Source organism: Boleophthalmus pectinirostris, unplaced genomic scaffold (genome assembly GCF_026225935.1).
Source record: "Boleophthalmus pectinirostris isolate CB_2022bp ecotype Guang Dong unplaced genomic scaffold, ASM2622593v1 HiC_scaffold_13, whole genome shotgun sequence".
Classification (NCBI taxonomy): Eukaryota; Metazoa; Chordata; class Actinopteri; order Gobiiformes; family Gobiidae; genus Boleophthalmus; species Boleophthalmus pectinirostris.
Genome location: NW_026571036.1, coordinates 25055577 through 25199755, shown reverse-complemented (window position 1 = coordinate 25199755; position 144179 = coordinate 25055577). Strand labels below are relative to the sequence as shown.

At 41.7% G+C, this 144179-nt stretch overlaps 4 protein-coding genes and 1 long non-coding RNA gene across 5 annotated transcripts in view; 2 read left to right on the top strand and 3 right to left on the bottom strand.

The window, feature by feature from the left end:
* Nucleotides 1-27683: 27683 nt before the first annotated feature.
* LOC129407686 (uncharacterized) lies at nt 27684-28434 on the bottom strand. Its single transcript, XR_008631669.1, has 2 exons — nt 27936-28434; nt 27684-27854 (listed from the first exon to the last, which is right to left on the bottom strand). It is a non-coding gene; the product is annotated as an uncharacterized LOC129407686 (long non-coding RNA).
* A 43390-nt stretch (nt 28435-71824) lies between these two features.
* On the top strand, nt 71825-90564 carry rhag (Rh associated glycoprotein). The gene is made up of 10 exons (XM_020939906.2): nt 71825-72049; nt 82046-82229; nt 82594-82744; nt 83149-83296; nt 86873-87039; nt 87423-87560; nt 87947-88068; nt 88171-88244; nt 88325-88398; nt 88539-90564. Exons 1-10 carry the CDS (start codon nt 71866-71868, stop codon nt 88602-88604), a joined length of 1308 nt encoding a protein of 435 aa, XP_020795565.1. The 5' UTR covers nt 71825-71865; the 3' UTR covers nt 88605-90564.
* A 1199-nt stretch (nt 90565-91763) lies between these two features.
* On the top strand, nt 91764-102138 carry si:ch211-22i13.2 (uncharacterized protein LOC553945 homolog). The gene is made up of 7 exons (XM_020939963.2): nt 91764-91945; nt 93154-93220; nt 97036-97182; nt 98712-98776; nt 98842-98925; nt 99255-99347; nt 101475-102138. Exons 1-7 carry the CDS (start codon nt 91943-91945, stop codon nt 101523-101525), a joined length of 510 nt encoding a protein of 169 aa, XP_020795622.2. The 5' UTR covers nt 91764-91942; the 3' UTR covers nt 101526-102138.
* A 1574-nt stretch (nt 102139-103712) lies between these two features.
* rd3 (retinal degeneration 3, GUCY2D regulator) lies at nt 103713-123078 on the bottom strand. Its single transcript, XM_055149284.1, has 3 exons — nt 122988-123078; nt 106194-106488; nt 103713-104586 (listed from the first exon to the last, which is right to left on the bottom strand). The coding sequence occupies exons 1-3, from the start codon at nt 123076-123078 to the stop codon at nt 104208-104210; spliced, it is 765 nt and encodes a 254-aa protein (XP_055005259.1). The 3' UTR covers nt 103713-104207.
* A 6777-nt stretch (nt 123079-129855) lies between these two features.
* slc30a1a (solute carrier family 30 member 1a) overlaps nt 129856-144179 on the bottom strand; it is a 16027-nt gene continuing 1703 nt past the window's right edge. The window contains exon 2 of the mRNA XM_020939923.2: nt 129856-136223. Within this exon, the coding sequence (XP_020795582.1) occupies nt 135316-136223 (908 nt within the window). The 3' untranslated portion in view covers nt 129856-135315. The remainder of the gene's footprint in view (nt 136224-144179) is intronic.

Here is a 144179-nt window from a genome sequence, read left to right as displayed (position 1 = left end):
TGGCTACAGATAGAATATAGAGACATTATTTATTTAAAATTTAGTTATTATTTTATACTATGCTTGTTCTGGATTCAATGTTTGAGCAAAACTATTATTAAATATTTATTTTAATAAGAAAAGATTTAACATTACATATAAAATATGCAGATATTGTTGAAATTTTTCAATAAATATTTAGTTTGGCCCATGACTTAGTCCCAGCTTTTTCTGTTAATTTGAGTTTGTCACCTCTGTCCTAAAGTGTGTTTTCTTGGTCTGTCTGTGTCCTAACGCTGCGATGTCGATTTCCTCATATTTTCACGGCCGGATTCTGTGTGTGTGTTCACTGACAGCCCGGGGCTGTGACAGTGGAGCAGACGCACGTATCATATCTGTGTGCAAAGCGGTAACATCAGAAACATTTATATGACAATAAACGTATTCCATAATCTGCAAGACAACATCCCATCAGAAATTATTTTCCAAAGACAATTTTGAGAGAAGCTGATACATTTTTCTGGTTATAAAAAGAGATTGAGTCTATTGGGAGATTGGTGTCCTTTTCTAGGCGTCCATGACTTCTAGTCTGAACATTAGCTATTGTCATATTGTTAGATAACAACCAACCCAATGGAGCTACTGGTGAGAGAAGAGGTGGGAGAGAAATTATGGTGTGTGTGTGTGTGTGTGTGTGTGCGTGTGCGTGTGCGTGTGTGCGTGTGTGTGCATCCACATGTCTGTATGTAATATCATCAGTAAGATCATCAGTTAAGACGCCTCCACCTCTGCCATCTCCTGCAAAACTGCAGCCTGCATGGTTACAAGAGGACAGTAAATGAAAGGTTCATACTTTGTCTTCGAAGGCTGATTCACTGAGTGCATTTTCTGCTATCCATGATATGAGAAAGAAACTTTACACACACACACACACACACATTTGATTGTGCTGGAAAGCAAGATGTTGTTGAATCAATTCCTGATGAACTGTGTTTGGATTGTGACTACCATAAAAGCTGCCAACACATGTTTTTCCAAAATGCTAAATGTGCTTTAAGCAAGTGGTTGGTTCAGTTCTTGGCCCCCTCCTCTTCATACTTTACATAAGGGGTCTCCAACCTGCAGCTCAGGAGCTACCAGTAGCTCTCCACCCCATTTCAAGTAGCTCACTAAGGTATTTCTGAATTATACATATTGTTCTGAATAAGTAAAATTTGATTAGTTACCACTGTAAATCTACCATATTAATGCCCAGTTGTGCACTAATAAATTAATAATGGTTTATATTTTATCTATTTAGCTGTCCCTAATCTAAAGCTGTGGCTCTTATATTTACTACATTGCTTGCAACTGTTATAATAAGTAGCTCTTTGGCATTTTTGTTTTGTAAAAGTAGCTCACCAGAGGAAAAAGGTTGGAGACCCTTGCTTTTCATCCTCCCCCTCAGTCATATAAACCGTCACCACGGCCTCCAGTTCCATTGCTTTGCAGATGACATGGACTCTACATGTCCAGCAAATCCATAACCCCGGCCACACACTCCACCCAAACTGCAGCTCCAAAATAAAGTCCTGGCTACAGTCAAACTTCCTCCAACTCAAGTGCGACAAAACAGAAATAATCATTGGTCCCAAAACACTCACCCACACCCACAATAACTTCACCCTCTCCATCGACGGCTCCTCAGTCTCCTCCTCCTCACACCTCTGTAACCTTGGTATCTTTGACCAGACCCCATCTTTAGAACACCACATCAAACACATCACCAAAACTGAACTGCCTTCTGTCACCTCCAGGACACTGCTCGCCTCCGCCCATCCCTTTCCATTTAAGTCTGCTGAAACATTCATCCATGCCTTTGTCACCTCTCACCTCAACTACTGCAATAGCTGCTCTACGATTCACCCTCCAAACTTCTCTACAGACTCCAGTAAATCCAGAACTCTGCTGCCTCCCTGCCTCCTCACCCGCACCTCCTCCCATGAACACATCACCCCTGTCCTCAGAGATCTCCACTGGCTCCCCATCCCTCCCTCATCCCTCACCACTGTGTACAAGTCCCTCCATAACCTGGCCCCCACCTGCCTCTCTGAGCTCCTCCACCACCACATCCCCACTCCTGCCCTCTGATCAGCTGACGCCAACCTCCTGTCTCCCTCCACCAGGACTAAGCATAAGACCTGGGGGGACAGGGCCTTCTCTGCCCTTGTGATAGAAATTTAGATTGTGGAAAGATTTCTTGCAATCTGTCTTTGTGTAAATGAATGTGATTTCTACCTGAAACCCAGACCAGTCATTAACATGTGTAAAGGCTCAGCAGACACAACTGTCTCCTCCTTCAGGAAGCCCTTTGTTGTCTTACCTGTCCTGAACTGTATGTTCATTTAGCACCAGCCACTGAAACCAAAGTCACAATGCTTTGATATATATGTAATTTGTATTTCTGTATAAATAGTCAGAGCTCAAATGCTCTGGGGCAAGATGTGGTAGGGACATACTGCTGGTGGGGAGAGGCTGTTGGGCTTTGGCCAGGGCAGGCCTAGGCCCTGTTCATATTTGCTATAACAAGAATAAACCTTGGTCTATATTCCAAAAACTCATTGGATTCATGATTTATCTTCAAGCGATATATTTTTTTTTTCCACAACAGCCCTCCCCCTCTGGAACTCCCTCCCCAAACACAGTAGAGACTCATCCACACTCCCTCTGTAAAAAAGCCCTGAAAACCATATCTTTAAAACCACCTTTCATTAACTGTCTTATTTCTGTCTTACTTGTTTGCTTTTGTTTGTCTCTTCATGTAAAGCATCTTTGAGTATCTTAAAAAGCGCTATAAAATTATTATTATTATTTATTATTTATTTATTATTTATTTATTATATATATATATATATATATATATATATATATATATATATATATATATATAATATATATATATATATATATATATATATATACACATTTTTTTTTTTTTTTTTGGTCAAGCAGAGAATGTCTCCATGAGGCAGAAAAGTGAGTCTGACACTTCAACTGCAGCGTCTGAAATAGCTACAAAGAAGGCTGTGATCAGTAAAGCTTTTACTGGCTGCATGACCATATAGAAACTGAAGTTATCGAAAAGGGTCAGGTTGTTAAACTTGCTCATCTCATATAATATATATCGTATAATGAAACCTTAACAGAATTCAGAGAAGCAGCTGTTGCTGAGATCACTAGCCATAACCTGAGACAAAAAATTGTCAGAATGGGGTGCTTGCTTGCATGTACTGTTTGTGACAGCATTCATGAAACTTGCCTCCTTGGCAAAAAGATCAAATCCTATGATTTCACACAGCAGGTCTTCATCACTGAGTTCCAGAGCTTTTCTATATATATTTTTGTTTGCACTTGATTGGAAGCTGTATCTCTTGCCGGGCACTTGCTTAACTGTGCTACTACTGCAGAATATGCAATAACTCCTAAACCAAACTAAAGAAACCACATGCTCACATTTCTGTCTCATGGAGACATTTTCTTGACACTTGCTTAACGCATGTTTACCATTTTGGAAAAACATGTGTTGGCAGCTTTTATGGTAACCACAATCCAAAGACAATTCATCAGGAACTGATTCAACAACATCTTGCTTTCCAGCACAATCAAATGTTTGTGTGTGAAGTTTCTTTTTCATATCATGGATAGCAGAAAATGCACTCAGTGGATCAGCCTTAGAAGACAAAGTATGAACTTATCATTTACTGTCCCCTTGTAACCATGCAGGCTGCAGTTTTGCAGAGATGGCTGAGGTGGAGGTTTCTGCTTTGAAGAACTTTGACCAGCTGTCCAGTTCATCATTTTGTCATTTCTCTGCATGTTGTCTGCTTTCAGTAGTATATCATGGCTTTACAGCCATCTGAAAATCATTGTCTTCATTACAACAATGAAATAATGTGCAGTGTGTAAATATACATGAACTGAGACCCAATGTTTTCAATTTCATTGAAGTTTAGTCTCAAACAGAGACTGATGATATTACTAATGATATTACGCACAGACATGTGCATGCACACACGCACAAGCGCCCACACACATGCAAACACACACACGCACACACACACACCATCCATCCATTTTCTTCCGCTTATCTGGGGCCAGGTCGCGGGGGCAGCAGTCTAAGCGAGGACTCCCAGACTTCCTTCACCCCAGACATGTCCTCTAGCTCCTCCGGAGGGACCCCGACGCATTCCCAGGCCAGCCCAGAGACATAGTCCCTCCATCATGTCCTGGGTCTTCCCCGGGGTCTCTTCCCGGTGGGACATGCCCGGAACACCTCTCCAGGGAGGCGTCCAGGAGGCGTCCGGAACAGATGCCCGAGCCACCTCAACTGGCTCCTCTCAACGTGGAGGAGCAGCAAATCTACTCCGAGCTCCTCCCGTGTGACTGAGCTCCTCACCCTATCTCTGAGGGGGCGCCCAGCCACACTGCGAAGGAAACTCATTTTGAGCGCTTGTATCCCCAGTCTCGTCCTTTTGGTCATTACCCAGAGCTCATGACCATAGGTGAGAGTAGGAACAAAGACTGACCACCCCAGTGCACATTGCAGGCCCTGGTTCGATGGAGCCAACAAGACAACATCGTCTGCAAACAGCAGAGATGAGATCTTGTGGTCCCCAAACCGGACCCCCTCCGGCCCCTGACTGCGCTGAGAAATTCTGTCCATAAATACAATGAACAGAACCGGTGACAAAGGGCAGCCCTGGCGGAGTCCAACATGCACCGGGAACAGGTCTGACTTACTGCCGGCAATGCGAACACAGCTTCTGCTCCAGTCATACAGGGACCAGATAGCCCTTAGCAAAGGGCCCGAGACCCCATACTCCCAGAGCACCCCCCACAGGACACCACGAGGGACACGGTCGAATGCCTTCTCCAGATCCACAAAGCACATGTGGACTGGTTGGGCAAACTCCCATGAACCCTCGAGCACCTGATGGAGAGTGAAGAGCTGGTGTTTCACGGCCAGGACAAAAACTATACTGCTCCTCCTGGATCTGAGGTTCGACTATCGGCTGGATTCTCCTCTCCAGTACCCTGGCATAGACCTTACCAGGAAGGCTGAGAAGTGTGATTCCCCTGTAGCTGGAACACACCCTCCGGTGCCCCTTCTTAAAGGTTGTATAGAGGATTTTCCAAGGAACGAGAAATCCAGCGACTGTTTGTCCTTTTTCAAATGTTGTGCATGCGTGAAACCACCCCCCCTCCCCTACAGCTCCCTACGTAGAAACGCCTCCTCCGGCCTCCTTACGCCAGAAACAGGTTTGTTTACAGCCGGTGCGCTGCACATGACTTGTAAACAACTAACTACAGTGTTGGTTAGGCAAGACGGAGAAGTGAGGAGCGGGGGAGGGGGTGCGCGGACATTTCATGCGCGGACGAGAAGTGAGGAGCAGGGAGAAGAGCGGAGCAGGGAGCAGGGAGAGGAGAGAAGAGAGGGGAGGGGTGCGCGGAGATTCCGTGCCCGAAGAAGTGAGGAGCAGGGGGAAGAGCGGATCGGGCAGCGGGGAGAGGAGCAGGAAAGGGGTGCAGAGAAGGTTGCGCGGAGATTCAGTGCGAATGAACTAGCTACAACACGCAGCAGCAAGCGGACTCTTTCTTTGCCTTGAAAATTACGTTTTCAGACATAGGACATCGTTTTCGTGTCCTGAAAAACATTTGACTAGCTCTTGGAAATAAAGTACGTTTTCATAATAAGCAGAAGTTTCCTGTCCAGGAGTAATTTTGGCGACCAGTGCATCAGTCTTTAGACCCTGCGTCTGCTTCAGTTGCGCCATCCCTGGAATGAATCTTCAAGAATCACCTTAGTTTGGCTTCGCTGCTTTTCCCCTTGTCTTCTTCTTTCAGCGACCTCAAAAACTGACTTTCTTTTGCGGCTAACTGCTCCTGGATTCTTCTCGCCATTGCAACAAACTTTGTGCTAACTGCGAGGAAGATATAGGTCAAAAAAAGCCGCTAAGAACTGTTGCGTTGGTGGAGTAAACAGCGTCTGTGCAGCTTGCGTCTGTGCAGCTTGCGTCTGTGGACTGCGTGACAGGCGTACGTAAACCACGTACCGGCGGCGCGCAGGCAAGTCAGTTACGCTAGAAACGTAGGGAGATTGATTGACAGCCTGTCAGCTAACAGATAACGAGGCAGTGTCGTTATCTATTGGCAAATGTTTAGCTGGCCCCACCACGTCCAGAGTTGATGAATTTTTTATTCTCTTTTTTTTTGGTCATCATAATTACAAGGCTACTGCATCTCTATAATGCTATCATTGACAATTTTAAACAAAAAAAAAAAATCCTCCATACAACCTTTAAACAGAGGGACCACCACCCTGGTTTGCCAGTCAAGAGGCACTGTCCCCGACCGCCACGTGATGTCGAAGAAGCGTGTCAGCCAAGACAGCCCCACAACATCCAGAGACTTAAAGATACTCAGGACGGATCTCATCCACCCCCAGAGCCTTTCCACCAAGGAGCTCGCCAACCACCTCAGTAACTTCAGCCAGGGTGATGGACGAGTCCGCCTCAGAGTCCCAAGTCTTGGCTTCCTCCTTGGAAGACATGATGGTGGGATTGAGGAGATCCTCAAAGTATTCCTTCCACTGCCGGACAACGTCCTCAGTCGAGATCAACAGCTCTCCTCCCGCACTGTAAACAGTGTTGGTGAAGGACTGCTTCCCCCTCCTGAGGCGCCGGACGGTTTGCCAGAATCTCTTTGAGGCCATTCGATAGTCCTTCTCCATGGCCTCTCCGAACTCATCCCAGCTCTCTCCGAACTCATCCCAGCTCTGTGTTTTTGCCTCCACAACCGCACGGGCTGCAGCACGCTTGGCCTACCAGTACCCATCAGCTGCCTCAGGAGTCCCATGAGCCAACAAGGCCTGATAGGACTCCTTCTTCAGCCTGACGGCAACCCTTACTTCTGGTGTCCACCACCGGGTTCGGGGATTCCTGCTGCGACAGGCACGGCCACAGCTACGAGCGGCCGCATCGACAACAGAGGCCGAGAACGAAGCACACTCGGACTCCATGTCCCCAGCCTCCCCCGGAATCTGTGAGAAGCTCTCCTGGAGGTGCGAGTAGAAAATCCCTCTGACAGAGGGCTCTGCCAGACGTTCCCAACAGACCCTCACTACACTCTTGGGCCTGCCAGGTCTTTCCGGCTTCCTCCTCCACCAGCGAACTGAACTCACAACCAGGTGATAATCAGTTAACAGCTCAGCCCCTCTCTTCACCCGAGTGTCCAAGACACGCGGCTGGAGGTCAGATGACGCGACTACAAAGTCGATCATCGACATCCGGCCTAGGGCATCCTGGTGCCATGTGCACTTATGGACACCCTTGTGCTCGAATATGGTGATCGTTATGGACAAACTGTGACTAGCACAGAAGTCCAATAACAGAACACCGCTCGGGTTCAGATCAGGGCGACCGTTCCTCCCAATCACCCCTCTCCAAGTGTCACTGTCGTTGCTCACGTGGTCGTTGAAGTCCCCCACTAGAACAACAGAGTCCCCGGTCGGCGCACTGTCTAGTACCCCTCCCGGGGACTCCAAGAAGGCTGGGTACTCTACACTGCTGTTCGCCTTGTAGGCCGACACCACAGTGAGACCTGTCCCTGACCCAAAGGTGCAGGGAAGTGACCCTCTTGTTCACCGAGGTGAACTCCAACACACGGCAGCTGAGCTGTGGGGCAATGAGCAGGCCCACACCAGCCCGCCGCCGCTCCCCGCGGCCAACGCCAGAGAAATAGAGAGTCCAGCCCCTCTCAAGGAGTTGGGTACCAGAGCCCAAACTGTGCGTGGAGGTAAGCCCGACTATATCTACTCGGTAGATATAGTATATCTATATCTAACCTCCCGCACAAGCTCAGGCTCCTTCCCCCCCAGCGAGGTGACATTCCATGTCCCCAGAACCAGTCTCCATGTCCGGAGATCTGGTCGTCGAGGCCCCCGCCTTCATCTGCTGCCCAGATCTCTCCGCACCGGCCCCATATGGTTCCTTCCGCAGGTGGCGGGCCCACGGAAGGGCACCCCAGATCTGGCTCCAGGGTGGGGCCCTGGTAACGCCATTCTGGGCGACGTAACTGGCCTTCGTATGTGACTCATCATAAAGGGCTTCTGACACATACACACCATAATTTCTCTCCCACCCGTACTCTCACCAGTAGCTCCATTGGGTTAATTCTGTTATCTAACAATCTGGCAATAGCTAATGTTCAATCTAGAAGTCATGGACGCCTAGAAAAGGACACCAATCTCCCAATAGACTCAATCTCTTTTTTATAACCAGAAAAATGTATCAACTTCTCTCAAAATTGTCTTTGGAAAATAACTTCTGAGGGGATGTTGCATGAAGGGTTAGGATGTTAGTTGTGTGTGTTTTTGTGTGTAACCTGATCACCATAGTTTTCTCTGACCCTGACCTCTGTTCACCTGGAGTTTTAATATTATTCACTTTTAATGTAATTCACTTCATATAGTACCAGCAGTACATGAGACAACTGTTTTCAAATATTGTTTCTATGAAAATAATCCTGCTTAATCACATATGTAATGGTAATGCCTGAAAGTTCTGCGTTCTGCTGATTTGAGGTACAAAGAAGAACTTTGGTCATAGCAGCTGTTTCCCTCTAGATACAAAGGTCATCTTGGGCTTAAATTGAAGCTTATAAACTTGGAAAGTTTTTCATGTCATTTGAGGCAGTGATATATGCAATAAAATGCTTGAAAATGATCACTTTTGATGACTATTTGTCAGGCAGATTTGTCTTTTGGGGTATGTTGAGGGTGATATTTGACAGTAGAAAGGCAGCAAGCCCCAGAATATTTTTCTGCTAGTTTCCCCCATGTGTCAGGATACACCATGCAAAATTTTAGGGTTATTTGACCATGTATGCAGTTACAGTACCTTAATATTTACAGTTACATCATTTCGCAAATAGATTTTCTTAAAAAGGATGTTTTTTCGGCCCTGAGACCAAATGGGCCGAGTTGGGGTTGGTCCCTATCAACGTGTGATGGCCCAAGATATAATATAACAGGAAATAATAGTGAAAAAAGGTAGCAAAAAACATCTTGAGGGGGGAACCTGGCTCCCGGCCTATTTGAAAGTTTTCTCCCCGACAAAAACCACAATGTTGGCGAAACGTTCTGCACCAACAAAGGCTCCTGCGGTCGCACAAAAAAAAAAGGAAGAGGAAGATAACCATAGCACAAAAAGTTGGAGTTCTGGACATGCTAAAGGAACAAAGAAGTTACGCGTCTGTATGTGGTATTGTAGCATTAAAAGTAAAATAAACAGGCATGAGACGTGTATCAGCTTCAGGTCTCTCTTTACTTCACTCTTATTCAGTGCACAGCATCTTTCAAAAAATGGCATTCACAATGCAGTGTATTAGAGCTCCCTCTGTTGGTTACTCCAACTCATAGCACAATACAACACCACAGCAGAGTCCTGCACCGGGTCGGGTGCCCACAAATAGTTGCTGAAACCAGGACTTGAGAGAACCGCACGCCCTCGTGTAAAGTGCGATAGGAGAACGAGCGCATTTACCTCCGTGAGGTGCGGAGCTGAGCCGTTCCTTTCTCCTGCGGTCACCTTCGAGCCCGTTTCGACAATGAGTTCTGTTGTCAGTTCTGGGGCCTCATTTGTAAAGCTTGCTTACGCACAAATCCTTGCGTACACGCTCTCTACGCCAACCGCGGGATTTATGAAACCATTGTTAAGTGTGGTGCTTTGCGTAACTCTACGCCAACTCGGGACTTCCTGTAAGCTCTACGCAAAGTCTGGAGACATGGGGAAAAAGCGACACTCGTGAAGAGGAGCAGAAGTGAACAGAGTTTGAGGAAGAGTTTGATCAGAAAATCCTCATATATAAAAGAATTACTTTCAGATTTGTGCATTTAAGTGTTTGGTTAGAAAAAACAGGGAGAAGGGCTGTTTATTCCACTCATTATTCTCCACAATATTATACATTTGAAACTCCAGGCACGGCCATGTTCCCGGAGCAGCACAAGGTCTCCCACAGTCCACACCGCGACCACAGACTCCTATAGAACACAGACTGTGACCAACACAGAGGACGAAATAATGACCCGACCTGAGAGAAAATACTCTTCTCTTCGACACAGTAGAAGCCAGGCTTTTGATTTAGTCTTTACGCACCGAGCGTCAGAGTGGCCCGAGTCTGCGCACGGCACGATGCCTACTGCCCGAACATAAATATTCCCTACATTTTTGTGTAGTAGGGAGCTCTGGCAAATGAGAGCCGCTGTCTGACAGTATAAAGAACAGAATAATGCCCGTGCCCGTCCCGACCCAAGCCCACGCACTCACAGGTTCAGCAGTTTGGATGTTTCGCGTGGACTTAATTGTCAGAATAACACCTGTATCTGATGTGTTACATGCTAAATCTGTGTCCTCATATCCTTATATCCCTCCCTTGCTCCTTTAGCTCTCCAGGGGAGGGCATCTGAATCTCTTGCATACGCTCACCATTCATAAACGCGTGCTACATATCTATGTATATGTTTATATATAGAGGGCCAGTCCACACACACATCATAGGCAGACTTAAAAATATAACGCTAAAACTCTTGAAACAGCAAGAAAACACATGGGCTTTACTGCAAAGATGTGCTGCCTAAATATTATGAAATATTGTTAAATGAACAGATGAGTCATTGTTGTCATTTTTAGTTTTGTATTTATATATTAAACCTTGTTTAAGTGGTTGATGTGAGCGCGTGGTGCTGTGTGGAGCGTCCCCCTCCCTCTGTCCCACTGATTATCCGCTCATGTTTAGGGAAATCTCATTCATGGGTCACTTTGCATTCTCCTTTTATGGTGAGGTGGAGGTGTGGAGAGGGCGTGATGTGACGTGGGTTTGCATGCGCAATTTCTAGTTGCACGTGGGATCTACACCTGCAACTAGCAAAAATTGCTTGGCTCAGTGCGTGCGGTGAGTTTTCTAAATATGGAGTTCGTGTGGCGCACGCCTCTTGTAGCTACACTGCGTACGCACTAGCACACGACAACTCCTGCGCAGTTTTTTATTAATTAGGCCCCTGGTTTAGTAAAGGTTTAGTCTTGATTTACTGTTTTAGTCCTGGTTTAGTCCTAGTTTCGTCCTGGGGACGTCAGTGTTTTTGTGTACATTCAAAAGGATAAGCAATGTCAGAACACTATGTGTTTATATATGGATTTTATTCCGAAAATGTTGGACTGATAAAACACCGAAACAAGACTTTTTATTAATCATGTCACTAACATGGTAGAATTTGATTTCTGGTAGAAATCACATTCATTTAGATATACAGATTGAAAGAAATTTTTCCACAATCAAAATTTCTATCACACACACTTCACAAACTTTGCACCAAAAGAGCCCAAACTTCTCCATAGAGGCTCGATGCTGCTGGTGCTTGGTTGCCACAACAACGGAATTACACTTTGTCACGTCTTTACCACAGTTTCATTTATGTTTTTTACTTTTTATTTCTAGAAAAAAACAATAGCTGGAGAACAGTGTTATTTGTATTTGTTTTCAATCACAATCGCTTCAAGGCACAAATGAAAAACAGAGCAGTTTACAGACATGAGCGTTCACACAGGACTAGATTTACCTGAGGAGCTCTGAGTTTGAGTAGATTCACCTGACCATGGAAGCAGTCAGAGCAGCAGTGGCACTTCTTCTGGTGCAAACACTTTTCATATGTTTGCATTTGCAGATACAACTGATGTATCATATCCATGACCAGACATGAATGAGAGCTTGGAGGGCAGCAAGTTTGCAACTTCTTTAACATATTTGTGGAGAGGTGAGGCTCAGTAATACACATTTTTCAAGGTATTTTTGAGTAATACTTACAACTGTAAATGAAATAAATGCTATAGGTTTATATCTAATCCAGGTGCCACCCGGAGGTTTTGGCGTAGGTATGATTTATGTGGGTTGATTATGTGAAAAACTTTTTTGAAAACAATGCTGTGTACAGAGTTATTTTAGAAAATGGAGGGAAGGAAATTTTTACGCATGTGCAATTCGCACATGACTAAAAACACAGATGACTTTGTAATTATTACAGTTTACCAGAGGGTAAACCTAATCCTGTGTGAATAGGGTTTAACAATGTAAAAGAAGTAAAAGTACATATACAGTATTTGAGACTTGTGTGTATGCGTTGTCAGGGAGAATAGAGATCCGGCAATGCCCTATACCTCTGGCAAAGCCTGTGCAGCCTGCCCCAGAGCCTGTGACAATGGCCTCTGCAGTGAGTCAGACCAGAGCCACAAATATTAGGCCTTCTCCAAAACCTACTCATTGTACAGAGATTACATAAACCTTTACTGTGAATCATATTAATGTGTTAATTGTATAGCCCTTTTTATTCTGAGAGTGAACCTTTCATTTCACTGACCATTCACAGTAGTGGCACATGTGGCTGCCAGTCTACATCTATAATCCCTTGAAAAGCACCAGTCTTACTCACACACACTCCTCACACTCAGCTGTGGCCACACCTCCTCATCAGTGCCTGAATTGGTATTAGGTATTTAACAGTAACAGTAGTGAGCTACTCTGCCACTGTAGCTCCATCTGAGACTTTTAAGGGCATAAAAGAAGACAATAACAAACCATCCTCCTATGTACACACAAGTACTTCCAGAGGGGGTGATTACATCATTTCTGATTTCTGCATAATTGTTTTAATGTACACATCACATATTTAAATCACCATGTTTCCTTTTGTTGTTTTGAAAAATTCTATATTCACTCAAAACAATGTATTAAAATGAATTGACTGAACAAGATTAGGCTCCTCTCCCTCTGCGCTCCATGCTAAGTCTCTCCCCCTTCAGAGCACCATCAAAACACAATTAACGTGCATTTTGCTAATGACACTGATAGAAATTTAGATTGTGGAATGATTTCTCTCAAACTGTCTTGTGTAAATTAATGTGATTTCTACCTGAAACCCAGACCAGTCATTAACATGTGTAAAGGTTCATCAGGCACAACTGTCTCCACCTTCAGGAAGCCCTTTGTTATCATCAACTGTATGTTAATTTAGTACCAGCCTCTGAAACCAAAGTCACTCTGCATTGATATGTATGTAACTTGTATTTCTGTATAAATACTGAGAGCTCAAATGCTCTGGAGGGGACATGGGAGAGACTGTTGGGCTTTGGCCAGGGCAGGCCTAGGCCCGGTCCATATCTGCTGTAACAAGAATAAACCTTGGTCTATATTCCAAAAACTCATCGGGCTTCGCAAATGGATTCATTATTTATCTTCAAGAGATATACATTTTTTCCACAACAACACCACTGTACATTGCATCAGATTTGCAAGTTGAATCCATTGAAATAAAAGTAAATGCTCTTAATTTAAGTCATTTTAAAAGGGCCTGTATCGTACTATTTTCTGACATTTCATCACAAACATCCCTGGAATGTTTTGTTTCATTCACACACGGGGGCGTAGCATTTGCTGGTGCAACACACTGGGGCCCACAGCACTTTGGGGGCTCGATTGTGGCCCACTTTTTTTGGTCCTCACTGAAAACACTTAGTTCCATCTTGTGTCATGTGGCAATACAGGAAGTGTGATGTGAGCAGACTAATAAACCAAATGTGTGAATGAAACAAAACAACAGGTATGTTTTTGAGGAGGTAGCAGCATTCTAACATGGTTTAAAAGGTTATTAGAGTCATGGACCTTTAACTTAACCTAAATATGCCTTTTTGCAGAGTAAGGAGGGTTTGTACATGAGGCAGCTCTCATCTTCCTATCCTCCTGACTGTAACTCTCCTCTGTGTGTGTTTGCAGACAACCTCTGTCTATATTCTGACCGGTTCAGCAACTGCCCTGACCTGAAGGAGGCGTATGGCTGCACTGACCCGCTTGTGGCAACAGTGTGCCTTGCCACCTGCAAATGCACCATCCAGATCACCATCTGAGCACAGACTGGCTCATGTATCAGTCCCATCAGACTCATCATTAAAGCAAAAATGTGCATCGCAAGCTCTGTTTCCGTGGCTTTCTTGGCTAGAATCATTTGGATAATTTCAACCCTAGAAATTCCAATCTCTATCCAAGGTTTCTCTAAATGAAAAGGTAGCTTTTAACTTCATGACATCACAAGGTGGATCAGAGCATTTGGAGCATTAGAGATGTAACTTATAATCAAAGGTTACTTAAATATACTGTATGTGAACGAAATAAAACAACTCCAGGTATGTTTTTGAGGAGGTGTTATGGCATTATACAATGCTTTAAAAGCTCACAAGTCAGTTTTGGGTAATACAGGAACTTTTAAAACAGTATTGGGCACTCTCCTTCATTTATCCAAGAGTAGAGTGTAGAAAAAGGTTTCAGAATAGTTATTTGGGTTTGGTTTGAAAGAGAGGTGAAGAAAGTTACTTTTGTCAAGAAAGACAATCCTTCCCGGAACAGAAATGGTGGGTTAATATTTCATTTTGATTTAACTTCAAATTATAAATCAAATGTTACGTTTCGACAGTTACTCTTGAAGTTACTCTCACTTGAGTAGTAGTTTTCCAAATACATTTTACTTGTACTCGAGTCATTTGTTCAGTGTTGGTCACGTTACTAGTAATTAGTTTTTCAAAGTAACTGCATAATTAACTAAGTAATTACTAAAAGTAATTACTAGTTACTTCTCCCAAAAAGTAACCGAGTTAGTAACTGAGTTACTCCACTATAAAAGTAACTATTGCTTTACTTTTTTCATAGAGTGCTAGGGTTACTCACACTAGGACTTTAGAACCGTGCTGTGCATGATTGTGTAGGTTCTTTGGATCGCACTCACACCTGCACAACCTTTTACTTAATATTATTTTGGCGTGACTTCACTCCTAGTTGAGTCAAATGTTTGGGCTGCTCTACTCATCTGACTGTTCTTCAAATGTAATGACCATAGAGCATTTGCTGTATCTGCAGATCCTGTGTGAAAGGGTCACTTAGCACTCCAGGCTTGGATTATTGTAGAACATTGTTACAGAAATCACTGGTCAGACCCAAATATGCAGAAACCAAAAGTATTTATTAACAAAAATAGTCTCAGAAAGGGGATAGGTTCCAGGGGAGGCAGGACGGGTCCAGGTTGGCTGTAAGTGCGAGGTATGTGGGGATGAGCCTGACCAGGGGCTTGTGGAACAGGTGACAATGGGATGAGGCTGGCTCCAAAAGGAAGAACTGAGGAACGGACAAAAGAAACAGGTAAGAATAAAAATCTTCAGAATGCTCAAAAACACACAAAAAGCCTGAGTAGTTCACCACTGGGTTGACGGAACGATCTGGCACTGGAGAGCAGGTCAGCTGGTTTCTTATTGCAGGAGATGATTACTTGATGGGAACCAGGAGTGGAGCTCAGCAGGTGAGAAGAATTGGGGACCCGCCCAGGAAATTCCAAATAAGGTGAGAGAAGGGAAAGAGGAGCAGGGAAAGGAGGGGTAGGAGGGGCAGAAAGAACCCTTCACAAACATTTCTTCTGAGCACCTGACTATAAATATCCAAAAACACCAGTACGAAAATCACCAACATCAAATAACATCTCAAGTATTAGAAGCACAGGTCCCACCGCTCCACAAGCTGTTATCAAGACTGCTCCGTCCTCTTTGAAGTAAAACTCCTGCGTCTGGACAATGCTCTTCCTGAGGGCATCTCCACGGGGGATGAGGGTTAGCACAGGGCTGAGGTGGATCTACAGGAGCTGTAGATGGTCCCTGTTTAAACTGCACTAAAGCCTCCTCCAGGTGGAATAACATAAGGAGGTCGCAGAACAGGACCCTGTCTCTAAAGATCAGGCAAAGTATTTCAGCTTAAAGCAGGACACTGCAGCTGAGTGGGAGAACACTTGACCAGATTTACTTTGTTGGCATTTTAGAAACAAACCTTTTTTACTGAGGGAGTTGGTATAAGGGCCCCGCTTCCCCTGCTCTCTCCTTATCTGTTCACTCTATTGTAAGAGTAGCTTTACTTCAAATTAATGTTAATAAGTAGAAGTAGAAATTATTGGTCCAAGAAATGACTAGAGTAAAAGTTCAAAATATAAATAAATACTACTCAAATAAGAGTAACTTAAGGACTTCAGGAAAGTGAATGTAACTTGAACACATTAAATAAAACACAAAAATGAAACTATATGAAGGAACTCTACAAGAAACAAATGTTGAAATAATTTCATATTGACAATATAAAGCATTTGTCACTTTAGACTTACTCACAGTGGATAGAGGAAGCACAACTTTGCCAGCATGTATGAATAAACTAGATTTTGCATAAAATGTAAAAACAAAAATTAAAAATATAAAATAAATGTATTAAATAAAAAATCTATGAAAATACTGTTTACGATGTTAAAGGTGTTGTACCTGTTTTTTTGTTGTTTTGTTGTTGTTGTTGTTTTTTTTTTCTCTACTTCTTAAGATCAGTTGGAACAGTTGACAATGGTCCAAAGTTTTCCCTCACTTACCTTAGAATTCTAATTATTCATTGTGAGGGGTTTATGAGTTTCAAATAAAACATATATATATATATAGAGAGAGAGAGAGAGAGAGAGAGAGAGAGAGAGAGAGAGAGAGATACACCACCAGTTCGCCGCAAAAGAAAGTCCGTTTTTGAGGTCGCTGAAAGAAGAAGAGATGGGGAAAAGCAGCAAAGCCAAACTGAGGTGATTCTTGGAGATTCCTTCCAGCGATGGCGCAACTGAAGCAGACGAAGGGTCTGAAACCTGACGCGTTTGTCGCAAAAATATTTCTAGACAGGTCACTTCAACAATAATTCTGAACGCGCACAGCTGTAAACAAGTGTGCTTTCTAGAGTAAGGAGGTGGGAGGAGGTGTTTCTACTGAGGGAGCTGTGGAGGAGGAAGGTGGTGTCACACATGCACAACATTTGACAAAGGACTGTCGCTGTATTTCACTTCCCTTAAAAAATCCTCCTATACAACCTTTAAAGAATGGTGATTAGGCCTGCAATTTATTTATTTAATTTATCCACATGTGTTGCTTTTAATTGAAAAATTGTTAAGAAAAAAGACAGGGAGGCAAGGAGATACAATCCTAAACATAAACGCTCCCCTCGTCTACAGCAACGCATCGCTGAAGATCGTGGATTTGGTGGTGCTCCTCAATCCATGCAGCGATGTCCTAAACTCCTCATTGTAGGAACCTCAATGATGCGGCATGTATGGCTGCGTAACAGCTGCTCCTTCTGTTTCCCGGGAGCGCGTGTAAATGACATAAACGTCAAAGCGACGGAGCTCATTAAATCAAACAGCGCTGTGTCGACAGTTGTCATTGATGCTGGTATTAATGACTTAGCTCAAGAACAATCTGAAATCCTCAAACTGGACTTTGAGAGATTAATTGACAACATATCTAACAGTGACAAGCACTGCGTAATCTCGGGCCCTTTACCCCCACCCAGTTTTTTTTTAAAGTTTAGCCGTCTCTGGCAACTGCACACCTGGTTAAAGGGATTTTGTAGAGACAGGTGTATACCTTTTGTGGACAACTTCACTACATTTTGGCACCGTCCAAAATTATTCAGAGCTGATGGTCTACACCCAAATAGAGTGGGATCACGTATCCTATCTANGAGCTGGTGTTTCACGGCCAGGAAAAACTATACTGCTCCTCCTGGATCTGAGGTTCGACTATCGGCTGGATTCTCCTCTCCAGTACCCTGGCATAGACCTTACCAGGAAGGCTGAGAAGTGTGATTCCCCTGTAGCTGGAACACACCTCCGGTGCCCCTTCTTAAAGGTTGTATAGAGGATTTTCCAAGGAACGAGAAATCCAGCGACTGTTTGTCCTTTTTCAAATGTTGTGCATGCGTGAAACCACCCCCCCTCCCCTACAGCTCCCTACGTAGAAACGCCTCCTCCGGCCTCCTTACGCCAGAAACAGGTTTGTTTACAGCCGGTGCGCTGCACATGACTTGTAAACAACTAACTACAGTGTTGGTTAGGCAAGACGGAGAAGTGAGGAGCGGGGGGAGGGGGTGCGCGGACATTTCATGCGCGGACGACAAGTGAGGAGCAGGGAGAAGAGCGGAGCAGGGAGCAGGGAGAGGAGAGAAGAGAGGGGAGGGGTGCGCGGAGATTCCGTGCCCGAAGAAGTGAGGAGCAGGGGGAAGAGCGGATCGGGCAGCGGGAGAGGAGCAGGAAAGGGGTGCAGAGAAGGTTGCGCGGAGATTCAGTGCGAATGAACTAGCTACAACACGCAGCAGCAAGCGGACTCTTTCTTTGCCTTGAAAATTACGTTTTCAGACATAGGACATCGTTTTCGTGTCCTGAAAAACATTTGACTAGCTCTTGGAAATAAAGTACGTTTTCATAATAAGCAGAAGTTTCCTGTCCAGGAGTAATTTGTGGACCAGTCCATCAGTCTTTAGACCCTGCGTCTGCTTCAGTTGCGCCATCCCTGGAATGAATCTTCAAGAATCACCTTAGTTTGGCTTCGCTGCTTTTCCCCTTGTCTTCTTTCAGCGACCTCAAAAACTGACTTTCTTTTGCGGCTAACTGCTCCTGGATTCTTCTCGCCATTGCAACAAACTTTGTGCTAACTGCGAGGAAGATATAGGTAAAAAAAAGCCGCTAAGAACTGTTGCGTTGGTGGAGTAAACAGCGTCTGTGCGGCTTGCGTCTGTGGACTGCGTGACAGGCGTACGTAAACCACGTACCGGCGGCGCGCAGGCAAGTCAGTTACGCTAGAAACGTAGGGAGATTGATTGACAGCCTGTCAGCTAACAGATAACGAGGCAGTGTCGTTATCTATTGGCAAATGTTTAGCTGGCCCCACCATGTCCAGAGTTGATGAATTTTTATTCTCTTTTTTTTGGTCATCATAATTACAAGGCTACTGCATCTCTATAATGCTATCATTGACAATTTTAAACAAAAAAAAAAATCCTCCATACAACCTTTAAACAGAGGGACCACCACCCTGGTTTGCCAGTCAAGAGGCACTGTCCCCGACCGCCACGTGATGTCGAAGAAGCGTGTCAGCCAAGACAGCCCCACAACATCCAGAGACTTAAAGATACTCAGGACGGATCTCATCCACCCCCAGAGCCTTTCCACCAAGGAGCTCGCCAACCACCTCAGTAACTTCAGCCAGGGTGATGGACGAGTCCGCCTCAGAGTCCCAAGTCTTGGCTTCCTCCTTGGAAGACATGATGGTGGGATTGAGGAGATCCTCAAAGTATTCCTTCCACTGCCGGACAACGTCCTCAGTCGAGATCAACAGCTCTCCTCCCGCACTGTAAACAGTGTTGGTGAAGGACTGCTTCCCCCTCCTGAGGCGCCGGACGGTTTGCCAGAATCTCTTTGAGGCCATTCGATAGTCCTTCTCCATGGCCTCTCCGAACTCATCCCAGCTCTCTCCGAACTCATCCCAGCTGTGTTTTTGCCTCCACAACCGCACGGGCTGCAGCACGCTTGGCCTACCAGTACCCATCAGCTGCCTCAGGAGTCCCATGAGCCAACAAGGCCTGATAGGACTCCTTCTTCAGCCTGACGGCAACCCTTACTTCTGGTGTCCACCACCGGGTTCGGGGATTCCTGCTGCGACAGGCACGGCCACAGCTACGAGCGGCCGCATCGACAACAGAGGCCGAGAACGAAGCACACTCGGACTCCATGTCCCCAGCCTCCCCCAGAATCTGTGAGAAGCTCTCCTGGAGGTGCGAGTAGAAAATCCCTCTGACAGAGGGCTCTGCCAGACGTTCCCAACAGACCCTCACTACACTCTTGGGCCTGCCAGGTCTTTCCGGCTTCCTCCTCCACCAGCGAACTGAACTCACAACCAGGTGATAATCAGTTAACAGCTCAGCCCCTCTCTTCACCCGAGTGTCCAAGACACGCGGCTGGAGGTCAGATGACGCGACTACAAAGTCGATCATCGACATCCGGCCTAGGGCATCCTGGTGCCATGTGCACTTATGGACACCCTTGTGCTCGAATATGGTGATCGTTATGGACAAACTGTGACTAGCACAGAAGTCCAATAACAGAACACCGCTCGGGGTTCAGATCAGGGCGACCGTTCCTCCCAATCACCCCTCTCCAAGTGTCACTGTCATTGCTCACGTGGTCGTTGAAGTCCCCCACTAGAACAACAGAGTCCCCGGTCGGCGCACTGTCTAGTACCCCTCCCGGGGACTCCAAGAAGGCTGGGTACTCTACACTGCTGTTCGCCTTGTAGGCCGACACCACAGTGAGACCTGTCCCTGACCCAAAGGTGCAGGGAAGTGACCCTCTTGTTCACCGAGGTGAACTCCAACACACGGCAGCTGAGCTGTGGGGCAATGAGCAGGCCCACACCAGCCCGCCGCCGCTCCCCGCGGCCAACGCCAGAGAAATAGAGAGTCCAGCCCCTCTCAAGGAGTTGGGTACCAGAGCCCAAACTGTGCGTGGAGGTAAGCCCGACTATATCTACTCGGTAGATATAGTATATCTATATCTAACCTCCCGCACAAGCTCAGGCTCCTTCCCCCCCAGCGAGGTGACATTCCATGTCCCCAGAACCAGTCTCCATGTCCGGAGATCTGGTCGTCGAGGCCCCCGCCTTCATCTGCTGCCCAGATCTCTCGCACCGGCCCCATATGGTTCCTTCCGCAGGTGGCGGGCCCACGGAAGGGCACCCCAGATCTGGCTCCAGGGTGGGGCCCTGGTAACGCCATTCTGGGCGACGTAACTGGCCTTCGTATGTGACTCATCATAAAGGGCTTCTGACACATACACACCATAATTTCTCTCCCACCCGTACTCTCACCAGTAGCTCCATTGGGTTAATTCTGTTATCTAACAATCTGGCAATAGCTAATGTTCAATCTAGAAGTCATGGACGCCTAGAAAAGGACACCAATCTCCCAATAGACTCAATCTCTTTTTTATAACCAGAAAAATGTATCAACTTCTCTCAAAATTGTCTTTGGAAAATAACTTCTGAGGGGATGTTGCATGAAGGGTTAGGATGTTAGTTGTGTGTGTTTTTGTGTGTAACCTGATCACCATAGTTTTCTCTGACCCTGACCTCTGTTCACCTGGAGTTTTAATATTATTCACTTTTAATGTAATTCACTTCATATAGTACCAGCAGTACATGAGACAACTGTTTTCAAATATTGTTTCTATGAAAATAATCCTGCTTAATCACATATGTAATGGTAATGCCTGAAAGTTCTGCGTTCTGCTGATTTGAGGTACAAAGAAGAACTTTGGTCATAGCAGCTGTTTCCCTCTAGATACAAAGGTCATCTTGGGCTTAAATTGAAGCTTATAAACTTGGAAAGTTTTTCATGTCATTTGAGGCAGTGATATATGCAATAAAATGCTTGAAAATGATCACTTTTGATGACTATTTGTCAGGCAGATTTGTCTTTTGGGGTATGTGTTGAGGGTGATATTTGACAGTAGAAAGGCAGCAAGCCCCAGAATATTTTTCTGCTAGTTTCCCCCATGTGTCAGGATACACCATGCAAAATTTTAGGGTTATTTGACCATGTATGCAGTTACAGTACCTTAATATTATACAGTTACATCATTTCGCAAATAGATTTTCTTAAAAAGGATGTTTTTTTCGGCCCTGAGACCAAATGGGCCGAGTTGGGGTTGGTCCCTATCAACGTGTGATGGCCCAAGATATAATATAACAGGAAATAATAGTGAAAAAAGGTAGCAAAAAACATCTTGAGGGGGGAACCTGGCTCCCGGCCTATTTGAAAGTTTTCTCCCCGACAAAAACCACAATGTTGGCGAAACGTTCTGCACCAACAAAGGCTCCTGCGGTCGCACAAAAAAAAGGAAGAGGAAGATAACCATAGCACAAAAAGTTGGAGTTCTGGACATGCTAAAGGAACAAAGAAGTTACGCGTCTGTATGTGGTATTGTAGCATTAAAAGTTTAATAAACAGGCATGAGACGTGTATCAGCTTCAGGTCTCTCTTTACTTCACTCTTATTCAGTGCACAGCATCTTTCAAAAAATGGCATTCACAATGCAGTGTATTAGAGCTCCCTCTGTTGGTTACTCCAACTCATAGCACAATACAACACCACAGCAGAGTCCTGCACCGGGTCGGGTGCCCACAAATAGTTGCTGAAACCAGGACTTGAGAGAACCGCACGCCCTCGTGTAAAGTGCGATAGGAGAACGAGCGCATTTACCTCCGTGAGGTGCGGAGCTGAGCCGTTCCTTTCTCCTGCGGTCACCTTCGAGCCCGTTTCGACAATGAGTTCTGTGTCAGTTCTGGGGCCTCATTTGTAAAGCTTGCTTACGCACAAATCCTTGCGTACACGCTCTCTACGCCAACCGCGGGATTTATGAAACCATTGTTAAGTGTGGTGCTTTGCGTAACTCTACGCCAACTCGGGACTTCCTGTAAGCTCTACGCAAAGTCTGGAGACATGGGGAAAAAGCGACACTCGTGAAGAGGAGCAGAAGTGAACAGAGTTTGAGGAAGAGTTTGATCAGAAAATCCTCATATATAAAAGAATTACTTTCAGATTTGTGCATTTAAGTGTTTGGTTAGAAAAAACAGGGAGAAGGGCTGTTTATTCCACTCATTATTCTCCACAATATTATACATTTGAAACTCCAGGCACGGCCATGTTCCCGGAGCAGCACAAGGTCTCCCACAGTCCACACCGCGACCATAGACTCCTATAGAACACAGACTGTGACCAACACAGAGGACGAAATAATGACCCGACCTGAGAGAAAAATACTCTTCTCTTCGACACAGTAGAAGCCAGGCTTTTTGATTTAGTCTTTACGCACCGAGCGTCAGAGTGGCCCGAGTCTGCGCACGGCACGATGCCTACTGCCCGAACATAAATATTCCCTACATTTTTGTGTAGTAGGGAGCTCTGGCAAATGAGAGCCGCTGTCTGACAGTATAAAGAACAGAATAATGCCCGTGCCCGTCCCGACCCAAGCCCACGCACTCACAGGTTAGCAGTTTGGATGTTTCGCGTGGACTTTAATTGTCAGAATAACACCTGTATCTGATGTGTTACATGCTAAATCTGTGTCCTCATATCCTTATATCCCTCCAGGGGAGGGCATCTGAATCTCTTGCATACGCTCACCATTCATAAACGCGTGCTACATATCTATGTATATGTTTATATATAGAGGGCCAGTCCACACACACATCATAGGCAGACTTAAAAATATAACGCTAAAACTCTTGAAACAGCAAGAAAACACATGGGCTTTACTGCAAAGATGTGCTGCCTAAATATTATGAAATATTGTTAAATGAACAGATGAGTCATTGTTGTCATTTTTAGTTTTGTATTTATATATTAAACCTTGTTTAAGTGGTTGATGTGAGCGCGTGGTGCTGTGTGGAGCGTCCCCCTCCCTCTGTCCCACTGATTATCCGCTCATGTTTAGGGAAATCTCATTCATGGGTCACTTTGCATTCTCCTTTTATGGTGAGGTGGAGGTGTGGAGAGGGCGTGATGTGACGTGGGTTTGCATGCGCAATTTCTAGTTGCACGTGGGATCTACACCTGCAACTAGCAAAAATTGCTTGGCTCAGTGCGTGCGGTGAGTTTTCTAAATATGGAGTTCGTGTGGCGCACGCCTCTTGTAGCTACACTGCGTACGCACTAGCACACGACAACTCCTGCGCAGTTTTTTATTAATTAGGCCCCTGGTTTAGTAAAGGTTTAGTCTTGATTTACTGTTTTAGTCCTGGTTTAGTCCTAGTTTCGTCCTGGGGACGTCAGTGTTTTTGTGTACATTCAAAAGGATAAGCAATGTCAGAACACTATGTGTTTATATATGGATTTTATTCCGAAAATGTTGGACTGATAAAACACCGAAACAAGACTTTTTATTAATCATGTCACTAACATGGTAGAATTTGATTTCTGGTAGAAATCACATTCATTTAGATATACAGATTGAAAGAAATTTTTCCACAATCAAAATTTCTATCACACACACACTTCACAAACTTTGCACCAAAAGAGCCCAAACTTCTCCATAGAGGCTCGATGCTGCTGGTGCTTGGTTGCCACAACAACGGAATTACACTTTGTCACGTCTTTACCACAGTTTCATTTATGTTTTTTACTTTTTATTTCTAGAAAAAAACAATAGCTGGAGAACAGTGTTATTTGTATTTGTTTTCAATCACAATCGCTTCAAGGCACAAATGAAAAACAGAGCAGTTTACAGACATGAGCGTTCACACAGGACTAGATTTACCTGAGGAGCTCTGAGTTTGAGTAGATTCACCTGACCATGGAAGCAGTCAGAGCAGCAGTGGCACTTCTTCTGGTGCAAACACTTTTCATATGTTTGCATTTGCAGATACAACTGATGTATCATATCCATGACCAGACATGAATGAGAGCTTGGAGGGCAGCAAGTTTGCAACTTCTTTAACATATTTGTGGAGAGGTGAGGCTCAGTAATACACATTTTTCAAGGTATTTTTGAGTAATACTTACAACTGTAAATGAAATAAATGCTATAGGTTTATATCTAATCCAGGTGCCACCCGGAGGTTTTGGCGTAGGTATGATTTATGTGGGTTGATTATGTGAAAAACTTTTTTGAAAACAATGCTGTGTACAGAGTTATTTTAGAAAATGGTGGGAAGGAAATTTTTACGCATGTGCAATTCGCACATGACTAAAAACACAGATGACTTTGTAATTATTACAGTTTACCAGAGGGTAAACCTAATCCTGTGTGAATAGGGTTTAACAATGTAAAAGAAGTAAAAGTACATATACAGTATTTGAGACTTGTGTGTATGCGTTGTCAGGGAGAATAGAGATCCGGCAATGCCCTATACCTCTGGCAAAGCCTGTGCAGCCTGCCCCAGAGCCTGTGACAATGGCCTCTGCAGTGAGTCAGACCAGAGCCACAAATATTAGGCCTTCTCCAAAACCTACTCATTGTACAGAGATTACATAAACCTTTACTGTGAATCATATTAATGTGTTAATTGTTTTTTATTCTGAGAGTGAACCTTTCATTTCACTGACCATTCACAGTAGTGGCACATGTGGCTGCCAGTCTACATCTATAATCCCTTGAAAAGCACCAGTCTTACTCACACACACTCCTCACACTCAGCTGTGGCCACACCTCCTCATCAGTGCCTGAATTGGTATTAGGTATTTAACAGTAACAGTAGTGAGCTACTCTGCCACTGTAGCTCCATCTGAGACTTTTAAGGGCATAAAAGAAGACAATAACAAACCATCCTCCTATGTACACAAGTACTTCCAGAGGGGGTGATTACATCATTTCTGATTTCTGCATAATTGTTTTAATGTACACATCACATATTTAAATCACCATGTTTCCTTTGTTGTTTTTAAAAATTCTATATTCACTCAAAACAATGTATTAAAATTGAATTGACTGAACAAGATTAGGCTCCTCTCCCTCTGCGCTCCATGCTAAGTCTCTCCCCCTTCAGAGCACCATCAAAACACAATTAACGTGCATTTTGCTAATGACACTGATAGAAATTTAGATTGTGGAATGATTTCTCTCAAACTGTCTTGTGTAAATTAATGTGATTTCTACCTGAAACCCAGACCAGTCATTAACATGTGTAAAGGTTCATCAGGCACAACTGTCTCCACCTTCAGGAAGCCCTTTGTTATCATCAACTGTATGTTAATTTAGTACCAGCCTCTGAAACCAAAGTCACTCTGCATTGATATGTATGTAACTTGTATTTCTGTATAAATACTGAGAGCTCAAATGCTCTGGAGGGGACATGGGAGAGGCTGTTGGGCTTTGGCCAGGGCAGGCCTAGGCCCGGTCCATATCTGCTGTAACAAGAATAAACCTTGGTCTATATTCCAAAAACTCATCGGGCTTCGCAAATGGATTCATTATTTATCTTCAAGAGATATACATTTTTTTTCCACAACAACACCACTGTACATTGCATCAGATTTGCAAGTTGAATCCATTGAAATAAAAGTAAATGCTCTTAATTTAAGTCATTTTAAAAGGGCCTGTATCGTACTATTTTCTGACATTTCATCACAAACATCCCTGGAATGTTTTGTTTCATTCACACACGGGGGCGTAGCATTTGCTGGTGCAACACACTGGGGCCCACAGCACTTTGGGGGCTCGATTGTGGCCCACTTTTTTTGGTCCTCACTGAAAACACTTAGTTCCATCTTGTGTCATGTGGCAATACAGGAAGTGTGATGTGAGCAGACTAATAAACCAAATGTGTGAATGAAACAAAACAACAGGTATGTTTTTGAGGAGGTAGCAGCATTCTAACATGGTTTAAAAGGTTATTAGAGTCATGGACCTTTAACTTAACCTAAATATGCCTTTTTGCAGAGTAAGGAGGGTTTGTACATGAGGCAGCTCTCATCTTCCTATCCTCCTGACTGTAACTCTCCTCTGTGTGTTTGCAGACAACCTCTGTCTATATTCTGACCGGTTCAGCAACTGCCCTGACCTGAAGGAGGCGTATGGCTGCACTGACCCGCTTGTGGCAACAGTGTGCCTTGCCACCTGCAAATGCACCATCCAGATCACCATCTGAGCACAGACTGGCTCATGTATCAGTCCCATCAGACTCATCATTAAAGCAAAAATGTGCATCGCAAGCTCTGTTTCCGTGGCTTTCTTGGCTAGAATCATTTGGATAATTTCAACCCTAGAAATTCCAATCTCTATCCAAGGTTTCTCTAAATGAAAAGGTAGCTTTTTAACTTCATGACATCACAAGGTGGATCAGAGCATTTGGAGCATTAGAGAGATGTAACTTATAATCAAAGGTTACTTAAATATACTGTATGTGAACGAAATAAAACAACTCCAGGTATGTTTTTGAGGAGGTGTTATGGCATTATAAAATGCTTTAAAAGCTCACAAGTCAGTTTTGGGTAATACAGGAACTTTTAAAACAGTATTGGGCACTCTCCTTCATTTATCCAAGAGTAGAGTGTAGAAAAAGGTTTCAGAATAGTTATTTGGGTTTGGTTTGAAAGAGAGGTGAAGAAAGTTACTTTTGTCAAGAAAGACAATCCTTCCCGGAACAGAAATGGTGGGTTAATATTTCGTTTTGATTTAACTTCAAATTATAAATCAAATGTTACGTTTCGACAGTTACTCTTGAAGTTACTCTCACTTGAGTAGTAGTTTTCCAAATACATTTTACTTGTACTCGAGTCATTTGTTCAGTGTTGGTCACGTTACTAGTAATTAGTTTTTCAAAGTAACTGCATAATTAACTAAGTAATTACTAAAAGTAATTACTAGTTACTTCTCCCAAAAGTAAGTAACCGAGTTAGTAACTGAGTTACTCCACTATAAAAGTAACTATTGCTTTACTTTTTTCATAGAGTGCTAGGGTTACTCACACTAGGACTTTAGAACCGTGCTGTGCATGATTGTGTAGGTTCTTTGGATCGCACTCACACCTGCACAACCTTTTACTTAATATTATTTTGGCGTGACTTCACTCCTAGTTGAGTCAAATGTTTGGCTGCTCTACTCATCTGACTGTTCTTCAAATGTAATGACCATAGAGCATTTGCTGTATCTGCAGATCCTGTGTGAAAGGGTCACTTAGCACTCCAGGCTTGGATTATTGTAGAACATTGTTACAGAAATCACTGGTCAGACCCAAATATGCAGAAACCAAAAGTATTTATTAACAAAAATAGTCTCAGAAAGGGGATAGGTTCCAGGGGAGGCAGGACGGGTCCAGGTTGGCTGTAAGTGCGAGGTATGTGGGGATGAGGCTGACCAGGGGCTTGTGGAACAGGTGGCAATGGGATGAGGCTGGCTCCAAAAGGAAGAACTGAGGAACGGACAAAAGAAACAGGTAAGAATAAAAATCTTCAGAATGCTCAAAAACACACAAAAAGCCTGAGTAGTTCACCACTGGGTTGACGGAACGATCTGGCACTGGAGAGCAGGTCAGCTGGTTTCTTATTGCAGGAGATGATTACTTGATGGGAACCAGGAGTGGAGCTCAGCAGGTGAGAAGAATTGGGGACCCGCCCAGGAAATTCCAAATAAGGTGAGAGAAGGGAAGAGGGAGCAGGGAAAGGAGGGGTAGGAGGGGCAGAAAGAACCCTTCACAAACATTTCTTCTGAGCACCTGACTATAAATATCCAAAACACCAGTACGAAAATCACCAACATCAAATAACATCTCAAGTATTAGAAGCACAGGTCCCACCGCTCCACAAGCTGTTATCAAGACTGCTCCGTCCTCTTTGAAGTAAAACTCCTGCGTCTGGACAATGCTCTTCCTGAGGGCATCTCCACGGGGGATGAGGGTTAGCACAGGGCTGAGGTGGATCTACAGGAGCTGTAGATGGTCCCTGTTTAAACTGCACTAAAGCCTCCTCCAGGTGGAATAACATAAGGAGGTCGCAGAACAGGACCCTGTCTCTAAAGATCAGGCAAAGTATTTCAGCTTAAAGCAGGACACTGCAGCTGAGTGGGAGAACACTTGACCAGATTTACTTTGTTGGCATTTTAGAAACAAACCTTTTTTACTGAGGGAGTTGGTATAAGGGCCCGCTTCCCCTGCTCTCTCCTTATCTGTTCACTCTATTGTAAGAGTAGCTTTACTTCAAATTAATGTTAATAAGTAGAAGTAGAAATTATTGGTCCAAGAAATGACTAGAGTAAAAGTTCAAAATATAAATAAATACTACTCAAATAAGAGTAACTTAAGGACTTCAGGAAAGTGAATGTAACTTGAACACATTAAATAAAACACAAAAATGAAACTATATGAAGGAACTCTACAAGAAACAAATGTTGAAATAATTTCATATTGACAATATAAAGCATTTGTCACTTTAGACTTACTCACAGTGGATAGAGGAAGCACAACTTTGCCAGCATGTATGAATAAACTAGATTTTGCATAAAATGTAAGAACAAAAATAAAAAATATAAAATAAATGTATTAAATAAAAAATCTATGAAAATACTGTTTACGATGTTAAAGGTGTTGTACCTGTTTTTTTTTCTCTACTTCTTAAGATCAGTTGGAACAGTTGACAATGGTCCAAAGTTTTCCCTCACTTACCTTAGAATTCTAATTATTCATTGTGAGGGGTTTATGAGTTTCAAATAAAACATATATATATATATAGAGAGAGAGAGAGAGAGAGAGAGAGATACACCACCAGTTCGCCGCAAAAGAAAGTCCGTTTTTGAGGTCGCTGAAAGAAGAAGAGATGGGGAAAAGCAGCAAAGCCAAACTGAGGTGATTCTTGGAGATTCCTTCCAGCGATGGCGAACTGAAGCAGACGAAGGGTCTGAAACCTGACGCGTTTGTCGCAAAAATATTTCTAGACAGGTCACTTCAACAATAATTCTGAACGCGCACAGCTGTAAACAAGTGTGCTTTCTAGAGTAAGGAGGTGGGAGGAGGTGTTTCTACTGAGGGAGCTGTGGAGGAGGAAGGTGGTGTCACACATGCACAACATTTGACAAAGGACTGTCGCTGTATTTCACTTCCCTTAAAAAATCCTCTATACAACCTTTAAAGAATGGTGATTAGGCCTGCAATTTATTTATTTAATTTATCCACATGTGTTGCTTTTAATTGAAAAATTGTTAAGAAAAAAGACAGGGAGGCAAGGAGATACAATCCTAAACATAAACGCTCCCCTCGTCTACAGCAACGCATCGCTGAAGATCGTGGATTTGGTGGTGCTCCTCAATCCATGCAGCGATGTCCTAAACTCCTCATTGTAGGAACCTCAATGATGCGGCATGTATGGCTGCGTAACAGCTGCTCCTTCTGTTTCCCGGGAGCGCGTGTAAATGACATAAACGTCAAAGCGACGGAGCTCATTAAATCAAACAGCGCTGTGTCGACAGTTGTCATTGATGCTGGTATTAATGACTTAGCTCAAGAACAATCTGAAATCCTCAAACTGGACTTTGAGAGATTAATTGACAACATATCTAACAGTGACAAGCACTGCGTAATCTCGGGCCCTTTACCCCCACCCAGTTTTTTTTTTTTAAGTTTAGCCGTCTCTGGCAACTGCACACCTGGTTAAAGGGATTTTGTAGAGACAGGTGTATACCTTTTGTGGACAACTTCACTACATTTTGGCACCGTCCAAAATTATTCAGAGCTGATGGTCTACACCCAGATAGAGTGGGATCACGTATCCTATCTACAAACATCAGCTTAACTCTACAGTCACTCAATAGTACTGCGGCATGACGTCATAAACACCCAAATAGTCTCAGGGCTCCTAGCTCTATAAATGATTTTTCTGCTGCTCCTCTTTGTATAAAGCTCAATGAACATCCCTGTCCACCAAAAATCACAACAATAGAGAAGAGTTCTCTCAATAGAGCCATAATGAAACAAAAAGAACATAATCTCTTTCAAACAGTAAATCATGCAAGAGTTATTTGGAACCCAACTACCAAACCCAAAGGGATAATGGGAGGTCACATTAATATTAGAAGTTTAATGCCAAAAATGTATCAGATTAGGTCCCTTCTCATGGACTCAAATTTAGATTAACCAGCTTTCAGAAATGCATAGGTAAACGAAAATTTACCCACCAATTTAATCAACATACCAGGATTCACATGCTATAGAAAAGACAGAACTATAGGCCGAGGGGGTGGGGTACGAATTTACATACGAGAGAGCACTACACATGCTCTAAACTTGATTTGAATGTGGACCTGGAATGCCTTGGACTCACTGTTACCCTCTCACCCAATATGAAATTCAACATAATTGTACTCTACAATCCCCCATCACATGATGCCAATTTTTATTATGAACTGAAGAGCCTTTTGTCTGTTGTTGATCAGTATAATGAATGTATAATATATGGTGATTTTAATATTAATTGGATGAGCAATGGTGCAAAATCAAAGTTAAAAATAATTATGACAAAATATCAATACAAGCAACTTATACAAATGCCCACTTGAACTACTAGAAATAGTAAAACAGTCACTGATCTTATATTTACAAACAGACCTGAAAGGATAATAAAAACATACAATTTAATCTCTGGCCTTTCTGATCACAATTTGATCTTGGCAGTTAGGAAACTGTCCAAAAAACGCTTTATCCACCATTACAATGCGGGCCAACCAAAAATAACCAAAGCAATTCCAAAATCAAAACTGGATCATTTTGAATTAGAACTTAAAAATTTCAAATGGGGTGTGGTTACTAAAGAATCTGACTTAGACCTATGTGTAAACTCTTTCACATCAACCCTAGGTGAATTGATCAATTACCATACCAGGACTTGGAAACCTAGACCCAGAAAATGTGGTCTTCCTTGGATCAACACCAATGTCCTCCAAATGATGAAAAAGCGAGACCTAACATTGAAACGCTCACTGCTCACCAAAACCAATACTGATCATCAACTGTACATCAGCCTCAGGAACAAAGTAGTACATGAAATACGAAAAGCAAGAAGTGATCATTTTACTGGGAAAATAATAGATGCTAAAGGGAACAGTTTTAAACTATGGCAGCAATTACATACACTAACTAATCCCTGCAAAACTAAAGATACCAAAATAAAATGTCTGAAAGATGGGGATAACATAATCTACAGTGATGAGCAGATTGCAAATTCACTGAATAATTATTTTATTGAATCTGTGGAAGCTTTAGATGAGAACTTTGATCAAATACACTTAGTTGATGACCACACTGTACCCCACACAAATGACATGTTCAAAATTCAACAAGTATCTCAACACAAAGTAAGTGAAATACTCACCAATATGAAAAGCACTTCTTCCAAAGACATTCTCAACTTAAATAATACATTGTATTAAAAAAATATCATAATTAAATAAAATTAATTAATAAAACTGCAGTTATTGTTCCTGTTTTTAAAAGTGGTGACAAGGATGAGGCTTGTAACTACAGACCAATAGCTATCCTCCCTGTGCTTTCCAAAATTATAGAAAAATGTTGTTGCTGATCAACTAATTGTGCACCTTGAAAGTAAATTACTTCTGTACTCAAAACTATTTGGTTTTAGGCCTAAATACTCAATTTGCAAACTGTCATCTAATAGATAACATTAAAAAGTCTTTGGACCAAGGTAATGTAGTTGGGGCAGTGTTTCTTGACCTAAAAAAGGCCTTTGAAACGGTCAATCATAGTATTTTACTGGGTAAGTTACATCAGTTCAATTTTGCAAAGGAAACTGTTAAATGGTTCTCATCATATATTAAAGGGAGAACCCAGTGTGTTCGGGTAAATGAAGTCACTTCTCAACAACGAGCCAATCCCTTTGGGATTGGGTGCCACAGGGGTCTGTACTTGGCCCCTTGCTTTTTTCCATATATATTAATGACCTCCCTCAATGCTGTCCTACTGTTAATGTTCAAATATATGCTGATGACACTGTATTGTATGTATCTTCAAAAACACCAGCTCAGGCTGGTGCACACCTGAGTCATGCCTTACAACTTGTCTCAAAATGGCTTAGTGTGTCACACCTGACTTTGAATGTGATAAAAACTGTTTCCATTTGTTTTTCAGTGTGTACACAAACAAAAAACTGTGACTTTGAAGTGACTATGCACAATGAGAAAATTCAAGCAGTCAGTGAAGTTAAATACCTTGGCCTCATTCTAGATGAAAATTTAAAATTTACCGGTCACACAAAATACTTGAAGAAGATTAAGACTAGTCTCAGTTGCTTTCGTTTCATACGATCTATCGCTCCACACTTCTAAACTATTCATGAACGCAATGATCTTCTCTCATCTATCTTATTGTATCACCTCATGGTCCCAGGCCTCCTCAACCACATTGAAACCGCTTTGTTCATTATACAAACTGACCCTTAAGATCCTTGACAAAAAGCCCCAAAACTGGCACCACTGTGAAATTACAAAGAAACATCAACTCTTTAACTTTGAAAATTTTATCAATTTTAATCATCTTAAATTATTTTTTGAAGTGTCTTAACCGCAATACACCATTACACTCAGAATTTGCCAGGACCATAAAATGTTCACACAGAGCGAACACAAGAGGCGCTACTAGTGGTAATTGTGTTGTTCCTAGGTACAGGACGGCTCTTGGTCAGTCCTCGTTCTCTTTTAAAGGGGCTAGTCTGTGGAACGGTTTAACAGCTCATTTAAAATTGGAAACCAACTACAACAAATTTAAAAGGAAATTTAAATTATTGTATGTTTCCAATCAAAACTGCATCCACTGAAAATGTACTGTATATATTTTATCTGTATGTAATTTATGTGTCTTGTATTCTCTGTTTTTATGCATGTAGTTTATATTTTCATATGGACAGGTGTTGAAAACTAGCACTTGTGCTAAAACACTTAAAGCAATGCATCTGGCTTGTCTAATGCGATTGTGATGTCCTTAATAAACATAAATAAAAAAAATTAAAAAATGAAAATGAAAATGAGGGCAATAACCTTTGACTACTAAGCCATTGTTTATTTAAGTATCATTTGACCGTCCAGGAGGATTTTAAGGAACAGTTCATGCCTTGTAGTGTTTTTAGACTCAGTCCTTCATTTTCTTGTCTTTTAATTTTATCTGGTTTATTATTCCATTTAAATTTGAAAAATGTTTGTTCAAAAGCTTTAAAAAAGTAAGTACTGGGGAGGGGAGAATCATTAATAAATATACAAACTGGGGAATAACCTAAGCATTAACCAATGTAACCCTACCTTTTATTGTTAGAGAATTCCCTCTCCAGGGCTATAAAATCCTGTCCATTTTTTCTATCTTTCTATTATAAATATATTCAACAGTTTCTTTAACGTTTTCTGGAAGATGAATCTCTAGTATATCTACTGAGCCACTGGTCCCATCAGTTGGAGCTGGGCTGTTTAAAGTGAAGTGCAGGTGAAGGGAACTTTTAGGCTGCGTTCAGACTGCAGCCTGAAGTGACCCAAATCTGTTTTTTTTTTTTTGGCTTCTATGTGACCTGTATCTGTTCTTTTAATGACAGTCTGAACGACACAGATCAGATTTTTTCAAATGCGACCCAGGCCACTTGGATATTTAGTCCTGAAACCGATACATATCTGATCTTTTGACATGTGACTTCAGTCTGAACGGCCAAAGCGCATTCATCCACCTACATGTTATCAACAAGCCACAAACGTCACTATTCTGCGCTGAAGTAGGCGAAAATTGTTAATGAACTCCGTGTCACTGAAGTGAAGGACATCACCACTCATCACTATTGGCTTCGTCTCCACATCCACATGTTCCTTTCAACGGACGTCGCTGCCGCTGTCCCACAAAACACCACGGCCAAAACCCTTGTCCTTCTCCTTCTCAATCTCCTCCTTAAAACAAGTAAGTTGTTCATGTTCTGGCTCCGGTACGAGAGGAACTTTAAAATCTCCAGGTGCTCAATGCTCGCGTCCATGTTTGGGCAACTTCCGTAAACACAGAGCACGCTCGCTGCAGTTGACATCGTCGTGTCTCCAGTGCACATGCGGGACACTTTCGGGCCGTTTAACGTTCACACTGGAGGTCACATACAAGTCACATTTAACCCTCTCCAGGCAGGCGTTGCAGATTTGCAACAGCTAAATTCCAAGTACCTACTTACTCCACATCCATATTTTATGAGCTTTTTTTACTCAGGAGCTTTTTCTCCCATCCATGCTGATAAACGTGGGCGATGCAGACTGTGCAAGAATGGCTACACACAAACGGAATGCCAGAAGTGCAAAATACTTTTTTTGTTTACAAAGGATAAAAAAGTCAGAATTGTATATTACTACCCCATATTATAATTTTCCCAAAATATCAGATTTTTCCTGATACTAAAAATAAATTTGAGCCTGAGAGGGTTAATTGGAAATGTGAACGACCTCGCAAAAACATTGGATTTCACAAAAAAATCGGAATTGAGCATTAAGCCCTGCAGTCTGAACGTAGCATTAGAGATCTAGTTCTCAAAATACTGCACTTCTCAAAATTGGGTCTTAGTTCTGATATATTTGAAAATCAACTTAAATCAATAATTAATGCATCCAGAGCTGATTGTTACAGTTCTATAAAAATGTTGCATCATCCGTGTACATTACCTTGGTTTGTGACTGTATGATAACAAACTCTTTTTGAGGTGCATGATGGGAAAAGAGTGAACACATAAAACTTTTCACTTTCAGAGACCAGAGCAGGGTAAAGTTAGCATGCTAACTCACACTTCCTGATTAGCAGGTAATAAAATGATTTATAACTAGATGCGGACACCATGCAGCGGACTTATTCAAGACCTGCATATACGAGAAAATGCTGCATGACGGGTAAAATGTTTGGAACAGCAGTTTGGAACAGGAAGTCTCTGAACACATTCCCATTTTTCATTTTAGATCAATAATGCATTTTACAATTAATACAAAGTAAAATTATGACCAACATAAAACAGAGCACAAATTATAGATAAAATTCTGTCTCCTTGAACCTCAGCCATAGTCACCTCTCCTCATTCACAGCACAAAGGGGTCGGGGGGTCGGGTCCATGGCTTCTCGGGGCCCTCCCTCCTCTGCTGTTTTGGTTTGGAGTAATAAATTATTCAGGTCTGGTTTCCTATTGCTGAGATTGAGAGACAGGCCTATTGTGTGGTACTTGGCTCCAGTCAGTATGATAATAGAAACACTACATTTCAAATAAACAGAGTGGAAAGTGTGGAAACCTCACTTTGTCCTGTGCCAAAACACACTGGCAAATACTGCACAGCGGAAAACAGTGGCTCTAATACTGCATTGGATGTTTGAGAACCAAATTCTTCATATTTTGTTGACAGAAACTCAAACTGATAAAAATATTCTAGCTAAAACTAAATATGCTTATTATGAGTCACGGTAAAGCTAAAACCTCACATGTTGCTGCGGATTTCCTGATTCTCAGAAGATAGTGCTTCCAAATTAGATACATGAGGGTAGTTCAGTCGGTAGAGTGTCCTCACCTCTTGTGTCCTCACCTCAAGGTTGGTGGTTCAAAACCCGCTCTCAACTTAAATCATTGGTAGAACAGTCAGATCTACTGACCCACAGGTTGGCAGTGCAATTCCTCCTCCCACAGATGAATGCTGCCACTTGCCTTGGGTAAGACACTCAACCCCCCTCACCCAGGTTTGATCCCTGGATCACTTGGGCCTTCTGTTTGCCGTTTGCATGTTCTCCCTGTGTGTTCCCCTATCAAGCCAAAACATTATCTCAATGAAACTTTGCAGTTCACTTGTTTGCCACTAGAGGTCACCATAACAGCTCTGTGAGGCCCACACTGCTTCTCAGCCCATCTCAGAGTGTGCACATGGAGACAGAGTCACCTGGTTTAACCCTGAGGGACCAGGTCAGTGTCACGCTCCTGTGACTGGAGCCCCATGAGCGGGTTTCTGTGAGCAGGGTCCCTGTGAATGGGGGCCCTCAGTAAGGGCAGCAGCCCGCAGTTTGCAAAGTTCTGATAACCCACCACCTCATCCCACGGCTCTTATCAGCTCCACACACACACTCACAGTTAGAGCGGCCACACTGCTTCTGTCTCTGTGAAATAATCCATTCTACATGCTTCTTTCTAATGTCATGTCCTCAGGTTCATACCAGCTTTACCTGTGGTCCTGCATGTGGTCCAGGAGCTGTACAGGGAGCACAACTAACAGAGGATTGAGGCTCTGTAATGGGTGTAAAGGCACCAGTCTTGGACAAGAGAGCAGCTTCTGTCCTGCTCTGTGGACTAGTGCAAAAGGTGCAACTGTTCACTTTGAAAATCTGTTCTATGTTTCTGCTGCAGAACTATGAATGTTCTCTCTATCTGTTGTGGCAGCTCTTGACGCTCTCATGACGTAGACACTGTTATGCAAATATGTGCAGTAGTCCACACACACGCACACACACACACACACGCACGCACACACACACACACACCCCAACACATACACACGCACACACGCACACACACACACACACACACACGTGTGAACATTCCACACAATGGCATTAAAGTTGTCTCTCTTTAATTCTTTAAATAAATATGCTTTGTTACTGTGAGAATGGCATGTTCACACATCAGGACTCATTTGTGTGTACAAACATTTTACATGTGACTTTCCCATTTTAAATTTGTGATTTACAAAAAGACAAAGACATGTTGGTGTGGAAAATATTCCAGTTCAAAAATGTTAACTGCACGTACACGTTTAGTCAGAATTACACCTAATGTTTTATAAATGTGCTCTCTGACATTTTCAACATTAGATGAGTGCCTTATTGTGGAACATTTCAGATAAAGCAATGATATCTCCATGGAGACAAGCAGATGGTAGAATCACCATCAAAAGATGCCAGTTTTGATATGTACATCAAAATGAGACTGACTTTGTGCTTGTGCATAACTATTGCACTATTATATATTATGTGAAGATGTTTATATACTCAGTTCCAAAAAATGCTCAATACATACACTTTAGCTGATAGTAAGGCTTGAATGCTCCAGTTTGAATACAGGGACATGGTTTTAATGACACACACAAGTGGATTTATTTGAGCCGTTTGATTGGTTGTGACTCAAAGGTAGCAGCTGGTGATTGGCTGACAGTGACAGGCAGGGAGGGACAGAGACAGGGACTGGGGAGGGACGAGGAGGACATGCCTACTCCAGCCTGGTGCAAACCCATAATGTCCAGTGGAGTCAGAGCTTCTCCTTCCTGTGGTTGTGGTGGATGTGATGGGGAGATAAGACCTGCTCACTGTCTGCAAACAACTGTAATCATGGAGGCTCTTCCTGTGGACCAGGGGCCTTCCTCTGGCTCCGGGGCCCGCTTCCCCTGCTCTCTCCTTCTCTGTTCACTCTATTGTCTGACATAAACCTGTCAGTATATATATGTCACTATATCATTTTCTATAGAGACATACTACTAGAATGAAGTATTTCACTCTACTAGACCTGCTTGTCTCCATGGAGATGTAATTGCACTGACTGATTTGCCCAGCCTGAATAAAACATGGTGTAAAAACTTTGGATTATTGTAATCAAACCCCTAATACAACACACACACAGCAACTGTCCACTAAAACAACATGTCCGCCTCACGCGTCTCTGCTGCACTGAGTCTGTGTCAGACCAGACTCCAGATTCTCCAGAGTCTCCAGACTCCAGAGGCTCCAGAGCCACCAGATTCCAGAGGCTCCAGAAGCTCCACAGCCACCAAGCTCCAGATTCTTCAGAGCCACTAGGCTCCAGAGGCTCCAGAGGCTCCAGAGGCTCCAGAGGCTCCAGAGGCTCCAGAGGCTCCAGAGGCTCCAGAGGCTCCAGAGGCTCCAGAGGCTCCAGAGGCTCCAGAGCCTAACTCGTACAGTTCCTTCCTTTTACATGTGAGGCTCTGACACAACAAAGTGGAACAACAAACATAGAGTGCTAACAGCTTTTCACTGTTCAGCTGTCAACGGCCCCTCAGCCCCCATGGCCTGTCAGAGCAGAACCTGCACCTGCCTCTGCCTCTGGTGTGGTGAAGCTAATGGCTCACAGGTGGAGCTGCTGTACAAACTTCCCCATATTGTACATTAAGTACTGTACATACAGAGGGCTTATTATAGAGCTGTGTGCCACTGTGGGAATACAACTACCAGCTCATTTGAGTAGACTTATGTCTTGTCTTACAAGTGTGTAGCTCTGTGTGCTGTTGTGAATTCTTACATTTGCAATGTTTTGGTATAAAATAGCAAGTTTGCTGTTATTGTGAAAAAGTATCACTGCTGTGCTCGGTCTGTGTCTCACTGTAAAACATTGTGTTGATCCTGTAAGAGGCTGTGCACACTTTATAATAGCTGTCATTCTTTAAACCATGTGAATGCACTATTTATTCATGCTTTCGAAAACTATTCAAAGTGTGTCTGTGGTTTGGTGATGCACCTTGTTTCAAGTCTCTGGCTGAAAAAGCTGTTCTTAAAGGCCTATACATACTTCATAAGAACATAAGAGCTTTCTTCTTGCACCTAGGACTGGTCGAACTAAACAAAACAAAATCATTTTGTTCTTCCAGCTCCTGTTGGGCAGTTCTTGTGGCTTGTTCTCGACACCTCAGCTGAAAAGAACTTTGTCCGGCAGTGACTATAAAGATGTCAAATGGCAAGAAATTAATGGAGGGAGATTATGGACATTTTAGACTCAGACAAACATCAGTGTAAAAGAGTTTGGAGTGACACTCCGTGACAAGTTTGTGAAAGCCAAAATGCGGGTCACCAAAAGGCTGGAGGACGAAAAGAAATACCCTCTCTATATACCTCCATGCATTGGCTGGACTCTTCATCAAACACAGAGAAACGTCACCAATTCGACTCCTATTCCAAGTCAAACAAAGTTCTTATGTTCTTATGACGTATGGATAGGCCTTAAGATGTAAATGTGCACCTGTAACTTCCTGTACGTGAATATATGCCCCTGTTTGGGGAACAAGGTGGAGACTACCTACTTTAAAAACCAGGTCCAGTTGGAAATTGTGTCTCTGTAGCTGAGTGGCCACTGACCGGGTCCTGGCTTAGATTTCTGAGCCCCAGGCAGAAACCTCCACCAGGTCAACCTGAATAAAACTGGGCCATTGCTGTGGTGAGGAGGAGAGAGGAGGAGGTGAAGAGGAGAGAGGCGGAGGTGAGCTGGGGCAATAAAGCGCCTCTGACACATATTCTAATGAAATCACCCCCACACGTGTCAAATACATAGAACATTTCCCTACAAAGAAACTCACTGAGAGTGAGATTAAACACCTACTGGAAACTACAGAGACCACTGAAGGCAGCTTCCACGTAGTTTTAGGTGTTTTGACCAAAAAACTGCAAATGTACCTGAATTCTACTTGATTGTATTCATTTTCCAGCCCTCACATTTGTAGAATCTGTGGCTAGTTCCATGTTCCATGCCTGGTCCTTCAGTCTTCAGTAGTTTTTGTGCTGTCTTGGAGTTCACCCATTGGTCAGAATCTTACATGTGGAGTGTAGTGTGCCAGTGCAGTCCTGCTTTACATCAGAAACATGCACATTCTCCAAACAGTCAGAGGAAGCTACTAATGCTGTGGGTGCGCCGCAACTACAATCTATGGAATCAACACAAACCCAAACAGGAGCCGAGTGAGAGGAGCTGTCAGCGAGAGGCGCAGTAGCACACACACACACACACAAAGCACGCACACACATGCACACACACACACGCATGCACACACATGCAGACACACACACACACACACACACGCACACACATGCACACACATGCACACACACACACACACATGCACACACACACATGCACACACACTCAACAGAGCTGGAACTGATTTTCAAAGCCCCTGAAATGTACATAAACACACTGGACCAAATTGGATTTGAAAACACACATTAATCACTGAGTGAAATAGTAAATAGAACAGATGACACTGTGATAAAGATACATGTTTAGAATGACCTCTAACACAGGGACCATGTAATGAGCCAATGGAGAACAAGGCTCAGACTCACACTGTGTAACCACGATGCACACACAGTAAGTCACATGTTCTGTTTGCATTTTAATATAAGAGCTTTTCAGTGATCTGTGGCTGGGACTCTTAGTGTGCAATCACACAAAAACCATCTGAAGTGGGTCTAAACCAGGACTAAATTTGGAGCTAAACTTGTACTAGACCTGAACTAAACCTGGACTGAACCAAAACTAATGCAGAGATATATAATTATTTCTTTGGAGTTTCTGATTTGTGACATGGCCTCCTGCAGACACTAAGCCAAGTTTCTGTGTAAACATAACACTAAAAGGCCAAGTATATTTTTGGATAATGGAACATTATAACATGATTAAATGTGGACAAAGTCAGTTTAGCAAAAGCTACCACCTTGTCAGTGTCCAAACTTCTTTGACCTCAGAGGCTAAGCAGAGTTAGGCCTGGTTAGTACATGTGTGGGAGACCATGGGAATACCAGGTGTCGTAGTTAACACAGTGGTTGTGTTTTTGTAGTGGCAGATTCATGGCTGCCCTGGGGCAGACTGATGGAAGAGTGGCAACCAATCTGTGCCACCAGGCACACACCACTTTCATACTAAATAAGGTGGGTGTGTCTTGCCTAAGGACACAATTACAGAACTTGCTCTGTAATTGACCTTCAGGGTTTAACCACTAAGTTAGAGTCACCTCTTCCTCTGGTTCCTCTCCAGGTTTCTCTTCTTTCCATGTGTTGGTTGCAGAGATGGAGGATCAGGACAGGGGGCGCTCTGGAACAGTTCTCCACTAGTTTATTATTGACCAGCGTCTGCTTCCCAATTTGATTTTCTCACATTCTGTTGGTTACAGTTGCAGTTACAGCTGCTGTAGTGATTTGGTGTTGTTTTCATTTGGGGCTATATAAAATACATAGAATTGAATGAATAATGCAGTGTAAAGCTCTATGCTTGTCTTGAAAGGAGCTATATAAATCCCATTATGAATAAACTACAGTCACTGCTCGCTGCTCATAGGAGCTGTAGTTTCTGGGACCACATACCAAGTTAATATCAAAACCTTCTTTCACGTAAAGCATGTTAATGCAGTTCTAAACAGTGTGTTTTTCATAATAAAAAAGTATGCAGGCTGGGTGTTCCTAACCTCTCCATCCAAAGACAGTCATTAACATTTCTCACAGAGCCAGAGCACATTGTGGAGATGCAGGCGCATAAATTGCCAGTGTTTACGACTCTGTTTGTGGGAGTAGATCTTATGAAATGTGAACATTGTAAATCCTCTCTGAGTCTTCTAGAAAAGGCAGTCCAGAGCTGAGCACATGTCACTCATGTGGTTTCTCATACAAACTTTGAGATTTCAACATGGAAATATGAAATATGACATGATAACTATGCTCTAACAATGCAGAGAGTGGAGGCTCTATCTGCGGTCAGGCCTATCTTTGTCATCTTTTGTGTTATGTAAGAATCAAACTCCTAACAATGCTATGCACTACTCACAGTTCAAAGGTGCTACTGTGAAGATTTAGTTTGTATTATTATTATTACACTGACTCATGTTGCATATTAAAGGAGATAAAATCCACTTTTCAGAGCTTTTAACCGTGCTATAAATGTTCCCCTTCTCACAGACCCTCGAAAGTTCTATTTAGAGTGATTTGTGCATGTTTGAGTCATTGCAGGATCCAGTAATGTCACATAGTCATTTTGGTACAAATGAAAAAAACAAAAAGTCTGCTACTTCTTAGGTTTAGGGAAAATAAGTGTCCTAGAGTTGAACAGAGAGGCAGAGACTCTGGAGTCTGAGATGAGAAGGTTCTTTATATCAGTCTGCAACCCAGTGATCATGAATACTCAACACTGCTTATTAGTATTGGCTATTCAAGCCTGACTATGCTTCCACACAAGGAGGTTTAAACAGGAGCTCTGAAGGACAGGACAGCATGGAGACAGAACTCTGTTTAAACAGAAGAAGAAGTGCCATCATTATGCACTGCGTCCTGTACATTTTAGAATTGATTTTAGGATTTTATTGTTAATAGATCTCAGAATATCTCCAAATGTATACCCCAATCACTCACATGTACACACACACACCTACTCACCCCCACACACGTACATACACACACACACATATACATATACACACACATACATATACACACACATATAGTTTTTACATTGACTTGAATGGCAGTGCGCAGCTTCCATCTCTCTCTATCTGTGCACATATTTGTGTGTGTTTTTGTGTGTGTTTTCACATCTTGTATGTCAAATGGACTTTGATATTCATTACAACCCTCTGGACTTACTGGACATTGATTTCCAACAGAAGATGACCATCTGAAGAGACTTTCACCACCTTCACAACATTCTGGAAGAGATAGTGAGACCAGCGGGGTCTTCGTGGATTATTATTGGGTCTCACAAGTGACGTAGAGAGCGATGCAAGAGGAAGCAAAATGGGGATGTAGCGTTGGCTTGTTGTCTAAGCTAAGGAAACAACCCCTAAAACCTCTGCTGCCAAGCCTCTACCTCTCAAACACCAGATCCATGAAAATGGATGATTTGGAGTTACAGCTGGCTGGTAACCTCTACGTTCGAGAATTCTGCACGCTTATTATTACAGAAACAGGGTTAAACACACAAATCCCTGACGCTTCGGTGCAGCTAGCAGGATGCACCCTACACAGATGGGACAGAAACAGAGACTCCAGGAAAAACAGAGGAGGAGGGCTCTGCATCTACGTGCATGAAGGTTGGTGTAACAACAGCACTGTACTGGACAGACACTGTTCTCCTGATCTAGAGTTCATGTTGGTGAGATGCAGACACTTGTTTCTGCTTAAAGACCTAGTTGCTGTTGTTATTACTGCAGTCTACATACCACCAGAAGGTTATGTTAAAACAGCTCTCTCTGTTCTACTGAATACCATTAACAATCATCAGTGTGCCTATCCAAACAAGATGAGATTTGCCTTATTATGGTCATGAGCTCTGAGTAATGACCAAAAGGACAAGATCACGGATACAAGGGGCCAAAACGAGTTTCCTCCGCAGGGTGGCTAGGCGCTTGCTTAGAGACAGGGTGAGAAAAGATAGTAGAGCTGCTCCTCCACATCGAGAGGAGCCAGTTGAGGTGGCTCGGGCGTCTGTTCTGGATGCCTCCTGAGCGCCTTCCTCGGGAGGTGTTCCAGGAATGTCTCACCAGAAGGAGACCCAGGGAAGACCCATGACACACTGGAGGGACTATGTCTCTCGGATGGCCTGGGAACGACTCGGGGTCCTCCCGGAGGAGCTGGAGGACATGTCTGGGGTGAAGGAAGTCTGGGAGTCCATGCTGAGACTTCTGCTCCCACGACCCGACCCCAGATAAGCAGAAGAAAATGGATGGATGGAAATCTCAAAACTGTTTTGCCAAAATTCCACCAACGTGTGAAATGCCCAACAAGAGGGGAGAACATCCTGGACCATGTATATTCTAACATCAAGCGTGCATACAGAGCCATACCCCTCCCTCACATGGACGAGTCAGACCATCTCTCCCTGTTTCTCACCCCTGCATACACCCCCCTCAGTCGACAAAAAAAAGCCAGAAAGACTGTCTGTTACCACCTGGCCAGACGACGCCCTGTCCCGACTGCAGGTCTGCTTTGAACAAACACAGTGGGAAGTCTTCCATCATGAAGATCTGGCTACATTCACAGATACAGTGCTGTCTTACATCAAGTAGCTGCATTAGTAGGGTCACTGCGGTAAAGAGCATCCGAGTGTTCCCAAACCAAAAACCATGGATGACTAGCCAGGATCGCATGCTTCTCCGGGCCTTCAGATTGGGTGACAAAGAATTATACAGCACCGCTCGTGCCAACCTGAGGAGAGGCATCAAAGCTGCTAAAGCAGACCAAAAGAGGAAGGTAGAGGAGCAACTCAACAACCTCAAAGGTGTGGTAGAGCATACAGTCCATCACTAACTACAGAGGCTGTGCAGTGACATCAGGGGACTCAGATGTGGCACTGGCAGAGGAACTAAACAGCTTCTTTGCCCGCTTTGAATCCCAGACACAGCACTCAGTCACACCACTCCAACCCACACTACAATGAATTACCAACATCCCCCCCACTCACCGTTGAGGTGGAGGATGTGAGGCGGATGCCCCTACTGTTAACCTCAGGAAGGCTACAGGCCCAGACAGAGTACCAGGGAAAATGCTGAAGGCATCTTCACTGACATTTTTATCCTGACACTGAAACAAACAGTCATTCCAGCATGCTTAAAATCTGCTATTATCATCCCAGTCCCAGAAAAGGCATCCACAACCAACCTCAATGAATTCCGCCCCATAGCACTTACCCCAGTCATCACCAAGTGCTTCAAGAAACAGGTTCTGAGGCACATCAAAGCCTGCCCGCCCTCTACTCTGCACTGAACCACTTCGAGAAACAGGAGAGCTATGTCAGGATGCTCTTCATTGACTACAGCTCAACTTTCAACACAATTATACCAGACATCCTGATCCCCATGTTAGCCAACCTGGGGCTCCCACCATCCACCTGCTCCTGGATTAAGGACTTTCTGGTCAGTCATCCCCAGAAGGTGAAACTGGGTCCCCACCTATCCACCTGCACTCTCAGCACCGGCCTCCCCCAGGGCTGTGTGCTGAGCCCACTCCTCTACTCGCTCTACACTCACGACTGCGTCCCACCCACAGAACATCATTGTCAAATTCGCTGATGACACGACATTGGTGGGGCTGATAACAGAGGGAAAGTCAGTCAACATCTCAGCATGGGTCAAAAAGGCCCAGCAGCAGCTACACTTGTGCCGATGGCGCAGATTGACAGCCTTGCTTCCGTCAGTCTGTCCCAGGGCAGCTGTGGCTACAGAAGTAGCTTATCACCGCCGGGTCTGCAGTGAATGAATGATGCTCTGTAAAGTGTTTTTGAGTGTCTAAAAAAGCGCTATATAAAACTGATGCATCATTATTATTATTACACTTCCTCATGAAGGAGCAACTAAACACAAGCTGCTGGTGACCTTCTATCATTCCAGCATTCGTCACCTGCTGACCTCTGCTGTGACAGTGTGGCACTCTAGCTGCACAGAGGCTGACATGAAGCATCTGCACGGGGTGACCAACACTGCACAGGAAATTACTAGTTACCCTCTGCCTTCCATGTCCATCATCTACAACTTCTGCTGACTCAGCAGGGTTAGGAACATCATAAAGGACAATACACACACCGGCTTCCCCCTCTTCAACCTGTTGCCTTCTGGTGCTTCATGTCCATATCGACCAGAACAAAGACTTAGGGACAACTTCTTTCCCAAAGCTGTCACTATACTAAACTCAAGTTTGCACTGTTGAACTGTTAAATTGTGTGCACTTTGAAGGAACATCTCATTAAACTGTGTATAATGACAATAAAGGCTTTCTATTCTATTCTATACACACACACACACACACACACGTGCCAACAGCTCCCACAGTGGAATGTTTTTTTGTTTTGTTTTGTTTTTTATGTTAAGACCCACTTTTACTCTCTGGCTTTTAACAATGTGGGAATTGTGTGTTCCTCTTTGTCTTTTATTAATTTGACTTGATTTATTGTTTTGATGTATTTGATGATTTTTGTACATTTTTTGTTTAATGATCATATTATTATTTTGAAGAGAATTATTTAATATAGAATGTGAATGTATTAATCATGAGTATTTGTTGAACACAGATGTTGCATGTTTCCCATCTCACAGTTACATAACTCCCAGACACAGAGCAGCCCTCTCCTCTGGCGTGATGCTGCCCAGGAATGGCTCTGGTCTGTGGGGTAAGGAACCCCTGCCTCCCCCTGCCTCCCCCTGCCCCTCCCCTGACCTCTGGATCATTCCTGAGTGAAGTGTATGGATGTGGCCCTTACATGTGGCTGACAGCGGCTAATGGCTAACACATTGGAGCACATGGGAAAAGCAGGCCCCTCCTCTGCCCCCGGTGGACAGGCTCTGGGGCCCATTATGAGACTGGAGCTCTCGGGGTATGGATTATGATTACCCTTTAACACACACGCTAGAATATGATGCCCTATACCCGGGGTGTCCAAACTTTTTTCATCAAGGGCCACATATTTAAACACAGACAAAGCAGAAGGATGATCGAGGGCCGTAGACTGGTGCTCAGTACAGTGAATAATTGAAATATGTGCATATTTATCACATTAGAATGAGCCATCAGTCTTTATTCACACTAAGATCCTTAAAACCACACATTAAATATTAAATATTAGCTTTATCAAGGTAGATGTTCAAAAAACTTGCAGTAAAAAGTTAATTTTTAATTGATGCAAGGTCATTTGGGCCAATTCACCTGGAAGCCTGAGGGCCAAGCAAAATTTGTTTTAGGGCCACATTTGGCCCATGGGCCATAGTTTGGACATGCCTGCCCTATACATATTCATACTACACATAGTTTTTAGCATAGAAGTTGAGAAAAAGATTTGATAAAAACTATCATTTTGATTGATTTTGGTTATTTCCAGGTACCTAACCTGGCAAATCTAGAATGATAACTGTGTTCTTTTGATACAGAGGAATATCAATCTGGTCCCCAATCCCTTCATCACACCTTGAGTCAGGATCCAACATTGTGGTATAATCTCACTTTAAAGGTTGAAAAGCTGTTTTGAAGACAACTTAAAGGTGCACTGCCAAACTTTTCAGGTGGAGGGTCCGCCGCCTACACTCATCTCTATGGAGATGTTATTGCTTTGCTAGAACCTTTAACAGTACGGCAATGAACGTCTATCTGCATGGAGACAAGCAGATAACACCACTAGACCATGTTATAGATCAGATCTGTGGAGAGGCAACCCCACACACAGATTTTCAAGGTATTTTTAGCAATATAATTCCGTGTATTTGAATAAATACTAGAAAGATGTAATGACACTGTGAAATACTATCTCAGTGAAGACTTCTCATGGGCCAGACCACCAGAAAGTTACACAGTGCATCTTTAAAGATTTTTAAATGAGAAAAAAAAAAAAAAAAAAAACAGATAAAAATTGTTAAATTGTTTTGATACAGACGTATCATGTGTGTCCCTAATTGGCTAACCCCCCTGTCAATCACACCCATCTGAACTCACCAGAGATTCACCAGTGTTTTCATTTTTCATATTTTCAAACTAGTGCATGAACTGATAATTTATGAACAAAAATGTCTGAATGTTGAAATGCAGCAGGTCTGAGATTCCTGGTTGAGTGAGTTACTGTCAGATAAAAGGATCTGGATCTCTTCTGTCTCTCCTCTGTATTGAGTCATACACTGTAAGCTACAAGCCCAATAAATCAGACAATCACAATTTCAAAACATAAACTCCCATCTGTGTAATTGAGTTTGCATGTTCTCCCTTTGACTGGGTGGGTCTCCTTTGGGTGCTCCTTCAGCGAGGTGCTCTTGTCCTGAGCCCAGAGCTGCACTCTGCTCCCACATGCTTAACCCAGAGGTGCTGGCACAACCGTGGTTCACCTCCAGACTTTAAAAGGGCCCTATTTAGGCTATTTATAATGTAGTTTCATCATCCTAACAGACCTGGAGTTGTGTTTTGTTTCATTCACACATGTTAAACACACAAACCCTGCAGATTTAGGCTGAGTTCTTCTCTCAAACATAAAACACTTGTCAACCTTGTGATGTCATGTGATAATACAGGAAGCACTGTATACACCTTCACTGGAATCATTTGGATATTCATCCCCCAAACTTGGCAATCTCTATTGAACTAAAGGTAAAAGAACAGAGCATTTTGAGCTTTGGAGATGATGTAGAGATGTAAAAACTTTCTAACATGGTTTAAAGCTCAAAAGAGTGAGTTTTGTGTAATATAAGACCTTCAATGTGATTACAATAGATTGCAATCTATTTTCAGGATTATTTCTATATAATTATAGATTCTCTGTGAAAGCAACAAATGAACTGTAGTAAACCAAGTCATGTGAAATAATACAAACCATGTTTTATATTTTAGATTCTTCCAAATAGCCTTCACCCTTTACTTTGATCACTGCTTTGTTCTTTTGGTGTTCAACAAATGAACCCTGATGCAGCACAGCTGTGAAGTGAAAACCATTTCAGGAGACTTTATCATCTTCATGCATAGAGCACTCACCCCCCAATCCAAAAAAACAGACAATTGATTCTTGCTCTCGCTTCTGTTGTTGTGTCATTGAGCAAGACACTTCACTCACCTTGTCTAGTATGGGCAGAGCAGCTGTGGCTATTGAAGTAACTTACCCCCTCTAAGTACACACACACGCACTCACACACACGCGCATGCACACACGCATACACATACACACGCACACAAACACACACGCGCACACACACACACACACACACAAACACACACAGACACACAAACACACACACGCACAAACACACACACGCACACACACACAAACACACAGACACACACACACAAACACACACACACACACACAACACACACACAGACACACAAACACACACACACGCACACACACATACACGCACACACACACACATACACATACACACACACCAACACACACATTATTATTACTTCTGATTATTATGTTATTATGTGGACAGATCTGTGTAGATTCATATAAAGGAATCATGTTGTCAGGCTGTCAGGGGCCCCTCATGTTCCCAGGCTGTGTGTAAAGAGTCTGCAGTGACTGTGCCCTGAAGTTCAAAGCTGTGATGGCTAACAGCTAAGAGCTAACTGTTCCAGTATGTTGTTATGTGAAGCCCATGTAAGGCGCTTCTCCAGAGCCTGTCAGGCTCAGGCTTCATGGTCCAGACCTGCACACTACAGCACAGTGAGAGAGCATGCACAAACACCGGAGCAACGCTTTGGCAATTAGCATGTCTAATCACTAACATGTGAGGATGTTATCACAGCTGGACGATGACCGTGAGAAGTGCTCTGGCCAAAACTGTGTCTGCGTGAGAATGGATTGAGACATTTGATTTCTCCCACTTTGCATTTTCATTAATAATAATAGTAATAATAATAATAATAATAATAATCAAAGTCTTTTTAGAATTTCATCCAAGGTGTGTCCAGTGCAGCTGGAGGTAAAGGGTAGACTGGCCCCTTCTGACCACTGATCAATACAATATGGACTTTGACTCTTACCCTTCATATTGTTAGTGTTGATTTAGTGCTGCTTTTCTTCTGATTTCACATTTAAAAAGTGGGTATTATACTACTTGCTTTATGCTTTTTGGAGCTTTCTACCATGTTATAACAGTGTTCTCTAATCAGAAACATGCCTGAAGAGGCATCCATGCATGCCTCTGGACCCTCCTTACAGTTAGCTGTAAGATTCTGAGCAATACTCACAAGCCTTCTTCTTGATGTTCTAAATGTTTTATGTGTTAACAGTTGCTCTGTGTCATGGATCAGTATGCTTTACGTAGTCTGAGTTTAGCCCAACCTTCTTGGAACAGAGTACTCAACAACAGCAGCAGCACATTCAAAATTGTGGGCGGGTCTTGCACTCTGAAGACAGTTTGGTCACTCAGAGATAAATCTTGGTGTTGTTTTGTAGTTTCCTCAGTTCCAAATTTATCAGCCGGGCCTAGTCCCACAGGCTCTCACGTTAGCTGGTTGGACTAGACAGCAGTAGGGGGTCTTTCTTTGTGGAGTTTACATGTTCTCCCTGTGTCTGACTGAGTTTCTTTTGGACACTCTGATTTCCCCCATCAATCCAAAACATGCACAACAGGTCAAATCCTCCAGCTAAGTAGTCCTGACCAAGACTAGCTCAAGATCTGGAGATGGGTCCCCTGACACTGCATTACATTCTCCAGTTGCTCCTGACAGATTGCCCCAGCAGTATTGAAGGATGGGTCAAATGCATTCCCCATGAAGATATTTACTGTAGGTGTATGTGCATACACAATTTAACACATCATTTTATTAATGTTCCTAAAAATCCCAGGGACAGGTTAAGTCAAATACTTTAAGACCAGAATGAGAAGCCCCCAGTAGGAGTCACAGTTACAAGAGTTTTCAACAGAGGTCAACTGGAACAAGGCTTCGCAGACTAGCAACCTAAGTCCATTTATGTATACAGTCTATGTTAGGGTGACCATATTTCCATTTGTGAAAACCCGGGCACCTTACAGGAGGTGGGAGGTAGGGGCTCGACATTGAGCTACACTCGTCACCTTTCGCGGATTTTCTTTTTCTTTTTCTGTTTTTTTTTTATGTTGTTGTTTGTTTTTTTTTACACACGGGTGGGTCAGGACTAACCCAGGTCTAAACCAGGACTAATCTTGAACTTAAGAGAGAGAACGCCGAGCAGTTTGTCCGCAAAGCGCGATCGGGCAATTGCCGCGTTTACCTCCGTGAGGTGCGGAGCTCTCCATCGTCCTTTCTCCTGCGGTCACCTCCGGGCCTGTCCCCACACTGAGTCCTGTTTCAGTTTTGGTTTAGTCCTAGTTCAGTCCTGGAATCAGTCTTAGGTTAGTCCTGGGTTAGTCCCAGTTTAGTCTTGGTTCAGTCCATGGCGTAGGCAGCGCAAAAGTTTGATATAATCTCTGGTTAACGGACGGGTGCGGTATTATACTGCGCGGGTGCGGTGTTGTACCGCGAGGGTGCGGTGTTGTACTGTGGGTCTCCAAAAATGGACCCGTGCAGGACTCTGCACTGTGGACTCCATTACAGAATAAAAGAATCTTTGGTTTGTTACATAAAGGAGGAAAATAACATGACGACAGCAACAATAAGTTTTAAGAAGGATGTAAAAAGGGTTGCACCTGTCCCGTCTGAAAAAAGTGTGTAAAGTGTGTGCTGAGGGGTTTTACAGCCTTAAAACAGGTAATAATAATTGTAAAATATAAAGTTGACTACTTCGCTGATTTCACCTATCGCGGGTTATTTTTAGAACATAACTCCCGCGATAAATGAGGGACCACTGTACTCTCACCTTGCAACCTGTGCACATGGACTCACACTTGTCCCGACTGGGCCAGAAAACTGAGAATTTCTTGTCCAAGTCATTGTTAAATACGCATTTGCTTTTCGGCATGTTGCAGACTGACCGACTGTTTGTGACTGCTCGCTCCTTCTGAGTCACAGACGCTACGAGAGACACTCAGTTTAATGCCCCCAATGAACGGTACTGAAAACCCGAACATTTCCATCACTTAAAAAAAAAAAAACGGACGCCCCAGACAGGACGCAAAATACGGACATGTCTGGGGAAAAACAGACATTTGGTCACCCTAGTGTATGTTCCAAACACATGTTCCTGGCTGTTTCTTACCTCTTGTAGCTGAATGCCCCTCCTAGTCTGTCTAATCACACTGTGCTGTTACATGGAACAGGTATTAGAATATGAACTGACTTCTCCACATGTGTTACTGGAATCCTAAAGATTCAACTCACGGCACATCAATCATAGTTCTTAGGTTTACATGCACTTGAGAAATCTGTTTACATTGCTAAAGGTCAGTTATCAGGTTTTCCTGGCTTGAATGTGATGTAAAAGTTCTGCTCAAACTTCAGTGCTTCAGACAGTTTTATACTTTGCAGTTTCCCACAACAACAACAACTGTATCATTTGTTAATTCTCTTGCTCTGGTCTGGGTCCCCTCATTATAAGTCTGAGCCGCACCTTTTCCTCCAATGCTAATCATCCTAACATGCAATCTACACATCTGCCACTGGAGAGGAGGAGGGGTTCAAACAGGAAGTAAAAAATAATCAACTTCCTGTCTCCAAAGAGTATAGAGACAATTTTACTCCTCATGCTCTCTGCTTTTCTGCACTGGCAAATCTTCACCAATCACATTGCTCCCTCGCCCAAGTATGAGCAGCCAATAGATTCAACTACCAACCTGTGGGCTGGGCCTGCGCCATATGTCCACTAATTATTATCACAACTTCCCAGAGTCTAGATCACTTCATTTACACAGAACACGCTTGTCTTTAGGGGGTAACTACAACAGTAATCTGCATCTGTGGAGAGTTCACACTTCACTGTGACTGGATAACTCCACCTGTCACTCACTCAGAGCATGAAACAGTCTGACCAATAAGAGGAACGAGAGGGGAATAGTGTCCTCTCTCCTCTTCTCTCCTCCACTTTTTCTCTCCTCTTCTCTCCTCCACTTTTCTCTCTTCTTCTCTCCTCCACTTTTCTCTCTTCTTCTTTCCTCCACTTTTCTCATACTCTTCTCTCCTCCACTCCTCTCTCCTCTTCTCTCCTCCTTCTTTTCTCCTCTTTCCTCCACCCCTTGTCTCTCCCCGTCCTCTCTCTTCTCCTCTTTCCTCTTCCTTTCTCTCCCCTGTCCCCTTTCTTCTCTCTTCTCCTCTTTCCTCTTCCTGTCCCTGTCTCCTCTCCTCTTTCCTCCTCTCGTCTCTCCTCTGTCCCCCTCTCCTCCCCTTCAGTGGACATGGTGTTTTGAGGTGCTGTGTGTCTCTTGTGTTACTGTGCACATGGAGCATACACACACTTATACACACTAACACACACTTACACACACTCACTGTTTAGAGTTTCACTGATGCAAGTGTGCGTTAGTGTGTGTAAGTGTGTGTTAGTGTGTGTTAGAGTGTGTTAGTGTGTGTTAGTGTGTATAAGTGTGTGTAAATGTGTATTAGTGTGTGTTAGTTAGTGTGTGTTAGTGTGTGTAAGTGTGTGTGTTTGTGTGTGTTAGTGTGTGTTAGTGTGTGTTTGTGTGTGTTAGTGTGTGTTAGTGTGTGTAAGTGTGTGTTAATGTGTGTAAGTGTGTGTTAGTGTGTGTTAGTGTGTATATGTGTGTAAGTGTGTGTAAGTGTGTGTTAGTGTGTATTAGTGTGTGTTAGTGTGTGTTAGTGTGTATAAGTGTGTGTAAGTGTGTGTAAGTGTGTGTTAGTGTGTGTAACTGTGTATTAGTGTGTGTTAGTGTAAGTGTGTGTTTGTGTGTTAGTGTGTGTGAGTGTGTTTGTGTGTGTAAGTGTGTTAGTGTGTGTGAATGTGTGTAAGTGTGTTAGTGTGTGTGAGTGTGTGTTAGTGTGTGTTAGTGTGTGTTTGTGTGTTAGTGTGTGTTAGTGTGCAGCGTGCAGGGAGGGAGGAGTGCACACACATGTTTGTGTGTGCACTCCTCCCTTATTGATCCACAAGGGAAATGATTTGGGCTGCAGACTTCTACAGATACACACACTACATGGGGACTCGGGTCTGTACACACACTCACTTTATGGGGTCCTTTTGCTTTGTGGGGATCTACAGTCTGATCTTCATGAATATTAGATCAACGTTACAGTTTCTAGTTGAGATATGGGCTGGTTTTGGACCAAGGTTTAGGTTGGGCAAGTAGCAACAAAGTAGTAGTGGCAGTAGTCAACACTGACACTGATTTAAGGCAGGTTTAGTGTCAGTATAAATAAACAAAAGTTAAAATACCTTTTTCATAACCTCTTCAGAAAGTGAGTGTTTCAGTTGAAAGGACTTTAAGCCATAAAATTTATATGACCAATTTGTGAAGCTAATAATGGGAAGGTTCAAATTTTTTTATATAGGCCCCTCTTCAAGGTGGCTGTGCACTAATCAAGTTTGTAGTAAAGCATGGTTTTAGATGAGTTTGCAGAGACTTTGGGGAAAATAATCAAAACAGAGCTTATTGGCCATTGGTGGTTCATGAGCAAAGATAAAGGGTTAAACTCATAATTTCATAAAAGATCTTCAAACACACTTTGAAGATGTTGGTCTGAACAAATGGCTTAGTTTTAGATCACCCTTAGGACCCTTTGCTCTGCACCTGCTAAACACAGGCCCTGTCTCCAGCCTAAGCTCAGAGCTCCAGAGGAGACTTCTCCGAGAGCACACAAACAGAAATGAGAGCCTGATGGGCCCTGATTAGACCTTCAAACAGCCCTGATTACTGCGCCGGGGTTTCCTCTTCCTTGCAGTTATCAGGGAGGACAGGGCTCCTACAGTCCCATAGGAAAGGGGAGGGCTGCTGGGTACTCCACTCTCATCCACCTGAAATATCCTCACAGGAGCCCCAGGGAGGGGCTGGAGCTGTCCCTCACACCCCGATGAAGAGCACCAGGGAGGGGCTGGAGCTGTCCCTCACACCCCGATGAAGAGCACCAGGGAGGGGCTGGAGCAGACACAGAGCTGGGAGGTGTCTGGGAGCTGGAATGCTGTGGTTGGAGCTTGGACTTGGTTTAGACTTGGTCACATGATGGAGTTGTAACAATGTTTTAGAGAATGTTGTTTTTCTCACTGATGAAGCACCTACATAAGGCCTCAATAATTCCAAATATTTGGAACTTATAAATGTAAACATGGATAGAATAAATTTTGACTTTTTGCATCATTTTGTAATACTGGTGAACTGTTCACTCCATTGATAGTTTTTTAGGTATGTCCTTATTCAGCTTCTCACACAACAGTGGTTGTCATGGTAATTCATGTTGTATTTCATCAGAAACACAAAGATGAGAAACGCCCTGTGAGTCTGGTTCTAATGGACATGTATAAGGAGTAAACAGGTCCAAGAATGTGTTCAAGGAATGAACTCGAGTAGCAGATGGGAAGGTTTGATCCACAGTCAAATGAAGATCCTCTTTTCCGCTGACACACTCCTCTGCTTTACTTCTGGGTCCGGTCAAGTGGTAACGGAGGGAAACAGGGGCAGATTTTTTACATTCAAATAGCTCTTATTCAGAAACTAGAGGGACTATTGAAATAAGTAAAGGTATCAGAATGTAGGAAAGAGTTAACACTCCAACAGGGTAAAGTTAAACCTGTGATATTCAAGTTGTTGACAAAAAATTTAAAAACTCATGTCGGTAAAGGAGGGAATGAAATATGCAGCACTTTTTGGGCAATAAATACAAACAGTGATAACTAGCGGTTATCCTTAACAAACTGGTTTGAATATTTGCTTCATATAGTTTTCTATCATATGGTACAAGATTAGGTTGAAAAACCTCTTACTTTTTGAGTAAAGGTCATGGTAACGGAGGGAAAAGTAACGGAGGGAAAATTGTGCAAGCAAGTAGAAGGTGCATGATTTTACATAATTTGTCAGCTTTTTTCTTCTGAATACTTCAATATTACTTCAAAATGAAAGGAAACTATTTCTATAAAATATGTCAGTCCTTCCAAGCAAATTTTTATCATTTTAAATACTTTTTTTTTTTTTTTTAAATCATGTACCTTCATCAACAGTTCAGAGATGGAATAACACAAGATATGACGAAATACATCCATTTATTTACATGATTTGCAGGTCTTTGAAATTTGGGAAATAATTTTTGTTCCATGTTGCATACATGGTCTGTTTAAAACGTATGGAACTTTAGAACCAAAAATGGTACAGAAAAAAGGTCAACAGTTTCATAAACTAGAGTACATATGTATCTGTTGAATACATTTTTATATCAGATGCATTAACTTGAATTTTTGGCCTTGCTGTTTACTTCTGCTTGACCCTTCTATGACCCTCTCACCTTCTCCTCTGCTCCTTTGACCTTCTGCTCCTTTGACCTGTCACACTCTTCTCCACTAACCCTCTCCTCTGCTCTTCTCTTCTGCTCCTCTGTTCTTCTCTGTCTTCTGACCTGGCATGTAGTCATTCATCAGGGGGATAGTGTTCTCCTCTACCAGTTGTTCCTGAGGTGTTATAAATCAGGGAGAGGAAAAGTTTGATCCCGGATCTGTCTGTGTCTGTGGCTCTCCACAGCTGCTGCAGGACTCAAGAGATGTGAGCATGAACCATACATCTCTATAATCCAGTTTAGCCAGAGGAACCAGCCAGTCCCCTGTGCTCTCGTTCACACAGCCACAGTGGCAGGACATTTCTGTGTAACTGACATTAACATGAGCATCTGCATAGTGTGGAACAGTTCAATATTTAAAGCTACTGTATGTAACTTTTAAGTGGGGCTGGAAAAATATTAGATAAATTGATAGGAGCTTAGTATGGATTAGGGTTGTTAAAGGTATTGAAAATCAGATACTAATCAATACTAAAACTTGTATCAAAACTAGATACTCATTTGAGCAGGTATAGAGACTAAAAAAGTCCCATTCACAGGACAGAAATGAACCTTTCCTGAATGTCTTTCGAATGATGTTGAGTTGTATCAGAACAGTGTCAGAGCACATAGACTCGTACACACACATGAACCAACATGAACCTACTGCACCACTGACCATTACACATGCCACATAGGAATATAAAAGAAAGTACCATGATTTAATGTAGAAAATCCTATTCTATTGTCTAAATAAAGAGGGTTTTTTTTTGTCGTTTTGTCATAATCTCTATTAAGTATCGAGTCTATTTTTTTGTATCAAAAGAGTTTGAAATCTTAGTCTGGTGACACTGGTCTGGAGTGAATGGATGACGACAGTGTAGCGCTTTGAGAGGCTTTGATCAGCCTGCAAAGCACATTATAAGTGCAAACCATTATTGTTATTATTATATACAACAAATAGAAAGTTAAAAAAATCTGCTCATTTACTTTAAGCCTGGTTCTCATGGCATAGTATCCTCCAGTACTCCTGCTGTCAGGGGCTCTCCTCTGCTCCTTTACTCCAGCAGAGCTCACATTTCCTGGGTTGCGTGTGATGTCGGCAATGCCTCTGCTCGGCCTGCTCAGGGTTTATGGCTGTGATGGATGAGGAGAGGGGGCTGGCTTGTGTCTGTCCCCCTGCTCCCCCTCTTTGGCTGGGCTGGAATGTGGCGTGAGAGCCATGGAGCTCCACACATGCTCTGGAGATAAAACTCACGGTTGTGAATGTGAACTTGGGGTTAACTGCACAATTCAGGGCTATCTCTGAGGCAGAGGTTGGAGAAACGTAGCTCCTGGCACGAGATAAAAGTGTCAAAATAGCTAATAAAACTGCTGAATTAAAATTATACTGAGGCTGATATAGTACTATGATTATTTACTGCTTACTTTTGAGTAAAAGCTTTCCTAGAAGTAGCAGCTCACATTAGTTAACCTCTTTACTGACAGGAGGAGACAGGATAACCACTCTGCCACACTAATATAGGAGGGCATGGACTCCAGTCAGAGATATCAAGAGTCTCCTCTGACAGGGGCCAGCAAGTCCTGCCCTCTGACAGGTAAACACCAGCCCTGTACTCTGACAGGGGCAAAAAAGCCCTGCCCTCTGACAGGTGCAAACCACAGTCAAACTGAGGAGCGTGCAAACAGGCTGTGGCGATGCGCTGAAGTGGGCTAGAGTTGCAGGATCAGAAGGTCATAAATCGCGGGTGTTGAGTCGTGTGGCCCGGGTCTGACCTGCTCATGAGGGGATGGGTCTGACCTGCACATTCAAATCCAAATCCAGTTTATTTCTATTGGACATTTTACAAACAAAGTCGTTTCCAAAGGGCTGCACAGAGATCATAAAACAAAGACAAAACAAAAAAGTAACAAAAAACAAAAAGGTAAATGAAAACAAAACAAAACAAAACTGTCAAATCTAAATAAAAGCAAAAACCATACAAATTATAAAATAGCAGTAAATATGTCAAATAAATAAATAGATCAAATAAATAAAATAAATAAAAAACACAGAGGACCACACAACTCACTTTAAGACAAGACTAAAAACACTGTGGGGCTGTTGGGACGTGGGGGCAGAGTGTTCCAGAGCTTGGGGCCAACCATACAGAAGGTCCTGTCCTCCCTGGTTTTAAGTTTCTTTTTAGGCACCAGGAGCTGGAGTTGGCCCTCAGACCTCAACGTGCACAGGGGTGTAAATTTGGAGATGTACTGTGGGGCCGGTCCATTCAGAGCTTTAAAAACAAACAGTAAAATCTTAAAATCAACTCTAAAATGAGCTGGAAGCCAATGCAAGAACACTAAAATTCGGGGGTAATGTGCTCACGTTTTTTGGTTCCAGTTAAAAGGCACGCAGCAGAGTTTTGGACTAACTGTAAATGAGAAAATGCATGTGGCTGATACCGGAAAAAAGTGCATTACAGTCATCTAAACAACAGGCGATAAAAGTGTGACCTGTTCAGATGATTTAAAAGATAAAAAGGTTTAATTTTAGATATAAGCCGCAAATGATAAAAGCCAGATTTTACAATTGCATTTACTTGTTTGTCAAATTTAAAATCACTGTCCAGAGTGTATGGATCAGGACAGGGGGATGTGAGAGCTCTGATCTTGTGCAGTGACATAGACAGCCCTGGACAGATGGCTCTGCTCTCACTGTGCTGAAGGATCACAAACATGACTAACTGTGTCCAATATAGTGATGTGCTTCAGGTCAAATGTGCACAAAGACACGGCAGTCACATCTCAATTAGCCCACTCACCAGCATCAGAGCCTCAGAGACAGTCCAGGTGTTCACAGTGTTAAATTGGGCTGCTGGTCTTGGGGTTAAGGTGAATCTTGAGTAACACTGTGTTATGTGTTTACATTAGGGTGACCAAATGTCCGCGATAGGTGAAATCTGCGAAGTAGTCAGCTTTATATTTTACAGTTATTATATCTGTTTTAAGTCTGTAAAACCCCTCAGCACACACTTTATACACTTTTCTCAGACAGAACAGTTTCAAACCTTTTTACATCCTTCTTAAAACTTATTGCTGCTGTCGTCCTTTTGTTATTTTCCTCCATCTTTATGTAACGAACCAAAGATTAATTTATTCCGTAATGGAGCCTACAGCGCAGAGTCCTGCACGGCTCCATTTTTGGAGACCCACAGTACAACACCGCACTCACCCGTTAACCCGTGATTATATCAAACTTTTGCACTGCACACGCCACGGACTGAACTAAGACTAAACCAGGACTGAAACAGGACTCACTGTCGGGACGGGCTCGGGGGTGACCACAGGAGAAAGGACGATGGAGAGCTCTGCACCTCACAGAGGTAAATGCGGCAATTGCCTGATCACGCTTTGTGGACAAACTGCTCGGTGTTCTCTCTCTTAAGTCCAAGATTAATCCTGGTTTAGACCTGGTTTAGTCCTGACCCACCCGTGATAAAAAAAAAAAAAAAAGAAAAAAAAGAAACATGCAAAATTGACACACAAAAAAAGAAATAAAAAAAAGAAATTTAAAAAAATTATAATTTTTTAAAAATCTGCGAAACGGCGAGACCGCAAAAGGTGAACCACGATGACGACTGTAGCTCAATGAGGCTCCACCTCCCACCTCCTGTAAGGTGTCCGGGTTTTCACAAATGGAAATATGGTCACCTTAGTTTACATGGTATGTTATGTGTTTACAGTCGGGTAACTCAGTGAGTGTAATTTTATTTTTCCTTGTTGGGAAATGCCCCTGCCCAGCACGAGCCCGACTAGACTAGCCTAGAAGTCGCTGTTGCGTTGTTCTGGTTTAAAACAAGTGCCATGCTCATAAATTTGAAGATATTGAAATTGAGATTTATTGACAAACTAAACTTAACAAATACCATTCAAAAACCTAAACTATGACAAATAATAACACATATATGAAGCCTAACAAATGGAATTATCTATCTCTCATTGTACTGCTTTGGTGCTTTGGTTAATGTTTCAATACTCGATAGAAATTTCCCTCTTGGTAACACAAGGAGGTGATGCCACAAGGCCAATAACAGGTCAGATCTGTGTAAAGGTGACTCTACTCACACTGAGTAGAGTCACATTCACACTGGTGCTGACTTGGACCTAGTTCGAATAATGCACATTTCTTTTGGTTCCTTCGTAGTTCTGGTTTAGTCCTGGTTTAGTTCTGGTTTAGTCCTGCTTTAGTCCTTCTTTAGCACAGCTTTAGTCCTAATTTAGTCCTGCTGATCTGCACCAATGGCCCCTCACACTCCATCACACACCACATTCATAGGGGTGAATTAGACCATATCTGGCTCAAATATTGAACCACAGACCTTCGAGTTGTTGGGCTCAGACCTCTCTTCCTCACTGAAGAATATTTGCCATTTTACCAGCATAGAGGACACACTGGGTTCTTACTAGAGCTCTACTGTAGGCCTCCCAATGTCTCCCACTCCATACTCCCACTCCAGCCTCACTGTCCTGAGCTGAGGGGGAGAGTAATACGGTCTCACTCTGTCCTGGACTAAGGGGGAGAGTGATACAGTCTCACTCTATACTGGACTGAGGGGGAAAGTGATACAGCTTCACTCTGTCCTGAGCTGAGGGGGAGAGTGATACGGCCTCACTCTGTCCTGGACTGAGGAGGAGAGTGATACGGTCTCACTCTATCCTGGATTGAGGAGGAGAGTGATACGGCCTCACTCTATCCTGAGCTGAGGGGGAGAGTGATACGGCCTCACTCTATCCTGAGTTGAGGGGGAGAGTGATACGGCCTCACTCTATCCTGAGTTGAGGGGGAGAGTGATACGGCCTCACTCTGTCCTGGACTGAGGAGGAGAGTGATACGGTCTCACTCTATCCTGGATTGAGGAGGAGAGTGATACGGCCTCACTCTATCCTGAGCTGAGGGGGAGAGTGATACGGCCTCACTCTATCCTGAGTTGAGGGGGAGAGTGATACGGCCTCACTCTATCCTGAGTTGAGGGGGAGAGTGATACGGCCTCACTCTATCCTGAGTTGAGGGGGAGAGTGATACGGCCTCACTCTATCCTGAGTTGAGGGGGAGAGTGATACGGCCTCACTCTGTCCTGGATGGAGGGGGAGAGTGGCCAGTGGGAGTGAGACGGCGAGCAGAAAAACACACTAAAGTCTTATCACGGCATCACTCTAATCATTCAGCTACACATTCCAGGAAAAGCATTAGGCGTTATCTTTGTTCCTCACAGGCCACCGTACAGCCAGACTTCACCCATAAACAAGTCATCAGCCTCTTATGTAACACGCTATAGGGCGAGGGATGAACGAGTGGAGCTTAACAGTTTACAAATCTTAGTTTGTTAAAGAGAAAGTATCCCGCAAAATCATTTTTTGGAGCTTTCATCAAAAACATGCCTGAAGAGGTTTTGGATGTCATCCAAGCATGTTTGCATAATCTAGTCATTTCTCCTGGGCCCATTTCAAACCCTCTTTACGGATAACAGTGTAATCTCACAAGCCTATGTCAGCAATGCTCCAACATGATCATTTTTCATAAATATACAAAAACATGATACAAAACTGTACACAGCAACCTGACAAATCTGATGTGATCTGCAGTAGTTTCATTAGTGGGATACATGCTGGAGTAACTTAGCACTGGGAGCAAAGGGAGACGAGAGCGTAAAAAAATGAAGATGATCTCGTCTGATCTCAGAAACTAAGGGCTGGGTCTGAACTCCTGACAGACCCACACAGAGGAGGTGTGGAGAGACTGAGACAGGCCTGAGATCAGCTCTGAGGGACAGATTCAAACTGAGCAGATTCTACACAAACATGCTAACATCATGTACAGTCCATGTTAACATATACCAAAACACACATCATGTACAAAAATATTATTCTTCATCTAAAAAAAGCGAAAAAACATGCTAACAAAAAATGTAGTGCTGGATGATAGTGGACAGGATCATGTTCTGAGGGACTGCAGACGAGTCTTTGAATGACATGCAGTATTTACAGACACTGCTCGTGAGAATATTAGCATTACACACACTTCACTTATTAAGACACTTAACTATTTAGACTTATTATTAGTATTATTATTATTATTATTTTTTTTTATGGCTCAAGAGCAAGAGGAGCCTCAAATGGACCCAATACCAGGAGAGAAGGAGAACATAGGGCAAATCTTCTGGAAAGAGCTGGAGACTCAATGAGGAAGTGTGGAGCAGCAGAAACATGCAGTCTGTCAACAACCTGTCATAGTTTTCATCCAGAGAGTGGAGCAGTGGACCTTCAAGACCACAAGACCAGCAGGTGGACACAACAGTAGGGTCTATTAGGCTAATGCTCCTGTAAGCTCCTTCTCATGGACCATCAGTAGGAATCCAGGACAAAGACCTCTGAGTGGGTTTGTGAGGACAGAAGAGACGTCAGAAGACTTCAGAAGAATCTTTTAAAGGTGCACAATTTTCTGACACAGTATGGGATTCAGCTTAGCTATCTATGTACTCCATTACAGGTTTTATCACAAAAAAAAATATATATATATATTTTGGCCTGGTGCTGCCAGTCATCACGCAATGCATACTGGGAAGAATTTTTCGAAAAAGTGAGCATCAAACCACCATGTTTGTTTTCCCAGTGGCATGCGTCTGTTGACAAAGTCGATATTGTCATATTTTAATTATGGGATTCTGACATGGTAATTGTGTGGTTGTTGGATCCTAACAGTGGAAAACAGGCTTCAGAAATTTACTCCATAACTGGAGTAACTCCATAACTGCAAAAGGGAATCAGATGTGTGTGACTGCAAACCTGTGTTTCCTTTCCCAGTGAAATAAAAAAAAAAATGTGAAAGGTGAAGGAGATGGGCAGTATTGATCCTCAGGAAGAACCAAAAAGGAAACCTTTGGCTGCCTGAGAAATCATCCTGAGTTTGCAGAGAACATTTTGTATGTGGAGCTCCATCAAAGCAGGATCCTGTTTGTTCAGCGAGAGGTGCAGAAGACAAACTGCACTTTCTTGTTCTTGTGTTCATCACGTCTTGGTCTCTTTGCAGTGGAAGGTGTTTCTTGGCGAACAGCTGGTGCCTTTCGTTTGGCGTTGACTTTTTAAATTTGTAATCAAGATTGAATGAGGGTTCGGGATTTTGCTTTGATGACGCTCCACATACAAAATGTTCATACAAATGTGTGGGATGATTTCTTAAGCAGCCAAAGGTTTTCTTTTTATTCCTTCCTGTGTAGCAATACTGCCCATCGCCTTCGCCTTTCTTTTTTTTTTTTCAATTTCGTTTCTCGAGCCATTTTTTGTTGTTAGGATCCAACAACCTACACAACTACGATGTCTGAATCCCATAACGAAAATATGACAATATCAGAACCAGAAACAAAAGTGATTCAAAAGACTTGAAGATTTGAAAATCTTCCCACTGGGAAAGCAAACATGGCGGTTTGATGCTCACGTTTTCGGAGCATCCTTCTCAGTATACATTGCACGATGACCGGAAGTCCAAAATTCTTAATGCATGTGTACCAATACAACACTTTATAATTAGAAGCAGACAACACACAGCAGACTTATTTTGACTTCAAGGTTGCTTATACAATATACCAGTGTCTATACTGGGGCAAGACACATTTTGCTCAAATACATGGGAAAAAGGTAGTTCAGTTCAGTTAGACCACAGAAGTCATCTGTGTATTCATGGGAGATAGTGTACCTGCCACACACACAATCACACAGAGAGACTGGAAGAGAGGGAAGAGAGAGAATTTGAAGTTTTAAAGTCCTTTGTTATGCAAATAGACTCTCGTGAGCTTTAAGCCATTTTAGAATGTTGTTCCCTCCTCAAAAATATACCTGTAGTTGTTTTTTATTTAATTATTATTATTATTATTAGTCTGTCTACATCAACAAAGCTCAAAATACTATAAAATACTGTTTCACCTTGTGATGTCATGAAGTGACATCACAAGTGGGGGGCGGCAGTAGCTCAGTTGGTAGAGCATTCGCCCACTGATCTGAAGGTTGGCGGTTCGAATCCAGCTCTCAACATAAACATCACAGGTTGAGCGGTCAGATCCACTGACCCACAGGTTGGCTGGTGTGATTCTAGCTCCCACAGATGAATGCTGCCGTTGTGTCCTTGGGCAAGACACTTAACCCACCTTGCCCACAGTGTCTGCGTACACTGGTGTATGAATGTGTGTGTGTGAATGGGTGAGTGGTTCCTTGTTGTAAAGCGCTTTGAGTGCCTTGAAGGTGGAAAAGCGCTATAGAAAAATGTGACCATTTACCATTTACCATAGTGATAGTTAACAGCTTCTTTTACCTTTAGTTCAGTAGATTGATTCCAGGGCTGAAATCCAAATAAATTGAGTGAAGATGTATAGAGTTTTAAAATACAGTGGAGCACTTTGCAGTGCACAAGGAGTGTTTTCTGTTTGAAAAAAGTCAAGAACTCAGCCTAAATATTCAGGATTTCTGTGTTAAATGTGTGAATGAAACAAAACACAAGTCCAGGAATGTTTGTGCAAGTGGTTTCCCGTTGGTTTCAAGGATGGTTTTCCACAACCGCATTGAGTTTGTAATGAAGGCCCTTAGAGTCCTGTTGATATTGTACAGCTCCAAGCACTCAGTGTGTGGCACTGAGTCGTAGGCTTTTGTAATCAGTCTAATGGAGCTGTTAAGGACTAATAAAGTACCCAATTGTTCACTTTTATTGTCCAACCATGTAACTTTGCCAGATTATTAACATCCCTAGGACCAACATTTGTGGAAATAGAACCAAGCCTGAGTCGAACCCGTTGCTGAGTACTGCGCATGTCACAAAATGTCTGACATGGACATGATGCTGGAGCTAAATTGCTGCTTAAACTGGCTTTTTTTTTTTTGGGCCAATTTTTCCCCATATATTTAGATATAGTGTATAAGCAGCTCTTGAGGTCAAAATAAGTCTGTCTACTATCTGCATCTAATGCAATTTCTGCAATTGTATGATAATCAGGAAGTGCATTGTTAGCCTGCTAGCTGTTGTTAGCAATACTGTGATTGCAAAACTCTGCTCTGGCCTCTGAATGTTGTGAAAAGTCCTTATAAACTCATTGTATGGTGAATAGATAGGATGCTCTGAATGCATAAGGTGAGTGAAGAATAATTTTGGACAAGAGCAAACTGTTTCAAATGAACTAGTTCTGTTATACACAATTTTACAGTACTCAAAACAGTTCAAATCAGGTGCCGCTCCTTTAAACTACATTTTCTAAATGCAAGTAAACCCAGGAATGTCAAACATTCCACTAACACATCTGGAGAAGCCTGTCACAGTGCAGTCTGATCTGCATTAGGATCACAGGGTAAGAAACAGCCAGCTAAATAGTACACATGTGTATAGATGTGTACTCGTTTGTTTCTACTGTTACCTATAACATGCTCTTTGTGGACAGAGGTCAGAAGGTCAAAAGTATAGTGGCCTTTTAAAGCAGCGTGTGCTCATTTAAACAGATGGCTGCAGTGGACTGAGTGGGATGGACATTCAGGAGGCGCTGTGAGGAGCCTGTGATCAGCCACAGAAGAAGCAACACTGTCTCAATCTATACACTCTGACTGAATCTATACACTCTGACTGAATCTATACACTCTGAGTGAATCTATACACTTTGAGTGAATCTATACAGTCTGACTGAATCTATACACTCTGACTGAATCTATACACTCTGAGTGAATCTATACAGTCTGACTGAATCTATACACTCTGACTGAATCTATACACTCTGACTGAATCTATACACTCTGAGTGAATCTATACAGTCTGACTGAATCTATACACTCTGACTGAATCTATACAGTCTGACTGAATCTATACACTCTGAGTGAATCTATACAGTCTGACTGAATCTATACACTGTGAGTGAATCTATATAGTCTGACTGAATCTATACAGTCTGAGTGAATCTATACAGTCTGACTGAATCTATACACTGTGAGTGAATCTATATAGTCTGACTGAATCTATACAGTCTGAGTGAGTCCTATAATCTGACTGACATTGCCACACAAACATCTGCATTACAATAAGTATAAATCAAGGCTTTATTAATGGTGTTTCCTAAAGGGGCACCATGACACCTGCAACCAGTGATGTCCATGTATAAACAACCCATACCCAAGCGACGTTTTCAACTAAAACACTCGCAACTCCAAGCGCAAAAAAATATATATTTGAAAATAATGAACCCGACCTGTTGACTGACCCACATTTTAAAAAGTGGTCCATGCTCTGAATTAACATCACCTAAATAAAGTGACCAACATAAAGTGAGTGAAATGAGTGTGACATAAAGAGCTGCACTAAACCTGCACACGTACGATCTGGACTCATATGACCTGCACATGTCTGATTTCTGAAAACATGAACCATATACACACAGAACAGACTCACCTTCAGCAGCTCACCCCTCTCACACAGAAAGAACACCTATATTCCACTGAATCGTGTCCTTTAGTCTGACAGAAGCTGAACCACATCAGCACACAAGGACAATTTATACAAATGAGCCATGTGATTTTAAGTTTCGTTTCTGTAAAACATAAACAAATGTGGCAAAGCTGCAATAAACACATTATAATGTCAAAGGGGCTGATGTGACTCTGTAATGGTTATGGTTTATATGTTGTAAAATTTAGTTTTTATTTATGCAGATTAGTAATAGTAATAATGCATTCCAGCTCATCCCAGTATTAAGGTAAATATGGTTTCAATTGAAAATGTCTTGGCTGTGTTTCTTTTTTGTGGGATGTCCCGTTTATGTGTAGAAATGCACATTTGCAAAGGTGACTTGGTATGTTGGTGTATGTTGGGTATAAATGGCTCTTCTCTTGATTTTGCTCTTCTTATGTGGCTCTTGTGAAAAAATGAGTGAGTATCACTTGTCTGAGTGAATCTACACAGTCTGAGTGAATCATTGAGCATCTAGAGCTGTTCAAACTGCAGCCTTATGGAGCAGCAGCAGGACTGCTGTTCAGGTTAGTCACTAAAAGCAATGAGCACTATTTTTATTTATTTATTTATGTATTATATAAAATGTACAATATAGTACAAACATGTGTAGACCTAAATGGACCAAACACAAATGCATTAACTAGGGCTATTTAAAGTGTTTCCCAATCTTTCTCTACCAGTGACCCCTGGGCCCGGTCAAGCAGAAGTAAACAGCAAGGCCAAAAATTCAAGTTAATGCATCTGATATAAAAATGTATTCAACAGATAGCATATGTACTCTAGTTTATGAAACTTTCTGTACCATTTTTGGTTCTAAAGTTACATGTTTTAAACAGACCATGTCACATGTGCCATTTTTAGGCCTTGAACAAAAATTATTTCCCAAATTTCAAAGACCTGCAAATCCTCTTCAGGTTAACTTTCAAGCTTCATCTTTGACTAATCTACATCTCTAGGTAGTTACTTATGAAAATTAAAACTATTAGGTAAACCTGTGTTTTACAAGTTTAAAAAAAATCTTAATTTTCCCTCTGTTACAGAAAAATTATGTTTTTTTTAAGTTTTACATGTGTTAAACTTTATATTTCATGAAACTTTCTAAAAGCAATGATATTGATACTACTAAGCATTTCCTGCAGCAATCTAATGAATTCTGTTTCTATTTTTTTTTTTATTAATTATCCTATTTTTTCCCTCCGTTATTGGCAAAGGTAATGGAGGGAAAACAGCTCATATAGTAAACACTTTCTACTGCATTCTCCCTGAATTATTCCAGACATAGTGTATTGTTTTCATAATTATGGTTTTGTATTATGTTAAGGTGGTCTCTTTTTTAGCAATATCTGTAAAAATATACAATATTTTGAGAATAAACTCAGATATTAAAAAACATATGAGTGAAGTCTTTGAAATGAATGGTGAGTATAGTTTAATATCAGGAATAACTTTATGTTTCAAGTTTGCAGTTTGTTGTTTTGATTCATTATATTACCTTGACAGTGTTTGAATGGACATGATGAGCATTGGGAATTTCCTAGTCTCTATCTCGTAGTCATGTTAACCATGTGCAGGTGTGAGGTGTTGAAGCCTCTACGTCTCCCTCTTTCCTTCTTGTGGCATCTGAGACAGGGGTGACTTCTCTGTCATCTTTGCCAAGCTCTATATAGACTTGTGATATTCTGGGAGTGTCATTTAGCATTCTGTGGTGGTGCGGTTAGCCACATTTTGTTGAGAAATTTCATTTTTTAGTATTGATCATGGCCCTTACTCCTGCTGAGAAGCAGTTCATATATATAAATACTGGTTCTTAAGGAAAAGTTAATCATATAAATAAATGGATGTATTTCATCATATCTTGTGTTATTCGATCTTTGAACTGTTGATGAAGGTACATGATTTTTTTTTTTTTATTATTTAAAATGATAAAAAATTTGCTTGGAAGGACTGACATATTTTATAGAAATAGTTTCCTTTTATTTTGAAGTAATATTAAAGTATTCAGAAGAAAAAAGCTGACAAATTATGTAAAATCATGCACCTTCTACTTGCTTGCACAATTTTCCCTCTGTTACTTTTCCCTCCGTTACCATGACCTTTCTTAATAAAAAATCACATTACTCAAAAAGTAAGAGGTTTTTCAACCTAATCTTGTACCATATGGTAGAAAACTATATGAAGCAAATATTCAAACCAGTTTGTTAAGGATATGTAAGTGAGAACTGCTAGTTATCACTGTTTGGATTTATTGCCCAAAAAGTGCTGCATATTTCATTCCCTCCGTTACCGACATGAGTTTTTTAATTTTTTGTCAACAACTTGAAAGAATATCACAGGTTTAACTTTACCCTGTTGGAGTGTTAACTCTTTCCTACATTCTGATACCTTACTTATTTCAATAGTCCCTCTAGTTTCTGAATAAGAGCTATTTGAATGTAAAAAATCTGCCCGTTTCCCTCCGTGACCGCTTGACCGGACCCTACTGTTTTATCCATGGACACACCCTCCTCTTACCTGAGAAGATTGACAGGTCTGATAAGGAAAACTATTTGTTTTCTGTCTAATAAAGATGTTACAGAAGAGTAATGGTTATATAATATCTTATAGAAGCAATGAACATGACACACAGTCTAGTTTAGTGTCTCTTTTCTAAGAACCTGCAGATCCCCTGAGAATTTATTGGAGGGTTTGATTTTTAATAAAAAGGTGAGAATGACTGAAAAGCTGTTGGTTAATGCTAACAAGGGCTTAAGACTGTAATTTTATGTGTTAGAGACTTGTCTGACAAAGTCTAACAAAGCCTCAGATTAATAAAGTCTAACAATATCCCAGACATCTTAATGCCCTCAGTTAGCATCACACCCCAGAGAACGCTAATAATCTCTGCTGTATCAACGCTGTGTCGAACAATCCAGGCACAGTAATAACATCTCCATGGGTACAAGCGAGTGGCACACAGTCCACTACAAATGTTACACAGTGCATCTTTCAAGTGCACATATCAGACTTTTTTGGATTTTTTAATTTTGTTTTAATTTGGTGGGATTATAATTACCATAAATATGAATTATACTTTTACACAAATCAAGAAAAGATGAAAGTAGTTGAAGTAGAGTTCAAACATACTGATGACGCTTGGAAGAAGTCTGTCCACAAGTTCAGCACATTTTACATACAAGAAAAATTTAAAAAATTAAAACACGAGTTTTTCCTGTAAGTGTTCTTATATGTGTGTACATTAGAGGAGTTTTGCCAGGTAACACTTATAGAATTCCCTGGAGTGAGGCCACAATTTCCAACAAGGAAGTATAATTTTAAACCTAAAAAAGTGTGAATGTTTTTGCAGTAGTAGTGGTAGTTTATTTTCTTCGGTCAATTAACATAATCATGCATCGTATAACAATGATTTAACAAAAAACAAATGATGCAGTTAATGCAGATCAGTAAGGTTATTCTCTAGACCGAAGGGGTTTAGGCTGAAGTTTAACACTTGTTTTGCCAAACCCTATTAACATATAGAACAGGACACAAGATGACAGAACTATTTACAGAAAACAACAGCAAACAAAAAAAATCCTCTTTTATGAGAGCAGGAAAGAAAATGTCCTAAATGTTTTAGTATACACTTACACAATCCAGAACACAATCCAGTATACATCAGTGTTCATACACTAGGGATGGGCATTCGATGACATTTTCTTAATCGATCGTTGGAAGAATTAACGATCGATTATCGATTAATCATTAATGTTTTTATATTAAAATTATCATCATTATTATTACTATCTGCACTAATCTGCATAAATAAATTGAACTTTACGACATATAAACCATAACCACTCTAGAGCCACATCAGCCCGTTTGACATTATAATGTGTTTAATTCAGTTTTGCGCAACTCTCACAGAAACAAAACTTAAAACTGCATGGCTCATTTGCATAAACTAAGCAAAGATAAAACTACAGCTCTTGTGTTGCTGATGCGGTTCAACTTCTGTCGGATTAAAAGACATGACTCAGTGGAATACAGGTTAGTGTGACCAGATTTGCATTTGTCAAAACCAGGACACCGTATGGGGGGTGGGAGGTGGGGACTCGTCATCGACAGTGCACGACTCTCACCTGGCAAAACTTTTTCCCACTGGACACCGAAACATATGTGCTGCTTTGTACACTGTGCACATGGACTCCTACTTGTCCCGAACGGAAAACATGGAATTTCTTGTACAAGTCATTGTTAAATACACATTTGCTCTTCGGCACATTGCAGACTGACCGACTGTTTGTGTCTAGCTCCTTCTGAGTGCAGAGAGACACATGTACAGACCCTGTTTGGTCACGCTACGCACAGCAACCTACATTCGGTTTCTCAATTAAAATTTATGTAATCGATGAAATTCTTAATGATCAATTATTGATTAATTGACTAATCATGCCCCTCCCTATCATACACACACACACGCACACGCACAGATCATGTACATGTTAATATTTATACCTATTGGTTTATAATATACTCTTAAATTGTATTTCTCTATATTTCTCTACAATTTTAGTCTTATATTTTTTTTTTTATGTGTAAATTGTTTTAGAATCTTTTAAAGTTTCATCGAGACTATTCCACAGATGAACACCTCTGATGGAGACACAGCGACTTTTCAGGCTGCTCCTCACAAGAGCTTTCTGAAAGAGTCTCAATCCTCTTAAGATTGTCCTCACTCTCTCTGGGTTTGAACATCTCTTGGATACTCTGAGGGAGCAGATTGTTATGTGCCTTAAACATGACAACTGCAGTATTTAGATCAACAAGATCATGTAATTTGAATGTATTTAGTTTAATAAAGAGAGCATTTGTTGGGGCATAGTAATCAGCATTATTTATGATTCTAATAGCTTTCTTTTGCAGTAAGAAGATGGGCTTGATGTTTGTTTTATAATTATTCCCCCATATTTCCACAATATGATGATCTTATGTGTGTTTTAGTCAAATGAGTGAGTAATCCAACTTGTGATTGGCTTTTTAAAATCTCATGCTACCTCTCGCTCTGATGACAGTGACAGATGCACAGGAAGCAGCCTTCATTAGCTTACATGCACCATCATTACACTGTGTTTGGCTTCCAAAGGAAACCCATCCTCAAAAGTCCAGTCCCAAGTCCAAGTCCTTATGTGGGCGGAGCCAAGAGGGGCTCGGGTGCCTGTCCTGCCGCGTGATTGGCTGCTTCGAACTCCCCCTCAGTTTAAAAGCAGCGCGCTCCTGTGTTCAGTCACACACAGGAGCAGATAAGAGGCTGTAGTCTGAAGGCACTTTTGGAGCGTGAGGATGCCAGCGTATGCCACCAACATGAGGCTCAAGTTCCCCATCCTCGCCCTGGTGCTGGAGGTGGTCACCATCATCCTGTTCGGTGTGTTTGTGGTGTATGATGATGGAAAGGGACACGGAGACCACGCAGATCACAATGATAACCACACGCAGGAAACCAAGTCGCCCATGGAGCTCTACCCAAGTAAGTGTGCAGCAGGATGGGGTTTGTACAGAGACTGTGCAGGCTGCTCTGGGATGAACTGCAACATTACATATAACTTCACTCAAACTTTTAACTAGTTTTTTTTTTTTTTTTTTTAAGTGTTTATTACTATGTGATACTCAAAAATGAATGAATGACCTTAAATAAATTTATTATACCACATTTTGAGTGTATTTGAATATTTAGGTTCATTTAAAGGTACGGTACACATTTTGGAAGTGGCATGTCACTTAAGTGATTCTGTGGAAATAGAAAAGTAAAATCATGCTTCAGAACATTCTCCATGTTTTTCTGTGCAATAAACCAAACTGAAAAAAACAAAAACAAAAACATGCTTTTATTTTGGTCTGCTTTTTGATTAGGTTACTCACTGTGGCATTAACGTAGACTTTTTAAATGCAAAAATATTACATAATATATTTATTTAAAGCCACCAAATATAAGTTTTTGTGCAAAAAATACACTAAAAAGTTCTTGTTGTTTTCTTTTCATTTTGGGTGTGGTCATTGCACTGAAAAAAACGGACTCCTAATTTGCTAATCTCAATGTTCCTGTGGCTATAATCTTTCACAGTATGGCATTAAACTTATCTATCTCCATGGACACCCAAAGTATGGCTTTGGAACTGATGTGCCACCTCCAGAAAGTTACACAGTATTGCTTTAAATGTCAAACTGGCTGCTTTGGATTAACATACAATAACTAAATAGAAAATTGTTACATGTTACATTCATTTAAATCAAGACTTCATGACTTTGTTTTTTGCAGTGTGGGAATAGATTTTTTGGATTTGGTTTGTGAGCTATGGGGTCCATGTCCCTCGGGGGCTTCGTAAGACTTCTGATGGGAGTCAAATGAAGAATTGGTTTGATTTGCAAAGTGCCAGTCCAAATTTGAGCTAATGACATTACAGCACAGAGAGGTCTTTGTGGAGTCACGAGATCATTCCACACTTTGAAACAGTCAAATGAACCTCACTCCTGCACTAGACCCATGGTGGACTGAATGGGTTTGACCAGCAATGGGCAGCACTCAGTTACTCCTTCTTACTTTAGTAATTGTACTTTTCAGAGGACTTTTCATGGACCATACTTTTTACTTTTACTTGAGTAATTATTTTTGAAGTAACAGTACACTTACTTGATTAAGAGTAGTGGTTTCTCTTCCCACTGTGGGTAAGACACAAGAAAACAAGTGACAAAAAAAGGTAATAACTATATTAACTACACCTTAATTAGCCTTAATGCCAGAGTATGTAACTTTTTTAGCCAAAAGACTCATCCTCCTGCTGCTCCTGGAAATGTTGTTCCTTTGCCTCTCATCTTTGGCATAATCTTCCTACATGGAGAATGTTGGTTTTAACTTTCTATTTCCATGGAATCATACAGGTGACGTGCCACCTCCACAAAGTTACACACTGACGCTTTAATAGTGCATGAACAAAAACTTTATTCATAAGGCTATTAATAGCTGCAGTTATTATAAGTAGTAGTAATATCTAATGACGCAAATACATGAAGTTATAGTCATAGTAATTATAGTTACTTACACCACCAGGCAAAGTCAAGGGTAAGATTTGTAGAGAGGGACCTGTATCTAATCAAATGAAGGTGAGGTGAAATGCCATACTGTGGAACATTCCCTGAAAAATAATCATCTCCATGAGACAAGTAGTTCAGTAGTATTAAAAGCTGTATCTTAAAGTTGGCATTATTAAGTGTTCATTTGTAACTTATGGCCTTGGACTAAACAGCAGAGTCCAGAGCGTTGCCATGGTTTCTGACCCCCAGTGCAGTTGTGGCGGTCACATTTCTGACCCCTTTCACCGCTGGGCCCCTGACCTCCCGCAGTCCTGTGCAGCTGGCCCACACAGCAGCCCTGAGCCCATCAGACAGACATAATTCACATTTTGATGGAGGGTCCAGTACAAATGTATCCATTTCCCTGGAGACAAGTGCTGTAGGTGACTTCACCAGGCCAAGTTATAGATCAAATATGTTTCATGCAATACTGTGGAATATTACAGGCAAAGCATAAGATCTCCATGGAGATAAGCAAGAAAAGTTGCATTATGCGCTTTTAAACCTACAAATCAGGGGGAAAAAAAGCCCAAATAAATGAAACTAAACTAGAAGGCTTGATGCATGCATTGATTTTCAGGTATTTGTTTGTTTTAAACAGGGAAAGACTGAGGGCAAATATAGAAATGCAAATGAGAAGTAGCAGCAATGACAGCAGAACATGTGGAAGAAAGCTTTGAGATGTTACTCTAGATACACACTGAACTACATTATTAGGGCCAGGTGTAGGTAGTATGGCGTTAGATTTAATTAGCTACATTATCTTGAAAAACTTTTAAAGAAATTATTTTCTAGCAGCATACTTTTATTCTTACTTGAGTAGAAGTATTGGTTCCTCTTCCCACTCTAAAGGGCCGTTCACACCGTCAAAAAACGCCTTGACCCCTCTATTTTGACGCCTTTGCATTTGAGTTTAGACGCCCTCGACGCGCGTCTTTGACGCCGTGGACGAACGGGACAAAAATACTTGACGCGCGTCCGTTGCCCTGGAAACAAGAGCCCGGTCCCGGTCTTTTCCCGAAACAATGTCAGACCAGACTGAGAGAGTGTTTTTATGATATAAAACATCAAAGGAGGAGATCGGGTCGACAACTGGGGCGTATATATATTTATACTCCGCTAATGACACTGATCAGTCCCGGTCTAGTCCTGGTTTGGTCCCGGTCTAGTCTCGGTCTAGTCTCGGTCTACTCCCGGTCTAGTCCTTGTTTAGTCCCGGTCTAGTCCTTGTTTAGTCCTGGTCCGGTCCTGGTCCGGTCCTGGTGTAGTCCTCGCGATCGGCTCGGTGATTGTGGCGTATATTTATTCTCCGCTCGTGTTTGTGGTTCTCGTTCTGGTTCTCGGGTCTTGCTTCCTGAAAACGTCGCTGCGTCACTGGATACTCGTCCCTGATTGGTTGACGCGGCGCGTCTGACGCGAAAAGTTCAGCATTTTCAACTTCTTGACGCTGACGCCTTGGACGCGCGTCTAGAGCGCTGACGCCAAAACGCTCAAGACGCGCCGCGTCGACGCCAGATTCGCGCCGCGCTGACGCCGAAAACGCGCCGCAAAAACGCAGGATGCTCTAGTCGCGCGTCCACATAGACTTTACATTGAAAGTGGACGCTTTGACGCTTTGGTCTGAACGGGCCTTAAGTCTGCAACTGACAAAAGCTTTATGATGACAACAATGAAATGATTTGAACATTTGAGCGCTGCTCATTCAGATATGATGTATTTTCACCCACTGTTTAAATATCCACTCTTTAAATATAAGGGAACAGTGAAGTACAATGAGTCCATACATCAACATTAGAGCAGTAGTTGATGGCCAGAGGCTCAAACAAACAGTCAACTATCAGTAAACCAATAGAGAAAAGTTTAGTTCTGTATTTAGAGCATTTTAAATCACAATATTCATTTAAAAATGATTAAAGAATTAAGTCCTCTGATTTACAGAACTGCAGTGTAGTAGTAGTAATGTTACTCTTTGAAGCAACATTCTTCTTACTTGAGTACAATGTTTGGCTCTTTTCCTCTCCTCTGATGATGTTATAGTAGTTCTACAGCAGGGGTATCCCAACTTTTTTATGGACCATGTATAGTGTTATAGATTATATTTGTTATATTGGTTTTCTGTGCCACCATAATTTCATTCAGTGTCACAGCCTTAATATCAGGCCTGTCTCACACCACAATGGTTATTTGGTTTGGTTTGTCAGTTATAATTAGTTATAATAGAGGAATATGGAAAAGTAGCAGTAAAAAGAATTCCCCAGGATAATTCAATTCATTATAAATTCTGAGGGCCAAGAAAAATTGACTTAGAGGGCCGCATTTGGCCCCCAGGTCATAGTTTGGCCAACCCTGTTCTAAGGAAACATGTTTGATCAATAAATGTTTGGGAATAAATAGCATTTTTTCCAAAACTGATGAAAGGAGTTAGTATTGAGCAATGTGCTGAACTGACAATGTGTGTGTGGGGTGGGGGTGTGTGTGTGCATGAGTGCATGTGTGTGTGTGAAGGGGGTGTGCGTGCGTGTGTGTGAGTGAGTGTGTATGTGTGCGTGGGGGGTGGGTGTGCGTGCGTGGGGGGGGGGTATATGTGTGTGTGGGATGGGTGTGTGTGTGGGGTGGGGTGTGTGTGTGTGTGGGGGGGGTGCGTGTGTGTATGTGCGTGTGGGGGGGTGAGTGTGTGTGTGTGTGTGTGTGTGTGGGTGGGGGTGTGCGTGAGTGTGCGTGTGTGTGTATGTGTGCGTGTGTATGTGTGTGTGGGGTGGGTGTGTGCGTGAGTGTGTGTGTGTGTATGTGTGCGTGTGTATGTGTGTGTGGGGAGGGTGTGTATGTGTGCGTGAGTGTGTGTGTGTGTGTGTGTGTGTGTGTGTGTGTATGTGTGTGTGGGGTGGGTGTGTGTGTGTATGTGTGTGAGCGCGCCCAGTCTCAGGGCGTGGCACATGTGACAGTAGAGATTAGACTGGCACCAGCACTGCCAGGTCTTTACCTTATATGGGCTTTTGGTTTTGCTATATGAAGAGTCATGGTGCAAACACATGTTTAGTGTTGTTTTGTAACATTCACAGTGAGAGGCTCTTGTCATCAGCGCACTGGAATAGTTAGGTTTAGTACAAAGTATTGCAAAGGGAAGTGCTCTTGTACTTTCATGTTAAAAGGAACACTATTTTATTTTATATATATATTTTTTTTTATTGTGTAGTTTGAAGCTGTATAAAACTAAAAAGTCAGTGAATATGTTCTGACATCTCAGCAGAAGAGAAAATTCACTTAGTAAAAAAAATAAAAAGCACTAGCAGACTGTGGCATTACATCTAATCCATCACTGAGTGTGTGCAATTATAGATTTTACTGAGAACAAAAAGACAATTTATTACAAAAACATGATGGACAAGTTATTGGCAGTTTCAGTTCAGTTGGTTTAAACCTAAAGGGCCGTTCACACCAAAGCGTCAAAAAACGCCTTGACGCCTCTATTTTGACGCCTTTGCATTTGAGTTTAAGGGGCGTTCACACCAAAGCGTCAAAAAACGACAAAAATACAAGAGCCCGGTCCCGGTCTTTTCCCGAAACAATATCAGACCAGACTGATAGAGTGTTTTTATGACATAAAACATCAGCGGAGGAGATCGGGTCGACAACTGGGGCGTATATATATTTATACTCCGCTAATGACACTGGATCAGTCCCGGTCTAGTCCTGGTCTAATACCGGTCTAGTCCTGGTCTAATCACGGTCTAGTCCCGGTCTAGTCTCGGTACTCCCGGTCTAGTCCTTGTTTAGTCCCGGTCCGGTCCTGGTGTAGTCCTCGCGATCGGCTCGGTGATTGTGGCGTATATATTTATGCTCCGCTCATGTTTGTGGTTCTCGTTCTGGTTCTCGGGTCTTGCTTCCTGATAATAACGTCGCTGCGTCACTGGATACTCGTCCCTGATTGGTTGACGCGGCGCGTCTGACGCGAAAAGTTCAGCATTTTCAACTTCTTGACGCTGACGCTTTGGATGCGTGTCTTGGCCGCTGACGCCAAAACGCTGAAGACGCGCCGCGTCGACGCCAGATTCGCGCCGCGCTGACGCCGAAAACGCGCCGCAAAAACGCAGGACGCTCTAGTCGCGCGTCCACATAGACTACATTGAAACTGGACGCTTTGACGCCTTGGTGTGAACGACGCGACGCGCGTCTTTGACGCCGTGGACGAACGGGACAAAAATACTTGACGCGCGTCCGTTGCCCTGGAAACAAGAGCCCGGTCCCGGTCTTTTCCCGAAACAATGTCAGACCAGACTGATAGAGTGTTGACGCCTTGGTGTGAACGGCCCTTAAAAGTTCTCTCTCTGATGTGAATGGTCACTAAAGCACCTGCACCAACCCTGAATCAGTGCTAGTGCAGCCTCTGCAGCTCAGGGAGGGAAATCTGGAGGTTCTTTATCTTTAGCAGAGGTGGTAGTTCTATTAGTTATAGTTCTATAGGTACAGTCAGTATGGATGACAAGCTGAGCTCCTGCCTGCACTATCAGCCCTGACTATGTGACCGCTCATATGTACACACAGGGTGAGCAGGAGTAGCAGCGGTCAGTTCAAACGCACACATATCTACTGAGTCATGTTATCAGCTCAGTACTGAGAACATGTGCACCTGTGCCCCAAAATCCATATGTTTACTTTAAATATCAACAGTACTAAGCCCACAGGAGTCAGTATTCAATTCTGTGTTGTTTTTTTTTAAGTGCAAATAACATGCACTTTAAATTCCAAATAACATTTTTTATTCTAATTCTGACATAGTCTGGGGGGATAGTACCGGTGCTAAATATTTTTAATAGTATAGTTATAGTAGTAGTACTTTCATGAGGAAAACCAGGTGTCACAGTGGGGAGCCAGTGTCAAAAAACTGTTGTTGTGTCCTCAGGCAAGTTACTTCACCTACATTGCAGTTTGAGAAAGTGTGTGTGAGGGATGATGGTGGTCGTGGGGCTGATGGTGCAGATTGGAAACCTCGTTTCTGTCAGTCTGCAGTTGGAGCTGTAATAATAACTTACCATCACCAAGTATGGAGTGAATGAATAATGCTCTGTAAAGCAAAGCGCTTTGGGTGTCTTGAAAGGTGCTATATAATTGCAATGATGTATTAATTACTTAATAAAAAGTAATTTAAAAATTACACAGAAAACTAGGTAGAAAGGCAACTAAAGCCCTTTCTTGTAAGAGTCCAAGATATATATCTCCAAAAAAGTTGTCTTCTGAATCAGCATAGATGAAATAATAGAAAGTCTCAAATCTGTTCAGAATAGCTTGAAAAAGTGGTGCCACTCCTCAAACACAAACATATGATTCTTGTCAGTTGACTTTAAAGAGTGGATGCAAAATAAACTTTTTGGAGATTTCGACCATGTTATGTATGTTATCAAATGTTATCAAAAACAGGCCTGAAGAAGTTTCAGATGTCATCCATGCATGTTTGAGTAATTTAATGATCTCTCCCAGGCCCTATTCAAACCTTCCTTATGATTCGCTGTAAGATTTTGTCCAATGGTCCACCCCCAAGCCTACATCATAAAACCTGATGCAGGGTTAGGGTTGTACTAAGGTAATAGTGCGCTGAAGGGTGAGTGGCTTAGCAAGGAGAGTAAAAGGAAGGGAGACATGTTAATACAGTGTTTTCCAAATTGTAAAAGGTAACATGGGGATCTGTAATATGTTAGTAATTAGTTAGTAGCCCATAGTGAATCTCCCATAGAGTTATATAGGCCCTGCCATCCATCTCAAATCATGACATCATCAAATTCTAGAAAGTCAAGAGCATATTGGATCACTGAGAACAACCATAACAACCATATCAGGAACTGCCAGAATAATATGAAAATCAAAGGCATTGTGTAAAGGGCCATAAACTCTCACTTATCGAAAAGCCTAACGAGGCCAAACCAGTGAATATTGTAGTGCAGAGCAGAGCGCTTCCCGAGTGAAAGTGTGTCTGATTGGTCCGTTTGTTCTGTCCTGGCTGCTCTTAAACTTACACAGGAACAGGAAATGTAGTATTGTTCACAAGTACAGATCACACAAATTACTTTTCCAAATGTTCAACATTAAGCATCAGGTTCTGGCAAGCACGTGTCTGTATCCTTCTGGCCTTACAGCATCGCCCCCTACAGGCCAGCACAGATAATGAACCTCTTTTAGTCAGAGGTAGGTAGTCAGAAGGTAACTGCAGGCATCAACCTATATTAAATACAGTAGGCTGATCCAGTGGTTCAGTTGCCCATAAACCCAAAAGCTGGTGTTAGGTCCCAGCTACGACCAGTATATACTGTTGTTGTGTCCCTGAGCAGGGTTCTTCACTTGTCACTGTATAAAAATCTGTAGATGTTCAACATGCTGTTAATCCATATAGAAGCTGATTTGATGAAACGGGTTATATATTATGTGTTAGGTTGTGTGATTACTTGTTGTGTATTACTTATATTGTTAATGACTTTTTAAACATGCTCTTGAGTAGCTTTGCTTTGATATTCTATGTTTTAGAAATTAAAATGGCCATCTACAGACTGGGGGTCTGGGGTTAGGCCGCCATCTACCTGCAGCAGAGGGAATTTGGAAAGAACTTGGGTTAGCAACCTTTTCCAACACGCTGACACATGCATGAATGTAGAAATGCTCAAATGTTCAATCATACACAAAGCAGGAGACTTTTACCTCTGACTTGACAATACTGGTAAATTCAAAATCATGTGTGTTTTGAGTGCTTAGAGGGAGCAGATTTACTATATTCCAAACATAGAAACACTTTTCAAAACGATAGAAATAGCAGTTTATCAAACTATGGACTCTTTAAAGCTGTACCATGTAATTTTCTGGTGGACAGTCCAAACCTGCTTATCTCCATGGAGATGCTACTGCCTTGCCTGAAATGTCTTCTAAATCTAGCTAGCATTTATTCACTTGGTTGTTTTTATTGCTCTTAAATACCTCGACTTGACTTTTAACTTCTGTCATGATAAGTGTTATACATGTCAACATTACACCTTTTAAAACTCCTTGAATCTAACATTTAAAAAGATGAGTGTATGTCATTATTTGAACATGATGTGTTGTTATGATGTGAGCAGTTGTCACATTTGTGCTGCAGTCTGCTCCTCTATGTGAGTTACAGTCACATACTGCACTACAGTCACACACTACTGTCACACACTACAGTCACACACTACTGTCACACACTATACTACAGTCACACACTACTGTCACACACTACAGCCACATACTACAGCTACACATTATACTACAGTTACACACTATACTACAGTCACACACTACAGCTACACACTATACTACAGTTACACACTATACTACAGTTACACACTACAGTCACACACTACACTACAGTCACACACTACAGTCACACACACACTACACACTACAGTACACACACTACAGCTACACACATACTACATTACAGTCACACACTACAGCACACTACTACAGTACACTACAGTACACACACACTACTACAGTCACACACTACACTACAGTCACACACTATACTACAGTCACACACTACAGTCACACACTACACTACAGTCACACTACAGTCACACACTACAGTCACACACAACAGCCACATACTATACGACAGTCACACACTACAACTACACACTATACTAAAGTCACACACTACAGTCACACACTACAGTTACACACTACAACTACACACTATACTAAAGTCACACACTACACTACAGTCACACACTATATTACAGTCACACACTGCAACTACATACTATACTAAAGTCACACACTAGACTACAGTCACACACTATACTACAATCACACACTATACTCCAGTCACACACTATACTACAGTCACACACTACAACTACACACTATACTAAAGTCACACACTACAGTCATACACTTCAGCCACACACTACAGTACAGTTACACACTACACTACCCACTAACTTGTAGTAATGTTGTTATAGTAGCAGTAGTAGTGGTAGAAGTCTAATTGTAGTAATAGTAGTAGTAATTATAGTCATAGCAGCCATAGCAGTGCTAATGAAGTGGTTGAAGTAGTTAATGCTGTCATAACTGTAGCAGTGGTGGTGGTAATGGCAGCAATAGCAGTAGTACTGTACTTGCTGTAGTAGTAATGTTGTCATAGTAATAGTACTTATAGTATTATAATCATAGTAATAGCAATAGTAACCATAGAATAGAGTAGAAGCTAAGTATGCCAGTAGTAATGTAGCCTGCTTGTTGGTGTTGTACTATTTTGTCTTAGTAGTAGTAGTAGTAGTAGTAGTAGTACAAACATTGTTATAGTTCCACATGTGTCTCTGATATGACAATACTGTACGTCCATGGTGAGATCTTGTGCTGAGCCCCTGTCTTCTTTGTGTCTCCTTAGTGTTCCAGGATGTCCATGTGATGATCTTCATAGGCTTCGGGTTCCTCATGACGTTCCTCAAGAGGTACGGCTTCAGCAGTGTGGGAGTGAACCTGCTGCTGGCTGCCTTTGGTCTGCAGTGGGGTCTGCTCATGCAGGGGCTGTGGCACATGGACCATGGCAAGATCAAAATCAACATTTTTAAGTAAGTACCCCTTCCTCTGACCAGAGCTTCTGCAAGAGTTTAAGTGCATCTGACATGTTTTCATGTTTTTTAAAAGACCCATATGACACTAGTTTCTTTTCTATGTTATAATGCTGTTTTCTCATCACAAACATACCTGGAGTTGTGTCTCCACTGACCCTCTTCTATGCATCCTTTGACCCTCTGCTCCTCTGACCCTCTCTATTTCTGTTCCTCTGCTCCTTTCCTCTGCTCCTCTCCTCTTCTCCTCTGACCCTGTCCTCTGCTTCTCTAACCCTCTTCCCTGCTCCTCTGACCCCCTTTCTGTTCTTCTCACCCTCTCCTCTGCTCTTCTCTGACCCTCTCCTCTGCTCCTCTTGCTCAGGATCATAAACGCAGACTTCAGCACAGCCACCGTCTTGATCTCATTTGGTGCGGTTCTGGGTAAGACCAGCCCAGTGCAGCTCCTCATCATGACCATCCTGGAGATCACCATCTTCAGCATCAATGAACACCTGGTGGCCAACGTCCTGCTGGTCAGACGCACACACACAACCGCACACACATACATTCAGGTCAGGTCAGGTCAGGGGGTGGTGGTGGTGGTAGAGAGATACTGGTAGCTCCCGAGCTACATGTTGGAGGCTCCTGTACTACATGAACTGCTGAACTGGGGACTGGAAAAGAGTGAGTGGATCAAAGGGCAAGGGTCTGAACACATGAGGAACACTGTGATTGGTCTAACAGGTATCCAGACGTCAAACCTGCCCCCGCAGTCAGGGGGTTGCTGTAATCAGGACAGTTCTGTGTGATGTCCCCAACTACAGTGAAGGCAGCAAACACTTTAGATTTAGGTGGTTTTGACCAGAAAACTGATATAGACATAGAAACATGTGTTGATAACGTTGTGTCTGATGATGTCACATGTTAATCCCTCCAGGCGAATGACGTGGGTGCATCCATGATCATCCACGCATATGGGGCATACTTTGGTCTGGCTGTGGCTCGAGTGCTGTACAGACCTGGTCTCAGGAACGGACATGACAACGAAGGCTCTGTGTACCACTCCGACATGTTTGCCATGATCGGTAACACTGCTCATTTTTCTCTCATTCTAGTCAGAAATGCTCCAAAGTTTTACAAACTACACCCCCACATTTACAGAGCACTTTTTTGTTGTCATTAATTATTTTTTTATTTGCACTGTATAATGCCTGTAACCATGACTGGACACTAAGACTGGCTGCTACAGGTGTGGTAACTGTACCTATTGTGATCATGTACATGTACAACGGACTAACTCTTTCATGGACATTACATCAGGTCAAAGTTTTAATATTAGGACATTCATTAATTGTAACACCACTTAGTGGAGCTGTTAAGGACCATAATAGTTTGCTTTTATGGTACAAGCATGAAACTTTGCCAGATTAGTAACACCCCCAGGACTTTTATTTCTGGATATGGAACCAAGCCTAATTTAACACTGGATTTGAGAACTGCACACGTCACAAAATATGAAAACGAGGCTGCCGTAAAAAAAAAATACCGCATAATCCCTTTTTTACAGTCTAATTTTCTGAGTTATCCATTTTGTAATGTTGAACAACTATTTTTCATAAACTCCAAAGAATTAAGGAGGTCACATGACCGTTTTCCTCCAGAATGTAAGGGTTGTTTGGATTCCCTGTGGAGGAAATTCAAGTTAATACAATATTTTATCTTTCAAAGTCTTATTTTGGGGGTTTTTGGTAACAAAAAACATTTTTGTGTGCTGTGGTCCAAGACAAGAAAAATATCTGATGAAGGCTTTTTTTGCCGAAACGTTATTTTGTTAATAAAATAGTATTTGGACATCGGCCAACCGAGTGTGCTATGCATTTTTTCACCCTGATCTGGCTACTCCTTGCATTTGCACCTCTGCAGGAATCTTGGTGTGCATTTTCTGTTTCTTTTTTTTAACAAAAAACATTTAACCATCTCTAAAGATCTGTAAGTGCCATATCTTTCATAATGATAATTAAATGCTGCATTAAAGTGAGGCTTAACCCCAAACACTTAACAGAGATTTACCTTAAATCATTAAACTTATTCAAAGTGCTCTTAAGTGCAGCTGCTGCCACATTTGCATGAATCTGTACATGCCAAATTTGTCTTTGCATTGCCCAGCACAGGCGACACTGCATCCACACTTGATAAGTTCATAGCATGTGTCCTGCTGGGGGAGCATGGTCCATAACATTAATCAGTGACTGCCATCACGCTTCCATCCCCAGTCTGCAGGCCTGGAGAGATCTGGTGTCTTAAAATACTAAAATTCTTAATGGTGTATTATAACTTTTCTCGTGGGGGTCCAAACTTCTTCTTTCATGAAGTGGGATGTTCCACTGTATGGCATTAAACATATCGGTCTGTGTTTATTCAGTTAAGGACTGAAAATGTGTTTTGCTCAAACACCTAAAAATGCAGACATTCTTCCATTTAGCAGGGTCTCGTGCTTGTCACCAGGGAGATGGATAAGTTTAATGTCATACTGTAAAAGCAAAGCAAGAACATCTCCATGGAGACAAGCAGGTATTTTACCTTCCACTGGAAATGTTACACAGTTCACCTTTAAAGATGTTAAATTGCATTGTCCTTTTACATAGTCTGTATATCTCACATTATGGGAAGAATTTTTTTATTATTTATTTTCTTTTTTCTTTTTAACATTTGAAGCTAAAACAGTAAATAAAAATGTGTAGTCTTAATAATGGGTTTATATCTTTATCAATCCATATCTCACTGTAGTACAGTGTGAACAGAGCCTCCTCTTTAGATGAGATTATAGTCTGAACATCTGCAGATCATTCTAGATCGAGGGATCACAATGAAAATACAACACCATCTTAAAACCAGGTCGAATCTCACCTTAATTTTGTCATAATCTCAATCACCATCTCCACAGTTTCAAAGGTGTTCTCAGTCTGTTCTCAGTCTCAGTGTGGGATTACTGGAATGAGCCGTCCACCTCTGCTCTTGTCATTATTGTTACTATGATACTGTGATGTGTTTTGGGGGGTGAATTCATTTTAATTTATATAGAGCTTTTCACAGACACATGTCACAACGATGCTGAACAGAGCTTTATTCATATTCTCCATACTCAGTGATGGTAAACTACTATTGTGCATTTTGCAAATTTACCTACTTTGCTCTAAAATTACCACAAAAAAAAACAAAAAACAAAAAACACTAGAAACAGTAAATAATACTATTAAAGATGCACTGTGTAACTTTTTGATTGGGGGTTCACCACCTGCTTGTTTCTATGGAGATGTCATCGCTGTGCTTGGAATGTTCCACAGTGTGACATTACACAGCTCTACTTTACATTTATTCAATTGCAGGTGGTTTTATAGCTCAAAAACACCTAGAAAAACAGACATTGTGACTGTGAGTGGGGTCGCCTCTCCACAGATCTGACCTGTAACTTGGTCTGGTTTAGTCTCCATGAAGATAGAAAGGTTTAATGTCATACTGTGAAACATTCCAGATGAAGCAATAACATCTTCATGGCAATCAGAAAAGTTACACAATGCACCTTTAAAAAAAAACACCATTAGTTTAGTAGCAAATTTTTTTTTGTGATTTAGTTTTTACTTTCACTTTAAAAAATAGCTTTGAAAACCGCTTTGCAGTAGTAGTCTCTAATATCTTGAGAATACATATTCTTCTTTATAACCTATATGATATTTTAACATTATTTTTAAAAATAAAAAGGCAGTTTAAGCAGTAATTTAGCTCCCAGCCTCATTTTCATGTCAGCCATTTTGTGACATGTGCAGAACTGGGTTCCAGGGTGGACTTGGGCTTGGTTCCATTTCAAAAATGCTGGTCCCAGGAATGTTAATAATCTGGCAAAGTTTCATGCTTATACCATAAAAATCAACAACTGGGCACCATTTTGGTCCTTAACAGCTCCACTAACTTATGTGGTACACCATGTGGTCGTTTTTACATAGGCCGAACAAAACACAAACTGAAAAACAGACTGGCTAAACACAAACAGGCTAGAAGGACCTGTAACCCCCTGTATTCTATGGCCATGCATTACAAAGAAGCCAACCATGGCAGCTGTAAAAGCCTAAAAATCTGGGCAACTGAACATATTAAAGAAACAATAAAAAACTACTACAGAGAGAGTCTTACAAGATCTACACTCTCAGGGCTACCCAGTTTTCAGGACTCAGTGAAGAGTTATTGTACTATTTATAACTTGTATCTTGTATTAAATCTTATCTTAAATAGCTTGTAACTAAAACCTACATGTCCCATCATGCACCAGGGGACTGTGGGTCAGCCCACTGTGAACATGTGACTTACACCTATTACTTTAAATCTGCACAGTGATAGCCATCTCAGGTTTGCCCTGATGAAGGCCGAAGGGCCGAAACACGTTGGCGTGATTTTAACTTTATCTGCCATGTGGTATTAAAGGCTTTTCATTATTTTGTACTTTTTGAGTGCCTCAGTTTTTTCAACTTTGTATTTGAGACTTGTCCTTACACTGAAGAGCAACAAAAGGACAATTCTGCACAATCTCTGTATATCCAAGAAGCCCCCCCTGCCCCCTAAAGTTTTGCCTATAACCATCCCTGACCCTTCTCTCCTCTTCTCCTCAGGCACTGTGTTCCTGTGGATGTTCTGGCCCAGTTTTAACTCGGCCATCGCAGACCCTGGCCTCACTCAGCTCACCGCCGTCATCAACACGTACCTGTCTCTGGCGGCATGCGTGCTGTCAGCTTACGCCATGTCCAGCCTCGTGGAGCACAAGGGCAAGCTGGATATGGTCAGTCCAACAGGCAAAGAGTCAAAGAGTACAGGGGACTGCACACAGCCCTGAAGACAGACACATGCTCTGAAAACACCCTCTCTGCATGCATGGAAAGACAGGGCTGGAGGGTTCGACAGAAAAGGGGTACTAGGTATCAATAGATAAACCAAGGCACTGCAAAAAAGTGAACAGAATTACACTGACATTATCAACATATTCTTTGGCTTAGTTGTAGTAGTCGTAGTCATAGTCATCATAAGATATTAGTTTTTAGTGAAACATTATAATAATTAAAACTACTGTATAATATTACCATTGCCCTGAAACAGATTTTGCTTTCCTGCTGGTAAATCATGCTGTTATTACAGTCCTCTTCTGTGTCTCGCTATCTCCCATAGGTGCACATTCAGAATGCCACCCTGGCAGGAGGAGTGGCAGTGGGCACCTGTGCGGACATGAACATCGGTCCGTTTGGGGCCATGCTTATTGGCTTCATTGCAGGGATCATCTCCACACTGGGCTTTAAGTTCCTCACTGTGAGTGCATTTTGAGTTTACATATTTTGTAATATATACTTTATTATTTATTTGTTATTCTCATTTACGATGACGGCCAGGCCACAGCATAAAAGAGCACAAGCAGAATGCACTCACTCATTGATCATAACATGAAACATTTGAAGATTAAAGATGTAAAAGTATTAAAATCAAGCGCACTGATCCTATAAAATACTCAGGACTGAGTTTTAAAAGTAGACAGAGGTAAAAAAGAGGTGAGTTCTAAAATCTGTTGCGGGTGGTTCCAGTCACTTGCTGCATCTGGGCACAGGACCATGAGCAGCTGCTGTTGGAGATCACAGTGTCTGCATTATACACATATACACATGAATGTTCTAATATTAAACTGTGCTCCTCCCCCTCAGCCTGTGCTGGCCTCCAACCTGGGGATCCAGGACACGTGTGGGGTGCACAACCTGCACGGGCTGCCTGGCGTGCTGGGCGGGCTCGCAGGCATCGTGGCTGTGGCCCTGGGCAAGAAGGAAGGGTGAGCCTCTTCTGCATGTTCAAGTACATGTTAAATAACACTAAGTATGTAGGAGAGTAGTGCAAGGCATCTGACTTAGTGAACCTGTGTCTCTCTTCTCAGGGGCAGTGCAGCCATGCAGGCTGCAGCACTGGCCTCTTCTCTGGGCTTCGCACTGGTGGGAGGGGCCGTCACAGGTGAGTACACTTGTGTGTGTGTCTGGTCATAGTTATAGTAAAGTTATATTCAAATGTGTTTGTGTCTGTCATTACTCCAGGTCTCATCATGAAGCTGCCCTTCTGGGGACAGCCTCCAGACCAGAACTGCTTTGATGACTCTCTGTACTGGGAGGTAAGAGCTCAAATACACTAATCTGTACTGTGCAATGAAGGATCCAAACCCATTCTGTTGTTTACAGCATTAGGGCTGTGAGAGTTTAGAATCACACACACCACATATGCATCACTGATTTGGCTTGATTTGGGTTGTAGATACCAGCTGATGAGGAGGAGAACGAGGAGAGCCTGGCCCAAACCAATAACAAAACCGAGGCCTAAAGCTCAGCCAATAGAACGTCACCAAGTCTACGTGGCTTCCAGTCATGAGCGGAGTCTATGCAGATCCACTCATTTGAACACTGACGCTGAGAGCAAAGTTACCACGGCGTACAACAAATACGCACCCCCAATGTCCAATTCTTTTACCAAAATAGCTTTAGTGTTTTTTATATTCAAATTGTTTTTTTGTTTTTTTTAATTAAGGGAGTCAGAATTTGAGAAATAACCAATAGTGTTTAGGACTTTACCTTATATAACTACACTATTGTCCCCAATGTCTTTAAAATGATCCTTGAAACAAGAATCAGCCTACACTTCTTTTATTTTTCTAAACAATTTTCATTGAAATGTTCTAAAATATAGGGCTGTTTTTTAAATTTTTGGAAATGTATCTACCTGCATTCTATCTCTATTTTTGTATTTTTCTAATTAACTACAAAAATCACTGCTGATAGCAATTCCTTTTATACACGTTTGTTTTCATATACATAGCATTAGCATTAGCAATGTTAGCATGGTGTATTTTCATATCTTTTTGTATTGGACATGTGTTTTGCATCTTACCTCACTGGAGCCTGGCCGTTTGAATATGGAGGTCTTGGTCTGGCCTGGTCTAGTGCAGTCTGGTTTAGTCTGGTTCATTGTGGGCTAGTTTAGTCCAGTCTGGCTCGGTCTCATTTGATCCAGTCTGATCCAGTCCAGTCTGATCCAGTCCAGTCTGGTCTGGGTCGATCTGGTCTGATCCGGTCTGGACAGGGATAGTCCAAGATGCTGCAGGACCCAGGGCTTCCACACAGCATGGCAGCTGCACACTTTTCTATGGATCAGACTCTGTCTCTAGAACTTTTGTCTTGTTCCAGTGGTATAAATATGTGTAATACATATGTGTCCATCATAACTCAATCCTCTGTCACTGATGGAGTATGGAAAATAATTTTAAAATAAGATTTTGAATTTGAAATGCTGTTGAATTTCTCACTTTGAATTTTTTGATCTCTGAAAAAACATGTTTGAATTATTTTTATTCTGAATGGCATTTACTGGAATTGTAGGTGTATATTTTCAAAGTGTTTAAAATTCTATATTTAAAAAAGCCCTCAAATTCAACAGTTGAAGAGTGTAAATTTGGCAGTGAAAACATTTGCAGGAAAGCTCCAAAATACCAAGGCAGAAACAATCGATCCAAAGTGATCCTATCTAACTTAGTAACAAGGAAGAAATGGTGCAGTGAAGCGATCTGATTGGTCAGAATTAGTTTCATCAAAACCTCATCTCTTTTATTTCTTTAGTGTAAACCCCGCCCACAGGTGAGAACGGCCAATAGGAAACAGCCTCTGTTCTCCTCACTCACAGGATCGATTGCTTCTGCCTTGGCATCTTAGATATTTGCTGTATGTTTTACACTCTGAATTTTGACTGTTGAATTTGAGGGCTTGGAAATATATATGCTGAAAATTGAAAAGGCGACATTTTTATTTTGAATTTGAAACACACTGAAAAAGTATACTTAAAATCTCAGCAACTGAAATTCATAATGAAAAAAAAAAAAAATCGTTTTCAGAGTTTTTCAGCAGTATTACATTTCTAAATCTGATGAAACAAATGATCTTCCATAATGGAGCCTTGTATTTGTTCTGTCCAGTACTCGAGTTTTTACAGTGACATGGTCAGTTTGAGCTCAGCACCATTGAAGGAACTATTGCTGCACTGCAAATGATGTCTACAGGAGTTAAAATCACATCTGGAAAAGGGTCCTGAATAATGTATAAAACAGGACCGTTAAAATATTTTAAAATAAAGTCAAAAGTTCCTGAAGGTGCACGGCAGCTCCTCTGACTACAATAATATTAATGTTGTGTTTTGTCTAAAGGATTTCTATAGAGACAAGTCTTTCTAACAGTGGGCGAGAGCTCTGATGTGTATGTACTAATACTGTCAATAAACATGTTTTTGTACATCACAGCCTCCTTTTTATTTAAGTCTGACAAAAGCTTGTGGGTGCAAATTCAGTTTCAGGACTACAGGCATCATGAGGGAGGTGGAAGAGGCCAGAAAGTCATTCAACTATGTGAGACAAATGAGTTCTGAACCTAGAGGTTTGAAGATGAAAAATGTGTAATTTATTAGGTTAATTAAATAAAGCAGTTAACATGAGGTACAATTAGGTATGCATATACTGACAGTGTTGGGAAGATTATTTTTTAAATGTATTCCCCTACAGATTACAGATTACACACACCAAAATGTATTTTGTAACATAATCCATTAAATTACTGAATACTTTGGATTACTTGATTTTCTGTAGAGAAGCAAAGACGAGGAAATCGTAACATAAGAAGTTTTGTCTGATAAAAGAAAATAAAAAGTTCAGACTTTACTGAACCAAATAAAAAATATTATTGATAGAAGAAGAAGAGACACGTCCACACAGCAGGATTTAGATTTAAATCCTGTTTTAGTCCTGGTTTAGACCTGTTTTAGTCCTGGTTTAGTCCTGGTTTAGACCTAGTTTAGTCCTGGTTTAGACCTGATTTAGTCCTGGTTTAGACATGGTTTAGACCTAGTTTAGACCTGGTTTAGTCCTGGTTTCGCCCAAAATGTGAAAACAGGAAAATACCGCCATGTAATCCATTTATTTCAACAAAGTAACTGTAATCCAATTACCACTCACTGAAACAGTAACTGTAACTGAATACAGTTACTCATAATTTGTACTCTGATTATGTAACTCTGGTACATGTAATCTGTTACTCCCCAACACTGTATACTGATACATTTAAATGTTATATTCCAGTCATCTGTAATGTTCATAAATACTCTACTACTCTACTCTACTTATGTTGAAATCTCTGCGTATGAGCCATACAGTTTATGCTATGAGCCAGAAAATAGTTTTTGAGTTGTCTCTATAAGTGGACAATACGAGGAAGGACCATAAAATGGAGAAGATGCAAACAGCAGGAGGAGGGAGACAATAAGAGGTAAAATCTGCTACTATGATTCTATAAGGGCCAATACAATATATTCAATCATCTTTTGCTTTAAAAAGTGTAAATAATAAATCAAAACAGAACTAAACAAAGGTGCAGTGTGCACGTGTGAGCAGCAGAGGGCGCTACACTCATCTTCGTCTTACTCCTCCTGTTGTGCTGCGGTGCATGCTGGGATGCAACATGTCTGCCGCTGCTGTTGTGAAGTGAGCTCAACACGTCTGTCCCCGCATATATTTCTCTCATCTGTCCTTTTCCCCGCACACGTCCCGCACTGGTGCCGCACAGGACCGAGTCGTGTCCCGCCTGTCTCCGCCCGTGTGCGTGTGCGTGTGCGCCGCTGTGGACATGGTGAGTGTCTCCGCTGGAGGCGACGTTAGCTCGGAGCATTAGCCTCATTCAGAGCTAGTGATGAACCACAAATATGAACGTTCATATCTGTGTGATGCTCGACAGTAGAACTACAGTTTAACCATGTTAGCTGTGCCCCGGCTGCATGCTTCTGTTATTGACACGAACTGAAAGTGTTGTGTCTTTACTACATCTTATACAAAATGTAAATAATGGTTTAAGTCGGAGGTAGATGAACTCGTGAATCCTCATCTTGACTTTACTTCACTGCATATCAACAGTGTTGGGAAGGTGACTTTTAAAATGTATTCGCCTACAGATTACATATTATATACCCCAAAATGTAGTTTGTAACGTAATCCATTAAATTACTTAAAGTGAGTAACGTAATCTGAATACTTTGGTTTTGATTTTCTGTAGAGAAGCAAAGACTAGGATATCATCACATAAGATGTTTTGTCGGCTAAAAGAAAATAAAAACCCCAGTCTTTCCTTAACCGTATTAAAAATATTATTGATAGAAAACGAGGAGACACGGTCCGCACGGCATGGTTTCATCCTGTTAAATCCTGTTTTAGCCCCAGTTTAGATCTAGTTTAGACCTGGTTTTAGTCCTCGTTTAGACCTGGGTTCAGTTCTGGTTCAGTCCTGATTTAGTCCTGATTTAGTCCTGGTTTAGACCTGGTTTAGATCTAGTTTAGACCTGGTTTTAGCCCCAGTTTAGATATAGTTTAGACCTGGTTTAGACTTGGTTTTAGTCCTGGTTTTAGTCCTGGTTTAGTCCTGGTTTAGATCTAGTTTAGACCTGGGTTCAGTCCTGGTTCAATCCTGATTTAGTCCTGATTTAGTGTCCGGCAATGAGTGGAATTACCAAGAAAAAAAAAAGTGAAAACATGAAAATACCGCTGTGTAATCCATTTATTTCAGCAAAGTAACTGTAATCCAATTACTACTCATTGAAACAGTAACTGTAACTGAATACAGTTACTCATAATTTGTACTCTTATTATGTAACTCTGGTACATGTAATCTGTTACTCCACAACACTGCATATCAGTGTGCAGGCAGATGACCTATAAGTAATACCAATAACCCGGGGAGTGATTCTGCTTAAAAATTGATCTGCTTAGATACTACAGAAAGTGCTTTCTATTTTTTCTAACATTTTATTTTCTAATTGTAACATTGTACTGTGCTTTGTTCCACAGTCGTCCTCTGAAAGGAGAGTGTCCAGCAGCTCCAGGCCCGAGAACAGCCACACTTCCAGAAATCGGAGTGAGTCTGAGTCTCTCTGAAAGTACAGACACACAGTAACACAACATTGCAGTTCAAGTTTGTGTGCAAAATGAATCCCAATGCAAATCACCATTTTAAGTTTCCAAATTGTAATGGCTTGAAGTACCCATATTGCACTATTTTCTGTAGAGACCGACCGATATATCGGCTGGCCGATATTATCGGCCAATATGGGCACCTGGAGACATATCGGCTATCGGCCGATATGCTTGCTGATATGGGCCGATATTTCACGTGGGCATGTTATACCTCGTTATAAAGCTTAGACTCTCTGCATTATGTTCATTTAATCCAATTTACAGACAGATAAATGTCCTAATATGTGTCTCTGCATCAGTATTTATTTGCGGTGTAATTTGTGTCCGTACTGTCCCTGAACACACCAGAGAGTCACGTCACTTCACTCACGTGTGTTTGTTTACATCCGCAGAGGCGCGCAACACAGATAATTTTCTTTTTACCCACAATCGGCTTGAGTCTGGATTAAAAGGACTTTTATTAGTGCAGACTTGTGATGTGAGGAGGAGCCTGTGTGAGCGGTGAGTGTTGGAAATACATCGACTTTGAAGCTAGTTTAGGTTATCTGTTAGCGATTAGCTGCTGTAGCTCCCACACATAAACAGGCTGTTTTCTATTGGCCTATTGTAAAGTGACTGTATTGTCCGTATATTTGTTACTGGACCAGCCTTGATATGTAAATGAGCTGTGAATAGACGTGTGAATGATCCACATTTATGCATATAATTAATTACCGCTGTGCGCACGTTTTTACGGCTAAAGGCTAATAGCGGTAGTTTATTTACTAGCTAGGGGTTATGGGTCGGTCACGATCGAAACGGCTCTTAGATCCGGCTCTTTGAAGTGAACAACGGGAGCCTGCTTCTTATTGGGAGCCATTTCTCTTTTTCTCACTTTTTCTCTTCAAGCCGCATGTAGACCCATAGTTTGACAGCAGCAGCGGCTGAAAACGAAACTTTCAGAAATATGCGTGTGCATAGGATTAAAAAAAAAGGTGCATATTTGGCTGCAGTTCAGCATAAAATGAATAAACCAGGACTAAACTTGGGCTTGAGAGAGAGATAGAGACCGAGTCCCGACACTCAGTCCTGGTTCAGTTCTGGTTTAGTCCTGTTTTACACATGGTTTAAATCTGTTTTAGTCCTGGTTTAGTCCTTTTTCAGTCCTGGTTCAGTTTTGGTTTAGTCCTGCTTGCAACAAAACTATCAAGAGTCGCTTGGGAGCCGAAAGAGCCAGCTGCTTTAGTGAGCAGAGCCAAAAGAGCCGGTTCTCCAAAAAAAAAAAAAAAAAAAAATGGAATACCCATCAATAGTAGCTAGAATGTGATGCAAAAATGCCATTAGGCCAATCTACTGTATGTAAATATGATATAAAGAGTCAGAATAACAATAAATGTTGCCTAAATAAACCCAATTTAGAATCCATTAGAGCCAAACTTAAGTTTTTTAAACAATTCAAGATTTACAGTGAATTTTTACTAAAATATATCGACGATTATATCGGCTATCGGCAGCTCCAACTCCCATTATACCAGTTTCATATCGGCCACAACAAAATCCATATCGGTCGGGCTCTAATTTTCTGATCTGTATTGTTTTGTTATCAAAAACATACCTGAAGTTGTATTTTGTTTCATTCACACATCATTAACACACAAACCCTGCACACAGGCTCTATTCACACTTACATCACAAAGCAGGAAGACTTTAGGCAACATGCAAGGCTTCTTTTATTTGGAAATATATTAGGATGATAAATTCTTAACATTCATAACATGTCCCATAACATGTCGCCCGCTCCCTGTGTCGGCTCAGCTCTGCTTTATAGTTTGGTTTGATCTGGATCTGTACAAAAGCTGCTCATTCACGAGGTCATTTCCAGCGATGTCCTAAAATTATTTTTCTTACCCTGTCTGTGGTCCTAATGCTGCGATGTCCAATTTCCTCCCATTCTCGCGGACGGATTTTGACAGGGAGCAGCACTTGCATGCACTGACAGCTCGGGGCTGTGACAGTGGAGCAGACGCACGTATCATATCTGTGCACAAAGCGGTAACATCAGAAACATTTATATGACAATAAACATATTCCATAAACCGCGAGAAATCCATCTGTGTCGGACCAAACGCAGTGTACCTGAGAGACGAGAATGTGAGCGGTCAGCGGGAGCAGTGGTAGACACCTTGTACCTCAGGTGCTGTGGGATGAGGAGTGCATGAGACAGACACTGGCCTTAAACGAATCCAGAGAAAACTATAAAAGGTTGATATGTGCGCATGTGCACGGACTTACAGCAGTGCGCGTGCGTGTTTGGAACACAAACCCAGTCAGTTCTGTCATGACCTATACAAAATTCTTTATTCCTTGCGCTTCTGCTGGTGTGGACTTGCATCGTGGGGCTCTGGAGCTGTTTTATTATCACATAGATAACTTTTCACCACACTCCTCTTTGATAATGAGGCAAAGTTTACAGACTTTACCCATACTGGCAGTGCTTTGAAATGTCACAGCGGTCACAGATTGGTTCAGATGCCGTCACTCTATATGTACTTCTACCGTCCCACACCAGCCTCCAGCCTCTAGTGCTAAGATTGGAGGCAAGATTGACCCCTTAGACTTAAACTTAGACAAACTTAAATGATTCAGAAGAGAAATGATTTTGACACAGTAGCTCACACATCACATTGTGATGTGTGAGCAAAAATATAAATGGTAAAATAAATTTTAAATTTGTAGCAAAAAAAGATAGCAAGAGACAGATGCGAATAAGACAATTATATAAATGTAAATATACAAGTAAAAATAAAATAGAGTAAAGTAATAAAGTAAATAAAGTAATAAAATGATTGAAGTCCTGAAGACGTATGGAAACGTGATGACAGTTTCCGGTGTAGTTCCTGACACTGGGCTCACCAACCAACTGTGATCAAACCCACTGAAGTAAATGTGATGAGCGGTAAAATGAAGACTGCAGACGTATGTGCTGTTTGGAATCTGATACCCTCATCTCTTCTAATCATATGTACACAGTGCACTCAGAGTTGTGCATCAGTGGGGAAATGATGGAAACTGAGGTCTAGTTTGAACATAACTGAATGCTACAATGACATGAAGATGAAGAAAACTGGGACATTTCCTAATTTTTCCTAGATTCATTTGGATAATGTCACACCTAGAATTGCTGATCTCTATTGAACTAAAGGTTAAAGGTAGAAAACGACCACTACATGACATCACAATCATCATGTTGGAGATTTGAAGATGAATTATAAAGGATTACTCAAACATGAGAATGAAACAAAACACAAGTCCAAGTCTGTTTTTGAAGAGGTAACAGCATTAGAACATAATTTTTTTTAGGACTTTTAAGTACAATGTGCTCTCCGTGTTACAAAACAAAATGTTACAATGGGATGAGACACTTATGACAACAAGAGTTCATTTTTGCCATCATTTATCTGCAATAAAGGGATCAATGCATAATTTTTCTTCCCATATTTTAGAGGACTTTTTTTTTTTATATAAGCAACAGCGATACATGTTTAAAAAGTGCACATTGTAAACAACGCTCGGGCCAGTCCCATTTGACAATAGACTGAAATATGAACTTTGAACAAGTATTGGTTGAACATCACATTGTTAAATATGATTTTTGCATTCATAATTTGTAATCTAATATAGCCTTTGCTGGTACACTGGTGGATAGATTGTTCTGAAACGAACCGGTACCTTTGTGTCAGATGCCCTCCCTGATCTGCAGTGTGTGGTGTGTTTCAGATGGAGAGAAGGGGAAGCGTAGACGCAGCAGGAGTCGGTCGTCCTCTTCCTCGTGTAGCTCCTCCTCCTCTTCTTCCTCTTCGTCACAGTCTTCTCGGTCCTCCTCCCCTGCACCCTCATCCAGCCGCAGCAGCTCCAGCAGTCCCAGTCAGTGGACAACCCAAGCCCACCATACTACATCGCTATTCTTGACTAGTACATACTAAAATGTCAGACTTGATTTCAATACTAAGGAATAGACTCGAGACTCAATACTCATTCTGATGATGCAACAGACAACAGAATGTGATTTTTAAGAGGTGGAAATTAACTCTAATGTTACAACCTGGCACAGTGTCCCTGTCCCATAAAATAAATAAATAAAATCTTCAAATACATAGTAAATATTAAAAGATACATAGTAATACATAGTAAATATTAAAAGGCACTTCTCAAAATCAGGCACCTTTCGACACAGTTCACCATTTTGAAGCCAAACCAGGTGACCTACATGAATTGTGTAGATTCATTGAGAAAAGTTTAGGGGCGGGGCAGGGCGAACATATTTCATTACGGCTGCTGCTGCCAGCAATAAACTTGTACTGCTGCTATATCTATAATATATAAAATAATATATCTAATAAAATAATACATTTGATATCAATAATATGGATAATTCATAATGAAAGAACCCCTCTAAAAATAATGTCTGGTATTGTCACTCAGTATTAATAAGTACTCAAAATGAAATACTCGTACTTGTTTTGGAAAAAGTAGTAACAGTGCATCCTTTAGTGATTTTCCATATTAAACGGTAGAATGTGCTCTCATGTGTGTAATCCCGCAGTGGTCCAGATAGGTTCCATAATGGTCCATGGGGTTGACACAGGTTGACCTGTAACCTGATAACTCAAAAAAGTAAATCAGGTGCTTGTTCTGTAGTTCTGATGAGCAAACGAGGGCACAGAGCTTTTGTATTTGCATGTGTTACCTGCACTAAGACGACAACTTTAGTCCTTAAGCAATTAACTCCAAATGAAAACAGCAAGAGACGAGAAAAAGGCACATGGTCCTGTGCGCACGTTATGAATACAATATGAATATATTATAATACACAAACAGTGCTCCAGCATGAACAACACAGGTCACGAATCATACAAGCCAACACAGTGCAAAAACAACACTCCTCTCCTGGATGAATACATCCAGAGCACGTACACACTGCGTCAGGTGCTCCACCCCATGATCCGGGTGCTTTAGTCACAATCTCCATTAAAAGTTTCTACTGTATGTAAACAAAGTGTGATTTTACATAAACTAAACTGCATGTTCACAAGGCGTGTCCTTGCACATACAACGGCCAGCTGCAGAGGGGGGGTCGGGTCCCAACATTTGAACACATTTCTTTGGGTCGAGTGGGTGGGGTTGGATTTTACCTCGGGTTGGGCAGGGTGGGTCAGAAAAAAGCTTGTGCATCACTAGTGTATACTAGTCTATGTGCTCTTATACTTGCTCTGATACAGGTCAAGGTCATTCTAAAATTAATCAGGAAAGGCTAATTTCTATCCTGTCAATGGGACTTTGTTAGTATCAATACCTTTAAAAAAAGAGTATCTCATTTTGATACTAGTTTTAGTAAAGTAAAGTAAGGTCTTATCTGTACCATCTGTCCCTGTGCTTTTGTGAATTGGCCCTAGACTCACGGAACCACTCCAGAAAAGAGGCGAAGAAGCGAAAGAAGGAGAAGGAGAAACATAAAAAGGTACTCTTACTCAGATATAAGGTGCATGTGAAGCCAGACCCTCTGAACCCTCTGTCCTTCTACAGAAAACTAAAAAAGACAAGAAGCACAAACGCAAAAAGGAGAAGAGATCCAAGTATGACGAGGGTGGGCCTGTGCAGATCTCAAAGGTGTGTCACATTAGAAGAAATCACCTTGTTATTGTCATTACAAGTCTCACAGGCACTCATTTTAAATGGTTTGCAGTAGTCCAGAGTTAGTCTTCATTTATCTTGTGCATTTTAAGCATCCTAATTATTCACCACTATGACTTTATATTTTAGTGAAAATCCTCCTTCAGCCTAAGTGAAAGTACACCTTAAGCCTGTAGGCTTAAAGCCCTGACCCAAGTGATGTGTGGCATTAGCAGCTTTAGATTTTGAGCAGATACATTATACTTTTTGCCTCTAATGTTATGAAGCTTTTAGCTTTACTCCTTCACACCTTCTCTGTTATCCAGTATCTGAAAGACCGAACAAAAGGCAGCAAGTACAGCATGATCTCAGGGAAGAAGATCAAGATGAAGGTGAAAAAGTCCAAGAAGGACAAGCAGGTGAGTGTGTGGTCTGCTGTAGTAGGGCTGGGTGCATTTTTTTTTTTATGTTTTTTTACACATCCTGGACTATTCCAATTTTATTTTAATGGAAGTCAGAGCAGGAACTGCTTGTTTTTAAACAGAGGGTGCTCTATTTTTTATCACATGCTACTATTTAAGAATTTTAAACTGCATTAGAGGGCCCATCTCATGCAAAATAACTCTTTTCACATTGTATCTTCTGCACATATACAAACACAATTTGGGTTTTGGACCATCCATTACACAATAGTTCTGAAATCTTACTGATTTCTTGGAGACAGTCACAGACCAGGAACTATGAAAGGCCAACTATTGCTCCTCCCCCCGCCCATCCTGAGAAAGCACAGGCTCCGCCCTCCAAACGTGACGTAGGCGACGAGTGAGCCGCCCTTCCTCCGCCTATCTCAGGGAGGGAGGGGGAGACAGAAACAGAATTGGGCAAACTTGAATCCTATAATAACATTAGATCAAATGAGGTCATCATAATCTGTACAGACAACCACTAAACATCAGTGGTCGTAATGACTGAGGTGTAATCGGCATTTTATTATCGTGCAGAAGCATTGAAGTCACTAGAATAAAATGATGCCCTAAGTCTGTTGTTAGTATCAATGTAATATCATAGAACTACGTAATGTTTGATAAACTAAAACAGGTAGAACAGGGGAGATGATGCAGATTGAAATTATATGTCGGATAATCTTCAAAAATAAACAATGCAGTTTGCTTTTAGTTCTCTTCAGTGGTTTACTTGTGGTAAACTTACAGCTCTAAAATCTCCATCACTGGACCCTGGTATCGTGGGAACAGCATCCTTTTCCAAAGTGTCGCTTCTGCTTTGTTGTAAATCCAGTTTTAAAATATCCATAGTTCTTGAAGCATCTTCAGTGAAGTGTCGCTCACAAACAAAAATATTCTTGGGGACCTTTTTGTCTGTGTTCCCAGAAATAAACTCCAGCCACTTAGCACGCCTTGCTGCTTCTGTCAGCATGACAAATAATTTGGACTTGCCATCGCAGCAAATACACACTTTTTCCATGAGGACATGGTTACACAAAGCATGTCCGAAGTGAAAAATAAAGATAAATAACGTAGAACAGCAGACCTGTACGGTGCAGACGCAGGGCGGTGTGTGAATGGGTGGAGGCGCGGAGGAGGAGGGCGAGTGCAAAGTGCTTTGTCCTACGTCAAACGCGTCATAAGTGTAGCTGCCAGGTCATCGTTGTAGCAGCTTTACTTTGTTGTCACATGCGGGGGTGGCATTAATACGCAGCAATTTGTTTAAAAAAAGACAAATCAATCTAAAAACCACTTTGGCGACATATACAAGGCCCACACATCACTCTTAAAAGGTAGAAAGTTCTGAAAAGTTGATTTTGCATGATATGGGCCCTTTAAATTACATTTGTATAGATATCTGGTTACATAACCTCCCTGCTTTCAAGTAAAAGTGAGAAGTAAACTTCTTTCATAATAATCCTTGATTTCACAATTCGCAATTTTTCAAGATCTTAATTATAAAAAAACTGAAATAATTACATTTATTACCCAACCCTACACTGTACTCTTCTGTTGTCCCCTGTAGTAGTACTCAGTAGTCTTTCCCAGTAGTAGTCCTCTGTAGTAGTCCTCTGTAGTAGTCCTCTGTAGTAGTCCCCTGTATTAGTCCTCTGTAGTACTCTGTAGTAGTCCCCTGTAGTAGTCCTCTGTAGTCTGTAGTACTCTGTAGTAGTCCTAGTAGTCCCTGTAGTAGTCCCCTGTAGTAGTCCCTGTATTAGTCCCCTGTATTAGTCCTCTGTAGTACTCTGTAGTAGTCCTCTGTAGTAGTCCTCTGTAGTAGTCCCCTGTAGTAGTCCCCTGTATTAGTCCTCTGTAGTACTCTGTAGTAGTCCCCTGTAGTAGTCCTGTAGTAGTCCCCTGTAGTAGTCCTCAGTAGTCTTTCCCTGTAGTAGTCCCCAGTAGTAGTCCTCTGTAGTAGTCCTCTGTAGTAGTCCTCTGTAGTAGTCCTCTGTAGTAGTCCCCTGTAATACTGTGTAGTGTGTACTGTGTCTTCTGTAGTCAACTGTACTGATTCATGTGTTGTTATTGTGTTTGTTTTTGCAGAGGGACAAGAACCGCGCCGAGCTCCTGGAGTTTTTGAACTCAACCCTGTGACCCCTCTGTGACCTCTGGATGACCCCTGAGTGACCTGACAGCAGAACCACCAGCATTACTGTACATGGAGGCCTTCCCCATGTCACTGTGTCTTTTGGAGAAATGGAGAAGTGTTCAGAGGAGTGTCCATAAGGAGCCTACAGACTTTTGAACTCCTGTGTCACTACTGCAGAGGAGACGAGGCCTGTCACAGTCGTCATCCAGAACAATCTCTATTTTATTTGGAAATGTCCTCGACAGATTCTTTGATAATCATAGTTTGTTGTTGGATTTTAGTTTGATTTATTTCATTGGCTCCAAACTTTTCACAACTAGTACCACATAATTTACCCTTCCAAGTCCCATCAGTTCTAAACCAGGTCTACAATGGGGTCAGATCTAAACTAGGACTAAACCAGGTGTAAAACAGGACTACACCATTCTCACAGTAGTTTTAACACTAGAACTGAAGTGGTGTTCCCAGAAGAACCTTGTACCACAGTTTGAAAAGCACTGGTTTGTTGTGCATTAGTTACCTTCTTAAAATGGAGAACTTGTCATTTTAATGTTTAATTTCACAGCTGTGGTTTAATTAAAAGTTATAAAAGAAAACTGGGCTTGTCAACCTTGCAAATGTGTGTTGGCCTATTTGTTCGCCTATTATTAAAACCCATCTACCTTTATTTAAAGGTCCTATATTACACACAAGTGACTCTTGTGAGCTTTAAGCCATGTTATAATGTTGTCACCACCTTAAAAACATACTTAGCGTTGTGTTTTGTTTCATTCACACAGTACTTCTGGGTTTTTAGGCTGTCTGCATTTCCAAAGCTTAAAATGCTCTGTTTCACCTTGTGATGTCATGTAGTGGTAATTTTAACTTGTTTTTGTTGTTTTGTTTTGAGTATTTTAGTTTTACCTTTTATAGAATTGACATTGTCAATGGAAAGTTTCTAACATCTGCTGGTGCATCAAGAAGTAAAGAAGCAGTAAAGCTGTATTACCACTTAATGACATCACAACGAGGAACATGGTGTATTCTGTTTGAGAGAGCTTTCCACATATGCAGGGTTTGTGCGTTAAACAAAACACAACTCCAGGTCTGTTTCTGAGAACCACTGACTTAAACTTAATTTCTAAAGTTGTTTTCAAATGATTCTCTTGTTTTGAGATCGTGTGGACCATTTTCTATTGCTAATTTACATTGAATAACGTTCATTCTTACTGTGAATGGGGCCGCCTCTCCACAGATCTGACCTGTCACTTGGCCCTGCCTGTTACCATAGAGATCTGAGATCTGTATACATTCACCTTATTTTCCCTCAGTTATAGCTCTCTACGTCCTCTTTCATGGAATGGATGGAGCAAGTTGGAGATGCACACCTGTAATGTCATGTTGTGGAACTTTCCAGGAAAAGAAATAAAGTCAGTGGAGAGAAGCATTGAGACCTTTCACCAGAAAGTTCCGTAATGCCCCTAAAACTAAAACTGCCATAGACATAGAGTAGTAGTTTGAATACTTCATATTATTTGTATATTTTAGTTTTGGAAGCTGAACCTTTGTACATGTGTAGTTCACTGTAAATATGTAAAATGTAAAGAATACATGTTTAATTAAAGCCCACACAGAAATCTTTGGTGTTTTTTATTAAGTGTATCAATCATACATTAATGTTTCTCATTATAGAAACAATGGAAAAGAAACAGAAGAAAGCAGGGTACATTAACACATCATCAAATACTTGTCTCCCAGTCTAAACTTATCTTTATATGCACGTAGATGAGTATCAAACAGTTGTACTCATGTAACAGTACAGATACTTGAGTACTCAAGATACTAAAATAGTACTCATAGGATCACAAAGTTGTACAAGAAATTACTCAAGAGTAAACAAGTATTTGGGGAAACACAAGTATAAAGAGGCTAACTAAGAGTAACTGATTGATCATTTATAGTGTAGTATAGTATAAATAGTGTACTTAGAGAAAACAAATATTAAATAAAGCACAAAATCTGGTATTTTCAAAGGAAAAACAGAAATGAGACAAACTAAATTATATCTGAAGGAGAAGTGCAAGAAACACAAACGTTGAAATCATTTCATAGTGTCAATATAAAGCTTTTGTCACTTACTGTAGGAAGAAGTACAATCTTTACTCAAGTTCGAGTACTATTACACTGTACAATATATTACTCAAGTAGGAGGTAAAGTAATATGATTTCTACTCTGAGAAGTACAATGGTATTAAAAGCTATTGTGCTGGAGTAATTGTACTACACCTTCGTACTGCAGCCCTGGTACAGTTATCTCACCATTGGATGAGTATGTGAGTATTTGGTCCACAGTGGGTCGGAGCTTTGATGTTGTCTCCATGTATTGCAGTACAGGGAGTGTACAGCAGGGGGCTACTCTGTATGTCACACCTGAAGGGACATGGAAAAGCTGAGTTTAATCCGACAAGGCTATTATTTTTATTTTTAATTTAAATGTTCAGGAAAAAAAAATCTGATCGTGAAATTCTATTGGTTGAGACATGTTTGATTATTATCCGTATTCCAGCTTACTCCTGTCCAACTCCTTACTCACTCCTGTCTTGCTCCTGTCTCACTCTTATCTTGCCCTTGTCTCACTCCTGTCTTGTTGCCACCCCTGTCCTAGACCTGCTCCTGTCCCGCCCCTGCCAAGCACTGAAAGTGTCCTGTCAGAGCACTTTGCTGCTGGTGCTCTGGTGCCTAAAGTCAGGCATGCTCCACACCCTCTGGCTCCTGTCCACCCCTCTCTCTACATCTTGGGACACAGTGTGGAGGTTGCTCAGCCCCGCCCCCTGCTGATCGCCCACTGCTGCCGCAGAAGTGAGCCCCAGGGTGCTGCCGAAGGGGTTGATGCGGAGGCGGGACCTGAAAGTGACCAGGGAGACTGCACGTTTGTGGGTGCTGCGTTTGTGGGTGCTCCACTGCTGTGCCAGTCTGAGGGTGTCCTCCTCCTCCCTGAGCTGCTCCAGAGTCTGCAGCAGCACCGAGCGGAACAGGCCCGGGACCTCAGGCACCTCTGGCTCCTGCGCCTGGACCGCTTCACGGAACCTACACACACATGTCACATATCACATGGAACCTGCACACACATGTCACATATCACATGGAACCTGCACACACGTCACATATCACATGGAACCTGCACACACACATAATCACACACACGTCACATATCACATGGAACCTACACACACATCACATATCACATGGAACCAGCGCACACACACACGTCACATGTCACATATCACATGGAACCTGCACACACGTCACATATCACATGGAACCTGCACACACACATAATCACACACACGTCACATATCACATGGAACCTGCACACACGTCACATATCACATGGAACCTGCACACACACATAATCACACACACGTCACATATCACATGGAACCTACACACACATCACATATCACATGGAACCAGCGCACACACACACACACGTCACATGTCACATATCACATGGAACCTACACACACGTCACATATCACATGGAACCTGCACACACGTCACATATCACATGGAACCTGCACACACACATAATCACACACACGTCACATATCACATGGAACCTACACACACATCACATATCACATGGAACCAGCGCACACACACACACACGTCACATATCACATGGAACCTGCACACACGTCACATATCACATGGAACCTGCACACACACATAATCACACACACGTCACATATCACATGGAACCTGCACACACGTCACATATCACATGGAACCTGCACACACACATAATCACACACACGTCACATATCACATGGAACCTACACACACATCACATATCACATGGAACCAGCGCACACACACACACACGTCACATGTCACATATCACATGGAACCTACACACACGTCACATATCACATGGAACCTGCACACACATGTCACATATCACATGGAACCTGCACACACGTCACATATCACATGGAACCTGCACACACACATAATCACACACACGTCACATATCACATGGAACCTACACACATATCACATGGAACCAGCGCACACACACACACACGTCACATGTCACATATCACATGGAACCTGCACACACGTCACATATCACATGGAACCTGCACACACACATAATCACACACACGTCACATATCACATGGAACCTGCACACACACATAATCACACACACGTCACATATCACATGGAACCTACACACGTCACATATCACATGGAACCATTGCGCGCACACACACACACACATCACATGTCACATATCATATATCACATGGAACCTGCGCACACACACGTCACATATCACATGGAACCTGCGCACACACACACACACACACGTCACATATCACATATCACATGGAACCTGCACACACACACACACACGTCACATGTCACATATCACATGGAACCTGCGCACACACACACACACACGTCACATATCACATGGAACCTGCGCACACACACACACGTCACATGTCACATATCACATGGAACCTGCGCACACACATACACACACACACACAATTGAAACAAAACACAACTGATGAGGTGACAGCATTATAACAGAGATTAAAGCTCACAAGAGTAAGGTTTGCCTGATATAAGACCTTTAAAATGTGTTTGTAGCTCATTCCAATAGAAGGTCAAGTGGCTTTTACCTGAGAATGACCAGACCACAGTGTGAAGAGGGCACTTGTGAGCACAGATCCTCCAGCCCCAGCCTCTCCCCTGTGCTGAGGCTGTGTGAATTGCGGGGGGCACTCTGGAGCCAGCTGTAGTCCACTCCTGAGCGGAGGCGCTGGTCCTGGCTCTCTCTTTCTCTCTGCAAGCGTTGGACCTCTCTGCACTGCCACGACAGCTCCAGCATCAGAGTGTCACACACCACCTCTGACGGCAGCCTGCGGGGGGGACTGTATGGCTGCTCGGGCCCCCACAGCCAGCCCCACATGGCCCCTGCACGCACGCACACAGGAGAGCAGGTTTAGAAAAGTATACTACAGACTGATACTGTATATATATATATATATATATATATATATATATATATATATATATAGTATATATATATATATATATATGTGTGTGTGTGTGTGTGTACTCCACAAGCGCCTGGCAGCACAAATGAACCAGCTGCTAAGGGATGGGACACACCCTGAATGGTTATCCCAAGGGCGTACGATCCTGATCCTGAAGGATCCCTCAAAGGGTGCAGTCCCATCCAACTATCGGCCAATAACCTGTCTCTCCACAACATGGAAGCTCATGTCAGGCATCATTGCGGCTAAGATAAGTGGGCAGCACAGAAGGGCATCGGCAAAAACACCAGGGGAGCCAAGCACCAACTCCTGGTTGACCAAACAGTCGCCCGCGACTGCAGAACCTGTAAGACCAACCTGTGCGCTGCCTGGATTGTTTACAAGAAAGCCTACGACTCAGTGCCACACACATGGATCACTAAGAGCTTGGAGCTGTACAATATCAACAGGACTCTAAGGGCCTTCATTGCAAACTCGATGCAGTTGTGGAAAACCACCCTTGAAGCCAATGGGAAGCCACTTGCACAAGTGTCCATCAAATGTGGCATATACCAAGGAGACTCACTGTCCCCACTGCTGTTCTGCATAGGTCTGAACCCCCTCAGCCAAATAATCGACCGCACTGGCTATGGATACCGACTCAGAAATGGGGCCACCATCAGTCACCCCCTCTACATGGATGACATCAAACCGTACGCTAAGAGTGAGCGAGACATCGACTCACTGATCCACACCACAAGGATCTACAGCACAGACACTGGGATGTCATTTGGGCTTGAGAAATGTAGCAGGATGGTGATAAAAAGAGAGAAGGTAGTCCACACAGAGGGGGTCTCACTCCCAGAGGGAACAATAGCAGACGTTGAGGACAGTTACAAGTACCTTGGTATCCCACAAGCAAATGGCAACCTCGAAGAGGCAACAAGGAAAGCGGCTACGGCCAAATACCTGCAAAGAGTGAGGCAAGTCCTAAGAAGCAGCTCAATGGCAAGAACAAGGTGCAGGCAATTAACAGCTACGCCCTGCCAGTGATCAGATACCCTGCAGGAATTGTAAGCTGGCCAAAGGAGGAGATACAGACCACAGATTTTAAGACACGAAAGCTCCTGACCATGCATGGAGGGTTCCATCCCAAATCCATCCAAGATGAAACATCCAAGCTTGGATGTTTCATCCTGGACCGTGGTTGCCACACTAACTAGTCCTCGGCCTCCTTCCTTCCAGCTTGTGTACAGTCTCAGGGTGCTGGATTTGGGATGGAACCCTCCATGCATGGTCAGGAGCTTTCATATCAATCACATGACGAGATCGTGTGACTATAGCAAAAAGAAACAAAGAAGGTTGACCAACCATAAGGAAAGTAAAGGTTATGTATAGACTGACAGAACAGTAGCACATATGACATGTTCTAGATAGTTACGCATATGTGATGGACACACCTATCAAATATATGGACGTACAATAGGACACACTGGACCACAGATCAACACATCAAATACATTAAGGGATTGTCAAGAAAGTTTTAAAGATTTAAAAGTTTTGAAAGTTTCAGAGGAACATGAGATAATCCAAAATGTCATTTAGGCCCAAATGTTGTGTGGTCTTTAATGTTACAATCCAAAAGGTTTCTTTTTGAGACAACTGGCGGAGTCTATTTCCCCCTCTGAAGTGTAGAAGAACTACATCAATTACCATGACTTTTAAGAGGCTGAATTTGCACTGAGGGGAGGACTGAAAATCTAGAGCCATTGGGTAATTAGGAGTTTTACTTCTAATTGCATTTTTATGTCCACAAAAGTGATCCTTAAGTCTCCTTTAAGTCCGCCCTATATAAAAGCACCCACAGAAACAGTCCAAACGATAAACCACATGAATGGGATTACAGTTTGCAAAATGATAACAAGTGAGTATTTTTTGACCTGAAGAGTTTGTAAAGGATGAACTTTTGTTAATGTTGACACAGTGATTGCACCACACTGAAATGTACCAACTGGTTTAGGAAAAAATGTATTTTTTTTCTGCTGGGAGATAGTTTTTTTATCTTTAAAAATTGATCTTTTAAAGTCAGTGCTCTTCACACAGCGAATGATGGAGGTTCAGGGAAAACAAATGCCAGTGACTGGTCACTTTTGAGGATGTTCTGTTTTTTCTTTATAATGCCCTTGATGGCGTATCTAAGGTGACAGTGCCTTATAGAGCACAGTCACCTCACAGCAGCAGTGTCTAAGGCCACAGATGAGAAAGAGTGAGATAGACAAAGTGAGACAGAGAGAGAGAAAGAGAGAGAGGAGCAGCAGTGTCCAAGGCCACAGAGGAGAGAGAGAGAGTGCGATAAAGAAACAGAAAAAGAGAGAGAGAGGAGGGGGCGTTCAGTGTGACTGTGCAGGAGGAGGCCCAGATGACCGACACCACACTTTTATTCAGCTCAGTAATAATGTTCAGTTTAACAGTTTGATCACTAAAGCATTTTCTAACTGAATTTTGTTCACCAAGAGTCACAATGAAGCCCATGATCCTATTTTTCTCCTCCCATCTCCTTTTCCTCTCACATCTTTTTCCTCCCTCCCTTCCTCTCTCTCCCTCCTTCTCATTCTTCCCCTCTCCCTTCCTCTTTCACTCCCTCCCTCGCTTCCTCTCTCTGAACAGCCCTGCTCCTCTGTGTTGCCTCTGTCTCCTGTGCATACATTTACATAGATTAGCTTTAGCAGAGCTTTAGTCCTCTGCCTCTTGTCCAACAAGTGTCCCCAACATCACAGGACTCACATGTCCCTGTGCACCGCTCCACCGCACATCCAGGTCTTTTATGTACCAATAACAGGCTTTGTTTTCATGTTAGGGCTGCATTGTTTTAGCAATAAAGCAAACTGTGAGATCTGAGGGAAGACTGAAATATGACCTACTAATAGACTTGATAATACTGATACCACATCAATATATTATTATTATTATCATAATAATAATAACAATAATAATAATAATAATAATATTATATTATTATTATTATTATTATTATTATTATGTGTGTAATTCTCATGGGCGTATACTAGTCTTGAATATACTGAATGGGACTTTTTTAGTACCAGCACCTGCTCAAATGAGTGTCTAGTTTCAATGACTAAACTCAAATTGTGATTTCATTATGATATTGTACAGTCCTAAAGCGGCCATTTTGAAACATAAGCCTCATGTTTTTTTGTGTTTTTTTTTTTTTTTTTGGAAGAGCCAGAACCTGGTCAGTGTAATCAACTCAAGAGGCATAATAGTCTGTAGCAGTAGTAGTAGTAGAATAATAGAACTAGTAACTAGTAGTAGTAATAGTAGTAGTTGTTGTAGTAGTAAAGTTGTATAATAGTGGTAGTCAAAATAATAGTTGTAATAGTAATAGTAGTAGGCTGATCGCAGTAGTGCAGCATTATTATTAATGGTAGTAAAAGTAGTTCTTGTTGTTGTTGTTGTTGTTGTTGTAGTAATAGCAATACTAGTGCAGCATAAATAGTAGTAGTTGCAGTAATAATAGTAGCAATAGTAGCAATAGTAGTAGTAGTAATAGTAGTAGTAGTAGTAGTAAAAGTAATAACAGTAACAGTAGTATTGTTTGTAGTAGTAATAGTAGCAAAAGTAGAAGCAGTAATAGGAGTAGCAATAGTATTAATAACAAAAGTAGTAGTAATAGTATAAAATAGGGATTTAATTGTACTTGAACAACAGTGAAACATCACAATAATGTATTAATTATTTGAGTAGTAGTAGTAGTACCTGTTCCCTCTACTGTCCAGAAAAACAAGAAGATCATCTGTGTCCTGACCACAGCCTGCTCACTGGACAGAGTATAAACAGGAGAGCAGATGGACACAGGTGCAGAGGAGGATTAGCCCTAAACTGTAGATTACACACAGACTGAGGCCTGCTCTGGACCTGCTCTGGACCTGCTCTGGACCTGCTCTGGACCTGCTCTGGACCTGCTCTGGATCTGGACCTTTGGACCTGGACCTCGGGACCACAGACTGACCAGCTTCATGTGAATTTGAAACATGAGAACTCCCATTAGACTCCATCCAGGTGGCCGGTCCAGTGTGTCTCACCCTGGGCTATGTGTTGTTTGGATCTGTCCTTTCACAGTATTACAGTATTAGTACTGTAGTATTTGTATGAGTATTAGAGCCATATCATATATCAGCAGTGTGGCTCTAGTCACAATAGGAATAGGAAGGTGGCTAATTGCACACTTTTGAGGATTACTGATTTCTCCTTCCTCTCTTCTCTCTCTCTTTCCTGTTCAGCTCACATCTCCAGATCTCCATCATCATCATCATATCTACCATGTTTTTAAGTACAACACTTTAACATTATGCTTATGTTTATAGACTACAGTTAGGTGATAACAAGCCTCTCAAACCTTTACAGCGAAACTGTCACATCACATCCGTTCTTCTGCCTAAAACTAGTAACAAAACTAGATCTTCATTTTTAGTAGAAGAGCACATAGACTAGTATGGAGCACTACGGAACCTACTGCACCACTGAGCATCACACACATAAAAAACTAAGTTCTACCATTTACTGTCGAAAGTCTTTTTGTTATCACGGTGGAATCCGTGAGCGAGTCTCTTCCTCAGTATCGACAGTCAGATTGAAATCCATCCCTTCCTCACCTGCTCAACTTTTCCGGGTAACGTGTCGGTGCTGCAACGGGAAAAGCGCACGCCTCTCCCCGGGTCTCTCTGAGGACGCGGCCGCTGCTCCTCTCCGCGACTCTGGCCCCTGTCTCCCTCCGCACCGCCACCGGTCTCCTCCCCCGGGGACGCCCCTCTCTCTCTCTCTCTCTCTCTCTCTCTCTATCTCTCCCTCCCACCTCTCCCTCCCTCCCTCTCTCTCCCTCTCCTTCTCTCTCTCACTCTCTCGCTCTCTCTCCCTCCCACCTCTCTCTCTGTCTCCTCTCTCACTCTCTCTCTCTCTCTCTCTCTCTCTCCTTCTCTCTCTCTCTCTCTCCTTCAATCTCTCTCTCTCCTCTCTCTCTCCCTCTCTTTCTCCTCTCTCTCGCCTCTCTCCCCTCTCTCTCTCTCTCTCTCTCTCTCTCCTTCTCTCTCTCTCTCTCTCTCTCTCTCTCTCTCTCTCTCTCTCTCTCTCTCTCTCTCTCTCTCTCTCTCTCTCTCTCTCTCGGGGGGTTCGGAGTTTGGAGGAGGAAGAAGAAGAAGAGAAGAGGAGGAGGAGGAGGAGGGGGGTGTCCGGTGGGACTCCTGCGCGGCGAAGTTGGCGGAGAAAACAAAACGCGCTGACGTAGGCGCGTGATTGGCGGTGATTAGGTCGCTCCCGTCGCCATGGAGACGCCGGATAAGCCTGTTTGTCCACAATAATCTGCTTCAGCTGGAGAGGCGGACGAGAGGAGGAGAGAGAGAGAAGAGCAGAGGGTGAAGGAGTGGGAGAGAGAGGAGAGGGTAAGAAAGAGGAGAGGCAGTGAGAGAGAGGAAGGTGAAAACCAGGGAAAGAGAGGAGAGACGGATGAGAGAGGAGAGGGTGAAGGAGTGGGAGAGAGTGGAGAGGCAGATTAGAGAGGAGAGGAGAAGGAGGGGGGCAGAGAGGCAGATGAGAGCGAGGAGGAGCAGAAAGAGGAGAGAGAGAGGGGCAAAGGAAAGGAGGAGAGTGAGAGAGGAGAGAGAAAAGGAGACGTGAGGAGGAGAATGAGGAGAGAGGAGAGGAGAGACAAGGAGGGAGAGAGAAACAAGAGAGGGGGAGTAGAGGAGCAGAGAGATGAAGATAGAGGAGAGTGGAGAGGAGGGGAAGAGAGAACAGCAGATGATACAGAGGGGGTGAGGAAAGAGAAGAGAGAAGGAGAAAGGAAGAGAGGGAAGGGAGAGATGATGATGATGGAGAGGTGGAGGGGGTGGATGGAGTGATGAGTGGAGGAAGGGATGGAGGGATGCTGGAGGAGTGAAAGCACATGAGTCACAGCTGCTGCGGGCAAGCGAGGACCCCGCACTGACCCCAGCTCAGGGAGAGAAAGACAGAGGAGAGAGGAGAGCGAGAAAGGAAGAGTTGAGAGGACAGAGAGAAGGAGGGAAGGGAGAGAAAGAGCAGGATGAGAGGAGAAAGAGAGTTGTCATTCAAACACATCCTACTTCTCTGGGACACAGAAGTTTAAGACTTTAACACTTTATAATAGCTACACCTTATTTAGCCTTAATAAAGCATGAACAAAGACTTAATTAATAATGAGTCATGCTTAGTAACTACTTAATTACTACCTTAATTCGCACTTTGAGCATTTATTAATGATAAGTTAACTATGAGAGAATGATTTACTAATAATACAATGCAATGATAATTCAGGCAGCTGTTATCTGTTAGTTAAGTCCTTTTGAGAGCTTTTCTAAAATGAAGACAAATTATGCTTTATTAAGCATTTACTAAGGGTGAATCATTATTAATTAAATCTTTGTTCATTATTAAGTCTTTGTTCATGCTTTATTAAGGCTAAGTAAGGTGTGGTTATTATAAAGTGTTATTACAAAAGTCTCATGTTTGTACAGCTCCATCCCGCAGAGGTGGAAAATACAGATAAAGGTGTACTCGAGTAAAAGTACAGCTACATTTTAGCTCTCAGAATGAAGTTGTGGCCAATCAGAGTAGAGCTCCTTGTGCTCAGCAACTCCTGATTTGAATTGAGGAGAATTACAATGACACGGTAGAATTATAATCACAAGTACAAGTGTGTTACGACCCCAGGCCTTTTGTTCTCATTTGTTTGGAGTGTTCTAAATGATTTTGCGGAGCTCTTCTGATTCCTGCTGCAGAAGCCCTGGTTTGTCGACACCCACCTGACCTGCAGCACAGATGTTTTGTCTGCTAAAAGACAATAAAAAGCCCAAACTTTCCTTAACCGTATTAAAAATATTATTGTTACTCATAATTTGTACTCTGATTACGTAACTCCGGTACATGTAATCTGTTACTCCCCAACACTGCTTATGTGGTTTCATTTGGGGAACTTGTGTTTTAGTTTAGTGTGTGACCCTTTTGTTAAACACTCGTTTTGTGTAAACCTGCGTGACCCTTTTGTGGCACAAAACTCGGTTTATTCTGTTGTTCTGTTTCTTAGTTTAGGTTATTTTCTGTATATTTTAGTCTTTGTTAATTTACCTTTACATTCCTGTTAATTAAACATTATTTAATTTACTCCATTTTACATCTTTGGTTTTATTTTTGTTATTCCCTCACCCCCAAACAAGCTGGGTCATAACAAAGTACAGGTTAAAACACCTACAAAAAGTACAATTACTTTGGGACTGTGTACATATATTACTATTAATTCTACCACTACAACATTATTTGTAATTAGTGACTTTCCACCTCAACTGCTCATTTTAATTGTAATGACAGAGAAGTAGAAGACCCTAAAGTTTCAGTGACTGAGTTTGCTCCTGACTGTCAAAAATGAGTCAGATGCCCTCCCCTGACCTTAACAACTGCCTTGACCCTAATCTCAAACATGTGCAATAACCAAACTTTTTCACGAGGAGGCGCTGTGTGTCAGGCTGTAATCACAGGACAGTCAATGTGATCCAGGGAAAGAGAGAGGGTGAGGACAGGAGAAAGTGAGAGACGGAGCTGAGAGGAGAGGAGAAGTAGAGAGAGAGAGCAATAGGGAGGGAAAATAAGGATGAAAAAAGATGGAAAAAGTGGAGATCCTTTTTCTTTTTTCAAGGAGAAGGAAGAAAGAGGAGGAGGCAGGAAGAAAAGGGAGAGGGAAGGAGAGGAAAGAGAGAGGAAAGAGAAGGAGAGGGGACCAAATCCACTCACTTTTGTTTGAAGATTTGTTTAATTTAACTTTTATTCAAATCTCAACCACAGACACAAAGAGCAGCAGAAGACTGTACTGTGGTTTCCCGTCGCTTCTGACGGTGAGACATGAGTCGGATGCCCTCCCCTGACCTAGAAATCGAATTTCCATGACTCTTCTTAACCTCAAGCCTGTGCAATAACCCAACTTCTCCACAAGGGGGTGCTACGAGGCTGTAATCAAAGGTCACTCAATATGGAACAAGGCAGACAGGGTGGGGGGGTGAGGTGATCAAATTCAAAAGTATTTTTTAGTGAACGGGTTAAATATCTTCATCATTCATCAACATGCAGATAAAACGGGTCTCTCCACGACAACAGCGCTCACTCAGATCACGTGTCACTACAGGCTACAGGAAACTGATAAGAAAAATCTTATTGGCTCTGTATTCTTAGACCTGAGTGCAGCATTTGATGTTTTAGATCACAGTATTTTATAAAATAAATTGAGCTGCTGTGGATTTGAGTCATCAGCTTTAAGATGGACTGAAAGTTAAGTCTAAGTATTCGGGAGATTAAAGTTTATTTTAACAGTAGCTCTTCTGAGGTTGAGGGGAGGGGTTGTGGAGTGCCCCAGAGCAGCTGTCTTGGACTCCTTTTGTTTTCTATATTTACTAATGATTTTTTACTTATACTAAAACATACAAACATGGCTCTATATGGTAATGGTAAATGGTCACATTTTTCTATAGAGCTTTTCCACCTTCAAGGCACTCAAAGCGCTTTACAACAAGGAACCACTCACCCATTCACACACACATTCACACACCAGTGTACGCAGACACCACACCAATGTATGCAGATGACACCACTTTATACCCAGCTGCACCTATGGCAGGACAACTTAGCATCTTAAATGAAGAGTTGACAGTGGAAGTACAGTGGATTCAAGACAATAAATTAGTAATCAACAGTGTTGGGAAGGTGACTTTTAAAATGTATTCACCTACAGATTACAGATTACATACCCCAAAATGTAGTTTGTAACATAATGCATTAAATTACTTAAAGTGAGTAACGTAATCTGAATACTTTGGATTACTTGATTTGCTGTAGAGAAGCAAAGACGAGGATATCGTAACATAAGATGTTTTGTATGATAAAAGAAAATAAAAAGTCCAGACTTTACTGAACCAAATTAAAAAATATTATTGATAGAAGACGAGGAAACACGTCCACACAGCATGATTCAGTCCTGTTAAATCCTGTTTTAGTCCTGGTTTTGATCTAGTTTAGTTCTGGTTTAGTCCTGGCTTAGACCAGGTTTAGACCTGGGGGGGGGGATATCGCCCAAAATGAGAAAACAGGAAAATACTGCCGTGTAATCCATTTATTTCAGCAAAGTTGAATTACCACTCACTGAAACACTAATTGTAACTGAATACAGTTACTCATAATTTGTACTCTGATTACATAACTCCGGTACATGTAATCTGTTACTCCCCAACATTGGTAATTAATGCTGAAAAAAAAACATGTTTGTTAACTGGATCACAAAACATGCTAAAAACCAAGACCTGCTGTAGAGAAGAGAGGAGAAATAGATGAGAGTAGGGCTGATATCATTAAGAAGTTGCCGATACGATGCATACCTCGATACATAGGCCACGATACGATACATACGATACATACGATACATACGATACGATACGATACATAGGCCACGATACAGTGCACTTTCGATTCAATAAGATATATTTCAAATTGATTCGATATGAAATAAAGGCTAAATCATGTCTGTGACATTAAAAGTCTTTGTTAAACCACTTTTTGTGCAAAGTTCATATGAAACACAAACATTTGAACAGTGAAAATGTCAAATGTGTCGCAAAAACGAGTTTCCTTCCTCTAAACAAGCAACAAAACTGTAGCACTGTAACAAAATCATTTAGCAGAATATACCAAAAAATACTTTTGGCGATATATCGATACAGCAGCCCACACTATCGATACTGTATCATCACATTAAACAATCGATATTTCAATATTTTACAAGTACAGTGGATTCAAGACAATAAATTAGGAATCAACAGTGTTGGGAAGGTGACTTTTAAAATGTAATCCCCTACAGATTACAGATTACATACCCCAAAATGTAGTTTGTAACATAATGCATTAAATTACTTAAAGTGAGTAATGTAATCTGAATACTTTGGATTACTTGATTTGCTGTAGAGAAGCAAAGACGAGGAAATCGTAACATAAGAAGTTTTGTTTGATAAAAGAAAATAAAAAGACCAGACTTTACTGAACTAAATAAAAAATATTATTGATAGAAGATGAGGAGACACGTCCACACAGCAGGATTTAGTCCTGTTAAATCCTGGTTTAGTCCTGTTTTAGTCCTGGTTTAGACCTGGTTTAGCCCTGGTTTATACCTGGTTTAGACCTGGTTTAGCCTGGTTTAGACCTGGTTTAGTCCTGGTTTAGTCCTGGTTTAGTCCTGGTTTAGTCCTGGTTTAGTCCTGGTTTAGACCTGGTTTAGCCCTGGTTTATACCTGGTTTAGTCCTGGTTTAGTCCTGGTTTATACCTGGTTTATACCTGGTTTATACCTGGTTTAGTCCTGGTTTAGTCCTGGTTTAGACCTGGTTTAGTCCTGGTTTAGCCCTGGTTTAGCCCTGGTTTAGACCTGGTTTAGCCCTGGTTTAGCCCTGGTTTAGCCCTGGTTTAGACCTGGTTTATACCTGGTTTATACCTGGTTTAGTCCTGGTTTAGTCCTGGTTTAGACCTGGTTTAGTCCTGGTTTAGCCCTGGTTTAGCCCTGGTTTAGACCTGGTTTAGCCCTGGTTTAGCCCTGGTTTAGCCCTGGTTTAGACCTGGTTTAGCCCTGGTTTATACCTGGTTTATACCTGGTTTAGCCCTGGTTTAGCCCTGGTTTAGCTCTGGTTTAGCCTGGTTTAGACCTGGTTTAGTCCTGGTTTAGTCCTGGTTTAGCCCTGGTTTAGCCCTGGTTTAGCCCTGGTTTATACCTGGTTTAGTCCTGGTTTAGTCCTGGTTTAGCCCTGGTTTAGCCCTGGTTTAGCTCTGGTTTAGCCTGGTTTAGACCTGGTTTAGTCCTGGTTTAGACCTGGTTTAGTCCTGGTTTAGCCCTGGTTTAGCCCTGGTTTATACCTGGTTTAGACCTGGTTTAGTCCTGGTTTAGCCCTGGTTTAGACCTGGTTTAGCCCTGGTTTAGTCCTGGTTTAGCCCTGGTTTATACCTGGTTTAGACCTGGTTTAGACCTGGTTTAGTCCTGGTTTAGACCTGGTTTAGTCCTGGTTTAGACCTGGTTTTAGACCTGGTTTTAGCCCTGGTTTAGTCCTGGTTTAGCTCTGGTTTAGACCTGGTTTAGACCTGGTTTAGTCCTGGTTTAGTCCTGGTTTAGTCCTGGTTTAGTCCTGGTTTAGTCCTGGTTTAGCCCTGGTTTAGCCCTGGTTTAGCCCTGGTTTATACCTGGTTTAGACCTGGTTTAGTCCTGGTTTAGTCCTGGTTTAGCCCTGGTTTATACCTGGTTTATATGTGGTTTAGACCTGGTTTAGCCCTGGTTTATACCTGGGTTTGACCTGGTTTAGATCTGGTTTAGCCTGGTTTAGCCCTGGTTTAGCCCTGGTTTAGACCTGGTTTAGACCTGGTTTAGCCCTGGTTTAGCCCTGGTTTAGTCCTGGTTTAGCCTTGGTTTATACCTGGTTTAGCCCTGGTTTATACCTGGTTTAGTCCTGGTTTAGACCTGGTTTAGACCTGGTTTAGTCCTGGTTTAGCCCTGGTTTAGCCCTGGTTTAGACCTGGTTTAGCCCTGGTTTAGCCCTGGTTTAGCCCTGGTTTAGACCTGGTTTAGCCCTGGTTTATACCTGGTTTATACCTGGTTTAGCCCTGGTTTAGCCCTGGTTTAGCTCTGGTTTAGCCTGGTTTAGTCCTGGTTTAGTCCTGGTTTAGTCCTGGTTTAGCCCTGGTTTAGCCCTGGTTTATACCTGGTTTAGCCCTGGTTTAGTCCTGGTTTAGCCCTGGTTTAGCCCTGGTTTAGCCCTGGTTTATACCTGGTTTAGACCTGGTTTAGTCCTGGTTTAGTCCTGGTTTAGCCCTGGTTTAGTCCTGGTTTAGCCCTGGTTTAGCTCTGGTTTAGCCTGGTTTAGACCTGGTTTAGTCCTGGTTTAGACCTGGTTTAGTCCTGGTTTAGCCCTGGTTTAGCCCTGGTTTAGCCCTGGTTTATACCTGGTTTAGACCTGGTTTAGTCCTGGTTTAGTCCTGGTTTAGCCCTGGTTTAGACCTGGTTTAGCCCTGGTTTAGTCCTGGTTTAGCCCTGGTTTATACCTGGTTTAGACCTGGTTTAGCCTGGTTTAGCCCTGGTTTAGACCTGGTTTAGACCTGGTTTAGTCCTGGTTTAGACCTGGTTTAGTCCTGGTTTAGACCTGGTTTAGTCCTGGTTTAGACCTGGTTTTAGACCTGGTTTTAGCCCTGGTTTAGTCCTGGTTTAGCTCTGGTTTAGACCTGGTTTAGACCTGGTTTAGCCCTGGTTTAGTCCTGGTTTAGCCTTGGTTTATACCTGGTTTAGACCTGGTTTAGTCCTGGTTTAGTCCTGGTTTAGCCCTGGTTTATACCTGGTTTATATGTGGTTTAGACCTGGTTTAGCCCTGGTTTATACCTGGGTTTGACCTGGTTTAGATCTGGTTTAGCCCTGGTTTAGCCCTGGTTTAGACCTGGTTTAGCCCTGGTTTAGCCCTGGTTTAGCCCTGGTTTAGACCTGGTTTAGACCTGGTTTAGCCCTGGTTTAGCCCTGGTTTAGACCTGGTTTAGACCTGGTTTAGACCTGGTTTAGCCCTGGTTTAGACCTGGTTTAGTCCTGGTTTAGCCTTGGTTTATACCTGGTTTAGCCCTGGTTTATACCTGGTTTAGTCCTGGTTTAGTCCTGGTTTAGACCTGGTTTAGACCTGGTTTAGTCCTGGTTTAGCCCAAAATGTGAAAACAGGAAAATACCACCATGTAATCCATTTATTTCAACAAAGTAACTGTAATCCAATTACCACTCACTGAAACAGTAACTGTAACCGAATACAGTTACTCATAATTTGTACTCTGATTACGTAACCCTGGTACATGTAATCTGTTACTCCCCAACACTGAGAGTGCATCATAAACAGAAGTGTCACACAGTCAGAGCACGTCTCACTTGGTTTAGGATTTAGCTGCAGAAAGTTGAAACTCTGACTCCTCATGTTTGGTCCTGACTCCTCACAGTACGCTTCATGGCTCCAAAACTGTAAAAGATGTTATTTTGGTGCTCGGCCGTGGAGAGAGCTGCTTGAAAGTTCTGCATTCATGAGCAGCTCCTGTCAGGCTCATTCTACCTTCTGACTAGATAATTGTTTAAAACCAAAAGTCAAATAAGAACATCAACTATTTCTTCCTCGTGTCCAATGTTTGAATCATTAAGGGTGAATCATTATTACAATATTTCTGATCTATTTGATTTGAACCTCACATCTGGGGACACGGACAGGTCATGATTATTTCCCTATCACAATTATTTATGAATGCACTCTTGTCTGTGTATTCTTGAGTTCTGAGTACTTTAGTTCTGAGTACTTTGGTTCAGAGTACTGCGGTTTTGTGGGTGTGTTGGGGATGGGTACTTCACATGACTCTGGCTCCTTTGAACACTACAGGGGTATATTATCTTAAACAACATGTACTCCTCCCTCTGAGCAAATATCAGCCTATATATGTGCTCATGCAGTATTGTGAGGGAGTACTACGGTAGTAGGTTGGGAGGTGTAGTAGATGTCCTCCCATATCCCTGTGTGTCAGATGCCCTCCCCTCCTCAGTTCTCGCCCTCTGTGGCCTGGAGTTACACAATAGCAGCTGGCGGTAGGGTTATCTTATCATGTGATGTATCAGGGGGTTTATCAGGAAAACTGGAAATGAGACTTAGACAAACTTTACTGATCCATAAAGGAAATGATGAAGTAGCTAACACATCACAATATACTGTTCAACTATTGTAATAATACATTGATTGATTGATTGATTTTTATTTCGAGTTCGTGCCAAGACAGAAACAATAATCATATATACTACATATACATTGTAAACAACAGAAAAGCACATTTCTCGAAAAGGAGTGGGAAGAAGAAAAACTTATATGAACCCACCCCTATTCATGACATAGTTTCAAAATTTATGTGGTTGCTTCTGTATATTGATCATGGAACTTAACAAATATTTACATATAGCAAAAATAAATTACATATTATGCAAACAAAATATAATTTTAACACCAAAACATTTTCTTTTTTTCCCCATTTTGTACTGTACACACATATATACACATACACATATATATGCATACATACACCCATACATATATGTATACATATATATACACACATATACACATACATATACACACATATTATACATATATACATACATATATACACGCATAAATAAACACACACCGATCTATACATACATACATACATACATAATTTTATTATTATTTTTTTTTAAGATCACCCAGTGCTGTCACTCATTCAAAAGAAGTAGCAGAAATAACAAGAGACAGGTGTCAAATAAAGCAAATTATATAAATGTATATGTACAAGTCACAATCAAATATAGAAATACTGTAATACAAATATATCTCAGCTATATACAAGAAGTTGTAAAGAAACCAATGCAAAGATGAAAAAGTGACTGACAGGACATAGGCTTATTATGTTCAATAAGGCTGAGTACAGTTGTAGGGAGTATTATCTGTTCCATAAGGCTGAGTTGTTGTACAGTTATAGGGGGTATTATCTGTCACATTAAAGTGAGTTGTTGTACAGTTGTAGGGAGTATTATCTGTTGTAGGGAGTATGGTTTAAATATAGTCCTACAGTCCCTGACAAAAGTCTTGTCGCTTAACCCTCCCAAATTATGCTCAATATACTAAAATAAATTTGCTTCACTGAAGAAAGATTGATCATTTAATGAACACAGAAAGGTCAGATTTTGGCAAGACAAAAGTTTTGTCGCCTACAGAAAATTGAACAAATAATTTACTTCAAATACAAAAATATGTTGCATAACATCAGTGAATTAAGTAGTGGTGCTGTGAGATCCATATTTAATATCTTGTATGACTTCCATGAGCTTGAAGGACGCATCCATGCAGTTCGACAATGATTCATACAATTTGTTGATGAAGTCATCAGGAATAGCAAAGAAAGCGTCTTACATGCCTCCCAGAGTTCATCAAGATTCTTTGGTTTTGCCTCCATACTTTCTCTTTCATTCTACCCCGGACATGCTCAATGATGTTCATGTCTGGTGACTGGGCTGGCCAGTCCTGGACCACCTTGATCTTCTTCACCTTGAGAAACTTTGATGTAGAGATAGAAGTATGCGATGGAGCACCATCCTGCTGCAAAATTTGACCCCTTTTATGGCTGGGAATGTAAGAGGAGCTAATACTTCTTGATATTTTAGGTTATTGATATTTGCCTTCCACCCTGCAAATGTCTCGCACACCCCCAGACTGTATGGAACCCCAGACCAGGATTTTTCTGCCACCAAACTTAACTGTTTTCTGGGTGAATCTTGGATTCATGCGGGCTCCAGTAGGTCTCCTGCAATATTTGCGGCGGCTGTGATGTAATTCAACCGAGGATTCATCTGAGAAATCCACCTTCTGCCACTTTTCCAGTGTCCATCCTTTTAGCAGGCTGTGGGCCTTGGCAAATGCCACACGTTTTTTTAATTGCCTTTTGTTTAGTGCTGGTTTCTATGCACTGATTCGATCGTAGAGGCCATTTCGAGACAGAATTCTACAAACTGTTGTGGTTGACACAGGGACTTGAGGTGACCAGGCCTGGTGGAGTCTGCTGCAGTGGAAAAGGGGCTGGCCTTGGATTTTTGAATCAACAAACGGTCCTCCCGAGCAGTTGTCTTGTGGCATCTGCCGGACCTGGGCTTGTCAAAAACATCTCCAGTCATTTCAGATCTTTTTCTTATTCTTTGTACTTGACGCTGAGACACATTGAAGGTGTCAGCCACCTCAGCAGTGGATCTGGTCTTCAGCCTCTTGATAATTAACGCTTTGGTCTCAGGGTGGATCTTAGGCATGTTGTCAGAGGTCAAGTTGCAGTTGATGTGAAGGTCTGGTGTGCTGGGGTTCTTTTTATACACATCCACCAATTGATTGATCAGTAACTGATCACAGGTGAGACTGGGTGCGTCATAAAACAAGGCGACAAGACTTTTGTCTTGCCAAAATCTGACCTTTCTGTGTTCATTAAATGATCAATCTTTCTTCAGTGAAGCAAATTTATTTTAGTATATTGAGCATAATTTGGGAGGGTTTTAGCTTTCATATGAGACATTTCTAAAACCAATCGATTAATTTAAAGTCAGGTCATAAGCTTTTGTTTCTACAAAATGGATAAGCGACAAGACTTTTGTCAGGGACTGTATATCTCTGGCTGTTTGAGCGGTGCTGTCTGGTGTCTGGTGGGTGGTGGGTGCTGTCTGGTGGGTGGTGTCTGGTGGGTGAGCAGGAGTGTCCATGATGGAGAACTATTTGTCCTCATGTCCTTCACTGTGACAAATGTCTTCAGCTCACAGACGATCACGTGACCAGCTTTATGGTTCTGTTTGTCCATGCGCCCAATGTCCCTTTTACTGGTGCTGCTCCCCAAGGAGAACACAGCCATGTTCAGGGCACTGGCCACCACCCGGAGAAGATCTCTAGTAACTTCCTGGACACAGTGAAAGACCTGATCTTTCTCAGGAAGTAGCGTCTCTTCTTACACACAGCATTACAGTTGTCCCTCCAGCCCAGTCTGTTGTCCACACGGTCGCCGAGGTACTTGCAGCAGTTCACTATTTCCACCTCATGGCCCTGGATGGTGATGGGCTCCACTGGTGTCGTCTTTCTCCTGAAGTCAATCACCAGCTCCTTGGTCTTGTCAATGTTCATAAACAAATGTTTTGCCTCGGACCACTCCACAAAATTTGCATTCAGTGTCTGACACATCCCCAGCACCTGCCCCAGCACCTGTCCATCTCTCATACACCCCAGCACCTGTCCCAGCACCTGTCCCAGCACCTGTCCATCTCTCATACACCCCAGCACCTGTCTCAGCACCTGTCCCATCACCTGTCCGTCTCTGACACAGCCAACCACTGCAGAGTCCTCAGAGAAGTTCAGCAGGAGGCAGGACCTGGAGCTGTACTGGAGATCAGAGGTGTACAGAGTGAACAGAAATGAAGACTGTACTGTCTCCACTTGAATGCTTTAAAGGTGCTGTGCCTGAACCTGAACTGAAACTGAATTAGTTTCTTTTAAACAGTTTGCAGTGGTCCAAAGTTATACTTCACTTACCTTATGCATTCTGAGCATCCCTTTTTTCAGTGTGATGTGTTTATGAGCACTTTTTACAACTTTCAACAAAGTGGAGTGGAGTTTTGCTGTGAGTGACAGTATAGATAACACTTCCTAATTATCACACTGACTTATTTTGACCTTAAGAGTTGCTAATATAATATATCTGTATTGGGGCAAGACACATTTTGCTCAAATTCGAGTTTTAGAAGAAGTTTGAATGTTGCTAAAAAAAAAAACAATAGCTGCTCGTATGTAAGTACTCAGTGCTGTAACACCTGGAATGACTACCTGATTTTGTATTAAAGCAGACCTGTTTAAACTGGGCTCTTCACAGCTTTGAACCATGTTATAGTTGTTTGTTTGTCACTAACCCTCTGAAGTTGTACTTAAGACAACAACAAAAGAAATCCCGCTGCAGAATGGTATGATGTACAGCTATCCACTGGTTTGTTGTGATGATGTTCACAACAATGTACCACAAAGAGGCAGGCGGGAATGTGCATCCCTGTGTATCAGATGCCCTCCCATTCTCTGTTAACCATCTTCCAATACCTCACTAGACTTGTTTCTTTTGTTAAGTTGTTTCAAATGAGTATTGTGACTTAAATGTCCAAAGTAGAACATGATGATCCGTGGGTGACACAGAGAAGTGCACACAACCCAAGTGCAGTATGTCTTCTTTTATTTGTATAGGTGTACTGTTTTTTTTTTTTATGTCTTCTTTTTTTACATTTTGGATCTGAACCAGAGAAAAGCAGTGCTACCCGAGGTACTCGGGTTCATGTGACTGATCATGTGACCATATGATAAGACAGATCATGTGACTTCCCTCTGTGTCAGGAGAACATGAGGTTGGGGTTATGTAACAGACCTGCAAAAACATTCTCTTCACGTTCACGTTCACTTTTCTTTTTTTTAGATTTCTTAATTTTTCTAGCAGTTTTTGTGTATTTGATTTTGCTCAAAGTTGGGAGTTTAACTCAAATTAAATGTGCTAAAAATGAGTCTCTTTTTACTTTTCAGTCCACATCTAAAATGTAGTATCAACTGTAAAATGTACTTAAGTAAAGAATAGACACCCCAAGATTGTACTTAAGTGTGAAGTGTAGACCTGTAGTCTACTTCATACATGACATTTGTGCTCTTAATTGTCTTCATGTTCTATGTGGTGTCCCGTGCAGTGCGAATATGGAAACCGGAAATACTAAGCTCATCATCTGTTGGGAATGTCTGGTAGAGCCCTATGCCAGCGGGACCTCCGAGAGAACTTCTCCCAGATCCTGGGGGAGACTGGGGATATAAGTCCAATGGACCATGTTCTCCACCTCCATTGTTGATGTAGCCGCTCGTAGCTGTGACCACAAAGTCTATGGTGCCTGTCACGGCTGCAATCCATGAAACCAGTGAGGGATGCTGAAAGTAAGGGATGCTGTCAGGCTGAAGAAGGAGTCCTGTGCTGTCCTTTGTCACTGGTTCTGTTTGTTGTATTTATGAACAGGATTTCTAGGAACATTCAGGGGCTAGAGGGGGTCCAATTTGGGGTTCAGTTTGGGGACTGCAGGATCTCATCTCTGCTGTTTGAGATGATGTCCTGATGGCTTCATCAGACCAGGACCTCCAGTGTGCACTGGAGCGGTTTGCAGCTGAGTGTGACGCGGCTGGTATGAAGATCAGCTCCTCCAAATCCGAGGCCATGGTTCTCAACAGGAAAAAGGTGTCTTGTCCTCTCCAGGTGGAGAGTCTCTGCCTCAAGTGGAGGAGTTCAAGTATTTCGGGGTCTTGTTCACGAGTAAGGGGAGGACGGAACGTGAGATTGACAGGCAGATCGCTGCAGCGTCTACAGTGATGAGGCCACTGTAGTAAAGAAGGAGCTGAGTCAAATGGCAAAGCTCCCAATTTACTGGTCAGTCTACATTCCCTATGGTGATGAGTTTTGGGTAATATATAATAATATAATATATACCTGTAGGGCTCTTTATGGGGAGGAGAGGCGTGTCCTGTACTGTGTTTATTACACACACTTTATGGACTGCTCCTCTGATAAAAACATAAACATAAACAAAAGGTGCAAACATGGAGTCTCTTTTCCAAAGTCTCTGTCCCAGTCACAATGACCTAAATGTGTTAGATTACCCTTTTAAAAGCCCAAAACAAACTCTTGTGAGTCTTGAGCCATGTTGGAATCTTGTTACCTCATCCAAAACATCACCTGTTTCATTCCCACATGTTTGAGTAACTCTTTAGTCTGTCTACATCTCCAAAGCTCAAAATGTTCTGTTCCACCTTGTGATTGTAGTGTGTGACAGCAGTTTTATAAACAGCACTTCCAGGGCTGAAATCATTCAAATGATTCTAGTGAAGGTGTATGAAATCTAAAAACACAGTGGAGCACTTCTGGTGCACTACAACATGACATCACAGGGTGTTTTCTGTTTGAAAGAAGAACTCCAGGTTTGTTTGTTGATGAAGAAACACCATTATAACCTAGACCATACAATAACGTAATATGGGCCTTTAACATCATTATATTTAAGATTTGAATCTTGCCTAAATTTTGCTTCCTGTTTGAACATGGGCAGCAGATATGACATACACATATGTAATTCCATAACTGTTACCAAGCAACCAGTTTGTAAACAAGGACCAAAACTGATTTTTAAATTGCACAATAGTTTAAATAAATAACAACACCTTTATTTTGTTAAATTAAAATTTAAACTGTTATAAAAATGGAACGGAAAGGATCTGGAGTTTGCTGTGTAACTGTCAGGTGCAGAAGTGTGACCTGGTTTATGGTTCATATCTCTGTAATTACTGGGTCTATCCACATGAAACAAAAACTGGCACAAAGTCCAAAGTTTCTCTGTCAGGACAAATAAACTAAAGTTAAATGATTTTGTTACATTCACTTCAGAAAGTGGTGCCATTATTCAACCCCAAAGATGAAATTATTGTCAACTGAAAGGACTTCAAGCCATAAGATTAACAAGACATGACAAGTTTGTGGAGCCAACCTCAAACAGTGTCCTCCTGTCCCTGTGTGTCCTGTTTCCCTGTGTGTCCTCCTGTCCCTGCCATGTGTGTCCTCTGTTCCATGGAGAGGACAGTGGTTATGTGAGCTGGACTCTGTCCCTTACAGTGGACAAAGTCTCACAACTGTAATGAACACAACAATTAAAGAGTGACACATTAACAAGGCCTCCTGTCTGAGGACAAGGACAGAGACACACAGAGACTTACAGAGACACACAGAGACACACAGAGACTCACAGAGACACACACAGACACACAGAGACACACAGAGACACAAAAACACACACAGACACACAGAGACACACAGAGACTCACAGAGACACAAAAACACACACAGACACACAGAGAATCACAGAGACACACAGACACACACAGACACAAAAAACACACAGACACACAGAGACTCACAGAGATACACATAGACACACAGAGACACAAAAACACACACAGAGACTCACAGAGACACACAGAGACTCACAGAGACACAAAAACACACAGACACACAGAGAATCACAGAGACACACAGACACTCACAGAGACACAAAAACACACAGACACACAGAGAATCACAGAGACACACAGACACTCACAGAGACACAAAAACACACAGACACACAGAGAATCACAGAGAGACACACAGAGACACACAGAGACTCACAGAGACACACAGACTGTTCTGGACTGGTCTGGGTTCGGTCTGGCCAGTCTTCTAGAGACTAGTAGGAGATGGTCATTTTGAATTGGATCAGCCTATGCCGGTTTGCCCCAAGGCAGCTGTGGCTCCAGCTGTGGTTCCAGCACAGAGTGGGGAGAGAGAGGGGAGAGTCCTGTCACTGTTGCTCCATAAGAACAGATAACACATGATAAGATACTGAGAAGGTCAAAGCCCATGAGGCCTGCACTGGACCCAGGTCTGTTGTTTTTGGCTTTGTTCTGTAGAGCACCAGCAGTTCAAAATGTGAAAACAAGTCAACTCTGACTCAGCATGCAACACAGCGGTGTCAAAGGTCATACTCATACAACGGGACTCTCTATGATTTCAGTGCTCCTGAACATGATCAGCTCATTCAGATACTCACAGCCTTACTGACCAGACCTCTGGTCAGCTCACTGAGGCTGTGACAAACTTCAAGTGTTTGATGACAAGCTCAACTTCACACAACATGCGGATGAGCTCTTTACGAAATCAACCACAAACTTTACAGGATCACAAAGCTCCAGACTCTGGTGCGGGTCTGTGAGCCTGACTGAAAGTGTTTTTGTCTCAGTTTGGTTTGGTCATCTGACAGTGGCTAATAAGAACAAGCAAATGTGCAGGTTTGTGTGTTACACATGTGTGAATGAAACTAAGCACAACTCCAGGTCTTTTTGTGATGAGGAGACAGATCAGAAAATGACGGAATATGGGCCCTTCAATGCTCTGGTATATTCCTCCACTTAAGAGGACAATATAGTAGCATGCCACACAAGAATGGGCTTATAGAGGGGGCAGAGTCAAAGCAGGACAGGGCAGGACAGGACAGGGGGTCAGAGGGGAGCAGCACACAGGGTCAAAGCTGGAGAGGACAGAGGGGTCACAGGGTTCACAGGGGGTTAGCACAGCACTCTCTGCTAACACAGCGTTTGTGGAGAGAAAGGCCACTCAATACAAACCTGTCCCAAACTATTGTCCTGTTCAGTGCTGCAGGCTCAGGCCAAACACACATGTGCTCTACATGTGAAGTGTGAAAGAGGAACAAAGAGTAGGCTAATACACAGGAAGAGAGACATTTGAAGCCAGGATATTCTAAAATGGAGTATAATGAAAATGGAATTATTAATGGAGTATTTTTCTATTCAGAGAAGTGTTAATATTTGATCTTAGAACCTTTGACAAGCGAGTCCCGGTCATTAACTGACCACTTAATTTTCCAAGAGCTGCTAAACCTGCATGTTAGCAGATTAGCTGCACATTAGCGTCAGATTAGCTCCAGATTAGCCCGGCCTGATGCCTAATGCTAACTGTGGCCCTCACATTCCTCTTCAGGAGCCAGAAAGCTTTTGAGGAAGAAGAAAGTGAAGCTGCTTAAAGTGTAATGTGTGAAATCAGGTCAATCCAAACAACACAAAGTCAAACCCAAAGCGCAGGAATCTTAGGACAGTGTGATATTTACATTGTTTATTACTCTATTTACAATATTTTAGGCTCAGATTATGTGCTATGTCATCTACTCTTCCTACTGTGAGTCTAACAGAGACAAAAGCTTTATGCTGACATTCTGAAATTATTACATTTGTGTTTCTTGCAGCTCCTTCAGATATGATTTAGTTTTTCATGTTTGTGTCTGTCCTTTGAAAACAAACAAGTGTTTTGTTTTGTATTATTTATGTCACATTTAACTCAAAATCAGACAAACAGAAAACATTTTTACAGAAAAACACAAAAACAAACAAACAAACGTGTCACATCTTTAAGGAACTGCATGTACAATGTTGATTTTAGATTCCATAACGTCACCTGTGTTGCCAGATATCAGGTAAACATGTTCAAATCAAATCGTTTTTACAACAGCACCTGCAGCCAAACATGAATATATATAGATAGAAATCAGTGCTAGTGCAGTCTCTGCAGCTCAGGGAGGGAATTCTAGGGGTTCTAGAGCTTCACGAGACCTGACCTGTCTGCATACTGAGAATGAGACACATGGGATGTGTCTCTATCTGCAGGAGAAGGCTCCGGGGACACAGATACTATAATCATGTGTCATGATTTGGTTCAGGTTTGAACCTATTTTAGTCCTGATTTAGACTTGGTTTGGTCTTTTCTAGTTCAGGTTTAGTCCCAGTTTGATGCGGTCTAAGAGCAAGTGTGAATCCACCCTAAGAGCAGAGATGGATAGAATAGGCCATGTGTAAGTATGCTGCTAGAAAAAGAGTTTCTTTATAAAGTTACTGGAGTACTCCACTCCAGCCGAGTACAACTCCATACACTTCCTTTCAGTTGGATTCATCTGAGCAGAGTTATTGATAGTTATTTTATTGTAGGTCATTTCAACAGAATCTTGTATCTAAAAAAGCACTTTACACAACACACATTTGAAGAGTTTTATTCACAAAGACACTTTACATACACTTCTTATAAAAACAGGAGCAAATGTAAAAATCACTTTAGTCTTTTTGCATACACACACATTGCATGGAGACATTCACAATCTTTAAAGAGCAATGTGAGAATGAACCTGAATGCTAAGCTAACGCTACACCAGGATCTACAGCAGTGGACAGTACAAACATGTCACCTGGAGAGCCCCAGGACTCCGTCTGGACTCCACAGAGACCAGGACCCCTCCCCCCAGTAACACTTTAGCTAATAGACAATCCAATATGAAATAGGTTGGTTTCACGTGACATCACAGCATAAAATTAGAATTCATTAAACCAGAGGTGGAGATAGGTGAGAGCTCTTAGGTGGAGTCAGATTAGCGATGTGTGACTTGGTTTATGGTTCATATCTCTATAATTACTGGGCCTATCCATATGAAATAAAAGCTGGCAACGTGATTGTAGTCAGTTAAAAGGACTTTAAGTCATAAGATTAATATGGCAAGTTTGCGGAGCTGATCTCAAACAAATGATGAGAAGGAGAAACATTTGCAGATCATAAATTTTGAGATTTCTTTAAAAATCTGTAACTCTTTCATAAACTGTTTTCAGGCCGGTCCGAATGGTGCTGGGGCCAGTTCCCACACCAGTTCCACTGGGAAACAAAGTTCTCACTGGTGAACGAACCACGTTCATACTATTTACGTGAACCCATGACACGTCATCGACAGAGGCTGTGGATTTACCACCAATAAAAACAAGGCCATATGAAAACGGACGTCACAGAGAGGAAAATAAAAATCATAGATCACGTCATCAACACCAGCGAGCATTTGTACTTCTACAAGTCATTCTTTATGTGCGCCAAGCTCTGCTACAACATCCATCTGCTGTGGAAGAGGCAGCGAGGCCCAATACAAAGATGTAATCTTATCAGGCGAACACGGACACATGCAAAACCATCGGTACATAATAGTTTCTGTAGACTTAAAACTTTTAATTTAATATGTGATAGTTTCAATTGCTCTTTGTTTATTTTACTGTGTGTGACCCAGCGTGTGTTGACGTCTTCTGTGTTGTCACGGTTCACTTAGAAAAAACAAGTTTTACTTGTTTCCTGTTAGGGACCAACTTTTCGGTTCCTGAACGCTCTGATTTCCAGCATGAACATGTGAGTGGGTTCAAGATTAGGTGTGGGAACCGGCACCGGCACAATTCTGTCGGTCTGAAAACACCTATAGGCTCTTTCCCACCATCTAAAATAATGACATTACATTTTAGAACATGAACACAACCTATTCATTTAAGGGCTTATTTTACCATTCATTGGCTGAAACCAGGCTTTAACCACAACAAAAACAAGATGGTGCCAACTGTTAATCACAAACCAAGCAGCAACAGCGTTATATGTAGATTACAGTGATAAAGTCATATGAAGGAATAACGCTGATGTGCTCTGGACATGTGTGATATGGAGGTGTGAGGAGAACTAGGTCCTGCACAGCAGCACTACCCACAGTCCAGCCAAGAACATTCAACAAGAGAGGAGTCGTGTGGAGAAGGGCCGGAGAGGAGCAATGGGCAGAAACTGTATAGAACTGGACTGAAGGAGTGTAATGTATCCCAGAGCGTTCACTTACACCCAAATGAAGCCAATCAAGGTTAAAGTTAAAGTGGCTAATCTGCAACCAAGGACACAATCAGGAGTGAGAGGTTGTTGCAGGTCCTTGTCTCCTCAGCCCAGCTGCTTTGGCCAGGACGGATGGTTAACCATAAGGCTGTCAATCAAGGCTGTTGCTGTTGCTGCTGGAGTAAAAAACAAAAACAAAAAAAAAACACCTGTTTGGTCTGTTATTAATGTTCATATCTTGATTTAGGGACAAAATAGTGAAATAAAACCCCAGAATTATGTAGAGGGTTCAAAAGCTTTAAGGTCAGAATGAGGAGCCTGACCGCTGCAGTTACTGACAGAAGGACCATGAGAATGCAACCAGACCTCAAAGGAACCACCTCACACCCATCCAGGCAGATTAACCATGTCCATTTATTGATAGAGTGTATGGAAGAGGGCGGGAGTGGGACAGGACGCACCAGGCTCAAATGCTCAGGAGGCCTCCACTTGGAAAAGCAGACAGAAGAACATTTGGGAAGAATTCATGAGATAGTTTGCGAAGAACTCTGATACACCTAAAGAGCCTGTACATTTAGGTTATTTGGGAATGAGACTTAAAGTTTTACTAGGAGATGGTATTGCTTTTCCTGGAATGGACTAAAGAGCTCTTTCAGATCATGGGTGTCCATTGTCCTTCTGTCTACTTCTCCAAACACATTACAGGCCTTTTCCTGTTTTAGTTATAACAATTCATTATGCGGCACTTTGAATAGTGATTTAGAAATTTTTAGATTTTTTTCCTCCACAATACTTTTTAAAAAAATAAACAATGCTACCTACAGTTACGCAATAGTGTAGCATGCATTTGAGAATGTGCCATATAGTCATGCAAACATTTCCCACATTATACAAATTGGTTGAAAACTTTGTAATTTTTCCCAAATTTAAAAACAAAGCAAAACAAACAAAACAAAACAAAAAAACAACCGTCATCGTTTACAGTTTATTGGAGCAGTGCACATTTGCTCTGAAAATTCTTTTTCTGAATAATGGCAATATTGTACACAGGACACAATGTCACATAGAAAATAAATGTACCGTAATACTTAGTAAAAATTCTCCAGAAAAATAACTCTCCCATTTGTACAAACTTACTACAGCAGAAATGGTCCATTGCAAAACAAACCATATACTTGCAAAAAGAAGTATACAGTGCAACAGCGTCCAGAACAGAGGTATTGATCATCTTGAATAAATAGTCTGAAATGACCGGAGTCATCTGGGGAGAGACGGGTCCATGGCTCATCGTTACAAGCACTAAAGGTTGTGTGGTCCAGTGTAGGCCTGTCACCAGAATTACTATATCAACCTACGCATTACATAATAGAACAAAACCCTTTCTTTGCATTAGGGGGGAATTTTTAGTCTTTAGTCATATTTAGTATTTAAGGTGTTTGTCGATTTTTTTATTGGAAGAATTGAGTATTTGAATCAAATGTGTCTCGATCCAGTACATACGTTGTATAAGCAACTTTTGAAGTCAAAATAAGTTGGCAGTGTATGTGAATGTAATTCAAAATGTTTTATTGTCAAAGAAGCAGGAAATACACTGTAGCATGCTAGCTGTGGTCAGGATTGCTAGCATAGTGATGGCAAAAAGCTGCTCTGGTGTCTGAAAGTTGTGAAAGTGCTTATAAACTCATAGTGGTGAATAATTAGGGTGCTCTGAATGCATAAGGTAAGTGAGGAATACCTCTGGACCACTGTAAACTGGTTAAAATGAGATAGTCCTGTTTTTCATGTCTCTAAACACTAAAAAAATCTGGTATAGTGCCTTTCAGCTTATAATAACATGTACTTGGTCAAATAATTACCATCTAGCTACTAAATAAGTGCAATTTATGAATTGCTGACCACATTTTCACCATATAGTCCAAATGGACAAAGGTCACAGGGATTCTCCTGTTGCTTTGTCACTGGTGTAAAGTATTTTCAATATCTTGGCATTTTTCTGTAGCAGAATGTGGTGACAGACCTAGTCCAGCAGAAGCTTTGGCACATGTACAAAAGTTACACTGCAAAAATATCAACACCTGAAATCACAAAATCAGTCCAAATGGGGGCACTTCTGACAAATGGGCCCATTTTTTTAACCTGATGGATTTAAGAGCATCTGACAGGTTAGACTTAGCCAGGCTGGTGCCACCTAGTGCCTCTGCTCAATTTCATTTCTCTCCAGCGACTAGGTCAGGAATCAGAATACATTAGACGGTTCGTAAAAACCCCGGAAATGCGAGTTCAGGCACCAGCCAATCAGTGACGAGCTAGACATTCTATGTTGTCAACGATTCCTGAGATCGAGGATTTAAAGCCGGAATAAAGATAATGTTTGGTGAATTTTATCAAGGGGAAAGACGTTATTGCCCTTCTTCCTACAGGATTTGGAAAAAGCTTAATATACCAGTTAACCCCGTTAGAGGCGCATTACATACATCACGACCAAATAGCAGTGATTGGTTAAAAAAATAAAAAAAAGTACCCACCTACTGTGGAGCGAACGAATTCTATCACTGCGAGGTCAGACGGTTTCTACGAAGTGAAAACGTCTGATGAATCAGGCTATCTTAGACCATGATTTCTCTAAAACATAGCAAACATTATCAAATTTAAGACTTTACTACAAATCTTGCCTCGTCTTGTCTAGTTTTATAATTTTGGTGAGTTATAATTTGACTTATGGGCAACAGATATACAGTACATACAGTACACAGAGGTATGCAACTATAATGAAGCAAGGGCCAAAATGTGTCTAAATTACACATTCATGATTACACAAATAAAAATAAGTAACACCTTTATTTTGACCTAAACGGTCTCTGCATTTTGGATGGAGTTGTTGACTGTTGGTTATAGGTAGAGGGATTCTGTTTTAGAACCAACTTTTTTTTCGTACTTTTATGCACAAACTGACATTTAACTGATGTAAATATTTATTGCAGGTACTATTCCAACATACCAAGTCATCATTTAAAAAGTATATTAATCTTTCAAATGCACTTTAAAATGATTTACAAATTAGAATTTAATGGAATTAGACTTCCATTTAAAAGTCAAAAATACCCAAAGTCTGATTCATACTCCAAATTTGAATGATTTTGCCTGATTTTTTTTGCAGTGTAGCTTTTTAAAAGATATTTGAAATGATGAAGGCCTGGTGTTCTGAAAGGAAGAGAGGTGGAGGGTGTGTGCTGCAGGAATTACATAACAGTGAGTTTGGAGAAGCAGACAGGAGCGTCCAGGTGAGATGAACCAAAATATGGCTAACGTCTCCACACACAGGGTACCAGACATTATAGTGGCTCATCAGGTTTTTGTTTGCATGTCTTTGCTCCTGTCGTCTTCTCCAAATCGGGAGTGTTGACAATGACAGCATAGAGCATCAGTGGTGTGCTCTCACAGCCTCCTGCTCCTGTTACATTGGTCCCAGCGTGTTTCAGAAGGATATCAACATTGTGCATAACGTTTCAAGTGAATAGAAACCCATCGGTGGAATTGCATGTCAAAATCAAATATTTAAAAGGTGTTGTTGTAAAGTCAGGACAAGTGGACAGGAGCGCTGGCTCTGAAGGAAAGGGACCCAAACCCAGGTAAGTTTGCATAAATAATTATATAGATCTCACCTGTTTAAATTATCCAATTTAAGCTAAAACACTTGGGATCATAAATACTTTCTAATAAAATTACAAATTTAACTGCAGGCTGAAACAAAGAAGAAAAGTGATATAGGAGTAGGTCACTGAAGCGCACTGACACTAGATTAAAACATCTAGACTGGTCCTACAGAGAGGACTCAGCCTCCCTGCGCTCCTCTGCTCTGGGCCCTACTTGGACGGGCTGCTCCTGCATCTCACTGATCACTTCCAGAGCACTGGAGGCAGACATCTTGCTCTCAGCACTGTTCTTTTTGCTGTCGGCCTTATCTGCACTGCCACAGCACTGCTTGGGCGCACATACTGTCCGACAGGCCAGCTCACACTGAGAGTCGCGGTTGTCTGAGCTGAAGGTGACAAACTCGGGCTGGATGGTGGTGGCATGGATGCCCTCGTTGTGGAAGAAGTCCTTGATGCGTTTGGCCACCTCCATGTAGGAGGTGGGGTCGTGACACTTGATGTGTGCCGTGGCAATGATGCGGCTGCCGGCCAGCTGCCAGATGTGCAGCTCGTGGATGGCCAGCACACCTTCCAGCCGCAGTAGCCGCTCATTCAGACTGTCCATGTTGATCTGCTTGGGCACAGTCTGGAGCAGGATGAGGGCAGACTCTTTAAGCAGCGGGTATGTGGTGTAGAGCAGGATGCCCACCATGATGATGCACAGCACAGGGTCCAGGTAGAGCACCCAGCAGGGTCCAGCCATGTGCACAGGCGAAGGTCCCTCCAGCAGGTCAACAATGGTGTGGTTGACGTGCCGGTGGTCCGTGCTGTGGCGGTTGATGCAAGGGTTGACACAGTTCTCGTCGTCACCACACGGCGTCCACACAAAGTAGAAGATGATGGCGGTTACCACGACAATGACGGAGCCCAGTGCATCCCCAAGCACGTGCAAAAAGACCCCACGCATGTTCAGCTGAGACGAGTCCGGGGCTGTGTCCAATTCTTCAAAGTGTAAGTTCAGCTGAGCGGAGTTAGGGTCCTCGTAGTGAGGGCTGCCGTTCACCTGCACGTCCGAGTTGTCCTTGCACGCCAGTTCTGCACACACAGGACGCACAGGTTAGTCAGAAAGAGAGTGTCTTTTAATTGTACGGGGCATTAACTGATATCATATCAGATTTAGATCACCATGTTACCTTTAACTGTTCCTAAATTAAAACACTATTATTCGCTGAAAACATATTCACATGGAATATGTTTTATTACAATGTGCCTACACATCACATCAGGTTTGTGAAGCTGTAGTGTATGGTTTTGTATCATGTTTTTGTATATTTATGGAAAATTGTCACGTGGGAGCATGGATGCTGTAGGCTTATGGGCGGAACACTGGACAAATTAAGTTGTCTTCAGATTTTCATGCTTTCTTCATGTTAGTGCAAATGAGCTGAATGATCAGCAGAGGGCATGCTGTTCTGTGCTCTGTATGAGCTGAGCATTATAGAGCTCCTGCAGTTGTGGTCACACAAATCCCAGCATACACCTCCAAACCTCACACTGGTTGAGAATTCCCATAGAATCTATCGGTGTTAACTGTAAATAAGGAACTTTAAGGGAGTTATGGGAGATTGTGAATTAGTGTTGCACACATGTATGCATGATCAAAGATAGAAGAAAGCCTGAGAGTTTTACTGGATTTACAAAACTCCAGACTGACACAGAAATGGATTTCTGCAGCTAATCAACCCAAATTTAATTAAGCAATGAGTGTATTTTTTACATCCATATTTTTTTCTTTATTTGGTTTTATTATTATCTTTCAGCCATAGTCTCATAATGAAAAATGTAAGTTTGTATATTATCGTTTACCTTTGGATTTGTTTGTGTATTAATGTAAAAAAAATGTAAAAAGAATAATGTGTGTATATAACAGTTATGTTAATATGTTGATTATTAGTTGTCACTAGAAGTTTGTCCAGGCTGTCTAAAGGTAGAACGAGGATGTGTGCCTCGCTGCAGTTGTGAGGCAGCAGCAGCAGCAGCACGCAGGCTCATTTAACACTGTCATTCCTCTGTCTGAGAAGACACAGTAACATAGGCACAGAGAAAAGGTGAAAGAGAAAGAAGAGGGGAGAGAGAGGGTGAAAGAGAAAAGAGTGATCAAAAAAGAGGACAGAGCGGCAGGGTGAGATAGTGGGGGGGGGTCTATAATGGTTTCAGTGAGGGGGCGACAGGGTGAGTCAGAGCAGGAGCAGATGAGAAAGGGATGCTACAACAGCACACAGCTAAAAGAATAAATACCGCAGACTTTAGCAGAATAAACAAATGAAGCCATAAAGTGTGTTCATGTGGAGTGATACAGACAGATCAGACTTGATAAAAAACACTTTCTCTGGATGGACTGGTTGTCAACTGTAACTAATAACTGATACTTTATTCCAAGCTAAATCAGTCCTTTTTTATTTTAAACAACACATTATCCAATCTTGTGGCTTTACAATTGTGTTAAAATAACAGCAGTCCAACATGACTAATCAGATCAATCACTGTTTTTGGTATAAATCATAAAATCACATGGCAAATAATTGACCAGTAGATGTAGTAGAGTCAGAGAAACCAACAGACCCAACATTAATGATATGAATGCTCCAGAGTCTGTGTAATTGAATAATGAAGTGAAAGTGGCGTGTTCAAAATAACAGCAGTGTGGAGTTCAATCAGTGACGTCATTCATTAAGTGAAGAAACAAATGTCATTCAGGTGGCTCTTATTTGAGGATGAAGCCAGCACATGTTGTACATGCCAGACATTGTTCAGAAGAACAGTTTGGTTTCATTAAAATGTTGATTGGAGAGGAAAAAACAAAAAAGAAGTGCAGAAAATGAAAGGCTGCTCAGCTAAAATGCTCTCCCGTGTTTTAAAATGGAAAGCCAAACCAGAGAGACGTGGAAGAAAATGGAAGACTACTATTCGAATGGATCGAACAAGACTCAGCCAATGATCAGCTCCAGGGAGATCAGAGATGGTCTGAAGTTACCTGTGAGTACTGTGACAATTAGATTAGCCTCACACAAACGTCTTCTATCAGCAAGAAGCCCCCGCAAAATCCCACTGTTAAAAAGGACCTGCTGAAGAGGATACAATTTGCCAAAGAACATATCAACTGGTCTAAAGAGAAATGGAGAAACATTTTGTGGACTGATGAAAGTAAGATTGTTCTTTTTGGGTCCAAGAGCCGCAGACAGTTTGTCAGACGACCCCCAAAGACTGAATTCAAGCCACAGTTCACTCTGAAGAGCGTGAAGCCTGGTGGTGCAGGCATCATGATAAGGAGCTATTTCTCTTACTAAGGTGTCGGGTCTATTTATTTATTACCAGGGAACATGGACCAATTTGCTTACATCAAAATACTTGAAGAGGTCACGCTGCCTTATGCTGAAGAGGAAAACACCCTTGAAACGGGTGTTTCAACAAGATGACCCCAAACACATCAGTACGCAAACAGCATCTTGGTTCCAGATCAACAAAATGAAGGTTACAGAGCGGCCGGCCCAATCCTCGAACCTTAATCCAAAAGAAAACTTGTGGGGTGACATCAAAAATGCCGTTTCTGAGGCAAAACCATGAAATGCAGAGAAATTGTGGCCAATTGTCCAATCATCCTGGGCTGGAATACCTGTTTACAGGTGCCAGGAGTTAGTTGACTCTTTGCAGCGCAGATGTGAAGCAGTTCTCAAAAACAGTGGTTATACAACTAAATATTAGTTTAGTGATTCACAGAAATGTTAATCTTAACATTTTTTTCAGTTTATTGAGTAAATATTTGAGTTTGTAATGAAAAACTATTTTTTGAACAGCCCAACATAATTTTTTCCTTCATTTTCTGTAAAGTAGTTAAAATATTGATACTTTTTTTCTTCATGTCTTGATGTAAACAATAATATGACGTGTTGGATGGAAATAAAAAAAAAAAAAAAAAAAGGATGTTGAGCTTTACTCACATAAAAAAAAAAAAAACACTGCTGGTCAGTCCATATCAAATCAATTGCCCTCACCTATGAGCCATCTCAGATTTGGCTGAAAAAAAAAATTTCTAAAAATGTCTAAAATTACCAAATGAAAGAATCTCAAATTTTACCTGAGTTATGTCCTGTTGAAATTTTGGGGCCATGCAAATTTTTTCCGACACCTTAATTTATAAACATGTTTGAGAGACCAGAACTTCATAAAAATAGAAGTAGGAAGCTGAGAATTAGTATAATTGTAGATTCTTGTAGATTCTGAATCTGTTGTTAAATATTGTGTATCTTTATTGAGGGGGGCGCTGTATGCCCCCAAAATCATTTTTGTTTTGTTTTTGAGATCCAAGATCTATTTACTCCATGCAGATATTTACAAACTAATTGTTGAACCTGAATATTTGAGAGAATGACTATTTCTGACAACAATCTCACACTTTTCTGAGCTTTCATGTGGAGGGTGTAGAGTCCCAAATATGGTCACAGACCAAATGTGATCTTTTTGGCCCCTTCTTTGGACCCTCGGTTCCCCATGTGGCACAGTTAGATGCTGATCAAATTTTTACCAGAAAACATTGGCATATTCTGATTAGTTTAACGTAATAAAAACATCCACTATTAACTTCCTTCATTTCAAATGGAATTTTTGAAAATGAGCTCTCATGGGCCATTTTTGGTGGAGCTTCGGTACTTTTCTGCCTGCTATAAAGTTTCAATTAACTTTAAAAGACTTAACACTAATTGCTTGTTATAAGGGAAGACAACTGGAGATTATTTGTGGTACATTGCTTGTGATGGTTTTGGTGGCACAGTAAAACACTCGGCTGCATGGGCCAGTCTTCAGACAACTGACAATAATTAAATACTGACTGAACTCCACATGTTTGAGTGGGCTTCACAAAACATAAAGAATGTCAAGTTTTTCTTTACAAACTCTAAATCTAAATCACAAAAAATGAACTTGCTTCTAAACTAGAAGAGCGCTAAAGCAAGACAAAGACTGTGAATGGTACTAGATCACACCACAGTTTCATTCCGGTGTCAAATGGTAAATTAGAAATGAGGAGAATATCTCAAGATCATTTATGTACTGAAGTGTCAGTTTCTGAAATACAAAATGAGAGTGTGTCAGATTTCTCTCTGTACCAGCAGGTCAATACATGCATGTATTTATGACATCAGGTGGTTCATTGGGAATATTTCAGAGCGTTCAGATGAACATGGTGATGTCAATGTGAGATTCATGAATGGAGAAGACAGAACCCTCATGTGTCCTCCTGAACATCGACAGAACCATGTTGGGTCCCATTTCAGCACAGAATCTGTTGTATTAAGCACAAAATTATCGCCTTGACACTGCAGATTATGACAGGATCCAAACAGGATCTGAAGTTCATTAGTAGTTAGGAACACTTGGTGTGCAAGATCCCAATACAGATGATCTCCATGTAGGACGCAAAGGCACCAAAATGGGCGCTTTTTTCCAGTATGTTGGTATTTTCCACTGAGGTTTGTTTTTCACACAGATTTTTTAAAATTTAATTTCTAGCAGTTGAACAAATAACAGACCAGATTATTGTATTTAGATAACTTTTGCGTCAGTATCAAAATTTTTCCTTGTTAATGTTACTGCCTTATAATATTTTTGTATAAAAAAATACACATACGGCGATACTGAAAGCCATGGTTATAGAAGTGGAGACTTTGTGATTTAACAGGCAGTGAGTATTCCAATTGTAATTTGCCTTTTAATCAGTTTCCATGAATACCATCTTAACTTTTGTTGCTTTACTTATACACCATGAAAAGCTGTTTCTTTGTGAGACAACACATTTTCTTCCTCAAATAAAAATAGAATAAATAATGGAAAAACAAACCTTTTTTCATCATTTTGTATGAATTTTCTCAAAGGATTAATGACACTTTTCCAAGCAATGTTCCACAAATAATCTCCAATTATCTTCCCTTATAAGAAAATAATGTTTAAGTCTATTAAAGGTAATTTAACCTTTCTATGAAGTGGAACAATCCCTAAACTCCACCAAAAATGACCCATGAGAGCTCATTTTCACAAATTCCATTTGAAATGAATGAAGTTAATAGTAGATGTTTTTATTACTTGAAATTAATCAGAATATGCCAAAGTTTCTCTGGTAAAAATTAACTGTGCCACATGGGGAACCCAGGGTCCAAAAAAGGGGCCAAAAAGGTCACATTTGGTCTGTGACCATATTTGGGACTCTACACCCTCCACATGAAAGCTCAGAAAAGTGTGAGATTGTTGTCAGAAATAGTCATTCTCACAAACTAACTACTGAACCTGAATATTTGAAAATATCTGCTTGGAGTAAATAGATCTTGGACCTGAAAAAAATAAATAAATTGAGCAGTAACCAAATTTGAGATTTTGGGGGCCCACAGCACCTCCCTTAATAAAGATACACAATATTTGACAACAGATTCAGAATCTATGACCAAGAATCTATAATAATCCAAATCCTCAGCTTCCTAGCTCTTTTTTTTTTTTTTTTTAATGAAGTTATGGTCTCTCAAACATGCTTATAAATTAAGTCTTCTGAAAATGTGGGCATGGCCCCAAAATTTCAACAGGCCATAACTGAAGAACAACTCAAGAGACTGATTTTAGAAATTTTTGGAAAATTTTTTCAGCCAAATCTGAGATGGCTCATCGGGCAGATTCCTTGAAAACGGCTGATTTCATATGGACTGACCCTGCTATTATTTTGAACCCAACTGTAATTCTCTTTTAAAGATGCATTTCACATTTTCAAACTTAAACTGATATTTGTATTTGGAAGAAAAATACAACACTAATAGAGCCACATGCTCATCATGAGCTTAAAAACTCAGAAGTCTGGAGTTTTATCTGTGACACAACTTGACAGGCAAAATGCAAACAGAACATTTAATGGTGCTAAATGAAGCAAAAATACAATTACTGAATTTTTTTGGATACACAATGTAACATGGTTATAAAAGGTCAAAAAGTTAATTTAGCATGATGACAATAAAACTGAATGTAACTAGGGTTGTGAAAAGCATAGAAAATCTGATTCAATACTAAAACTAGTATTGAATGTAGATGCTCATTTCAGCAGATATCGATACTAAAAAAAGTCCCATTGACAGGACAGAGCAGAACCTTTCCTGAATGTCTTTAGAATGATGTTGAGCTGTATCAGATCAAGTGTCAGAGCACATAGACTAGTACACACAAGGACCAACATGAACCTACCTGGACCACCAAGCGATTACACATAAGACCACAGGGAATAGAAGAGAAAGTTCTACCATTTAATGTTGAAAATCACATTTTATTTATTGAATAAAGAGTGTTTTTATCATCATTGTGCTATCAGAATTGGTATTGAATATCAAGTTTATTCCTCAGTCTATTCCTGAGTATCTAGTATCTTAGCACTTACCTGGAGGACTTTATAGAAGAAAAATGTTCTATAGAAAAGTGTTTTTTATTATCATTATGGTATCAAAATCTGTATTGAGTACTAAGTCTAAGTAAAGTGAATCAGTTATAAAGTAGAGCTCATGGAATGGAATGCAGCCATTAGAACTATTGCAGTGATGTGCCTTTGTGTAGTTTGGATGTGAACAGCTCAGACATGTGGGGACTTGTCTGCGGTCCACAGCGGGCAGTGTCCAGGAGACAGGACCATGGCATCTATCCACAGCACAAATGGCTCCTATATCAGTCATGTGGGAGAACTGCACTTACTTACGCAACATCACTCTTCCCCTAGAGACTGAAAAGGAACGCACACATCATACACACTTTTATACTTTGTGTTGTCAGGGCAATATTAAAATCTCAAATTCCATTTCGATTCAAAGGAATAGAAAATAAATATAATATTTAATAATGTGTCATTTTCAACATTAAGACATATTAAATCTTAATGATATGTATCAACATTAAGATATATTCGTATTAGTAGATTTGTTACTTTTGACAGAAAACGGTTAGAAAAAACACACAGCCGTAGTTTAAAGACGATAGATGTAACATGTTTAAATAATCACAAGTTCTGAACCTGGATGTTTACAGAAATGTTCACAGTTGACTGAAAACTGTTTTTTGTCATATGACCTAGGGCAGAACCATTTGGAAAAAATATGTTTAGAAAAAGACAAGGAGAGTTTGTTGTTTGTGGAGGAAATTATAGTACTTAAACAAGACATATTGTGTTTGTGTCTGTTATATATTTATAATCCCTGACCCCTTGCGGATCATTATGTTAGACAACTTAAGAAAAATAAGTCCACTGACTTCCGAGATATAGAAAACTGTGGTGCCCAATGGGAGCTGCCGTCGGTGTAAACGTCATCACAACATGCTCTTGGCCCCTACTATGGATTGCTGGACATCACACTAGTGCAGATCTTTTTTGTTCATTTGTACCACAACAACTACACAATGTTCTGAATGCTGTGTATACCATCGATTAAGGAAATCCAACTGGAGTAGGAAGCACATACGTGAGTGTGTACCAGTGGCTGTGAAACAGGAGTTCACGCAAACATGCACGAATCACTCCAGGTACAACTTTCAGGTCAGTAAATGGTGAAGGAGAAATAAAAACTTTGGGTTAATTGAGTTATTCATGTAGCAGCTCTGTGTCCAGCCCAATATCAGCTCAAGTCTGAAACTCAGCGAGAGAAGCAGTTTTCACTTCCTCATTTTGTCACCAAATCAGCGCTTCATTATCAAAAAGGCAACACTTCCACATTCACCACTACTAAGCAAGTAGTTTACACATCACAACTACTAGTGTTGTCATGATACTAAAATTTCAAACTCTGTTTTGATACTAAGGAATAGACTTGATATGCAATACTGATTCCAATACCACAATGATCATAAAAAACATACAACAGATAAAATGTGATTTTCAACATTAACTGGTAGTGCTTTTTCTTTCTGTTTCCGTGTGTCTTATCTGTGTGTAATCCTCAGTGGTGCAGTAGGTTCATGTTGGTCCGTGTGTGTGTACTAGTC

Excerpts from the sequence above, each read along its gene's own strand:
- rd3 (XM_055149284.1), bottom strand. The coding sequence starts at position 123,078 with ATGGCTGTGTTCTCCTTGGGGAGCAGCACCAGTAAAAGGGACATTGGG. Across the intron at positions 106,489-122,987 it reads AGCTGGTCACGTGATCGTCT|GGGCCATGTGGGGCTGGCTG; the intron begins GTGAGCTGAAGA and ends GCGTGCGTGCAG. Across the intron at positions 104,587-106,193 it reads TGTGGTCTGGTCATTCTCAG|GTTCCGTGAAGCGGTCCAGG; the intron begins GTAAAAGCCACT and ends ATGTGTGTGTAG.
- rhag (XM_020939906.2), top strand. The coding sequence starts at position 71,866 with ATGCCAGCGTATGCCACCAACATGAGGCTCAAGTTCCCCATCCTCGCC. Across the intron at positions 72,050-82,045 it reads GCCCATGGAGCTCTACCCAA|TGTTCCAGGATGTCCATGTG; the intron begins GTAAGTGTGCAG and ends GTGTCTCCTTAG. Across the intron at positions 82,230-82,593 it reads ATCAAAATCAACATTTTTAA|GATCATAAACGCAGACTTCA; the intron begins GTAAGTACCCCT and ends CCTCTTGCTCAG.
- si:ch211-22i13.2 (XM_020939963.2), top strand. Across the intron at positions 97,183-98,711 it reads CAGCAGCTCCAGCAGTCCCA|ACTCACGGAACCACTCCAGA; the intron begins GTCAGTGGACAA and ends AATTGGCCCTAG. Across the intron at positions 98,777-98,841 it reads AGAAGGAGAAACATAAAAAG|AAAACTAAAAAAGACAAGAA; the intron begins GTACTCTTACTC and ends GTCCTTCTACAG.